We start from the raw sequence: 128,046 nt of genomic DNA on the forward strand, positions 1-128,046 counted from the left end.
ATTTATTTATTTATACAAGCACTGGGTACAGTCAGAAGCACGGGAGGGTGAGAGAATTCACCAGAGCCAGAGCGGGGAGCAGAGCAGGCAGAGGGACCGAAGTACATTGCTGAGGGGAGCAGCGGGCAGCAGGAGAGGTCTGCACGCCATGTGGGACCCTCTTCCGGTGGCCGGGGAGCAGCCGGGGATCAAACCAGCGCTGCAGAAGCTGCGGGCAGCTTCGCAACCCAGTGCTCAACTGCTGCGCCACCAGGGAGGGCCTTTTTTAAGATTTATTTATTTATTTATACAAGCACTGGGTACAGTCAGAAGCGCGGGAGGGTGAGAGAATTCACCAGAGCCAGAGCAGAGAGCAGAACAGGCAAATGAACGTAAACACTGCTGAGGGGAGCAGCGGGTGGCAGGAGAGGTCTGCGCGCCATGTGGGACCCCCGCCTGGAGGCCGGGAATCAAACCTGCACTGCAGAGGCTGCAGGCAGCTTCGCAACCCAGCGCTCAACTGCTGCGCCACCAGGGAGGCCCTTCCCTGAATTTTTATAAGCATGGCCACATGACCAAAACTCCTAGCTTCCTTTTTCTTTATGAGACCTTCCATTCACCTCCACCTTATCATTACAGAAGAGGCTAAACGAGTTTCTGCTCTTAATAGCCTTACTTACCAGCATGGAGACTGACACATGCAAGGAACCCCAACAGCATTTGGGGATGACAAATGAGGCCAGCGGTGACCTTGATAGCATGCACCAAGAATAGCTCAACAAGGCCCCTATGCCCTGTGACAACGGCCCTGTCCCCAGGCCACTCAACTCCACCTGGTCTGAGAAGCAGCCCTAGTAAAATCATGAATAGCTTATTGAGTTTTGTTCTTGCTCCTTAATTGCGCTGGGGCCTGGAGCACTTTCTCTTGCCTACTTGAACTTCAGTTCCTGGCTCTGTGATTTGGCCATCAGAATAGCACCTACCCCAAACAGTAAGGACTAAAATGATGCTGGGGGCCTCCCTGGTGGCACAGGGGTTAAAGACAGAGCTATCAAGCTATCACCAGCCACTGCAGCACAAGTTCCATCCCCAGCCAGCAGGGAGCAACCCACATGGAGCAGCAGACCTCTTCTGCCTTGCCCACTGCTCTCCTCAGCAGTGTATTTCAATAGATCCGCCTGTTCTGCTCCCTGCTCTGGTGAATCCTCTCACCCGCCTCCCCACACCTCTGGCTTACACCCAGTTCTTGTATATAAAAATAAATCTTTAAAAAAAAAATAAAATGATGTACATTAAATGCGTATCACAGCACCTGCCCTCACACTGAGTGCTCGATAAATCTCTGCTATTTTTATTTCATGAGCATGTCTGACTTGTTGATAATTAAAATGAAGAACAAATATAAATGGCATTATGATAGAGATTCATCTGTTGACGTGACACCACAAAGACTTTCTTGTGTCTAATTTGCAGAATCCCAGGGGGGCTGGTGTTAATCATCAAGTCACTGATGGAGCTTTTATTAAATACCATGCACTGTACTAAGTCTGGATATATAATTACCCCACTTAATCTTCACAACAACCAGTGAGGTAGATTTAATTGTCCTCCATTTTACAAATGAAGAAACCAAGGCTCTGAGAAATTAGGAGACCTGTCTCTCTTCTCATGAGTGGCTGGCTCAGTAGTGAGAAATGTGGCAGATTGATTTCATAAATAGCATGAACACACCAGGCTGTCAGATCTGTGTTTGTAAGGGGGAAACTGGAAATTAGGAAATTTTACTATTCCCTCCATCTGCTTCAAATTATTGCCTGTTTTCCAGTCTTTCTACAATACTCTTCATCTAAGTCAACAATCTTGAGACTTGAGCTGTGAACTTGAAATGTACAGAGACAATAGGCATGTTTCAGTCAATTCCAAAATACCATGTGGTTCTCTCATTACTGTGAAGTCTAAACAGGAGTCATCCCCAGTCTTCTGAACTGGAAGAAACTTCAGTATTATTGAGGTGGCCCAAGAATCAGGATTAGGGTCAAGAAGAGTCACGATTCTGTCAGGAAATCGATGCCCATGACTAGAGGCTCTGGTGAAGCAGCTGGTAAGCACCATACACAGAATCAAGCCAGAGAATGGAGACCTGAAGAACAAAGGTTCATTAGTCCATTCAAAAAACATTATCAGGCACTGTACTGAGACTAGGGATACAGTGACGAATAAGGAATTTCCTTCCCTCAAGGGGATCATACAAGTATACAGATAACAACTTCTATTCATTCATATCCAGGTATTTATGAACAGTCACTATGAGCTGGGCCTTGCTCTAAGCTGGGTAAACAGCCCTGAACAAAACAGAAGGGGCCTCAGGGAGCTTATAGTCTAGAGCACTGTCCCAGGGAAACATAGTGCAACCCCATATGGAATTTAAAACCTAACATAATAAAAATATATATGTAATATATATTACAAATATATATATTTGTACATATACATGAACAAATACAGAGTTCAAGCTGGGCAGATTTCAAGCTGCCCCTGCCCCCCCAAGACAACAAATACCAGGCATTGGAATCCCACCAGGCCTCTCTCTCTCTCTGTGGACTTGTTCTTAATTCACTTTCACTGTTTGTTTTTGTATTTGGTGAGGGACATATGCCAGGCTTACACCAGGGCACACTGCACCCATTTCTGCACCCATCTTCCACTGAGGGGAGGAGGCAGCACTGCCACGTTACATGGGCTGTGTGCCTGTACAACTCACAGGAGCATTATTCACATCAGAGAAGAGATGCAAGAGAGATTGCTTTGTTTTTTACCCTCTTGCTTAGAAAGTCAAGAAGTAAATGGTTGGAATAGATATTGAATGAGCCTCTAACAATATTTTTAATACTGAATTTAATTGAAATGTATTGCTTCAATCCAGTGTCCTGGATATAGCCTCTTCCTGTCCTGGAACAGTTTTACTCTTTGTGTCTCTTACCACCACAAGCTACCTTCCTGGGGGAGAGAGTGGGGTTGAAGGGTTGAAAGAGAGCTCTTGAGAAAGCCCTTTTCTCTTTTGCAGATCCCTTGTCACTCTTTCCTCCATGGTCTCTTCTAACTGAAGGGAAGAAGCCAGCATTTTCTTTGCTCCCTTCTGCTCTTTTCAGACAATGCCTGCAGCACCATGGAAATCCTTATCCCTTGTTTGAATATCAAGGACAGTCTGAAGGCCAAGTCCTCCTTCCTCCTCTCAGTCCAAGTTTCCTCCTTTACACTGCCAAGGCACTTGAGCTGTACATCTCTAATGTACATCTAAATTATCCTCTTCATAAAAGTTGAAACCAAATGATTGAAGTGGTATTGTTTACAAAATGCGTGGTGCATTGTAGCTGCTCAAACTGGTATCTCTTGCTATTATTATTACTATTGTCTTATCGCTTATATCAGGTTCAGCTCTTTAAGGCGGTTCTGCACGTAATGTCTGATTCATTCATTGTAACTCACACCTAGCCTGGAATTGAGCATCGTTCGTAATTAAGGTATATCCATGTAATAAGGGGGCGGCGGGTAAAGGACAATATTTTAAAGGAGGGTTTGCAATGGTGGGATGTGAGAAACTCTAGAACCTGTGTGGGAGCCACAACCTTCCAGAGCAGCCCCTTGCTCCGTCCGCTCCTAACACAGGCAGGGTAGGTGGATTCAGCCGGTCGCAGGCAGAGCGAGCCCCCGGCTGAGCCGCGATGAGGTAGCTGAACCCACCCCTTCACTCCACCCCCTGCACTTGATCCGGAAAGGGAGGAGGCTGGGGCGCCGCGCGGCTATCTGGGATATCTGCGTACGCGCAGCTTCCGGCTCCGACTCTCGGGAATTATTTGACGCTGCCGCTTCGGCCCCGGAGAAATCGCTGAGCTGGAGCGCTGCGCATGCGTAGTGGCCCACTCAGTTCGGGGAGTTATTTGACGCTGCCATCTCTGGCAATCGGAAGTTGTCTGAGCAGAGCCCTGCCGGCCGGCCCCGACCTGCCTTCGTCGTCCCCGGGCGCCCTCGGAGACTCGTTGACGGGTGGACTGACCGACCGCCTGAGGAAAGCCGGCCGGGCCAGCGAAAGCGCCGGTCCTATGGCGCGGGTCGCGTGAGGCGGAAGGCCCAGAGCGGCCGGCGGCGGTGGCGCCCGCCCCAGCGATGCGGGCCCCGCCCGTCGCCTCAGGTAACCGGGCGGTCCTCCCCGTCCGGGCCGGACCCTCCCCTTCCCTCCCCTCGGGCGGTCTCAGGGCGGCTGAACCTGGTATCACCGCCCCGTGCGCTCCGGGGACCCGACCTGCGGAAGTGTATGGCCGTCTTCTAGGGACCCGCAGGGTCCGGGAGCGCCTGGTCCTGGAGGCGGCGGCTTCTGTCGGCTCTGTGCAAATCCGGTCTCGCCCTGGGGAGCTGCCCCAGCGGGGCGAGGCTCGGTCCGGGCCGCCCGGGGGAGGGGGCGGGTCTGGAGCGGGGAATCTGGTCCAGCGGAAAGGGCTGGTGGAGTTGCTGCCGCCCGTGGGGCGATGCTGCCCATTGCACAGTGCCTCTCGGGTGAGCAAGAGTTAATCATGGGAATAAACAACTAACCCCTGTTAAGCGCTTACTACGCGCCCGGCGTTGTGCCAGGCCATTACGTTCACCACATCTAACTTCACAACAAGCCTGTAAGTAGGAGTGTTCTCCCCATTTTACTGACGAGGGAACCGAAGCCCCGAGTGGCTCGGTGACTTGCTTGCCCAAGGTCACATAGCTGGTAATTTGAACCCAGGGTGTCTGACTCCAGAGTCAAGTTCTTTACAAGTAGGTCAGTGGCTCCAACTTTGCGGCACATTAAAAATCACTTGGGGCAGCTCTTAAAGATTCCCTGTGCCCACGTAGCACACCCAGACCAGTTAAATCAGAAGGTTTGCGGGGGGTGGGAGGCGGGTACTGGAAACCAGACGTCCGTGTTTTTGTAAAGTTCCATTTATAGTGTCCAGCAAAGTTTGGGAATCGCCACCGTAGGTAATTTTGCTTCTCAAAGGACATTTCAGTGTTTCTTCAGTTTAAGCGTGTAAGAAATTCATCTGGGAGTTTGTGGAAAATCTAAGTTCCACCCTGGAGAAATGTAAATTAGGCCCGCTGACTACTGCATCTAATGAAAGTCTGTTGGGGGTGGGAAATAAGTTTTTCTGCAGGATTTCTGAGTTATCTGGACCTTTTCACGTGTGCACGTCTCATGCAAAACTGTTGGTTTACAATTTTCCTGAATATACAGAACTCACTGTTACAGTGTCTCTAACCTCTGGATCTTCTTTGCATGTGCTGTTGTTCTTTGCCCAGACGAACCCTGGCTGTTTCTTCTCTCTCCACTCAATGCACACATTCTGTTCTTCTTACACACACACCCTTTTCTTCCTGTTTCTGGTGGCATAACTCCTAATATCCTTTCAGAAAACTCCTCTCTGTGACTCCCAGCCACCTTGGATCTGTCCTATCTGCTCGTGTTGCATGTCTCTCTTCTAGCTTATGAGCAGCTTGAGCTATATTTTTCTTCATCTCTCTCTTTCTCCTTTGGCATACAGACTTAAAAGTTTTACTGATTGCATTGATATACAGACTTAAAAGTTTTACTGAGTAGTGTTTGAGTTTGTTGTGGACTTCATGCTGCACACATTTTTGTCTTTATTTCCATTTTTCTAAGAGATGTTTAATAATAGTCTGTAGAGTTTTGTTCTTTTTGCTTGGAAATATTCAAGTAAGCTTTGTTAATTTTGGAAGTACTTTAGTAAGCTTTGTTAATTTCTCCATCTAGCTGTTGAACAAACACATTGAGGCACTATGTGGGACTAACTGTAATTAATTCTGGTTGATTTTTAGTGCCTCTTTATCACAGACTCAGTCAGTTTTGTAGTGGAAACATTTTTGTTGCCGGTAGGTCTTTGCCTATAATCCCCTCTCCCCCACTTTGTCAAAAAAAGTATTTAGTTGTCATCCACTAAATGTTAGTACTTGTTGGTAAATACCAGAAATGGAATTGCTGTTTGTAATAGTTTATCCTTTTCACCAGGAGAAATGATATAAGAAGTGCTTACTGATGATTAAAACCTTAATCTTAGAAGGGTTGACAAACTTAGCATGCATTCATTACAAAATGCCTGAACTGCTATTGCTCAACAGTAATTCAGATTGTATTTGTTCTTAAAATCATGTAACATTTATAAAAGCGAGTATGTGTGTGAAGTTCATTATGGAGAGGTTTTTGGAAAATGAAGATTTTTGAATAGCAGTTAAATATGGTGTGAAGTATATAGACTGAGTAAAAACACATTATATGTAATGATATTCTTTACGCTCTAAAGGCTATTATGGAAAGATTATATTGGTTCAATTTTGTACTTAAAAAAAATCAGTTTTATGCTAAGGTTAATATAGAAAATGATGGGACAATTCATGTTAAATTCAGGTACTAAAGAAACTTGCTCTTGTTTACCTGTTAGATCTGAACAGAATATCCAGTTCTGGCCCTACTGTATGGAAGAAACTCAGTCTTAAAGCCTGAGCTTTAAGTCTCTAGTTGATCCCCAAAGTAAAGGTGAAAAATTCCACGTGCTCAGTTAAAGACGAAGAGTTGATTTTTGTCATGAGACCTATAGACTTAGAAATGGAATCTTTTTAGTTGGAGGTACTCATTAATGTTAGCAGATGTGTTCCTGGACATGTGTGTCCTCAATCAGTAGTAGTCCAGTCAGCACTGAAATAAAAGTGAAAGTTTAATATCTAAGGCAGCTGTCAGTTTTTTTAGTGATGGAACTGTTCTGTATTCGCACAGTCCAATATGGTCTTCGCTAACCACATGTGACTGTTGAGCATTTGAAATGTGACTAATGTCACCAGGGAACTGAATTTGTAATTGAATATAAATTTCAGTAGTCACGAGTGGATATGGTTACTGTATTGGACAGAGCAGGTCTGAGGCATAAAAGATGAGAGCTGTGCTGATGCTAGTGGGGAACAGGCAGGGTATCTTTTTTTTATTAGACTAGCAAAAAAAGTACTGTTTCTACTTCTGGGAAGTAATGCAGGCAGAACCTGTCTTACTTTCTTCTAATTCAGGTGCTTGATCAGGTCCCTAACAGTTAGAATCTGGTGTACAGGTGACTACATTCCTTTTCTGGCCAAGCTTGATTGATATTTGCCTTGTGGAACCACTAGGACTACAACAGAAATATAAAATATGGCCTTTACAAAGTTTTATGGATCACTTTGAGTGTACTTGTGTGCTTAAAATCCCATCTTTTTAGAAAGTTCACTTATCTACTCATTGCTTTGACACCCTGTGCCCTGTGTTCCTAAGGGAAGCAAAACATGCCTGGTAATGTGTACTTTGCATCCCCACATCTCAAGGTATGTTGACTTATGTTGCTTTTTTTGATCCTTCTCCCAAGTCACTTTATCGTGGTACTACAGGTATTCACCCTGTTTTACAAGTGAAGAAACTATCACAAAAAAATGCCAAATGACTTGTCCAAGGTCATATGTATGGTATGGAGTCAGAACAAAAGAAACATCCAAATACTTTTTTCTCTTTTACTAATGATTTGCTGAGAACGAATGGACATTTTTCTATTTTTATTTGCATTCAGCATGCAAAATATTGGGCTTTAGTGGAATAAAGGGAACACCTAACATCTTTTTTCCCATTGGTAAACCTTGACATTCTGAAACATTTATTTAGTATCCATTGTCTGTCAGAGACTAGCAGAGATTCAGGATGTGAGGTTTTCCTTCAAAAAAGGTTGACACATTTGTGGTAAAGATATCTTTACATGGATAATGAATAAGTTAATGTGAAGCTTGACATGTACAGCCTGTAATAGGCACTCAGAGCTGGGGAAAAGTGGTAGTATGAGGAGTCAAGGAAAGTTTTACCAGAGAGAAGACATTTGAACTGTGCCTTGAAGGAAGAGTAAGGTAGATAAGGGGGGGATGGCAGTTCAGTGGGAGTAGCATGCGAAGTATATATAGGGTATGAAGAAACTTGTTGAATTTGAGCAATCATCAATAGTTCTTGTGACTGTAGCTTGTGGTGTGTATGTTTGTGAAAGTGGCAGTAGGAGATGAGGTTGAGAAGGTAGAATAAACAATTCAATTAGAATTCTAGCATTTTTTTTAATTAGATAAAATCATCTTAAATTTTATATGGAAAAGTATTTGAGAATAACCAATAGACTTTTGAAAAATAGTGCAGGTGGGGCCTCCCTGGTGGCGCAGGGGCTGAAGACAGTGAGTTCGATCCCGGTGGCCAGGGAGCAACCCACATGGTACAGCAGACCTCTCCTGTCTCGCCTCCTGCTCCCCTGTTCTGTCCACCCCCACCGCCCCGCTCTCTGCTCTCTCTGGTGAATCCTCTCATGCCCGCACCTCTGGCCTACGCCCCAGTTCTTGTAAGCATAAATAAATAAATCTTTAAAAAAAAGAAAAGAAAAATAGTGCAGGTGGAAGGGACTTCCTTTCCATATATTAAAGCATCTATAAAGCCAATAAATTTAAATCATATGGCATTAGCATAGGGACAGATAGTTGCACAGAACAGATTCATAAGTAGATTCCTGTGTGAGACTTTAATATGACAATTTGATTTCAATTTAGTGAGAAAGGATATATTTTTAAAAGCTGATGCTAGCATAACATGTCTAGAAGAAAATAAAATTGAGGCTTTCCTACACTACTTACAAAAATAAATTCCAGATGAATATAAAACTTAAGTGTGAAGAAGTAAACATCTATCTTGGGTAGAAATCTAATAGTATTGATGTTTTCAAACTTGGATTTAGACCCGTAATTGTGTTTTACCATTTGACCCAAAACATGTAATAGATTAAAAAAAAAAAGAAAGTTGTTTCATAGACCATTATTTACCTGTATTACAATATTCTTGTACATTAAATAAGAAATCACACATATAGTGTGTATATATGTAATATTTATACTGCTGTATATATGTACGTATAACGTGTGTGTGTGTTTAATTTTAAAAGGAAATGTATGGTGTGGAAATAGGCTGTCATCTGATGGGGAAGATTCCCTGCTGGAGCTTTCCCTTTTTGCCCTTCCTTTTTTTGAGAGTGCTTATTTTAGTTGGGGAGTGAGGAACTCCAGGATATCCTTAAGGGAATTCCTTACAAATCCAGAGGAAACTGAGGCAGTGTGTCCACCCTTCCTTCAAAGTGTGGGTAGACTGTTCTGTGCTGGTGAATCCCTCCTGCTTTCCTGCTTTCAGGGCTTCTTGACCCAGAGAAGGACATCAGATGTCATGGGGTCACTAAAGGTACCTGACCCAGAGTCCAGCAGACTCCAAAAGAAGCTGAGATTAACTAGGATGGGGAGAGGAGGCTCCTAGGAGAGAAAGGAAGGTGGTGGGTTTCTGCATGAAAGAAAGACAGATTTTTTTTTTTTTTAAAGATTTATTTATTTATTTATGCAAGCACTGGGTACAGTCAGAAGCGCGGGAGGGTGAGAGAATTCACCAGAGCCAAAGCGGAGGGTAGAACAGGCAGAAGGATGGAAGTACACTGCTGAGGGGAGCAGCGGGTGTGGCAGGAGAGGTCTGTGCACCATGTGGGACTCTCCTCCGGTGGTCGGTGGCCGGGAAGCAGCCGGGGATCGAACCGGCGCTGCAGAGGCTGCGGGCAGCTTCGCAACCCAGCGCTCAACCGCTGTGCCACCAGGGAGGCCCAAGAAAGACAGTTTTGAACCAATCTGTGTAGGACTTTGACTTTCATGCTACGGAGTTTGGTCTTTCTTCTGCAGGCCTGTGATCCTCAAATGCCGTATTCTTTTGAAAAACACTCATACTTGAAAATGAGGTTTTCTAAGATAAAATTAACCAATACTGCTCTTTTCCCAGTTTGAAGAAAAGTTAAATTAAGGGATAGAATTTTCTCCACAGGTTCATAATTTATTGTACAGATTTTCACATGATGAATTGAGGTTACCTTCTCCAGGTGCTGGAACAGAACAAATGAGATACACCTTAGAATCCCTTTATGTTGCTTTCCCAGCTGGAATTTTTTCAGACATTAACTTGAGGTATATAAGAGCAGCAAAGCAATTCCTCTCTCTGTGGCCAGCACATAATTCATTCTACCTGCGAGACTATGGAAGTTAAAATATTTTTTAATACCATTGAACTGGAATTGCATCAGTGCCTAGACCTGCCATGATTTCACTCTTGCAGAAGGCACAAATCCTGCAGAATCCTTTCCTTTACCATGCAGATTGGATAGAACTTTCAAAAGATTAAGTTCAACCATGTATTTTGCTTAAACTTTCCTGGCTAAACAGATTTCAGAACAAGTGGAAAATGGAAGTTACCAACAATAATTTGGTACAGGCTAACCATCTTGATTTTCTCTTCATGAGTATGGCATTTATGATTGTAACATTTGCATTACATTTGTACAGGTGTGTGTACAGGTATTTGTAGAGGCTGTGGCTAATATCTCATATATACGGTAGACTTAGATAGCATGTCAAGGAGAATACACAGCACATGGAGAAGCAAAGAATGTATAGCATAGAGAGAAGCAGTATTTATGCCATGGCTAAGAGCATGATCCCTGGAGCCTAACACATGTGGGTTCAAAACCCAGCTCTACCGTGTCACTCCTCTCTCGGGTAAGAAGCAAACCTTTCTAAGCCTCAAACCTCTCTAAGCTTCAGTTTTTTAGTCTGTGAAATAGGGATAACATTCCTTGATATAAAGTTGTTTTGGTGATTGCTTGGGTAGCATGTAGTAAATGCTCAGTAGGTGACAACTTTTTTTGTGTATTCAGAAGGACACAGTGACTTCTAGGTGTTCCTAGAAGTTGTATGCCACTGCAAGTGATGAAATATTGTCAATAAGTTTTATGTTTAGGGGCCTCCCTGGTGGCACCGGGGTTAAAGTCTCAGTGCTATCAAGCTATGGCTATCGCCAGCCCCTGTGGCATGAGGTTGATCCCTGGCCAGGGATCTAACCCACATGGCACTATAGACCTGTCTTGCCCGCTGCTCCCCTCAGCAGTGTATCTCAGTAAATCTACCTGTTCTGCTCCCCACTCTGCCTCTGGTGAATCCTCTCACCCCCTGCATCTCTGGCCTGCACCCCAGTTCTTGTATGCATAAAATAAATAAAAATAAATCTTTTTTTTTAAAATATGTGTTGAATTTTCCATTGATTTTTTGTTTGTTTGTTTTGTTTATACCGGGGTACAGGCCAGAGATGAGGGGGGTGAGAGGATTCACCAGAGACAGAGTGGGGAACAGAACAGGCAGACTGACTGAAATACACTGCTGAGGGGAGCAGCGGGCGAGACAGGAGAGGTCTGCCACGCCATGTGGGTATCTCCGTAGCTGGGCGGGGTCGAAACCACACTGCAGAGACAGTGGACAGCTTCTCAGCGCTGCGCTCAACCGCCCGCGCCACCAGGGAGGCCCATAAATAAAAATAAATCTTAGAAAAATAAATTTTATGTTTGAGGGCATTGTGGGACATTGCAGGGATATATTTATAACATGTAATCGAAATTTGGAAATTGTTACTGAAAAAGTCTGGATCGCGGAGTAACTCTTTTCCTTTGTCTCCCTTTTCTTTCCTCCCTTTTGCTTTCTTCTTTCTTCTTCTTCTTTTTTTTTTTTTTTCCTGCCTTGAAAGATAGGATGGGAAGGATTCCTTTATGCTATGATTGTACCAAACCTGATGATTTTAGTCCCCTGTAAATGGCCATCTGCCCCAACTCTAGGGCTTCTGGAGGCTCTCTTTGGGAGGTACTTAGACAGCAGCTTCCCAGGGCCTGTCTGGTCCTCACCATGAGGCTATTTTAGGACATCTCAAAACATTTAGATGTGTTTTATTTTCTCAATCTTTTTGAGGCAGTATGTTTGCACCTGTTTTATCTTGCCATATAGTCTAAATCTGTGTTTTACTTATTTTTATTACAACAGTGTAATTTGATACATAATTCTGTTTTGTCTTTTCAGGTGCCGTTTGGATAGTCCTTTAGCGGCGCAATGTACTCTGAGTGGAGGTCGCTGCATTTGGTGATTCAGAATGATCAGGGCCACAACAGTGTGCTGCACAGCTATCCAGAGAGTGTTGGGCGAGAGGTGGCAAATGCAGTGGTCCATCCTCTTGGGCAGGCCTTAGGTACCCCTTCAGTGGCTGGTAGTGAGAGTTTGTTAAAAACTGACAAAGAAGTAAGTTTCTTCATTTAATTTACCATGTCAAACTATAAGTTTGTTACTAAAGGATTTGTTTAAAGATGTCTTTTTAATATTGTATGACTTCTTAATTTTAACCTTAGTTGGGTTGAGGATTGGGACTCAGAGTTTGTCGGGGTTATAAGGGATAGATTGTATCATTGTGCTCCTGGGAATTCCTACTAGTGAGATCTGGTTCTCCACTTGAGCCTTTGGCCTGACTTGAGTATCAGGCCCCTTCTCCTAAGCTTTAGGCTCAGTCTCCAGATTTCCATTGAGCATGTTTGAGAGGGCTTCATTCCTACTCGGCTCTAGATGGCCTCTCTTTGAAGGCTTAGCTTGTGTCAAGTTTCACACTTGATATATGCTGAGCTCTCTCTCTCTATCCATACCTGCCTACTCTTACCCGACTGTAGGTGTAAGAGTGCTGCAGAGCAGCTAAGCTTGCATGGCATCCCAAGCGGTTGGGATCAGGGTTGTGTTTGCCCTTGCTAAAGCTAAGGGCTCATGGAATGTCTTGATCTGGAGCTGGTCCTCTGTTCTTGGTTTCAGGGGACTGGGCTGAAGCTGCCAGTGAGAAGTAATAAGGGGATCCTGAGAATGGAGTGATACGGGAGTTTGCTCTTCTGAGATCTGATTAAGAGATGGGATTAGAACTTTGTCCCCTGTGCTTGAAGAGTTTATACAATCTTCAGACTTTGGGTTTACTTATTTCTCAGAAGCCATTCCTCCCCCCTCCCCTTTTTTCTTGATTTCTCACAAAGGAAAGATTAAGCCTAGTCTAGATGTAAGATTAGTTGAGATAAAAGACTAAAGTTTATAGCTCTGGAAGCAATTTATTTACCCTCTCTAGGCTATGTGTTGCCAAAGGGTGAAGCCCCTCATCTGAGGAGCATTTCTCTTCAAAGCACCCTAGCAGAGACTTGACCTTGAGGACCGTGCTTGTCCTGGCATGTCCTCTTCTTGGTGTCTATAATCCTTCTGGATCGTCTAGAAAGAGGTGGCATGTGAGTAGACAGAGGGGCTCTGGTGTAGCCCTTGTTTATTCTCTTTTCCCACACTCAAAAGGATATGAGAAAATAACACTTGAATCCAATGTCATCTGGAGTTATACAATTAAACTATTGTGTGACAATACCACCAAAGATATCTTTCTTTGTCTTGCATTTGATAATTAGGGACTTGCAACCTCTTAAAATTCTCTTGTGAAGCTAAATCTTGTCTTCCCCTCCCCAATTTAACACAACTTAACTGTGCTATTATAGTTGTTTTTAACATTTATTGCTGTTTTATTTTGTTATATTTTATATTAATATTGTATATTCTACTCTTGGGCTTTGTAGTTGTTTCTTGAACTTAACAATTTCAATACATGTACTTATCTTGTTAGTTTTAACTTTCTTTTTAAGCTGTTGAAGTCTTTGACGAGATTGGGTGGCATTGCTGTAGACATTTGGAAGTCTTTTTGAATCCTGATTCTATCTAACAAATTAGTTATCCTTTTTAACTTTGTGATATCTATAAATGGTCAGCATATAATCTGTTTTTATTTCCCTCCCCCAAATTAAAATCTTGGCAGGATCTTGAGCATCTTCTTCCAAAATGATCTTGGTACATTAATCAGCTGTTACTCGTTAGTGTTTAAACCAGTATAAATACTTATGTTCTACCTTCCTCTGGACCATATGTCTTCATCTTGTCTGAAAAAAATATCCTGCATCATACTAAATTTTTTGCTAAAACCCAGATTCCCCTTTGCTGGAGAAGGCTATTAAATGGCACGGTGAGAACAGATTCAGGTTTCTAGTTGGAATGCCAGGGTTCAAATTTTTAGCTCCACTACTTACAAAGCAGTGAATTGGACCAAAGTGCTTAATCTTGCTTAGTTTATTTTCTTATCTGTAAAGTGAAGCTAGTTTACACTCTCACATAGAGTTATTTTGATGGTTAGATGGTATTAATGAAAGTACTTTGTAAACTGGAAGAATTGTACAGTTGTCAGCTGCCTTCATAGTAGCCCTGTTAGTAAGTGAATGAAGCTCTCTTCATAATTGTCCTAACATGACTTGTGTCCAGCAGTCTTGTTTACATTGACTATTATTTTTATAATTGCTTAGTAATTTGTCCCAGAGTTTTATCTGGAATTTACTTAAACTTTCCAGTCTGCAGTATCTGGAAACTAGTTTCATGCTCTTTTGCAAATTGAACTGTTTCCCCAGTCTCTTTATATTCATTCATTCTTTTACTCATTCTTCGTAACTGCAGACAGTGGTTCAGCAGTCTCTTAACATAATTTCTCTCAGCCCTTAGGATGTGATTCAGTGGGTCAGGAAGCTGGGATTCATTTAGTGCAGTTAAGTGCTTTGTTGAGATCTTACCCAGCTCAGTCCTTTCTCACCTGTCTGGTCTTACCTTTCCATTTTAAGTGTTATTTTCTTTAGCAGATAAAATAACCACAAAATAGGAGTTGAACGGTTCATTGTTTATACTGTTTGTTAACATTGCATAATTTGAAAATGGAATGCAATTGAATTTATATGATTTCCTAAAAGACACATGTGCCATATGCAAACAAAGTGGAGAAAAACATCTAAAATTTTCTTTTTTTTTTTTTTTTTTTTTAAAGATTTATTTATTTATTTATGTATTTATTTATTTATACAAGCACCGGGTACAGTCAGAAGCGCGGGAGGGCGAGAGAATTCACCAGAGCCAGAGCGGGGAGCAGAGCAGGCAGAAGGACCGAAGTACACTGCTGAGGGGAGCAGCGGGCGGCAGGAGAGGTCTGCGCGCCATGTGGGACCCTCCTCTGGTGGCCGGGGAGCAGCCGGGGATCGAACCGGCGCCGCAGAGGCCGCGGGCAGCCCCGCAACCCAGCGCTCAACCGCCACGCCACTGGGGAGGCCCTAAAATTTTCTTTTTCTATGCCTTAAATCGCTGGAAAATCAAGATGACATTTATTTACTTTTTATTTCACAGAGTAAACACTAATGGTGTCTAAAGGGTCAAAACCAGCATAGATTTGATATTTAGAAATAAGGAATTTATTTTCTTCTAAAAGCTTTTGCTTAGGAAGTATTGTGCAACTATGTCTTATACATGAATAATCCATACTTCAGAATAAATTTGATACATATTTTTTTATTATTTTTTAAAAACATTTTTATTTTATTTATTTATACAAGCACCGGGTGCAGTCAGAAGCGCGGGAGGGTGAGAGAATTCACCAGAGCCAGAGCGGAGAGCAGAGCGAGCAGAGCAGAGCAGGCACACTGATGAAGTACACTGCTGAGGGGAGCAGCGGGCAGCAGGAGAGGTCTGCGCGCCATGTGGGACCCTCGCCTGGTGGCCAGGGATCGAATCGGCGTTGCAGAGGCTGTGGGCAGCTTGGCAACCCAGCGCTCAACCGCTGCTCCACCGGGGAGGCCCTGATACATATTTTAGATAACTATACTGTTAATTGAGAACTTTTTTGGCAATAATAGAGGTTAATACTTTATATCAGCCTGTTGAGCTATAGATAGGGATGTGTGATAATTCTGTACATATGTTTTCTTTTGTTTAGGTAAAATGGACCATGGAAGTAATTTGCTATGGACTGACCCTCCCATTGGATGGAGAGACTGTAAAATATTGTGTTGATGTTTATACAGACTGGATTATGGCTTTAGTGTTGCCGAAAGATTCTATTCCATTGCCAGTTATTAAAGAGCCTAACCTATATGTTCAAAGTATATTAAAACACCTGCAAAATCTTTTTGTACCAAGGTAAGCTATATCCACCTTGTCCATCTATCTGGTCTGCTATCAAGATCATAATGACATTCATAAATGTTACTTTTTTATATTATGGGAGCTGATTTGTTAGTTCTTTGAACAGTCACTTTCATTACTTGTTCAACTGAAAGAGTATTAGTATAAATGATAGGAGATGTGGGCTTATATAATGTTTATAGGAGTATTTCACAGGCTTTCATTTTAAAGACTTAGCTTTGCTTCTAAGATCTCACATCTATTTGATACTAAAATACTGTGATTCCTTTCTCTTCCACTCAAAAAAACATAGTTTTGCCTTTTGTTTCCACTTAAGTTAAAACTACATATGTCTTTTACCTTAAAATGACTATTTCCTTCTAGAAAACTTAAATAAGGGACCAGGAAAAAGAGTAACTATAAGAAAGAAAATATCAAAATCAACAAACAACTATGAACAAGAGACAGCTCTTGGGGTAAAAATAAGGGGGTTGTAATTGTATGGGGAATATAAAAATAAAATTTAAATTAAAAAAAATTATTATTTAATAATAAAAAATAAAAAAGACTTTTTCCTATGGGTGAATGAAGTCTTTCAAGGAGACTAGAGATTATTGTGGACAGATTTGCAACAGACCAAAAGATTACTCTTAAGAGTTTGTTACTGATTTTCTGCAACATCCTGAGGCAAAGAACTTATATATCATAATATGGGTTATGTGTCCTATTTGTGTTTAATTCCCTGCCTCTCCCCCCCCCCACCCCGATTCTAAGAGAATTACATGTTATTATAAGGAATCGAGAAATAACAGAAGATAGTGGAGAAAAAGCATTCATTCTCTTCCCATTCATGGAGATTTCCTGTAAGAAAAATTGTTTTCAGCTATTGTAAAAGTAATGGGGCTTGCCTTCTTTTGGAAAAGTTCTGGATAGAGCTTTTACTCTGTCAGATGGTGAGGAACTCTTGAGTCATCCAAAAATCAGCTCTGTAAATTTTTGGCTTTTAAGTTTAAAAGGAAGATTACTTTGACTATCTGAATTAAAAAGAAAAATCTCTACTAAAAACTCTGGTCTGTAGGATCAAGTATAAATTTCTTACCTTGTATGAAGTGGCTTCTGTAATCTGGCCCCTAACCAGATTAGTTGCTGCTAATTCTTTGAGTCTGCACTTTGGCCAGATTCATTTTCATTTCATTTCAGACTCCTTAAAAATTTTCCCCATCATTACCTACCCCTTTGTCTTCCTCCTTCTCCTCCTCACCTTCTTCTAGCTATCCATCTCTCTTTCTTATTGGTTCATCCTTAATTCTGCCTTGTAATGAGAAACCTTCTTTCACCACCCAGGCCCCCTTTGATCACACTGTTTCTGAATCTGAATGGTACTTTGTGTGTCACTCTTGGATCTCTCTGTCTCATTTCTTCATCTAATCAAATTGAGGACAAGTACTGGGTTGCATAAATTTTGGGCTTCTGTAGTTGCTGATGTAGTAATAGGTATTAATCAGATGCTGTTGCTTGTGTGTGTTGGTTTCAAATGGAAATAATAGCAGGAAATATTTGGTAGAGTTAGGGTATTGTTTGTGGCTAAAAAGGTTCTTCTAAAATTGCATAATGCTTTCTTGTCATCCCATTTATGAGACTAATTTACTGGGCATTTTTTTTGTACATGTGAGTAGTATGGTCACTATACTATGTGTCTTTCTTTTTTGTACCCTTACCACCTTTCACTGATCAATCAGTTTGTATTGATGAAGAAAATCAATGGCATTTGAGTTAAACTTTTGCTTTTCTCTTTTGAGAAGCATGACTACCTTATAGGCCAGTTAGTTGTTCCATTCACTAGTCATTTAAATATATGGTGCTTTTAAAAATGTGATAATCTTCTAAAGTAGTGGTTGGCAAACTTTTTTGTATAGAGAGCCAGATAGTAAATATTTTAGGCTTTGTGGGCCATATGGTGTGTTTTGCAACTACTCAACTCTGCTGGAGTAGAGCAAGCAACTATAGTCAATATATAAATGAATGAGCATGGCTGTGTTCCCATAAAACCTTATTCACGCAGTGCTGTGAAGCTGTCCGCAGCCTCTGCAGCGCGGGTTCAATTCCCTGCCAACCAGGGAGATTCCCACATGGCATGGCAGACCTCTCCTGTCTTGCCCACTGCTCCCCTCAGCAATGCTTTCGGTCCATCTGCCTGTTCTGCTCTCCGCTCTGTCTCTGGTGAATCCTCTCATCCTCCTGCACCTCTGGCCTGTACCCCAGCTCTTGTATAAAAATAAATAAATCTTTAAAAAAAAAAAACAAAAAACAAACAGATGGCAGACCAGATTTGACTAATGGGCTACCTAGTTCATCTGCCTCTGTTCTAGAATAGATTTTTCCTGAAGATCACAGTTGCTTTTGAAATATTGGGAGGAAAGGAAAATCTCTGGTAGTTAGACCTATTTACTTTTAGTAAAGGTTACCTTACTTCTCTTAGCTTTAGAAACCTGGATATTGCTCCTGAATTTAGGCCTTCTGAGTAGGTGACTACCCCTAAGGAGCAGATACCTCCTATGCTGGTGCTGGGCAAGTACCTGGAAATGATGGGTGAGCCTAGATTACTTTGGGAGACTTACAGTATTATTACCAGGACAACTGGTGATATTTTTATTTCTTACTCTGTGCTGCTTTTTATATGAGTAGCTGAAGTTTGAGGCTATTGCATACTTTTTTATTTATCTTCAAGTAACCAGAGCAAGAGATAGATGCTTGAACCTCATGGCTTTGATTTACCTGCACTGATTTACCTGCTCTTGGGTTATCATAAGTGAATATCTCATTGTTGTGCTTGAGGTTTGGCTTTTTTAGAGAAAACTTAGTGGTGTCATTTGTTTGCAATTCTGGGGTGTGAGTCTCTGGTTTTCTGCGTCTGAGTCTCTGGTTTTCTGCCCAGGATCTGAGAATCTTGTCCTAAGATTGAGATGATAATTGTAGGGATATTCACTTTATTTTCTGGGTTTCTTGATCACCCCTCTCAGATTACCTATTCTAATTCAGGCATATATTATCAATTCTTTGTGACCTGAGTCATCATATGTGAAACTTGACCTCAAGATTTTTTTCCAGTAATGTTAGTTACTTGTCTTGGATTTCACATGGAGGTCTGGAGGCCACCCATTCATTAATGGAGTTAGTTTCTTACTATTCTCAAAATTCTCAGGTGGTCTCCTTTGGAAATTGGGGATATGGGATGGTGCTTGGACTTTTACCTTCCTTTTCAGTCCTAGCCCGAATAATTTGATCCATTTTATTTGGATAAAATGGTCATGTGAACTACAAAGAGTTATAAAACTGTTGTTCCAAGATTTCTTGGGAACATTGGGAGCCTTCATCTTAAGTCACTACCTTTTTTCATTAGAATAGCAGAAGCAGGTGGTCATCTCTGAGGCAGTTGCCTTCATTTGTCACTGGTTTGGGGAGCCTGTAAGGATAGTCCGTTAGGTCCTTAGGCTTTTCTCTAGCACATGTTAGCTTCAAAGGGAGTTGTGACCATTGTGAAATCACTTGCAGAATTCTTGTGAATGTGTGTTTAAAATTTTTACAAAGAATGCAAAGGACATTGTGCTTCATTGTGAGTAGCAGGAATGACTGGATACTCATTTTCTGCAGAAAACTATTAAATGCCTGTTATGTTCCTGGCACATTTTATACATCGAAAATCCAGAGGTGAAGCTTACATTCTTATATTCTTCCTTCTCCCAGGGATGTTTTAAGCTCTCATAGAAATGGAGAGTTTTGATCCCCAAGTATCAAAATGTACAAGGGCAAAGAAGTAGCTTTGAACTGAAAAAAGTCTGCTTAGGTAGCATCTCTGGACCCTTGCCTGCTGAGTCCATAAGTCACTGTTTCTTAAACTGTTGCTTTTCCTTCTCAAGACTTGTCAGTGATTCCGTCTGTCTTCTTCAGGCAGGAACAAGGCTCGAGTCAGATCCGACTATGCTTACAGGTCCTGAGAGCTATTCAGAAACTGGCCCGGGAGTCATCCATCATGGCCCGAGAAACCTGGGAAGTCTTACTATTGTTTCTTCTGCAAATTAATGATATACTTTTAGCCCCACCAACTGTTCAAGGTTTGTTTATTTTTTCCACATTTTTTCCTGAACTTCAGATACAATTCATGTTTAAATTCAATGAATAGTAGACACTGATTGGGAACATGCATTTTGGCATGATAGTTGACAAAGTTAATAGCTCTTTAACTCTCAAAGGTACAAGATGATGTTATTTTACCTCCACTGATGACTTTGCTAATGGAGGGAGGAACTGAGTGAATTAATGTATGTTTGATAATGATTAAAACACTAGCTTGTTTAGTATATTTGATTAGAGTCTATATAGGAAACAACTAATAAATGAGAGCCATATAGCCTCAGGTCTGATTACAAAGTAGAATCTGAAAACTTGATAGGTACAGAAGGTATTTTGTTCAGCAAATGAAACCTGTAATGTCTTAAAATGTTCTGTATGGCTGTATAATAGTATGCCATTCATTACCAAGCCATTAAAAAGCCTCCAGTTGGGCCTCCCCCATGTCGCAGCGGTTGAGTGCCGCGCTGTGAAGCTGTCCGCAGCCTCTGCAGAGCCAGTTCGATTCCCCGCCGGCCAGGGAGAACCCCACATGGTGCGGCAGACCTCTCCTGCCTCGCCCGCTGCTCCCCTCAGCAGTGTCTTTGGTCCGTCTGCCTGTTCTGCTCCCCGCTCTGGGGCTCTGGTGAATTCTCTCACCCTCCCACGCTTCTGACTTATACCCTAGTTCTTGTATAAAATAAATACAATCTTTCAAAAAAAATAAAAAATAAGCCTCCAGTTAAACCACAGAAGGGTTTGTTTTAACAAGGATTTAGTTTAACAAGGGACCAGAAGAGAAAGACAAAACTAGCAGGCAAACTAAATCAGAGACATACAGCAGGGGAAGGGGAGGGAGGGGGATCAAAACAGGTGTGGGAAGAGCACAAGAGACTGTGGTGATGGTTCATGGGTAACTTGGTAGAGGGAATTTTGTGGGGATTACACCTGAGAGGAGAATCAAACATTGTACAAAAATGAGTAGCGGGGGCCTCCCTAGTGGCACAAGAGGTTAAACACTGCACTGTGAAGCAATCCACAGCCTCTGCAGCACAAGTTCGATCCCTGGCCCACCAGGGAGCAGCCCACATGGCGAAGCAAACCTCCCCTGTCTTGCCTGATGCTCCACTCAGCAGTGTACTTCAGTCAGTTTGCCTGTTCTGTTCCCCACTCTGTCTCTGGTGAATCCTCTCACCCCCCGCATCTCTGGCCTGTACCCCAGCTCTGTATGCATAAATAAATAAAAATCTTAAAAAAAAATGAGTAGCAATGTTATAAAAATATATACATATATATATTTTACAAAATTTAAAAAAATAACTTCAATTTAGAAGATTTTGAATATATCTTAGAAGCCCTGTTTTGATGTTATAGCATTGTATATAGAATACATGTTGATAGTTTAGTTTTTGTGCCCTTGTTGCCTATTTATATGCATTATCTCTATACTAACACATATGTGAGTGCTTGTACTCTCACAGATGCAGTGTCCAGGGAAATATCTAAAAGGAATCCCAGGGCCTCCCTGGTGGCCTGGGGCTTAAGTCTCAGCACAATCTACGACCTGAGTTCGATCCCCAACCATATGGTGGGAGCACATATGGTGTAGCAGACCTCTCCTGTCTCCCCTGCTGCTCCCCTTAGCAGTGAATTTCATTCAATCTGCCTGTTCTGCTCCCCACTCTGTCTCTGATGAATCTGCTCACCCTTTGCACTTTGGCCTACACTCCAGTTTTCCCATGCGCAAAAAAAAAGGAATCCCAGACTGGAAAAAATAAATAAATAAAAGGAATCCCAGAATTTTAGTGTTCGCTTCCCATAATAGTAATGCCCTGATTGGTATTGCTGGCTAGCAATTGATTCATTCATGGGGGGCTACCCTCCACTGACATGCCAGGGATCTCAGCAACATAGGACTGGCCATTAACCCCATACTGGGGCTCTTTATTGTTGAAACTTTGTTTTTGTTCATTTGAAGTATGCATCCTTGTAACTTCTCCTACTAGTATGGAAGTTTGCCTTTAAGTTATGAAGAGTAAAGATCTTTTCTCCCTTGTTTAAGGGCTCAGAGCAGAGGGACTCAGAGCAGAGGAATAGCTCTGTTTTCCTAGTTGAGGCTTTGTTTTCCCAGCACCAGTCCTTTTGCTCCCTTCTCAGTCTCCCTTTCCCTTGAAGGGTGACTTTCAAATACCTGAAGCAGTTCTAAGTTTAGAAGTAGAAAGGCCTGCGTATTTATTCTGTTTCCTTTACTTAGTGACTGCATGAAGTTGGGCAAGTCACTTAAATTTTCTGAATCTAAGTTTTCTCATCTTTGAAATAGTTATAATTGATACTTGGTAATAAATACCTATCCTGCAGAACTGATGTGGGGGTTATGTAAGATCATGAATATGAATTACTTGGTGCAGAAGCTGACTCATAGTATACTGTCCCTCATCATAAGTGCTCATCCTTTCCCTTCTCCCCTCTGTGTTTTTGTCCCTTTTGCAAGAAGAGTAAGCACTGAGTAGCGGGACTTGAAAACTTTCAAAGTGATATTGTGTTGTTTTTATGATTGCATATGATATCTGTGCACACCGAGGGAGAGTTTCTCATTTTTAACTATGAAATGGCTATTTAAAATTAAGAACATTGCAATTTTTTTAACCACTGTTCTCAATTAGTGAATTAAAGACACTGCTTTTAAAAAAGTATGACAAAAATATATTTTCTTTCTGTTTGTAAGGTGGCATTGCTGAGAATCTAGCAGAGAAGTTGATTGGTGTTCTCTTTGAGGTTTGGTTACTAGCTTGTACTCGGTGCTTCCCAACACCTCCTTATTGGAAAACAGCTAAGGAGATGGTGGCTAACTGGAGGCACCACCCAGCAGTGGTGGAGCAATGGAGCAAGGTCATCTGTGCACTCACTTCAAGGTAGGTCAGCATCATTGACTTGCCTTCTTTCATCACTCTAACCTGAGGCAGCTTTCCCCAGTTCAGTGTCTTTCTGGGATTTATGGAATACATTGTAAAAAGCTGTTTCTTGTGTCTGATAATTACTGTACTTTACATATAACATTGAGCTACTTTTTAAAGATAGGCATAGTAGTTTTTCCAGTGCCGGTCTAATCTTAAAGCCTTTCAGAATAAGCAAGTATCTTGGAGAAGCCAAGATAAATTCTGTACTCTACTCCCAAGCCCCCAGTCCCACTCATTCTGATTATTAAATTTCATTAATATTTTTTAAAAACAAAGCCATAAAAAGGTATAACAGAAAATGTTAAGTTCACCAGAAATCCTGTTACTTATGTGTATAACATAATTTTACAGAAATGGGACCATATTATAACATATTACTTTATAACCAAAGTAGACAGATTTTTTTGGAGGGGGAGAGGGGAGTCAAGCTATATGTTTTGTTTTGGGTTTTTTTTTTTTTTTTTAAAGGATTTATTTGATTGATTTATTTAATTATTTATCAAAGATTTATTTATTTATTTATACAAGCACTGGGTACAGTCAGAAGCACGGGAGGGTGAGAGAATTCACCAGAGCCAGAGCGGGGAGCAGAGCAGGCAGAAGGACCGAAGTACACTGCTGAGGGGAGCAGCGGGCGGCAGGAGAGGTCTGCACGCCATGCGGGACCCTCCTCCGGTGGCCAGGGAGCAGCCGGGGATGGAACCAGCGCCGCAGAGGCTGCGGGCAGCTTCGCAACCCAGCGCTCAACCGCTGCGCCACCGGGGAGGCCCCTGTTTTGGGTTTTTTTTTTAAGATTTATTTTATTTATACAAGAACTGGGGTACAGGACAGATGCACGGGAGGGTGAGAGGACTCACCATAGATACAGCGGGGAACAGAATAGGCAGACTGAGGAAGTACACTGCTGAGGGTAGCAGCGGGCGAGACAGGAGAGGTCTGCTCGCCATGTGGGTTGCTCCGAGGCCGGCAGGGATCGAACCAGCACTGCAGAGGCTGCGGACAGCTTCACAGCTCTGGGCTCAACCACCTGTGCTCCAGGGCAGCCCCAAGCTATATATTGAGGGGCTTTGGGAGAGGAGGAAAGGGCTGGGGGAATGAGATTCATTGTCCTCGAACTGGTTGGGATTTCCCTCCCCAGCTTTGTAGTCACAGAAAAGCTCAAAGTAGGCAATTTTTTTATAATAATAATTTTACCATTTTTATGATTTGTATATATTATTGCTATTCTATGAGTAAATTGTTAGTCCTCATTTTTTTTCAGGCTTCTTTCTTCATTTCAACCCTATATGTTTTAACAGATGACTCTTAAGAGAGGATGATTCTTGTCGAAACATGATTACATTACCATTATTACACCTAAAAATTTGTTAACGGTTCTTTATTTTAATCAGTTAACCATTTGTATTCGTTTCCCTGAATATCTTGAGTTATTTTTCTTTTTACAGTTGATTCCATTGAATCAAAAAGTTGATTCCATTGAATCAGATCATGTTTAGTTGACATGTTTCTTAAGTCTATTTATTTTTATTAATTTGCAGTTAATTTTTTGGTTGAAGAAAGTAAGTCTTAGCATAGTTCACATTCTGAATTTTCCTGATTTTGTCCTACTTGTGTTAATTAACATGTTCTTCTGTCCTCTTATATTTCCTATTTACTGGTAGTTAGATCTAAAGGCTTAATCTAATTCAGGTTTGATTAGGGTAGTGGTAGAGAGCCAGGAACAAATAATTAGTAGGTGGTATCATGTATTGGAATGTAGACTGTTCTTTTTCTGAGTTAATGAAATGTTTGTATCTTTATCATCATTTGAAGTGAAAGGTGAAGGTTTGGAATGTTCTTTTTGATTCTGTTATATCTTGTGAATGTCAATATTATGAATTTGTTTTTAAATAATACTTGTTTTATCTTGACTCTAAAAGTAATATGTGCTTATAATAGAAAATTTGGAAGTAGGGGAAGTTACTTACAGATAATCCATGTTAACATTTAAATGTATTTTTTCCCATTTCAGTCTCTTTAAAAATAATCAATTTGAGATTTCTCTATGTAGTGTTATCTACTTTTTTTTACCTGATTCTTGTTCTGCTTTAATTTACATGTGCTGCTTTTCATTATTAAATAGATCTTGAGATCGTATTTTTAATGACTAGTTTTTCATTATGTGAACATATATATAGCTTTTGTATTCTGGTTATTTTATTAAGATCTAATTCCCTAGATATGGAATAATTGAGTTAAAGGGCTTTGAAAAGTTTTAATATATTTGAAATGTTACTATTAAATAAGGTATTGGAATTGTTAAATTACTTTTAAGGTGCACGATAAATTCTGAACTTCATGTAAAGTTGTTTAATAGTTATTATGAATTATAGCTTGCTTGTGTTGAAAGAGTTTGTGGTGGGATGAGTCTTTTAAAAATAATTTACATAATTATGACTAATGTAGAATTATATGTAGTTGCTTACTAAATTATTAATTTTATAGATTTACAATTCATAAATACCTATAGTTTTATAAATGATTACATAATTTTTGATCTTATTACTGTTGTTAAATTATAAATATTATATGCAATACTATATATGACATGTGCTGTAATACAGCTATTATATAATGGGGGTAAAATTTATACAATAGGAGGGCGGAGCAACATGGCGGCGAGGAGACGCTGCGAGTAAGATCTCCCATTAAAAAAAGTTAATAGGGAGGAAAAGCGGCAGGTCCCAGTGAGAACCGGGACATGGAAGATAAACGGACGACTCCAGCAAACTGCCCAAAGAAGAAAGTTGCCATAAAAGAGGACCAGAAGGGAGGGAAGCGCAGAACCCTGCTCCCCTCCCCTGCCCACAGAGGCGGCACTCTCCGACCGGCAGAGGGGAGGGAAACAACAAACCAAAACGGCCAACAAGAAAAACGGACGCAGCAAGCGGGACTGTGAGTGGAAAGGAACTATTTCAGCCACCACACCCCGTGAACTGGAGCTGAGGCGAACCCTGCAGGATTCGCCGCGGTGGTGAGCGAACGGTTCCGGGCGCCATTAGAGAAGAACAAAGACCCCGGGAGACACGCACACAGCCCGGGCTGCCGATGACTCCTGGAGGAACCAGAGGGGAGAAGAGAAGCCCACCCAAGATGCCGGCCAGTCCCAACAACACAGTGTCCCAACGCATACGGCAAATTAGAAAACAGACAGTAGGGAGGAGAAGAACCACACGCAACCTAGCAACTCTCCAGAGAAAAAGCACACCACAAAAAGAAAACCAGCCCCCAGATTGCAACGACAGTAACTTGGAAGAACTTCTGAGCCTTCCAGAAAGAGAATTTAAAATTGCCGTGATTAAAAAACTGACAGAAGTCATAAAGGAAAACAATGATAAGGGAAAAATAATCAACGATCAGAAGAATGAAATTGAGTCCCTAAAGAGGGAAGTAAAAGAAATGCAGGAGATCAAAGAATTAGTGGAAGAACTAAAGAATTCTGGGAAAAGCAATGAAAGCAGAATTGATGAAATGGAAGAACGAATAAGTGCTCTTGAAGACACAGAAATAAAAAGAACCAAAACAGAAAAGGAAAGAGAAGTACGAAGGAAAAAGAATGAAGAAAGACTTCGGGAACTATCTGACTCCATGAGGAAAGGAAATATAAGAGTTATAGGAATACCAGAAGGAGAGGAGAGAGAAGTAGGAACAGAGAAAATATTCAAAGAGATAATTGAAGAGAACTTCCCAAATGTGAAGAAGGAGCTGAAAATTGATATACAAGAAGCAAGAAGAACACCAAACTTCCACGACGAAAGAAAAAATACAGCAAGACACATAATAGTAAAGCTCCCAAGAATCCAGGACAAGGAAAAAATAATGAAGCTGGCAAGAGGGAAGAAACAGATAACATTCAAAGGAAAGCCAATCAGGCTGACATCAGACTTTTCCGAAGAAACACTACGGGCAAGGAGAGAGTGGAGGGACATAGTCAACAGACTCCAAGAAAACAGATGCCAACCAAGAATACTCTATCCCGCAAAGCTCTCCTTCCTCTTTGAAGAAAGAATATGGACCTTCCCAGACAAACAGAAACTCCGGAATTTCATTGCAACTAAACCCCCACTCCAAAAAATACTAAAAGGAGTCCTAAAGCCAGAACCTCAGAGGGACGAATAACAATGAAAGAAGGCCAAAAAAAAAAAGATATTAAAAGAATAAATAAATAAAATCAAAGGAAAGACAAACACAATGGCAAATACAGATGTTAACATATCAATATTAACTCTAAATGTAAATGGACTAAACTCTTCAATAAAAAGACACAGAGTTGCAGCCTGGATTAAGAAACAAAACCCAACCTTTTGCTGTCTCCAGGAAACACATTTAGCTACAAAAGATAAAAATAGGCTCAAAGTTAAAGGATGGAAAACAATCCTACAAGCAAATGGACCAAAAAAGAAAGCAGGAACAGCTATACTTATATCAGATAAAACAGATTTCAAACTCAAAAAGATAAAAAGAGACCCCAATGGTCACTACATTATGATAAAGGGGACAATACTTCAAGAAGAAATAACACTCATTAACATATACTCACCAAACGAAGGAGCACCAAAATATATCAGACAACTGTTGTCTTCTCTGAAAACAGACATCAGAGAAAACACATACGTAGTGGGAGACTTCAACACACCACTATCAACAATGGATAGATCAACAAGACAAAAAATAAGTAAAGAAACCAAAGCTCTAAATAAGGACCTAGAGCAATTGGGCTTAACAGACATCTATAGAACACTAAACCCCAAAAAAACGGAGTACACATTTTTCTCAAGCGCACACGGATCATTCTCCAGGATCGATCACATACTGGGGCACAAGACAAACATCAACAGATACACCAAGATTGAAATCATACCAACCATCTTTTCTGACCATGAAGGCATCAAACTAGAACTAAACCATAAAAAGAAGGCAAGGAACTTTCCTACCTCATGGAGATTAAAAACCACACTACTGGAAGACCACTGGACTAATGAGGAGATCAAAGAAGAAATTAAAAAATTTTTTGAATTGAACGACAAGGAGGACACCAATATCCTAAATGTATGGGATGCAGCAAAAGCAGTAATAAGAGGAAAATATATAGCAATAGAAGCTCACATCAAGAAACAAGAAAGAACTCAAAGAAACAACCTAATCTCGAAGCTCAAAGATCTAGAAAAAGAACAACAAAAAAACCCCAAAACCAGTAGAAGAAAAGAAATAATAAAAACCAAAGCAGAAATAAATGAAATTGAAACTAAAAAAACAATCCAAAAGATCAATGAAACCAAGAGCTGGTTCTTTGAAAAAATCAATAAAATAGACAAACCCCTAGCCAGGCTCACAAAGGAAAAAAGGGAGAAAGCACAAATAAACAGGATCATCAATGAAAGAGGAGAAATCACAACGGACACAGCAGAAATCAAAAGAATAATCAGTAACTACTATGAACAGTTATATGGAAATAAGTTTAATAATCTAGAGGAGATGGACAAATTCCTACAACTCTACAATCACCCAAAGCTAGATAAAGAAGAAATAGAACACCTAAACAGACCAATTACAATTAGCGAAATTGAAATGGTAATCAAAAACCTCCCCAAAAACAAAAGCCCAGGACCTGATGGATTTACAAATGAATTCTACCAAACATTCAGAGACGAATTAGTGCCTATCCTTCACAAACTCTTCCAAAAAATTGAGAAGGAAGGGACAATACCAAACACGTTCTATGAAGCCAACATTACACTAATACCAAAACCGAACAAGGACAACACTAAAAAGGAAAACTACAGGCCAATCTCCCTAATGAACACTGATGCAAAAATCCTCAATAAAATTTTAGCCATCAGAATCCAACAATGTATCCATAAGATAATTCACCACGACCAAGTAGGATTCATTCCAGGGGCACAAGGATGGTTTAACATCCGAAAATCAATCAACGTTATCCAACACATCAACAAAAAGAAATATAAAAACCATATGATAATATCAATAGATGCTGAGAAAGCTTTCGACAAAGTGCAACACCCATTCATGATAAAAGCCCTTGAAATTCTTGGGATACAAGGAACATACCTCAACATCATAAAGGCCATCTATGACAAGCCAACAGCCAGTATCATTCTCAATGGTGAAAAGCTGAAAGCAATTCCATTAAGATCTGGAACAAGACAAGGATGTCCACTCTCACCACTGCTTTTCAATATAATACTGGAAGTCCTAGCCAGGGCAATAAGACAAGAGAAAGACATCCAAGGAATCCAAATAGGAAAAGAAGAAGTCAAACTATCACTATTTGCAGACGATATGATATTATACATAGAGAACCCCAAAAACTCCACAGAAAAGCTAATTCAACTCATCAATCAGTTCAGTAAAGTGGCAGGATACAAAATCAACACGCAAAAGTCAGTAGCCTTCCTATACACAAACAATAAATCTGAAGAAGAAGAAATCAAAAAAACCATCCCTTTTGTTATTGAAACAAAAAAAATCAAATATTTGGGAATAAATCTAACAAAAGAGGTAAAGGACCTATACAAAGAAAACTATAAAACACTGTTAAAAGAAATAGAAGAAGACACAAAGAAATGGAGAGACATCCCCTGCTCATGGATTGGAAGAATAAACATTATTAAAATGGCCATCCTTCCAAAAGCAATATACAGATTCAATGCTATTCCAATCAAAATTTCAATGTCATTCTTCAAAGAAATAGAACAATTATTGATGAAATTCATATGGAATCACAAAAAACCCCGAATAGCCAAAGCTCTCCTGAAAAAAAAAGAAGGGAATGGAGGCATTACACTCCCAGACTTCAAACTATGCTACAAAGCCATAATCATCAAAACTGCATGGTATTGGAACAAGAACAGACATACAGACCAATGGAATCGAATAGAAAATCCAGAAATAAACCCACAGATTTATGGTCAACTAATCTTTGACAAAGGAGCAAAGACTATGCATTGGAGCAAAGAAAGTTTGTTCAATAAATGGTGCTGGGAAAATTGGGTCGCTACATGCAAAAGAATGAAGCTTGACCACTACCTCACACCATACACAAAAATCAACTCAAAATGGATTAAAGAACTAGACATAAGACCTGAAACCATAAAATATATAGAAGGAAATATAGGCGAAACACTACGTGATCTGCACATCAAAGACATCTTTACAGACACATTACCCAAAGCAGTGATAGTGAAGGCAAAGATAAACAGCTGGGACTACATCAAATTAAAGAGCTTCTGCACAGCAAAAGAGACAATAACAAAAACAAAGAGAAACCCCACCAACTGGGAGAACATTTTTGCACCCAACACTAATGATAAAGGACTGATCACAAAAATCTGCAAAGAGCTGATGAGACTCAACAACAACAAAGAAAATAATCCAGTCAAAAAATGGGCAGAAGAGCTAAAAAGAAACTTCTCTGAAGAGGAAATGCAAATGGCCAACAGGCATATGAAAAAATGTTCAACATCACTTGCCATCAGGGAAATGCAAATCAAAACTACCATGAGATACCATCTTACACCAGTGAGAATAGCACTTATTAAAAAAACTAGCAACAACAAATGCTGGCGAGGGTGTGGAGAAAAAGGAACTCTCCTGCACTGTTGGTGGGAGTGCAAACTGGTCCAACCACTGTGGAGAGCTGTGTGGAGATTTCTGGACCTACTAAACATAGAGCTTCCATATGATCCAGCAATTCCACTCCTAGGTATTTACCCAAAGGACACAGAAACATCAATTCCAAAGAACACCTGCACCCCTATGTTTATAGCAGCACTGTTTACAATAGCTAAGCTTTGGAAACAACCCAAATGCCCAAAAATAGATGACTGGATCAAGAAGATGTGGTACATATATACCATGGAATATTACTCAGCATTCAAAAAAGATAAACACATGCAATTTGCAGCAACATGGATGGCGCTGGAAGGGATCATGCTCAGCGAAATAAGCCAAAAAGAAAAAGAAAAATACCGGATGGTCTCACTCATAGCAGGAATCTAGAAAACTTAAATAAGGGACCAGGAAAATGAATATAAGAAAGTGAAAATCAAAATCAACAAAAAACTATGAACCAGAGACACTTTTTGGGGAGTGGGGGGCGGGAGGGGAGGGATTGGGGTCAGAATGGGGGGGCTGCAATTGTATGGGGAATATAACAATAAAATTTATAAAAAAAAAAAATTTATACAATAAATGTTAAGTTTATAATGCTTACAATATGAAATATTTATAAAATAATTTGTAACTTTATAAATATAAGTAATATAAGGTTAAAAAATTCTCTATAAATAAAGTATATATTGTTCGTTGTGTATTGTCTTAATTCTTAAGCTTTTTCTTTGTATAACCTCCCTTTCTGATTTGACCAGCCTCATTTTCTGTTTGTGTATTAGTGATCCTAAATTACTCTCTCTGACTTTTTTATAAAATAAAATATTAAAAAAATAAGTAATACATATTATATAACTTATAAAAATGTAAATTACAATTAAGTTATTTAAATAGATAAATTATTTAAATGACAAGTTATAATCTAAAATGTCTTTTATAAAACTGAAAATTTCCTTCTAGTTTGTGCTTTTTATAAACAAAGATCTTCATTTACCTTTATTTCAGTGAGATATAATACATGTCTCATCTGTCTTCTTTTATATCATCGTAATTTAATACTTAAATGTATCTTTCATTCTTTTAAGAATTGAACTTAGTGTTATTAATTATTTTATTTTCTAGATTATTACGCTTTACATATGGTCCTTCATTTCCTCCATTTAAAATTCCCGATGAAGATGCCAGTCTGATTCCTCCTGAAATGGATAATGAGTGTGTTGCACAGACATGGTTTCGCTTTTTACATATGTTAAGGTACTGTTTCAGTATTTCCTGTGGTCTTAACCAGTAAGTGTCTTAGGGCAGAAACCATGCTTTAATTGTCTTGTTGGAGTTTAGAGTGTGACTACCAAAGCACAATTGTTAGGTGTAACAAAGTTATACAAAGTGCACATCTCTGTCTTCTGTTTCTGCTCTCCCAGCAGAATCAGTCTCTAGCAGAATCAGTCTCTCCTAGGCTATTCTTAGTTTACACTCTAGGAGATCATCCACTGTTTGTTCTCTTGCTTCTTGCAGCCTGGGTAATGATATCTCTTCTAGGGCTTTATTACAGTTAGTGGACAATGGACACTGCCTTACTCGTCTCTGTGACCAGCACTCACTTGTCACTGGCTCTTAGGGGCTCTGTTGTATCCTTGCTGTTTAAAATTTCTTTGATAAACACACCCTAAAATTTCAGAGAGATAAATTCTACATGCTATTTCTTTCTTTATAGCAATTCTATTCAGTGCATCTTCATTGCTTCCTACCTTTCTTTCTACTAGCTCCATCATGTGCTCGGTGGAACTTTTGTTTTGTTGCATACTGTCGTGACTTCCTTGCATAACCTCTCTTTCTGGTTTGACCAGTCCTTTTTTCTATTTGTGTATTCATGATACTAAATTACTCTCTATGACCTTTTAATAAAATTAGGAATGTTAACCTTTTTCTCTTTTTTCAGTTTGTATTTGTATCTTTCATCTTTTGTTATCTCAGTTTTTTAAAAAATATTTTTCTGTGACCATTTCTTTTTTCTTTAAAATTAGAAAATCTGTGTTCTTTGATCAGATACTGTGATTTCTTCAGATTTTATATTTTATTTTATATTTTATATATGACATTAAGTTCCATTTTATTTATGCCAAATTTTGTCTTTGGGTTGTGTGTTATTCCATTAATCTCATTTATTACATGAGATTTACACTTTTAATCTATTTAATTTTAGAGTAATTATTGATATTTGGTGGGCCTTTCCCCCATTTCTTAGAACATTTTTATAAACTTGCCTATTTAACATTTCAGATGAAGTTTAGAATCAACTTGACAAGTTACAAAACACAAGTAAACAGAAAAAAACCTACAAAACCTTTTGGGTTTTGGATTGTGTATTAATTATGGTAAGGAACATACTCTGCTTTAGCAGATGAGCTAGAAAATCTTAGTGGTTTAATACTATATAACTTCAATAAAGTCTGGTGCAAGGGGTGGCTCTGCTCACATAGTAGTTCAGGGACTCAGGATGACAGAAGTTCTGCCATCTTCAACATGTGGCTCTAGTAGGGACTCAGCTCTGTAAGCAGGCTCCTCTGTCTGTCTAGCAGATAGAGAAGAGTGAACAGGAAAATTGTGTGGGAGGTTTTTAATGAACAAGGCCTTGAAATGATATAAATCACTGCTATTCATATTCCATTGACCAGAATGCGGACAGTGCCATACTTCATTACATATCTGTTCCATATCCCTTGTTATTCTCATTTCTAATTTTACTTATTATCTTGAATCTATTCTTTGAATATTTGAGTGCCAATAAAATTGGCATTTCTTATTTACATGTGGAAAAATTGGCATAAGCCTTTCTTTTCCTAGTTTTCAGTATCAGACATGTATTTAGCAGAGCTCTGCTGGAATGAGATGTAGTCCATTTCAACTTTATTGCCTGCTTTCTGATTTCTGAATAAACATGAATTATAGTCTCTAGCAGGCACTGCTGCTAGAGATTCTTACCTCCTCTATTCCACATGATGAACTATAGTTCTGTGATTGTAATGTACTAACACCAGAAATTCATATTCTGCACATTCCCCTGTCCTCACTTGCTGCTACTTGAAATTAAGAGTTGTTTGAATGGATGGAAAAATGATTTCAGAGGGCAGAACATCTATAAGCCACTGTTTGTTTTTCTCAGTTTACTTCTTTTGACCATTTAGCTAGTGGAATTCTTCCCAGGTGCTTTAGGTTGATTATCAGTACCATCTTGAGTTGGAGAGGCCATTTAATTGAAATCTATTTTTTAATGGAAATACTTAAAAAATTATTTGTAGAAAAAATACAAACTCAAGGCCAAATCCATTGTCTAAATATATGCCTTTAGTACATACCCATGAATAGACACTCATCTTGATTTCAAATACTTTGTAAAAATTGGGAAAATTAATATTTTTGAGAGAAAAAAACAAAATGTTTAATTATATATTAATTATATATATGCGTGTGTGTGTGTGTGTGTGTGTGTATTCCTTGTACAAGGGAGAGACCCAGCTGTAGCTGCCTTACCCATCTTTAGAAGCCATCAAGATAGGTTGAGGGGTGGGAAGAAAGGGAAGGTAATTAGGGAAGTTAGACAAGCACAGCAAACAAAAGGTGTACATAATAAGTTCTGCCTTCTCCATTGAAAAGAGATAAGGAGTCTTCCTGGGAGACAGCCTAGTTACTTCCATCCAGCTTTCAGAGCCTCTTCCATGAAATTAACTCTTGATTAAAAAGACTGCTCCCCTACAGTTCCATCTTTAGAATTTCTGAAGAAGTCCCACAATTTAGAAGTTGAATTGTTCAATTATTTTCTATAACCAGTCTCGTAGTCTTGAGAATAGAGAAGTCCAATTATACAGCTCTGTCCAGTTCCTGTAGTCAGTCCTGCAGGCAGGTCCAAAAGTTTAGTCTATATTATATATATATATAATAAGAACCATTTAAATTTTTCCCATTCTGAGGGTGTCAGAGAAAAGTGTGTTTCAGTTTTGTTGAGGTCATGTAAACATTACTTCAGCTTGTAGCTTGCTTTCTTTAGTAGAGCAGTTTCCTGTACTTCCATTAGTCTTAATTTCATATTTTATTTAAAATTCTTAATTCTTAAAAACCTTAATTTCTAAAACTGGTACACTATTATCCCTTTAAATTGGAAGACTTACAGACAACTTACAACTTCTAAAACATGTACTTCAATTTTTTTTTTAGGTGATATGGACACATTTTACTCACGTACATGAAATACTTTAGTTCCCTTGTAATAAAGAACCAAAAAGTAAACCGAAGTTTAGTAATTTCAGTTAGAATGATCTAGATGTTGAATACATTCCCCCCCCTTTTTTTTTCTTTTTTACCATTCCCTCCACCCACATTCCCCTTATTAAACTTAGTAAAACTTTAATTTGTCAAAAGAGATTTTGGAAACTACTTAAGTGGTAAAGGAATGTGGTTCTGAAAACATTAATATTAAAGTAAAATTTTCTCCATGTGGAAATTTTTTTTCTCCTGTTGATTTGAAATCAACTCCTCTTAATTTATTTACAGCTTTTCCATTTCATTGCTTAGTTCCCAACATATTAGAAAAATATCTTTGTATATTAAAAACTTCTAGTCTTACTTTGATTCTCATTCTCTGACTAGGCAGAGTAAGTTCATGTAAACATACCAGAAATCTGTAAAGAAGTTTTGATGTTTGAGTCACCGGCCTGTTAAATGCATCGTGATTTAATAACTCTGAATCAAAGAAATAGGCACCAACAGTTCTGTTTTTTAAATTAGAGTGCTTATATTTTATTGCTAAAGAAACTTCTAAATGTATAATTCTTTTCTCTCTTTTGATAGCAATCCCGTGGATTTGAGTAACCCAGCCATTATAAGCTCTACTCCCAAATTTCAGGAACAGTTCTTGAATGTGAGTGGAATGCCACAAGAATTGAATCAGTATCCCTGCCTTAAGCATCTGCCTCAAATATTTTTTCGTGCCATGCGTGGAATCAGCTGTCTTGTGGATGCTTTCTTAGGTGAATTTTGCTTTTTGTTGGCTAGATGTTTAAAAAGCTTCATGTAGGTATTTAGATTCTAATCTTAGAATCTTTCATGCAAAGCACAGAGGAAAAGACAAAGAGATTTTATTACAAAAAATAAACTAGGAAAAATTATTTGCAACAAATGTGGTATTTGTTGCTGTTATATAAATACATCATACAATGCTAAGAAAAAGAATAAGACTTAGTGAGTAAATGGACAAAGGATATGAACAAATGATTTGCAAAAAAGTGTTCATTCTTACTAGTAATCTAAGAAAATACAGATTAGAATGCTTTAGGTACCATTCTTATATGTATCATTAGAAAGCAAATTATACTTTTTGTGAGCTGGTGTTTTGAACTTTCACATTGTAGGAATATGAGAAGCCAGATTTGTTTTAACCTGTTGAAAGTTAATGATATTTAATATCATTTTGTTTTCACACTTGTTTAAAGCCCAAGACTAGGCATAGGCAGTACAGGGCTGCTAGAGCAGTTTCACCATATCAGGGACACAGGGCCTTCCCTTTGCAGCTCTCCATCTTATGTGCACTATCAAATGGGTCACAAGAGTTAAATAAGTTCAAACTTTCCTGTTCAGGAATTAAAAGAAGGAGAGCTTACACTTGATTGAACCTTTTATGGAATTTTTTTTTGGAAGACCCACCCAATAATTATTCTCTTCTTTATGGTCAGAACATGGCCACATCTAGCTCTAAAGGAGGTTTTTTTGTTTTGTTTTTTTCTTTCTTTCTGAGGGAGGTTTGCAATGTAGTTCATTCTGTGTAGCCATGGCCATCTAAAACTTTTAGTCTAACTCACTGGTGTTACTTGAGAAAGCTTTTCTGACTGCTTATTTTGAACTATGAAAAATAACTCCGTCGTCTTTTTTTCTTTTTAAGGCATTTCTAGACCCCGGTCAGACAGTGCTCCTCCAACACCCGTGAATAGGTTAAGTATGCCCCAGAGCACTGCTGTCAATACCACCCCGCCACATAACCGGAGGCACCGGGCTGTTACTGTGAATAAGGCTACCATGAAGACAAGTACGGTAAGTGTTTTTATCACTAGTGTTAGGCCATATAAGGTTGACTTTAATATGCCATCCTTTTAAAAAAGTTCTGTTTTCTCAGACTTTTCATGAGCGTGGATATATTCTTACATTTTTCTAATAGGTTAGTACTGCTCATGCCTCCAAAGTTCAGCACCAGGCATCCTCCACATCTCCTCTCTCAAGTCCAAATCAAACTAGTTCAGAACCCCGGCCACTACCTGCCCCTCGGAGACCAAAGGTTAACAGCATCTTGAATCTCTTTGGATCATGGTTATTTGATGCAGCATTTGTTCACTGTAAACTTCATAATGGGATAAACAGAGACAGCAGCATGACTGGTAAATATTGCTCAAGAAATATGTTGTCATTTTCTTTCTTTTTTTTTCTTTTTAATCTTTCCTACCTGCAAGATTAATATGTATCTTTAAAAAAACTGTCTCTGATCAAGCAATGTCTTGTGCTTAACCCCTTCCAGCTGAAGTAAAAGAATTTTGGAGGTTTCACTACTTGTCCTTTTTATGTATGTTCTATGAGGTTTGAGTTTTGGTCTGGTTTTATTAGGCACACTTCAGGTTAGCTATTTTTTTATTTAATCAGATTCCTTTCAGTAGGTGACCTGGAAGTTCCCTTCATGTCAGCCAGGATAATAATATTGATAGAAAGAATGAAAGATTTTGATTGGAAATTTATTCAAAAAAAGTGTTTTCTTAGATTTTGGCAGTCATGCACTCATTAGTACCTATAAATAACAGAAAACTTATGCTTCAGAGACGTCTTTAACTGCTCAGATTTTAGTCTAAAGGACTTCAAGGACAAACTTCTGAAATACCATTTGCTCTGTAGCGAAATAAAACTGGTAAAGAATTAGTAACCCTTAATCTTCATTTCGACTTTATTATAGAAATGAAAATGTCTAAATAAAATGTGATGTGTCATTTTACCATTATACTGTGAAGTAAAGGATGAAGTACGGGAGGGTGGACAGTGCAGAACGTACAATACTTAGGGCCTGTCATACAGAGTTGAATAATGATAATGGCTAACATATATTGAGCCGTAATTACTATGTGCCAGGTACTGTGCTGTATGCATTAATGAGTGTATTGGCTGTTTGGTAAGAAAGCACTTTTCCACCGGGGTTGGAAATAGATTGAGACAAAAGGATGTCTAATTGCATCTCTAGGGAGAATGTTAATTCTAGTGATAAAACTCATATTATGGCCATAAGAGTCTCTGTTTTCTCTTAGAAATGCATTCTTGGCTGTTGTGTATCTTAGAACTAAAGTCTAAGGTGTGACTATTATATACATATTATTTTGAATGTTCATATAAATCTTAAAAAATTTAGAAAAGTTGTAAACATAAAGACTTTCAGGAATATAATTTGAGATTCCATGGTTGAGATTAGGGATTCCTCTGTTTATTTTGTTCAAATCCAGATACTTTATTGTTTGCCATTTCCATATTACCTTTTATTTGCGAGTTTGAAAGTAGTGCTTGCTTATGGATAAGTAAATGTACTTACTAAATGAAAACTTTTAAAAACCTTTTTTGGCTTATTTTTTCTTACGTTTACGTGTCTATATTTCGAGTTTTCTGAACCATGTTTCTATTCATTAATATGTATTGTATTTCCTAGAATCAGTCAGTCATGTTTTTATTTTTATTACAATGTAATTCTTACAAGTGTACCTTTTGGGTATCAGGCTGTTGACACTAAAATCTCTTGAGTCCAGAATGGGTCAACTCACTGCTTCCTTGGTAGGCTTGCTTAAAGGAATTTACAGCTCTTTCCACTCTCTAAGTAATTTGTAACAGCTTTACCTCATCTTCTTGTCCCAAAAGATAGAAACCAGAATTCAAATCATATGTGCACAACAAATTATTACTTCGAATTTTTAGCATTTTCTTTGGTGGAGAAAGGATAGAAGCTTCTCTCCCCCTAGTGTTCAGAGATGAGAAAGGCTGTTACATTACCCAGGAGATTGGAGATGTCCAGATAGTTGAATGGGATTGATGCATTTGGATGCTACTTGTGGTGGTGGTGGGAGTTTGGGGAACATTAACACTGTTTTCTGAGTACTGGCTGCCATCAAGGAATTCTGCCATGCAATTCACCTCTAACTTAAAATGTTTGTGTCTATAAACTAGTTAGCTTCAGATTGACATGACAGTACACTATACTTTGTAAAAGTAAAATTGAGCTGGGAAGGGTTAATGAACTAAAAATTTAATGCACGTTATGGGCAGTTCAAAACCAATTCTTTGTAGTTGTGTAATTTTCTTTGTTCATTGTTTTGCATGATACAAAATCATAATTTTTGACTGAATGCACAATTTCTTATGTTTTTGAACTAGCTTGTGTTATCATAAAGCTTTTAATCTAACTTTTGAAAAGCTAAAAAGCTTCTTAACGTATTGTAAAATTTCACCATCTTTAAAGTATTTTATAATTACTTGCTGTCCTTTGATTTGTTTCCATTTATTTCTATTATCTTGCAGCATCTTTTATCCAAATTCTTCTTTCTTATAAATCTTGTAAGTAGGAACCAGAAGCTTCTCCTTAATTGCAGTCATGTTTTTATTTTTTCATAATTCCATTAAAAAATTTGATTGTCATTGTCTCTTGTAGTTTTTGCACTTGGGAAGAAAAATACTTCTGTGTCTTGAATGGGGAAGATTGTTGGCAAAAGCAAATTAATCTGCCTGAATCAGTCCCATTATTTCTGTACACTAGTCTGGTCATGTCATGAATTCCAGGACTTTGCACTAACTGTGTTTTGGCTTTTTTTTTTTTTTTTAAGCTTTTAAGCTTATTTTTATACAGATTTAGTGTTTGATTTGTATGCATTCTGCATGTAGTGTTTTTCAAATGTATTATTGCTGGGTAACTTATTCAGGACTAAAAATGGCTCATGGGAAGTTGCATAAAGACTTATGCTTGACTCTGTATTCTATTAAATATATTATTACAAAATAATTTAAATATTTTTTGTAGAGTGATAAAAGATTTCAGAGTGATTTTCAATACACTGAAATCTTTTGTTAAAAATAAAAGCAACTTTCAAAGGGCTTTTGTTTCAGTGACTTGAATGATCATGATAATCCTTCTTACCAATTCCAATTTTCTAATTTATCAACCTTAAGTTAGCTGCTGTCTGTGGTTGTTAAAATTCATTCTCATTTTGCTTGGTTGGGTGATTTTTTGGTGTGTGTTTTGGAGTTGGGTGGGCAGTGGGAATGCTCTCTTCCTCCTCACCCATTTTTCAGCCTTTTCTTGCCCTCTCCCTAAAGTATACAAACTGGCATGGGATTGCCCATGCAATTATGATGTCTCTCTGGGGTTATGTATAAATTGCAATAGCTGTTTTTCTTAATGTTTAAACATCATTCCAAAGGGGAGGAAAAAAACAGAATAAATCATAGAAAAGCCAAATTCTGTCTTGTATATCTGTATCGTAATACAGATACATACAAATGTACTCTGCTAACCAAAAATTCAGTTGAGAAATGCTTCTTGTAGAATCTGTTAAACTGAGAGTACCACTGTAAATTAATTGTTAACCATTTTCAAAGAAGATTTAAGAGAGCCCTTTTTTAAAAAAAATTTTTTAAGACATAGATGCTAAACAAAAGCATTATTGAATTCTATTCAAGTAGCTATTTAATGACACCAACATTTGATCTTTGTGTCCAGGGTCCCATGAGCCTATTTGCATAGTGACAAATACAATAAAACCCTCCTTTTCTCTCCCCAGCCATCACAACACAAGCTAGCATGGAGTTTCGACGGAAAGGGTCACAAATGTCCACAGACACCATGGTTTCCAATCCCATGTTTGATGCAAGTGAATTTCCTGATAACTATGAAGCAGGAAGAGCTGAGGCTTGTGGGACACTATGTAGGATTTTTTGTAGCAAGAAGACTGGAGAAGAGATTCTGCCAGCTTATTTATCCAGGTCTTAGAATTTTTTTGTTTATTCTTCCATTTGTGTACTTTTGATAGTATTGGCTGTCTATTGTAGTATGGCTTGGTAGGCTGAATTGATAAGTAAATGTTGGTCTGAAATACCTGCAAATGTCAGTAAGTAATCAAAAATTTTATTTGGACTCTTCCATTTTACCTGCCTCATCAGAATATTTTTATTTTAGAAGTATTATTTATTCTATCTTATTTTACTTTCATTATGGAGAGAGTTGGAAGGGCCACCTTTTAAAAATATATTTTATAAATTTGAACACAGGATCAGGCACTGTACTAGCTGTAAATCCTGCCTCCAAGGAACTTACTTTCTCGAGTGAGTAAAGCCAGGTACATAAGTAATAATGATCTGATAGAGAGAGTCACAGTTAAAGTACTATGGGCATGCAGATGAAGAAGCAACACATTCTCTAGGGGCCCAGGAATGAGTTACAGAGGATTGGATGGTTGTGTTGAATTTGTAAAGGATGGGTTGTATTTAGACTGTGTAAGCAAGTTGAGCAGGATCATCTTATCCAAATCTTTGACTTCAGCCATTTTCCCTGCCATCCATTCAGTTGCCCAGGCCAGAGAGTAGGAGTCATTTTAGACTCCTTCTGTATCTTTTGTTGGTTAGCCAGCTCCTGCCTTTCTGGTATTTAATCCTCTTTTTAATCTCTCCACTCTGTTCCCACTATGACACTTCAGGCTTTGTTACTTGTTTCCTAAATTAACTTGTAATGGTCTCCTATTTTTTTTTTTTTTCACTCTATTTTGTGCTCCTGAGTTGATCATTTGCATAGCTGCTGAAGTGATATTAATATCAACAAGAGCATTCAGGTGTTTGTGTACCTGGTAGGTTCTTAGGATAGAGAATTAAATTGACCCTCTCAGAGGGAACCAAGTGCAAAAACAAATAGGCATAAAACAGGATGGTACAGGCAGTAAACTAATCAGGGTTATCTAAACCATAGTCTCCTGACTGTAAGTAACAGGAAAATCCTCTCTATGTGACTTAAGCACAGGGGAATTAGTTACAAGAAAGTAGTGCTATTAAATATATGCTGAGATCAGAATGGGCAGCAGTGCTCAGAAATGGCAGGGACTAGAGTGTTCAAGGATCAAAACCATATTCCCTCTTTCTGTTTTTATATGTTCATGGTCTCCCAGAACTGTTTAATTCTTCTCTTCTTTGCATATTATTTTTCTTTATTGCAATATGCTTCTAAGTTCCCAGTTTCCATGACCCTGGTCTAGATGACCAGCAGACCAAGGAGCATCTTTGATTCTTAGTTTCAGATTGCTGGGAAAGATCTGATTGAGTGACTGTCTCTAGTCTAGCTGGCTATGGCTGTGAGGGATCACATGGAGTGCTGGCGCTCAGTCCTTGCAGTTGGGGCACATTTCTCAGGAGAGAGACTATGGTTGGGGGAGATGTTCCACATGGTGTTAGTGAGAGAGAAGGCTGTGAATGTGAGCTTTCTCTCTGGCCTGTAAGACTGTATGTGTGGTAGTATGACCAACCAAAAGAGCAGATTTGTGAGAGGACAAATGATGTTTAGTTTTGAAGCTATTAAATTTGCAACGCCTTTTGGATACTTAGCAACAGGTATTTATTAAGTTCCTATTTGTGCCTGGTGCTGTGCACAGGGACTACTGGAGTAGTAAGTGGACATGTCCTGCCATTAGATACACAATAAAGTTTTGGTTGCTAGATCTGGAATTCATTTGAGAGGTGTGAGCTGGAGACTGGTTTGATTATATTCTGCAGCTCAAGTAGTGTTAAAACTAGACTAGTGGAAGAGATAGCTTTGAGAAGTAAGGTTCACCAATATTAGTCAATAACCTGAGAGATGAATACCAATGTGAGGGGCCGGTGGAGTGAGAGGATCTATTAAAGGAAATAACTGTAGAGCTGAGAGAAAAATAAGAAAAAGGAGTAAAAGGAGGATGGAGAGCTTTAAAAAAGCAGAATAGTAGATTTGTCTCCTGGATTTAATGGTTGAGATGCCATTGGTTATTACATACTTAGTTCTAGGGACAAGATACGTTGAAATGGTTTGAGCAGTGCCCAGCAGGTGAGGAAGTTGTTTCTGAAGAATTTTGTAGGGCAAAATGCTTTTTGGTAGAAGAGTGTACCGATATAGTTGCTCTTGAATGGTGGGAGTTGGAATGCTTACTTGTTGAAAATTAAGGGAGGGGGCTAAACGTAAGATATACTCAGGTAGATTTCTAAAAAGACCTGTCTTTCAGTGACCTTTGTATCATGATGAATGTAGGGTTCATTCTTTCACTGTCTTCCCAAAATAATGGGGAAAGAGAGAAAAGGCACAGAAAAACACTTTTTTTTTTTTCGGGAATTGTAAAATTCTACCAAATTTTATTGACATGGAATTCAGTTACGTAATTCCTCCATTTATTGATAATTACTGCAGCCATTTGTTTGGTTTGGTTTTGGTTGCTTCGTTTGCTGGCACCTGTAACTTTGAGTTGCAAGGGTTAAAACTTCAAGCACATATATAATAGACATCATTTTTTTTCTATTAGGAAAGATAATTTGGTTCTTAGTATATTTAACTCTGAATTGTCCTCACTCCAATAATGCTTTTAAGGAATAGAAATCATGAAAAGTGGAAATACACTTTCAGATAACTATAGAATATATTGATAATTATGAGAGCAATTGATCAGCAGTTTGTTTAAAATTTTTTTCTTGCTTTCCTAGATTTTACATGCTTTTAATTCAAGGTTTGCAGATAAATGATTATGTGTGCCATCCTGTCTTGGCCAGCGTTATTCTAAACTCCCCTCCTTTGTTCTGCTGTGACTTGAAAGGGATTGATGTTGTGGTTCCTTACTTTATTTCAGCTCTTGAAACCATTTTGCCTGACAGGTAAGCTATCATTTCTATACTCTATTATCAATTGTCTGGTTTGGCTTGGTCTTTTCTGGTGCTTCCTCCACTGTTTCCTGATTGATCTCATCCAGTTATCTTCATAGCCTAAGGAAACTCAGGCCACATTAAATAAGTATAGAACATTTAGATCCATCTTACCTCTGAACTCCTTCAGTTCTGATTTGTCCATGAACTTGAGGAATACTTTTTGACCTGGTCTCCAAGAATAAGAGCAATCCCGGCCTAGAATCAGTCATATTCTAGTTGAATTCACTAACATTTTAACGTTATCTCTCTCTGATTGCAAAATATAAACTCATTGGAAAAGTATTTACCACATTCTTTATGAAAGCAAATTCAGTGCTTGAATTGTGAAAAATAGGCATAATATATACTTGGCAATAGTTGAAAATACAATTTAGTTCAAAAATTCTAATAGCTTTTTTATTTTTTGGCAGAGAACTCTCAAAATTCAAAAGCTATGTAAATCCAACAGAATTGAGAAGATCTTCCATTAATATCCTACTCTCTTTGTTGCCCCTCCCTCATCACTTTGGCACAGTCAAATCTGAGGTAATGTTTTATTAAAACTTTTTATATATTCCACTTTTTGTGTTGATTCAAGTCAAATTGTATTTAAAAGTTGGAATGGGAGCTTTGAAAAAATTTCAGATTATTCAAGCTAATTATCAAAGTTGATTTGTTGTGTTATTTCTTCTGTTAGTCTGCCAGCATGCCTTGGTCTGCATTGCAAGTGGTGATAGACAGGTGACATCTGATAACATGTTGTGTGAGTTACTGACAGACAGCACAATGGCTATTTTTAGTGAAACTGAAAGCCTTGCTTGTTAGAATGGTCTTCTCTGTTGTCCACTCTAGCAGTTTCTACCTGGGCTAAATATTATTTGTTTTTTCCACAGGTGGTCCTAGAAGGGAAATTTAGTAATGATGACAACTCTTCCTATGATAAACCAATAACTTTTTTGTCCCTGAAGTTGAGGCTTGTGAATATACTAATAGGTGCCTTGCAAACGGAAACAGACCCCAACAACACCCAAATGATACTAGGTATGTGTTTCTACTGTTTTTATGTAAGTGGAAATCAAGTTACTGTTACCCCCCAGACATGCTGAAGAGGCAGTGACGGGCGCCTAAGCCTAATGCAATTTCATTATTGTGATTCAGAGGCAGCATTTGTTTACTTTCATATGTGAAAAAAATTTGAAGGGATGAGGGGAGGGAAAGAAAACATTTAGTTTCATGTGTGATCTTTTGTTTTTCTCTTTCCCTCTCTCCCTTCTCTCCTTTCCTCCTTTCTTTTTCTCTTTTACCCTCTCTCCTTTTTCCTTTCTTTCTTCCTCTCTCTCTCTCTCTTCTGCCCATTATGTACATGAAAAAATTTTGAGTTGGGTGTAATTCCGGGAGCCATGTCAGAGGGAATTAAGAGGGAATTAAGGAGTAGCAGTTGCTGTATTTCCCTTTTTTCCTTATTGTTTCTTGTTGGTCTCCTATTCATAGTGATTCTGTCTTAAATGTTTTCTCATCATGATGGTTACTACCATATTTTAAACCGTTATTACTTCTCAACCTGATTACTGCAACTGTTTTTTATTATACTTCTGACTTTTTATCAAGAACAAGGTTATGTTTCTAGGTACAGATGTGCTAGAGAATTCTAGAGAGATGAGTAATATGTGGCTCTTATTCTGGAGCAAGTCTCATTGCAGAGATTGGAATACTTTCAGTCAGTAGTCAAATGATAGCAAAAAACAGTATTTGTTTCAGGTAATGTTGAGTATTTTGTAGTGTTGAGAGAGAAGAAATCAGCATTCCTAGTTCTATCTACTACTTCCAGAATGTATCCTGATCAATCTTAGGACCCTAATCTAAGCCACCCTATATTTTGAATCAGTGATATTATATAGCCGCCTAATTGGTCTCTCTGCCTCTTTTTTTTTTTTTTTAAGATTTATTTTATTTATTTATACAAGCACGGGGTACAGTCAGAAGCACGGGATGGTGAGAGAATTCACCAGAGTCAGAGTGGAGAGCAGAGCAGGCAGACTGATGAAGTACACTGCTGAGGGGAGCAGTGGGCAGCAGGAGAGGTCTGCGCGCCATGTGGGACCCTCACCCGGGGCCGGGGATCGAACTGGCGCTGCAGAGGCTGTGGGCATCTTCGCATGCCTGCACTCAACCGCTGCGCCACCAGGGGGGCCCTCTCTGCCTCCTTTCTTTCCTCGTTCCTCCCCCAGTTTATTCTCCATACTAAAGCTGAGTGATTGTTCTAAAGGATAAAGTAGATGTCACTAGTCTCATGCCACTGGCTTCCCATTACACTGAGAGTACATTTGCTCTGATCTGCTGAGGTGCTATATTCAAACATCATCTGACTCCTGCATGCCTCTCAGACTTACCCGTTTCTATTTTCCTCCTGGTCCCCTCACCAGCTAAAATGTATCAATAAATATTTGTTGATTTGTTGACAGACCTAGTAATAGCACTAAGGATGGTCTTATCCTCCTTAAACATCTTTCAGACAAGTCCTCTTCTCCTCCCAACCCAATGCTCAAATTGGGTAAGTAGCAACTTTATTGGAAAGCAAGTGGTTTTCCATTGTGGCTTCTGCATCTTAGTACCACTAAAGTTCTATCCTGGATATCAGGATCACCACTCTTGACAGTGGCGCTCTCAGAAAAGCATACGTCCTCATGCTCCCCACTGAACCACATGAATATAATTACCATTCCTGCCCAAAAAAAACCTGGGAGGGAGATAGAACTTTTGGAGCAATTGACCCCTGAGAATGTCTTGATGCTGTATGGTGCTTAGAGACTTTTTTCCTCCTTTTCATTAGTAAGACCTGGACTTCCTCTCAGTATCTTAGATCCTGTTCAGAGGTAGGGTGGGACATTTATTCAAAGCCCTTATATCCTCAGCAGAGTTGAAATGTATGCCATTCCAGTAGACTCATGCTTGAGATGGTTCTCAAAGACTTTTAAGACTTAATGGAGGGCCTCCCCTGGTGGTGCAGCGGTTGAGCAGTGCCGGTTCATTCCCCGGCCGCTGGCGAGGGTCCCACAAAAAAAAAAAAAAAAAGACTTAATGGAGAGTGATTCTAAAGAGATAGGTAACAGCTGCCAAGAATATTTGTCCAGAGATCTAATTAAAAGACAGTTAACTTGACTGGAATTATCTATGAGTAAAAAATTTTATAGGTTCTAAAATTCCATTAATTTTATTAATTGTAGGCATGATTTTCTAGATTCACAAATGTAGTTTTTTGCTGTTTATATTCCCAGATCTGAAGTAGAGCTGTGTTCTTCCCTAGGCTGGGTTTTTAGAAACCTTCTGAAATTAGCATGTTCAGACTGACCAAGGGTTGAAGCCTGTCCTCCAATGGCATTGACCTTCTGTCCAATTCATTTTGAACCTGGAAGGTTTGTGTGCATTTGGAGGGGGAAAGTGTTTTGATAAGAGGGAACCTCCAAGTAATAGTGTTTAAATAACATTCTTCTTGAAATCAGATAATTTCTGCAGTGGATGGAGTGTTTGATTTTGCTTTGCCCATGTTTTAAAGAACTTATGTACAGTCTAAGGAAGAGTCTTCCATCAACTGGCAAAGTTGAATCTGTCTTCTCTTTACACATTATGGACCAGAGCTTTCCCCTACTGGGAAAAGAGGCAGTGTGCTTTGTTCGCCATCTTGTTTTTGTCCTAGCCTTTCTAGATTGTAAGTTCTTTGATGATAAATACACACAGCCTGCCTTCATAATTTGAAGCCAATCTGCAAGCCCAGAGCCATGTTCTTAAAAAGCAGTCTAGTCAGAAAGATAAAGCTATGATTTTTATTTTGTAACTTTTGTTTTATTTTTAAAAGATCAGAAGCAGAGCTTATATTTTCCTTAATTTGTAGTATTGAGATGTTTGCATGTGTCTTTCATGCTAATTTAAAACATATAATGGTTCTGTTTCTATACAAAGCAAAGTTTGATTTCAGATTTATTTTAGAAAAATGTGGTTTGAAAACTTTGGGGACAGATCAAAATTAGAGCATTTCTAAAGAGAATCTTTCCTGTTCAAGCAAAGGATTTATTAATAATTTATATAAATTTCAGGAATACACAGCTATGGTAATATTTTTCTCTCTGCTGTTAACTGAGATATTTAAACCATTTAGTATTCTTATTGTGTATTTTATACAAAATGTAATTTTTTTGCTCTTTCAGGGGCAATGTTAAATATTGTTCAAGATTCAGCACTTTTAGAAGCCATTGGTTGCCAAATGGAGATGGTAAGGAGCATATCACGTGTTGTCTGTCAGAGAATATTAGAGAGTATCGTTTCTGATTGCATTTAAATTATATTCCGATATGTTTGTCATTGTGGCTTTTAAAGGTATTTTATTTGTAAATTCAGTTAGTTGATTCCAAAGGATCCTTAAAATATATATATATTTTAAAATATATATTTTGAGGGCCTCCCTGGTGGCACAAGGGGTTAAGATGCAACCTATGAAGCTATCTGCAGCCACTGCAGTATGAGTTCGATCCCTGTCCAGGGAGCTACCCACATGATGCAGTAGACCTCTCCTGACTCATCCGCTGCTCCCCTTAGCAGTTTGTTTTGATCAATCTGCCTGTTCTGCTCCCCACCCTCTGTGGTGAATCCTCTCACCCCCTGGACCTCTGGCCTGTGCCCCAGTTCTTGTATGCATAAATAAATAAATCTTAAAAAAACATTTATATATATATATTTTGAGGTTTCTTACCTTTCGGTGCTTTATCAATTATGTGTCAGGTCCCTGAGGAAATTTGCCTTAGAGAAATTCCAGCTAAATACAGCCATATGCCGGGACACATATACCTAAGCCTTTTTTTTTTTCCCCCACTGTGCTGGTGAGCTGGCTCACTTAATCTAAAAATCCATAATTCCTTCCATCCCTAGTAGAAGTAACGCTCTAGCTATAAGTGAGCATTTGATTTATTCTTTCCCATCTCATCTGTTTCTTACCTTATAGACCATCTATGCCTTTGAGGGTCTTCAAAACATGTTTCTTTTTAAAAAAAAAAAAATAAACATTCCCTGAGATTCCTATCTCCCCACTTCTGTTTTGAAGATATGTGATTTTTATACCTGGAGTTGAAGCTGGGCAGTGGGAAAATTAATGAAGTTTATACCTGAATGAGATAGGTGGATGCAGGATGTAGGTTAGGTGGTCAGGTTATTATTGAGGAAATTATATTCGTGTCCTGGTAGATGACCAATAATAATAATAAACTATCTGAATATAATGAATTGTGTTCATGGAGAAAAAATGAGGAAAACCTTTGTTGGTCTCTATACTAATAGAGTTAATTTTTATGCTAATCCTATAGCTACATTTGAAAGTGGCTGTTGTTTATGTTGTTATATATATCCGAAAGGGCAGATTTATTATGTAAGGGAAAGGAAGAGAAGGGACACTTGCCTACACGCAAGTGCCAGAATGAGCTGTCCCTGAAAGGGACAGATTTGTGAAGAGAGATGCCTGCATAGTCACTGGTAGGCAGGCTTGGGAAGAAAGCTGCAGAGCTGCCTAGTTTTTATTTTAAAGATTGTATTCCTGTTCTGATGTTATGCTTCAAAGGCTTTATTCTTTGAGGACTGAGAGTGAAGTCTGGTGAAGATGGAAAAGTTTGTAGGCTGGCCCTTTGTAAACAGCAACAAAGAAGACCCCAGAATGGATACCTGTAATCCTCAGAGCTTTCATACCCTCGTGTCAGTGCAAAAACACTAGCAGTTTTAATACCTTGTTAGTTTTTATCTAGATCATTTATGCTGTTGGCACATTTCATTTTATCAAGTTTTTTAATGACTGACTTTAGTCTTTACTAGTCAACTATGAATATAGCCTTCAAATATTGATTCATTTTTATTTATCTTAGGGAGGGGGAGAAAATAACCTGAAGAGTCATAGTCGCACTAATAGTGGAATTAGTTCAGCAAGTGGTGGAAGCACAGAGCCTACAACTCCGGACAGTGAAAGACCTGCTCAGGCGCTCCTGAGGGATTATGGTAAGCCCTGCTTGTGTTTTTGAGAGTCACAGTTTACAGAATAACTTCTAATGCCCAGACCTATAAACAAACATGATATTTTATGTATTTGAATGTAATAGAGAAGATATTAATCCAAAAGATTAAGAAAAAAAAAATCTTTTCTATTTAGCTTTATAGCTTTTAATAGTTAGATTTTGGCTAGTTTATTAGATTTTATAAATGATTATAATGGGTGGTCAGGAGACATTCCTATATTCGGTACCAGGTGCTGTTAATACAGAATCAAATAGGATGTGGGTACTACCTCACAGTCTAACAGTAGTCAGCCAGTATATAATTATTGCACTGTGGTATGGGAGGGTGATGGGAATAAAGAATCTACCTTCATGTGTAAAACTTATATACCCTAAAATATAGATTCTTCAGTCATAAATTTTGAGAAAGGAAAACTTATTTTTTACCTTGTCAAATAAAACATATTGCCAACAGAGTGTCCGATTCACTAATACCGGTTATATGATGTCCTTTACTCTGGACAATTAAATTATGGGTGCTGTGAGTTTGAGGGTATCTTTATGGTTTTATACACAGTAGTGTATTGAATCTGTGAGTGTTATTCCAGCTAGATTGTAATGAATCTAGATCCTTAGATGTCAGTTTAATTTTTCAGTTGGTTGGAGAGTAGTTGAGCCTAGGATTCCAGGCACGTTTCTATGGTTAAAGTTTGCTTTGAGTATCCTTTAGCATGTCAGATAACATAAAGTCATTATGCTGATATTCAGCATTTTTCAATATTGCATTTGTGAAGAATTTATTTAAATTATCTTACTCATTATGGTTTAAGTATACTATAGGTTGAAAATGTATTTGTTGTTCATGCTCTCTAAAACACTTTTTAACTAAAATTTTTGCATTATTGCATGTGTTCTAATATAAGTGTTTGAAGTAATTATTGTTTGTTTCAACATTTTGAATTGGTGTTAGTGAGTTCTGCTTGTAATGTTGTAAAATATTTTTTACTAAGAAATCCAGATTTGTGTTAGTGTCGCATGAATGTCTCTCTTTAATGATCATTCCTTTTTCTGTTGTCACTGCCCTCTTTCTGATAGGATTGACAGGTATAATGTCCCTAAAGCTTCCTTTATAACTTCAATTTAGTATTTTCCTAATTTAATATTAAGTAGTACTTTATGATATAGAATTGGAGGCCGAGTAAAAACAGTGACTTGATTATTCAATTTTATAAGAAGTATTAAAGTAGTCTTGGAGAGTTAATGTTAAAATGTAATTGGAAAAGGCATTGCATGTGACTTTTGATGGTTTAAACCTGAAAATAATTTCAATGGATGCATTAAGATAATTCCTAGCATCTGAGTATATTCCAAAATTTGAATTCCTTCCTCTATAAAAACCCTCAGGTGACAACCAGTAGTGGCTTTTTTGAAAATGTAACTCTCTACAAATTGATGTAGAAATTTTAAGATTTTTAATGTTCTAAGAATGATACTGAAACTGCCAAATCCCAGTGGATGTCTAAGTACCTGAGCTGGGAGCTAGAAACTGCTCTGGTCCAATGTGTGTGCCCTGTGCACTGTTTAATCAGGCTTGATGTTCAGGCCAGTGGGGCGGGGAATATAGCACTGTGTGGGTGCCCGTGTTACTCACTGTGGCTGCTGTGGTCTGTGCCTAGTGGAATGCTGTGCTTTCGTTACTAATGCTTAGTTGTTTTCCCTCCCTGTGGGATGTGGCATTGGGGTTATATCCTAGCTCTTAATACAGATTCAGCTGCTGGGCTCCTGATACGCAGCATTCATCTCGTCACCCAAAGACTCAATTCTCAGTGGAGACAAGACATGAGCATATCACTGGCAGCTTTAGAACTACTCTCTGGCCTGGCAAAGGTAAGGGGACAGTCCTTTTATTTAGCCCAGAAATTTTGGGCTGTGGCCCTTTTTTCTATATCTCCCAACCCTTTAGTATGGCTATTGCAGTGTTGATTATATTCAAACATAGTTTATATCCAAAAATAAGAACTGTAACTCTCATACACTGTTGGCTATAATATTAAATGGTATTAATATTTTAGAAGACAACTTTGGAAGTTCCTTCAAAAGTTAAAAATGCATCTATCATGTGCCCCCAATCATTCCAGTATATAGCCACACAAAGACTTATACTGGAAAGTTGAGACTTGTAATGTCCAGAAACAGGAAATAACCCAAATGTTTACTAACAGGAGATTGGGAAAATAAATTGTAGTGTTGTCTTTACAATGGAATACTACTCAGCAAGAAAAAGGAATGAATGATACAAAATTGTAGATAAGTCTCAAAATAATTATGCAATATAAAAAAAACCAGAGTCCCCCTCCCCTGCCCCCCAAAAAGTATAATATGGGGTACTTTTATTTATGTAAAACTATGGAAATGCAAGTTAGTCTTCAATGACAGGCAACAAATTCATGTTAACTAGAGAGGGGGCAAAAAGGAATGGGAGGAAGGATTGCAGAGGTACATGAGATTTTGGGGGGTGGAGTTTGTTCACTATCTTGATTGTAGTGATAGTTCACAGGAGCATACTATGCCAAAATTTTATCAAATTGTACATTTTAATATTTGTATTTATATTAATTATACCCCTGAGCCTGTGGAGCATTACTACAGAGTTGGATTAGGAAGCTTGTGAAATAGGAACATGTTCCATTGCCAGTTATTCTTTTGATCTCTGGTGATGAGTAGATACACCCTAGCAGTTTAAATTTTAGGCAAGAAAAAGTATGCTGAAAAGAAATAGTGCTTTGTGGTTTGAAAAATACCTTCTTTTTATAGAGTATTTTAATAGTACATCTGAAATACTCTGATCCTCTATAAATAATATCTTGAAAAGCAAGAGTTCCTATGTTGTATCACATTCTCAGAAAGGCCAGGTTCAGTGCAGGTGCTTTGAAATTTGTACTGTGGCTCCTGGCTAACTGTTCCTCATATGACTATGCTGCAGGTGAAGGTGGCAGTTGACTCAGGAGACCGGAAGAGAGCTATCAGTTCTGTATGCAGCTACATTGTATACCAGTGTAGTCGGCCAGCTCCTCTTCACTCCCGGGATCTGCACTCCATGATAGTGGCAGCTTTCCAGTGTCTCTGTGTCTGGCTGACAGAACACCCGGATATGCTTGATGAAAAGGTAAGGAGAAATTAAAATGTGTGTTGGGAAATTGTCTTTTAAAAGAGGATATCTAAATTTAAATACAATATTATATACTTTAAGTATACTTATTCTGTTTTTGGTAAAACTTGTTCTTTTGAGCACAACTTAAAACTGTCATCATACTTATAATTGGTTGCAAATTTAACCCATAGAGAAATTCTTTTGGAAGATGGGGTTTGGCTAATTTATCCTAACAATCAAAAATGTTTTTCATGAAAGGATTTTAGCCTTAAGATGGCTAGCTTGCATTTTTGTCACCCACCATTAAGCCATAAAGGGAAGTTGATAGCCATGCTACAAGCCTAGAGCATAGCTGGTCTATAAACATTGCTTGTACCTAAAAATTTCATTTGTATTGCACCCATTTCTCTGCTTTTAAGAATACATAGGTATTTAGATTGCTTTTCTTATAGAAATTTTCTGTCTCATAGGAAGGTATGGAGTTGAAAATAATTCATAGTCCATTGGATAGTTTCAATTTTACTTAGTTAAAAAAATAATACTGTTGAGGGCCTCCCCGGTGGCGCAGCGGTTGAGCGCTGGGTTGCGAAGCTGCCCGCGGCCTCTGCGGCGCTAGTTCGATCCCCGGCTGCTCCCCGGCCACCGGAGGAGGGTCCCACATGGCGCGCAGACCTCTCCTGCCGCCCGCTGCTCCCCTCAGCAGTGTACTTCGGTCCTTCTGCCTGCTCTGCCTCCCGCTCTGGCTCTGGTGAATTCTCTCACCCTCCTGTGCTTCTGACTGTACCCAGTGCATGTATAAACAAACAAAAAACAAAACAAACAAACAAATAAATAAATAAAAACATGCCTCTATTAAAAAAAAGAAAAGAAAAAAAAAGAATACTGTTGGGCCTCCCTGGTGGTGCAAGGGGTTAAGCACCTCTCTATGAAGCAATCTGCAGCCTCTGCAGCATGAGTTCGATCCCTGGCCGCCAGAAAGAAACCCACATGGCGAAGCAGACCTCTCCTGCCTCGCCCGCTGCTCCCTTCAGCAGTGTATTTCATTCAGTCTGCCTGTTCTGTTCCCTCCTCTATCTCTGGTGGATCCTCTCATCTACCCTCCCCCCCCCCCCCCCGCATCTCTGGCCTGTACCCCAGCTCTTATATGCATAAATAAATAAATCTTTAAAAAATAATAATAATACTGTTGGCTAAGTCTTAGTTACTTCTGAAGCTATGATACCGGAAGTTATGATCATGCTTAAAAATAAACTTCCTTTGGATAGCTAACATCTTACAAATCATCCAGGTTTAACTGAATTGATGCTACATCAATTTCATGATTTACAATCCATGGTAATTTTACAAGGATTGTGACTAACAAAATTGAGTTTATCATTTCTTATTATCTAGCTCTATGAACACTTAAATTTAGTTCTTTAAAGAAAACATAGGTGGGAGGAGTTTATTATTGTGAAATTATAGCTATGAAGGAAAATTAGAAACTGAAGTCCCGCCACCAAAACATGACCAATTTTAGCATTTTGGTATGTATTAGGTAGACCCCGTCATTCATGGGAGTACATTCCAGACCCACAATGGATACCTGAAACTGCAGATATTACCAATTTCTGTATGCTATATTTTTGTTATACCCATGATAAAGTTTAATTCATAAATTAGGCTCAGTAAGAGATGAGCAATAGTAGCTGATCATAAAATAGAATAATTGCTCTGTAATTAAAGTTATGTGGATGTGATCTCTCAAAATATTGTGAGAGACTTAGATTTACTGTGGATAACTAAAACCACAGATAATGGGAACTACTGTGTTTCCTTGTCTTGTAAGATAGTTAAGAGTTATTGTAAAAACTGATCAGCCCTTTCTGCTTCTAGGACTGTCTTAAGGAAGTACTGGAGATTGTGGAACTTGGGATTTCAGGAAGTAAGTCCAAAAACAGTGAGCAAGAGGTCAAGTACAAAGGAGATAAGGAGCCAAATCCTGCATCTATGAGAGTAAAGGATGCTGCTGAAGCCACGCTAACATGGTATGAAAATGACTGCACAGAGAGTGTACTTAGAAATGAGATGGGCTTGGCTATGATCTGTGTTGCATGGGGTACTGAAAGCTCACCTAGCTAATGTGCTTTGTGACATCTATATATTTGTCGTATTTTAGAAAACCAAAACCACTTATTCCCGTTACTAGTCTGGTTGCTTCAGTTATCTTCCTCAAATTCTTAGATTCTCAAATCAGATTCTCTTGGTCTTTGAAATTCTTGGACATTCCTTTTAAGGAGGAGCAAAAATGGAAGAACAATATCTAATAAACAATGTTGCTTTTATCAGAGCTAATTGGTTTTGGGCATTAGAATGAAAGAGAAAGGGAGAAACCAATCACAATTGAGATGATAAAAGTGGTGTCGGTATAGTTTTCTGTAAGAGGTGCGCTGAAAGGTCAGATTATATTAGGACCAAAAGAATCTTATAATTTCATTACAAGATACTTTATCTCTGTTTGAATTTCTTCATTTTAAAATGAAAATAATAGCAGTACCTATCTCCTAGGGTTGTTAAGATAACTAGATAAAACAGTATTTGTAAAGTGCTTAGACCAGTACCTGGCACATGGTGAGTATGATTTATGTTAGTCATTGGAATAAATTTCTATCCAGAAATCTCCATGGATATAAATATTTCTGAATGTTAAGCCTTGATCAATTGAATTCCAGTTATAAGACATTTTTCTTATATTCTCATTTAATAATTACAATGGTTCTGTGACATGTAACTTAATACATCAAATTTCTTTTTGCAAAATGAAGATAATACCTTCTTGTGGCCACATAGAAGGCAGCAGACTCTGGTTTCTGATCACTTGATTACTTATCTCTTTTGAGCCTGAGTTTACTCATCTAAAAAATTAAGTGGGGTTGGCTGATCTTTGGGTCTTTTTCTAGGTCTGGAATGCTTCAGCTAACACAATCCTGAAACCTAGAGCACACAAAATTGTTAAATAGATTTTAGGAGCTTCCTAATTTGAAGTATCGTAAATCAGTTTCCCTGAGGAACAAATGGCTGAGAAATTTGCTTGCAAGAATTTTATTGGAAAGCGTTCTCAGGATCACTCCTGTGGAAGAATGAAAAAAGCAGGATCAAGCAGAGGGTAGAATGAAACTGTCATCCAGGTGCAGTAAAGAGCTTTGGAACTGGATTGGGCATTCAGAGTTCTCTCAAAGTGAGACCAGGGAACTGAGGCTTTATGCCATTCATTGCGTATGGGCTGTCCCAGGAAGGAGCTTTGATTTAGGTGAGGTGGTTCTTGTTGGCCAAGGAAAAGTCCTAGAGGCAGTCAGTTGAAAGCTGTGGCCACCAACTTCCTATATGTGGGGGAATGGATCTTTCAGTCTTGGAAAGTAGGGGGCAATCTGGATAACACACCTTGGCATTCACTGATTTGTGAAAAGGAAGCATGACTGGTCAGTTACAATTCAAAAAAGCAGAGAACAACATTGGTATATGAGGTAAACTTGAAAGGTTTTGCTTTGAGTTAACTATTATCTTTTCCATTCTCCATAGTATTATGCAGTTGCTTGGAGCATTTCCTTCACCCAGTGGTCCTGCCTCTCCTTGTAGTTTGGTTAATGAGACCACTTTAATTAAATACTCCAGGCTGCCAACCATCAACAAGCATAGTTTCCGGTACTTTGTCTTAGATAACAGTGTCATCCTGGCAATGCTGGAGCAACCTCTTGGAAATGAACAGAGTAAGTTTCAGCACTTTGGGCCTTCTCCAATGCTAAGTCAACTTGTCTGTCAGTACTGCTGGATAATAGTGCCTGCCGGCGGCAAGCAATGGTAAACAAAGGCCTGAGTCAATCTAATATCAGCACTCAAATACCTAGTTTATCTTCCTGCATGTAGCACCTTCCCAACATGTGAATATATCAAGTGTATGTGTACCACTGAGGTAGGTATGTTGGTGAATATTATGTATGTTTTAAAAATAGATAGCACACCAGAATTCATGGTTTTTTATTTAAAGCCATTTCCTTTTAAAATAAATTCAAGTTTAAGACAAAGGTAAGAAAGTGGTTGATACAAAATAAGTTAATAATACTTTAAGGTGCATGGATATGACTGAAATGACAGAGGATTGAAGAGAGGGAAGGGGGAAAAAAAAGAAACTACAGAGGAGGTACACAAAGGTGATTTGGGAAGCACAGTGCTAGGGCTGCAGCTAATAACAGGTGTATTTTGAAAGTGGTTGTCTGGAATAAAAATCTTTACATCAACATTTTTTTCTAGATGATTTTTTCCCCTCTGTCACTGTGCTGGTCCGGGGAATGTCTGGAAGACTGGCTTGGGCACAGCAGCTTTGCCTTTTACCCAGAGGAGCAAAAGCAAATCAGAAGGTATTCCAGGTTGTGGGGCACTGACAAGGATGGAGGAGTTGTGGTGGGCCCGGGGAGTAGTGATGGGTGCAAGGAAGTGGGGGAGAGAACTATAGTTTGTTGGTGATTTTATTTTATTATTTTTTTATTTTTTTAAAGATTTATTTTTATTTATTTATACAAGCACTGGGTACAGTCAGAAGTGCAGGAGGGTGAGAGAATTCACCAGAGCCAGAGCGGGGGGTTGGGGGGCAGAGCAGGCAGAAGGACCGAAGTACACTGCTGAGGGGAGCAGCGGGCGGCAGGAGAGGTCTGCGCGCCATGCGGGACCCTCTGGTGGCCGGGGAGCAGCCGGGGATTGAACCGGCGCTGCAGAGGCTGTGGCAGCTTCGCAACCCAGCGCTCAACCGCTGCGCCACCGGGGAGGCCTGTTGGTGATTTTAATATGTCCCATGGTACCTTTTTGTTTAATCCTCGTAACAACCTGATGATGGGTGGTTTACACTTACCAGATGTGAAAATGAAAGTCAGACAGCTAATACATTTTGAAGCTGTCATTTGGAGCTACAGAGACCTAGATTCAGTGCCCATACTCTTTCATTTAAGCCATGATTAAGCTCTAATTGAATTCACTGTCTAGAGCTGTCCATGGACCTAAACTTTTACTTTATTATGTGGAATGAGTTGAGACCCCTTGGGGGATAAAGAAGTTTGAGCCTTAAGTTCTGAAATGCCTTACCCATTGACTTACCACTGAAGATGGGAGATTCAGGCCTGGGGCAATAGAGATCCACAGCCCATTTATTAGTCACAAAACTGCTAATAAGTTGATGGACATTTTTATGAAAATAAAAGAGTACACAGGTACACAGACTGTTTACCTTTACTGCGAGCAGTAGTATTTGCACATTCCTGCTGAGTTAATGTGTTATGTAATCTTAGGGGAACCCAGAGTTCAAAGAAATACACTTTGTTTACATGTGGCACCAAGTGCAATAAACCTAATCTTCTTTTGTTATAACAGCTATTTGTGCCTGAGCCTCGCCCAATTCCTAAAAATGATGTTGGAATTAAATATACTGTGAAACATCGACCATTTCCTGAAGAGGTGGATAAGATTCCTTTTGTGAAAGCAGATCTGAGCATTCCAGATTTGCATGAAATCGTCACTGAAGAAGTAAGATAAATTGTTAGCTATTGTTAAGAGAATGATTATAGATATTCTTAAACAACTTCTGTGGTCAAGACACTGCCTTTCTTCAGTGTTTTTCGAGGTGATTCATAAGATGATCTGGACTCTGCTCCAAGAGGTTACTGTCTGATAAGACAAGTAAAGGTTGTAGTTGATTGAAAGAAACTGGACATCTCTTGGAAAGAGGTGTCACTGAGCTACCTTGCCTGGTCCTTGGTAGGTTTCAATATTTGGGTGACATGATCGACTCTAGTGGAAGATATGTGGAGAAGAGAAACCAATTCACAAAGCATTCAGGCAAGGGAAAGGAAGGACTACATCTTTGATAGCCATGTACTATATGAGATGTCTTACACATGAGATGTACTAGAGAGGTGGATCCAGGCAGATTTTTGGATTCATGAGGGAAGGTAAAGAGCCAAAAACTGTAGATTTCAGGCTTGAATGATGAAAGTATCAGTGCCATTTACAGAAATATGGACACATATGGGAAGGTAGGACAAAGTTTTTTGGTTTTAGATTAATTTGGATTTCCTAGGTAAAAGGAAAAGAATTTAAGAAGTGGGGAACAGAGGTATGTCAAGATATGGAAGAACAGAAGGTTGCCTATTACACACGTTCTAGAGAAATTAGGAAAAAGGAGCATTAAGTGAAGACCCCTGGATTTTGGTGTGACCTTTGAGAGGAGGTTCAAAGGAGTGTTACAGTGGAAGGCAGAGTATAATGGGCTGGGAAGTGAATGATTAATGAGGACGAAGCATTGAATATAAACTGCATTGTTAGCAATAAAAGGAAGGGGCACAGAGCAGAAAATAGTGTGAGAAAATAGCCTACCTAAGGAAAAGCAAAGCTAATATTTTTCTTTTAATTCAGGGATGGGAGGAATATGAACATTCTTAGAGGTTGTATTATAAGATGAATTGGGGAGGTGATAAGTAATAAAGTAAGGTCCTGGAAGCAGTAGGATCGAGAAGCTATGTGATCGTGTCTAAAAAAGGGATACTTTTATTAAGACAGAAGATGAAGAAAGAGTAGAGGAAGGTTCAGAGACATTTGGGGTGGATAAGAGGAAAATTAAAACAGTTTATATAAAATTTGATCTTAGTTCTTAGCAGCAAAATAGAAAATCAAAAATGGTTCTTAAAACACCAGGCAACCCAGCTCAAGTTAAGTAGTGTCATTTGTAGAGTGAAGTTACTTAACTTTGCTGACTTTCTTCAAAAGTCCTTGGGATCTATTTGAAGGGAAATGGAGACAGAATGGTTCATTTTACAGCTAAGAGACAAAGGAGCCATTATTGAAGCTTCATAAGGAAGGGATTTGGTTTTTTTTGTTTTGTTTTGTTGTTTTTTTTTTTTTTGTATTTGTTTTAACCTTGGAACACATTTACTTGGTTGCAAACTCTGTATTAAACTTAAAACAGTGTTGTCACTGAAAATTACCTTCATTTACTTTTTTGCTTGTAGCTTTATTTTCACTTTTAAATTAAGGTTAATCCTACTATATTTGTGATAGTTTCAAAAAATGAATATTTGGTTTATTTCAGTTAGAAGAGAGACATGAAAAATTAAGGAATGGCATGGCCCAGCAGATTGCTTATGAAATACACCTTGAACAACAGAGTGAGGAGGAATTGCAGAAGAGAAGTTTTCCTGATCCAGTTACAGATTGCAAGCCCCCACCTCCTGCCCAGGAATTCCAAACAGCACGCCTCTTCCTTTCACATTTTGGATTTTTATCATTAGAAGCATTGAAGGTAATTTTCGTAAACATTTATGAGTAGATATATTCACAAATAATCAGCTAATGATAGCTAAAGTATTTTAATGAGAATTACAAATTTACTTATGAGAAAAAAATTTTTTTTAAAAAACTGCTTTAAATATTACACTGCAGGGGAATAAATGAAATTCTATATGCTGTAGGTTACAATATGAACTCCAAAACAACTCACCCCATGAAAGCATTCAGAGGGGACTGCTTTTGGTAATATTTCCAACTCTAATTTTTCCTGCGTACTGTAGGGCCTGTAACACACATATAAATGAAATCTGTAGATAATTTTAAAAAATATTAAAACTCTTCCCCTGAAACTTTATTACTAAAAGTATGAACTACAATTTCTTTTCCTTGATTTCAAAGAAAAATTGAACACTAGAGGGTTTTTTGTACATCTGTAGCAAATTTATTTAGTGTCAAAATCTGACCACAATTGACATGGTTATTTAGTCTACTTATTTTACTTAGTGTCAGTACTGATCTGTTTGACTAGAGAATCTTAATATTTTTCTAGGGTTTGACCCCAGCCCTTGCTAGGAATGGTGTTATAGATTAGAATTCTAGGCTCATAATCCTTGTTGATGTAGTAAAGAATAATCCTTGTCCTCTCTAGGGGACCCTTTCCTGAAAAATACCATGAGTGACAAAACTTGCATTGATGTGTGGTACATTTGTTGCCATTGATGAGCCAGTATCAATGTTTTTTTAACTGAAGCCCATAGTTTATATTAGAGGGCACTCTAATAAGATAAATTATTAACTAAGGTGCATGGATATGACCGAAATGACAAGAGGATTGTAGGGAGGAGAGGGGGGAAAAGAAAAAAGAAACTACAGAGGAGGTACACAAAGGTAAATGTTAGGGAAGCACAATGCTAGGGCTGCAGCTAATAACAGGTGTATTTTTTTTTTTTTTAAAGCCACAAATGACCAGTGACCATTTTTTTTAAGATTTATTTATTCATTTTATTTATTTATTTATACAAGCACTGGGTACAGTCAGAAGCGCGGGAGGGTGAGAGAATTCACCAGAGCCAGAGCGGGGAGCAGAGCAGGCAGAAGGACCGAAGTACACTGCTGAGGGGAGCAGCGGGCGGCAGGAGAGGTCTGCGCGCCATGTGGGACCCTCCTCCGGGGGCCGGGGAGTAGCCGGGGATTGAACTGGCGCTGCAGAGGCTGCGGGCAGCTTCGCAACCCAGCGCTCAACTGCTGCGCCACCGGGGAGGCCCAACAGGTGTATTTTTTTTTTTTTTATATATATATATATATTTTTTTTTTTTTAGAGGCATGTTTTTATTTATTTATTTGTTTGTTTGTTCGTTCGTTTTGTTTATACATGCACTGGGTACAGTCAGAAGCGCGGGAGGGTGAGAGAATTCACCAGAGCCAGAGCGGGGAGCAGAGCAGGCAGAAAGACCGAAGTACACTGCTGAGGGGAGCAGCGGGTGGCAGGAGAGGTCTGTGCGCCATGTGGGACCCTCCTCCGGTGGCCGGGGAGCAGCCGGGGATCGAACCGGCGCCGCAGAGGTCTCCGGCAGCTTTGCAACCCAGCGCTCAACCGCTGCGCCACCGGGGAGGCCCCCAACAGGTGTATTTTAAAAGTGGTTGTGTGTTGTATAATTTTATAGCCATGTCCATTGTTACAGTTTTATATAGCATACTTTCACTGGCCTAAAAATCTACTGTATTTTGCGTATTCACATACCAGCCTCCCACTTTTCCACCAGTCCCTAGCAGCCACTGTCTCCTTAGTTTTGCCTTGTCCAGAATGTCACATAGTTGGAATAATTCAACATGTAGCCTTTTTAGGTTGGCTTATTTTACTTAGCAGTATGCATTTAAGATTCCACCAAGTCTTTTTGTAACTTGATAGTTCTTTTTTTTTTTTTTTTTAAATAAGGGACCAGGAAAAAGACCTATTATAATAAAGTAAAAATCAAAATCAACAAGCAACTATAAACCAGAGACACACTACAGGGGTAGGAGGAGGGAGTAGAATCAAAACAAGGGGGGTGGAAATTGTATGGGGACTGTAACCAAGATGAAAATGCGTACATTGTGGAAAAATGATGTAAAAATATATATAAAATGAAAAATGAAAAAAAATCATTTCTTTTTAATAGAATAGTAACCCATTGTAGAAATGTATCACAGTTTATTTTATCCACTCACCTACAGAAAGGTATCTTGGTTGATTCCAAGTTTTGGCAATTACGAGTAAAGTCACTGTGGACATTTGTGTGCAGGTTTTTGAGTGGACTTAAGCTTTAATTTATTTGGGTGAATAACAAGGTATGCAGTTGCTGTGTTGTCTGGTAAGATTATGTTTAGCTTTGCAAGAGACTTCCAAACTCTTCCAAAGTGGTTGTGCTATTTTATATTAACATTGTGCAACAAGTGAAGGAAAAAATGCATTAAAAGTTTTTAACGCAAGAACTGGAAGAAAATATACAGGAATACTACATGGTTTCTTTAAGGTTCTGGTTTCTTTAAAGTTAAATTTTATTAAATCATGAGCAAGTATTTCTTTTATAAGTAGGATATTGAAAAAGATAATCATTTCTCCTTTCTTCCTTTGTAGGAACCTGCAAATAGTCGTCTACCTCCTCACCTCATTGCACTTGACTCCACGATACCTGGATTTTTTGATGACATTGGGTATCTGGATCTCTTGCCATGTCGTCCCTTTGATACAGTTTTTATTTTCTATATGAAGCCAGGTCAGAAAACTAACCAAGAGGTAAGATTTCTGAATTTGGGGAGTTAATTTTATGCTCTACATGGCCTGTGCTTATCCATTATACAAGAGTTATACTTGAAGCTTAAAGACTTGTGAATCAGTTCAAAACTGAAATAATACAAACTGTGATACTTGCAGTCCTGAGGCTTTTTGACCCTCGATTAGTCCTCTTAAAGAATTCAGATTCTTAAGACAAAAGAAACCAAAATACAGAAGGTTAGCTACAAAAAGCTAAAGTGAGGCCTGATTGCTTAGAAAGAGGAAAACAACAACAGCAACAATGTTTACTGAGCATCTTCCCTGTAGCTCAGTGTACCAGGGTATAGAAAATTAACAATATTCTTTCTTCTTTGAAACTCATTTTCCAGGTAATTGCACAAACACATGATTTTCTGTGGCGACATCCAGAGTGTGCAGTAGATAAAATAACACCAAAAATAAAGGGTAAAAATATAGGACTAAGAAAACATAGTTGGATACATATAATGAAGACACTAGGAGAAGTATGATGAAAAACATAAGATGACTGAGAATGGAAAACAGCAAATGGAAAGCAAGAAATTTAAAATCTCTTTGGAAATAAATAGTTGAAGCATACTTACCAGCTCTGACTAAGAAAGGGCCAAAGGAAGATTCTTAAAATACAGAATTTAGATGTACAGGGCACTATGACTGTGTGATCTTGGGATTTTATTAACATTGTAAGATCATTAGCTAATCAAATTGATTTAAGAAATTTACCAAAATTTATCATAAAGTGTTTATTCAGTGGAAGCTCTATTTCAAATTATTGGTTAGCTGCTAGAAAAGGAGATTGATTTATGAGAAAGTTCCTCTTATTTTATGTTATTGACTCAGTAAATATTCACTGTGTGCTATCTGTTCTGTGCCAGGTTTATGGTGGTGAACAAGACCTACAAGATCTGTTTAGAAGGGAATACAGACAGATAATAAACAATAATAGTAAAGTATACTAATACCACTGTATTATAGGAGCCATGATAGGAAAAGTTAACCTAATTTTAAGAAGTCATTTTGTAGAAAAACATTTAAGCTGGTGTTTGAGGTATGCATGATGATAGGTAAAAAAACAAAAGTAGGTTGTCACTAACAAAGTAATAGTATGTGTTGAGAGATCTTGGAGAGAAGAGAATCCTATCTTACAAAATACATTTTTGTAAGATAGTGAGCTCCAGTTTGCTTTGGAGCTTGAGATAATAACACCAGAAATAAAGAATAAAAATAGAAGACTGAGGAAAACACAAAATGAGACTTGTGGAATCACTTTTTTTTTTTTTTTAAGAACCTCAGTGAAATTGGATTAATTGCAGGGCTTAGAGATCTGTTTTGAAGAAAGTCTAGTGCATGGTTCATATGAAAATAGTGGGCCCATGTTTCCTCTGACCATAAAAGAAAATATAAACCCAAAGGAAACTTCTAAATCAATTTAGTTCCTTAGGCTTCTAGGGACCGAGGATGACTAGGACACCATGAAGATTTCATTAGAATTACTGAGACTTGCCTTCCCCTAGCCAAAGTTAGTTTTAGATTAATAGCTAGTGACCTCCAAGTTGAATTTTACTCATTGTATCTGTACTTAATTTTCAGAAACTGTTTAAAAATTTTACTTCCCATTAAAAATTTTAGTTGAAAGAAAACTGGAAGTGACTGTCAAATCAGTTTCCTGGCACTTAAAAGAATATGAGGGGATGTGAGTGAACAAAATAGGTGCATTTCTAAAGAGATTAGTTTTGTGTTTAAGAGATAATGGCCTGGCAGTGATGCCTAGTGGATTGAGATGTAATATATAAAATCCTGTAATTTGACTTTATCTGCCCTCCAGATGGTCTTGACATAGATCAGTGTTGTATGAACATCAGCCACATGAGAACTAGTGTTTTGTTTTTTTTAATAACGTTTTTTACATCATTTTTCATTTTTGCACAATATATGCATTTTTATCTTGGTTATAGTCCATACAATTCCCACCCTCCTTGTTTTGATCCTACTCCCTCCTTCCCCCCACCCCCATAGTGTGTCTCTGGTTTATAGTTGCTTGTTGATTTTGATTTTTACTTTATTATAATTAGGTTTTTTCCTGGTCCCTTATTTAGGTTTTCTAAATTCCTGCTATGAGTGAGACCATCCAGTATTTTTCTTTTTCTTTCTGGCTTATTTCACTGAGCATGATCCCTTCCAGCTCCATCCATGTTGCTGCAAATTGCATGAGTTTATCTTTATTGATTGCTGAGTCATATTCCATGGTGTATGTGTACCACATCTTCTTGATCCAGTCATCTGCTTTTGGGCATTTGGGTTGTTTCCATAGCTTAGCTATTGTAAATAGTGCTGCTATAAACATAGGGGTGCAGGTGCCCTTTTGAATGACCATTTCTATGTCTTTTGGGTAAAAACCTAGGAGTGGAATTGCTGGATCATATGGGACGCTCCATCTTCAGCAGATTGAGGAACCTCTCCATAGTGGTTGGACGGAGAACTAGTGTTTTAAAACAAGGCTCTTTTGTTTCTGAAGCCAATAAAAAGCCCAGATCATTGATTTGGTACTTAATGGAGAGGAGAGAAACTTCTGGTCACTTCATTTTTTTCTGAAATGACTGCATTCTCTTTTTTGGGGGCTAGGAAAGAAATGTTTTCATGCTCACTTATTAAGTATACCTAATCTTCCTTGAGGTTTTAAAAGGTTTATGCTTTTTATAACATTTGTCAAGATTTATAATAATCACATACCCATGAAGCAGTTTTCACTAACCAGATGTCTGTCTATGTAGGGACTTAAGGTTAATTCAGTGTTTGTTTTGCTAGGGAGGGAGCTGAGGGCTTTCTTTGTATTATCATTTAAACTTCACAGCTATCATTATTTATTTATTTTAATAGAGGCATGTTTTTATTTATTTATTTGTTTGTTTGTTTTTGTTTTTATTCATGCACTGGGTATAGTCAGAAGCGCGGGAGGGTGAGAGAATTCACCAGAGCCAGAGCAGGGAGCAGAGCAGGCAGAAGGACCGAAGTACACTGCTGAGGGGAGCAGCGGGCGGCAGGAGAGGTCTGCGCGCCATGTGGGACCCTCCTCTGGTGGCCGGGGAGCAGCCGGGGATCGAACCGGCGCTGCAGAGGCTGCGGGCAGCTTCGCAACCCAGCGCTCAACCGCTGTGCCACCGGGGAGGCCCTCACAGCTATCATTATTATTTGTACTTTAAAAGGTGAAGAAACTTAGGAAACAGAAAGATTAAAAATCTCGCTAAAAAAAAAAATAAACTTGCTCAAGGCCCCTTCAGGATTTGAATTCAAATCTAACTCCAAAGCATGAATTTTTAAGGGCAGTGATATTTTTCCAGGTTTATTCTGAGCTTAGACTTAATTTGTCAGATACTTCAAAGCTAACTAATTTTTATTAAGATTAATTTTTTTAAAGATTTATTTATTTATGCATACAAGAACAGAGGTGCAAGGAGTGCAAGAGGATTCACCAGAGACAGAATGGGGAACAGAACAGGCAGATCGACTGAAATACACTGCTGAGGGGAGCAGTGGGCAAGACAGGAGAGGTCTGCTGTGCCATGTGGGTAGCTCTCTGGCTGGGGATCGAACTTGTATTGCAGTGGCTGTGGAAAGCTTCGTAGGTTGTATCTTAACTCCTTGCGCCACCAGGGAGGCCCAATTAATAAGATTAATTTTAATATGCTTTTTTGTTTCATAGCTAATGATTGGTATATATTTCAGATTTTAAAGAATGTGGAGTCTTCCAGAAATGTTCAGCCACATTTCCTTGAATTTTTGCTCTCTCTTGGCTGGTCAGTGGATGTGGGCAGACACCCTGGTTGGACTGGGCATGTTTCCACCAGTTGGTCTATTAATAGTTGTGATGACTGCGAAGGACCTGAACAAGGTAAAATTCACAAGTCACTTTTTTTTCTTGTTTTCTTCTCTTGCTGTTTCTTTCTTTAACTGAATTTGTAGCCTTATTTACCAAAAAAAAAAAAAAAAAAAAAAAGGCAACCAGAGGTATATAAAGCAAAAGTTTCCTTCCTTTACCTAAGTCCTAATCATCACAAAAGGTACTTAATAATAGTTTGTGCTTTCTTCCAGACATTTTCTGTGTATATGGGGAAGGGGTAATATACATATATATTTAATATATTCTAATTATATACAAACATATAAAATGATATTTAATTCAAAATTAATGACTTCATTATCACAAGACTTTTGTTTTCAGTGTGAGTAAACAAACCCAAGTTATCTGTAGCAACATTATAAAATTTAGGTTATCTATGATAATGCAATCCTATCACGTGTATTTTGTCTAATATAGTTTTCTATTAATAGATATGTTTTATAGACTTTATGGCTATCATTAAAGGTTATATTCTTGGGATATTATATAAAAACCTTTGAAGTAAACAACTGACTGTCTCTGAGAGCTCCATGCCCGTCTCTGCATATCCTCCTGAAGATCTTAATCAGGATAACAACAGTACCAGAACAAGTATAAATTTAAACTTTTAAGATCTTTGTCCCACATGACTTACAGTCTTTGTTCCAAGGGCTTCTAAAGTTACTGGAAAGTTAATATCTCTCTGAAGTGGACAGTGTCTGTGTCCAATGCTTTGGATTATTAGATAAATAAATAATAAATAATCTTGTATCAACAAGAGTACACCTTCTCAAGCTTTCCCATTAAATAACATTGTGACTTGTGATATAGTTTCTTCTGATTTCAACCAAGGTTGGATCAAAGTATTTGGGGATATACTGTAATTTTAATGTCCACATATCCTTTAATGTTGTGCTTGAGCAGGTTTATAAACTATTTCTTCCCAAGTGGAATTGATACAAGGTGTATACATTTGTTTTGAAAAATACACCAGTTGGATACTATGGTTGCAAGAAGCAGAAAACCTGACCCAAATTGGCTTAGATTTTGAAGATCACTTACTGCCTCAGGTTACTAAAAATTCCAGACTTTAGTGTACAATTCGTTGTTATTTTATGAGTACTGTTGTTTTGTTAAGCTGTAATTTTCCTTTAGCTCTGCCCTTTATGTTTTGGCTTTATCCCCAACCTGGCTTCTCTCATAGTGCAAAATGGCAGTTCCAGGCTTTACGTTCACATTTCACCACACTAACCTGAAGAGGAAAGATTAGCTGGGTCTCAGAACCTCCCATCTTCAAAAATCCTGAGCAGCACAATGCTTGGACAATCCTGAACTTGTCTGTATGGCAAGAGAGATGGAATGACCCGAATAGAGAGAGATAGACATAACAGAGCTGGTGTGAAGGGTTAGTCCCATCTGTGATTCATGACTGCTACGGAGGAGGGGCAGGTGGAGTGGGTGTTGGGGCAATAACCACAGTGTTATGGTAGATACAAAGTGCCTTCCCAGTGTCTAAACCAGGAATCAGTGAGTTCCAGCCCATGCCTGTTTTTGTAAATAAACTTTCATAGACTCAGCTGTACTCTCATTTATGTACATCTGTGACCATTTTCATGCTGCAATGGCAGAATTACATAGTGTGGCAGAGACTTATGGCCTGAAAGTCTTACTTTGATTTTTTTATAGAAAAGTGTTTTTTACTCTAGCCTAATCCCAATGTCTTCTGATTGGTTAGGTGAGAAATTTTCTTTTTTTTTAATTATGGCTGAGTTTGAATATCTTTTCATATTTTTATTTCTTTCCCTGAAAACTGTTCATTTGCTGTTTTCAAAATTTATGTCAGGTTGTTGGTCTTTTATGTATTATTAGTAGGATACTGTGTCCATTTTGAGAACTGTACTAGCTATCAGGATTATTGGTTTTTTGTTAATTCAACTTTAGAAAAAAATTTGAATTAGCAAACAGTGCTGGCTTAGAACAGATATTATAAAAGTACCTATACATTTTATGTTATATCACTGACTACTGGGGAAGATGAAGCAGAGCCAAGGAGCAATAGAGAGAAACCAGAGATAGAAATGTTCTGAAAGCAGGAGTATACACACATGCCTGCCTGGCTTCCTTCAGAGGGACTGGGCAGGATTATTGCCTCTTCTAAGAGGGCTACATCCTTAATCCTCATAAGGTGAGCCAAAAAAAACCTGCTCGTTAGAAGTGGTATAGTTTGGAGTAATTTTAGAAATGAAATTAAGATTTTATGATTTAAAGTTAGTGTAAAGGTACTCATAGTTGAGTTTTGTTGGAAATACACCTTTTATTTATTATCACATTATTCACTAGTTAAAATTTCATGAAGCAGGAGGATACTGGTTTTTACTGCTTTTTGGTACAATAATGTATTTCTTATTCCTAGATGAAGTGATTTCCTCTGAAGATGTTGGGGCTAGCATTTTCAATGGACAGAAGAAGGTGCTATATTATGCTGATGCCCTTACGGAAATAGCTTTTGTGGTTCCTTCTCCTGTGGAGTCCTTAAGTAAGAACATTTTGTGCTGTTTTCAGATCTATTTCTGTTTTCTCTGGTTTGTGCAATACTATTGCATTGGATAGAGATTTTAAAGTCACTGAAGGCATTCTTCAGCCTATCTCAGGCATGATAGCTTTTAAATTATGCAAAAGCACAAGATATGAACTCCTCTTAACTTTCTTATGGAAGTAATTAAAGACAAGCAAACTGACCTTCTAATAATTTTTAAATACTAAAGGAACCCCACTTTGGGATTATTCACCGAACTGGGTTCAGCCCATTCTTTGGTCTTTGTTTAATTCAGTCAATGCATAGAACTGGTTTTCCACTTTCTTTTCTCTAATTATGAGTACCACTCCCCCATCCCCAACTGTTTCTGTGTGAGAACCTTTATATAGATAATGCTGCAAATGGAAGGTTCTTCTAATGTCCTCTGTCTGATCTGACACCAAACAGGAAAAATTTCAGCAGCTTAGGAAAAAATGGTGATCGAGACTATTCTTGAGGATCAGTAGTAGTTGTTACTTCTGAGTCTGAACTCATAGCTTTATTTTACCTAGAACTTCTGCTTCTTACAAATTAAGCCCATTTCTTTGTGCCTGACCAGGTGGTATGTATAATTCTTTTTCTTCATTGAGCCCATCATAGGATAGGATGCTACACATCATGTTTTCACAGTTTCATCTCCAGGCTACTAACTTTTCAAGTGCTTTACCTTGGTAGCTTCCTGGCCTTTGTTCTTGGACCCTTTATTTCCCACTCTAGATCCCTCCCTGTCTCCGGGGCCAGTTGTGTCACTAGCAGAAAGGGCCTTCTGTAACATAAGTCAGTATCTTAACAGCTGTTTACCTTTGTGCCAAGACTATGAGCTACCACCCTAATTCCAGAAGACAGGCCCCATCTGTCCTTTGTTGACGGAGTTTGGTATCTGACCCAGCCTGTTTGTGCTAATCCAGGCCTCCTAGAGCTAGGTCCTTGTTCTTCCATTATAGTGCTCACTGTCCAATGGAAGATGGTCATGAAACATCTCCATGTCAACTGTGCCTCTGCTCTAACTTGGCTTCCTCCTGTTTAAGATTTGTTTTTCTTTGTTTCAGTTTTTCTGATAACTATGTCCTTGTCTTCAACCATATTGCTCCTTAGTCAGACTCTAGGTCTTCTGTAGTTTTGCGATGTCCCAGTGCTACTTAGCACTGTGCTACATATTGAATATGTTATCCAAATCAGAGAAGAGCATGGCTTTTATTATATTCTCCATTTGACAAGTCAAACATTTTCTAGTCTTTAGTTACCTTATAGAGCAGGATAGGCCAAATTCAGACCACTAAAAACAGCTTTCACATCTTTAAAGGGTTGTAAATAAAATACAAAGAAGACTATGCAAGAGACTTATATAACAGCAGAACCTAAAATATTTATTACCTGATCCTTTATAGAAAAAAAGTTGTCCAACCTTGCATTAGAAATAGTGCTTTGTAAGTGACTTAGGTTAGAGTAATATTAACATAATAAAGCATTTTTACTACAAAGAGTAGTAAATATTATAATGGATTTTTTTTTTTCTTTACCCCATAGCTGATTCATTAGAGAGTAATATCTCGGACCAAGATAGTGATTCAAATATGGATCTAATGCCAGGAATTCTCAAACAGCCATCCCTGACACTTGAGCTTTTCCCTAATCACACAGACAATCTTAATTCCTCACAGAGGGTAAGTCACTTTGTTGATATATCTCCAAAAATTTTTAGTGAAGTGGAAATAACTATAGAATCATGTCTGAAAAGCTTTTAATTTAGCCCAGAGAATAATTATAGTAGTACTGAGTCATTAGTATCTTAATTTTTTTAAATCAGATTCTCATAATTTTCTTTTTTTCATCTTGCAAAAAATAGTTCATCCTGTAATAGCCTTTATGATTTTCCTTGATTTAATTATCCTGGTGCCAGGCTTGATTCTTTCATTTATTCCTTCTCATTCCTAGGTTTTTATTTGGTCCCTGAAATATTCTCTATAGGTCCAACAGTGGACCTGTATATTCCACATCTTTAATCATGCAACATTCAGCTTACATAAGACCGACTGTATACAAATAGTAGTATTTTGGTAAATAACTCAGTATATGAATAAATAGTAAGGCATGCACATGCAACTACTATTAAGAATCAATCATTTTGCTTTTATACTTTTTTCTTACCATATCAGTAGATGTTATTTCTTTATCTTTGTTTTCCCCTCATGCTAAATCTTAATCCTTACTGGAAATTGGTCAAGCTTGCCAGGATAGCAAAAGTACAGGGTCAGTCCATAAGCATGAGAAAGTTGATTTAGAACTAAACAAACAAAAAGACAAAAGAAGTGTAAAACTTGAGTGAAGCCATTCATAGTACAGGATTTTAACTTAACTTCTACAGTGAAAATTATTTTTAACTTAAGTATATGCTTAAAAGAATATTGGGGCAGGGGGAAGTTGTCTAAGAGTCTCTGCTGTAGACTGATTTTGAAAATCAGGATTAAAAGTTTCAAAGAATATGTTTCAGGGATGAACAAGAAGTGTTGGGCAGTAATGCTGGGTTTCAGCCAGATCTAATGTTCAGTGATTGACTGCTCTTGTACTCACTTTCTGAATGTAGTATATAGTTACTCCCAGAAACCTGAAGAATGGTAGCATTTTTTTTTTTTAAGATTTTTATTTATTTATTTATTTATGCATACAAGAACTGGGGTACAGGCCAGAGGTGTGGGGGGTAAGAGGATTTACCAGAGACAGAGTGGGTAGCAGAACAGGCAGATTGACTGAAATACACTACAGGAGAGACAGGAGAGATCTGCTGTGCCATGTGCAGACCGCGGATTGAATTTGTGCTACAGTGGATGCGGATCGCTTCATAGGTTGCATCTTTTTTTTTTTTTTAAGATTTTATTTATTTATACAAGAACCGGGATATAGGCCAGACATGCAGGAGGGTGAGAGGATTTACCAGAGACAGAGCGGGGAACAGAACAGGCAGAATGACTGAAATACACTGCTGAGGGGAGCAACGGGTGAGACCGGAGAGGGCTGCCGTGGATTGCTCTGTGGCCTGCGGGGATTGAATCGGCGCTGCAGAGGCTGCAGACAGCTTCACAGCACTGCGCTAAACCACCTGCGCCACCAGGGAGGCCCCATACGTTGTATCTTAACCCCTTGCACCACCATGGAGGCCCAAGAATGATAACTCTTAAAGCACCATGTTTTTTGAAAAATTTTTAAGCTACCGATTTTAATATGATAAAGTTGGGGAAAAAATATTTTTAAGCTCATGGAATGAAACTCTATTGGCTTGTTTCTTAAGTTTTAAAACAATCAGCCATTAACTACACATAAGGTCTTTGACAAATTTTCTAACTTCCCTAAAATTGTTTCCACACTAATGACATGGTTGTTGTAGTATTTTTCTTTAAGTTATGCTTTATAACTCTGCCATCACCTTTTAATATCTGTTACAGCACCATGTTTTTATTTACTAACAAAACTTAAAAAGTCGTATCAGTAGATTCAGAAAAAAGCAGTTGAAAAAATTCAACTCATTTGTAAGAAAAACTGAATAGAAGGGAACATCTCAACCTGCCGCAGCTCTCTACTAGAAACCTACAGTAACATACTTACACATTATGTATTTTTCTTGAATAACAAGCCAATGAAGAACAATTTTGCAAATATATTTCACACTCTATTCATGAAGTGATTTCCTGTGACCTGATATGTCACTGGCAACTTGATAAATGGATGATTGGGTAATTTCATTAAACCAATTATTTTTTCTTTTTCTTTTTTTCTCCTCTTCTGCTTTTCTGTATCTCATATAGCTAAGTCCTAGCTCCAGAATGAAGAAGCTGCCTCAGGGTCGCCCTGTGCCTCCCCTTGGACCTGAGACAAGAGTTTCTGTAGTCTGGGTGGAACGCTATGATGATATAGGTACTGTGTAAGGACTTTGGCTATAAGGCAAATCATAGTAAAATGACAAGGACGTGCTGAAGGGAGCAGCAGTACAGGCATGTGGTGGCCAAGAGTTAGGATTAGAGTTCAGCAAGCCTGGGCTTGCATCCCAGCTTCACCACTCAGTTTCTTTGAGCTTTAGATTGTGTACCCATCTGTTAAATGGAGACCCATGGCACTTGTTTTTATATTGTAAGGATTTGATGAAACTAGTGAGTACAATGCTTCTAGCTATTCTTAGTATAAGATTTAATAGTTTCTTGCCAATTGGTCCCATTGCATATAGCTCCCAGATACCTAGGACTTCTGCAAAGGGGAGATAGGAGCATTTCCCTCAAGTCATTTCTTCATGAACCATATTATCTAATCTACTGCAAAAATTAATTTGTCCTTAGGATTTTTGCTACGGATAAGTTTTGCATGTTTCTAAATAAGCAACATAGGAGCATTGGAAATCATACTTGGTGTAGAATCTTAGCCAGCTCGGAGTTTGTTAGAAAATGTAATTGATGTTTTCCAGCCACAGATCATGTTCTGTAAATAGTCTCTGCTTTAGATGAACTTAGCTAGAATATGTCTGAGAGAGAATTTTCTTTTTGATTTGTGAGGATAGTTAGGATTATATATTTTAGGATAGCATAGCCCATATATTTGTTGCCCCTTTTGTGGTGAGATTAGAAAAATTAGATTTGTTGTTATTTATTTGGGAAATATGAGAGATTAATTACAGTGTTGTTATTTTCTTCCAGAAAACTTTCCCCTCTCAGACTTGATGACAGAAATCAGTACTGGTGTAGAAACTACTGCAAATAGTAGTACTTCTCTGAGGTACACTCTTTTTATTTGCTTGAAGTTTATCAACAAAAATCTACATGTAACAATGTGTTGATTATAGTAATAAATAATGGAACAAAAGGGTGGAGCAGTAGGAAATAAACAGATCAGGTAAAAGAACAAAGAAAGAAGTTCTTTGTGGATAAATGCACAAAGTGATTAAATTAGCAAGAATCTTAAAATGGTATAATTACTGTTTTGTGTTCCTCTATAGCAAAAAAAATGGGAACGTGGAGGCAATTAATGATGTAGCAATGTTAGATAAAAATAATGGAGTTAAATTTGTCAAAGTTGACAAATTTAGTGGAAAACACTTCTAAGTTAAATGTAATAACTAACTTGTGCTAAAATGTCTTGTCTAGCTACCCATGCACAAAAAAGAATAAAAAGAAAATAGATGGCAAGAATAATAACAGTGTAAATGTATAGGCGTTATAAAACTTCAAGACTTTTTGCTTGCTTGTTTGTGGTAAAAAAAAATACTCGGAAATAACTCCAGGAGGTACAATTATCACATTTTAGAAATGAGGTAAAATAGGCTCATTGGGGTTCAGAGTCACACATTGAGCACATGAAGGAGAAAATGATCTGAACCCAGGCCTCTCACTCCCTGTGCTAACCTCATACATCATACATACATGAAGCTTAGCTTCATATCAAGCTAAACATGATGTTTTAGCTTTTGAGTAATTTCCTTCTGTTACATTATATGATGGTATTGCATGTAGGGTGAATTTATTGTAATTGTGTTAGATTATTGTTATAAAAATGAAGTCAGTAAAGATGAGTTATTTTTAACATCAAATTTTTGAATTTCTAGAAGAGGTCAAGTCATTTCTAAAACTTAACTTTTTATTCTAAGGAATTTAAAGCAAATTACAGATATTCTGACATTCTGAATACATCACTATGCATCTCTAAAAAGAACATTTTTCAACTAAATAGATAACATCATTAGTAGTAATTCCTTAATTTCATCTAATAACCAGTACGTAGTCAAACTTCTCCATTTTCTCTACAATATTCTTTACAATCTCTTTGTTCAAACCAAAATCCATTCCAATATGGTCTTTGGTATTGGTTTCTTCAGTGTATTTTGATCCAGAGCATCTGTTTTAATCTTCTTAGGTCAAAATTTCCAGTATGATTAGATTATAAAATTTCTATTTCATTGGTAATTAGCACAGTTTAGAATTTGTTTCAAGGACAGGTTGTGGGATTGATTTTTATATACAGTGTTGAAAAATTGACTCAGTATTGCTTTGACCTAAATCACTTCACTTATAGAGAAGGAAATTTCACTGTGTTGCCAAAAAAAAAAAAAAAAATCAAGCCCAGACATGTAGCATCACAGAATAATACTGGTCCCTGTAGATGTTTGGCATATCCCAGTTGCCACTGCAGTTCAGAGGCGCAGAGGGCTTTGACCCTGCCAAGATGTGGCCATTTATCACTACTGAGAACACTGCAGCTAGCCTAGACTAGTGGCCCTCCCAACCTCCTGCCCCCATCCCTGAAAAAAATTTTTATCAGAAACTCCCAAAGTGGGCCTGAGCTGTAGTCCCATTTCTGTTCTGAGAGCCAGTGTTGGTGGTGACAGAATTCCCTGTGCTCTGGCCATCCCCGCTTTTGTTCCTGACAAGAAAGTTCCATAGTGGTTACTAAGTTTGTAACTCCCTGTGTTATATTTCTCTGACCTTCCTTTACCAAGTCCCCTTTTTTGTCTGTTTGAAAAGTCCAGCCCTGGTGATGGGCATTGAGGGATAGATGTTGGGATGGGGAGAGACGCTGAGCTACATGGGCTCCCTGAAAAAGGATTCTGAGCAGACTGACCCCTTGCCTGTTCACAAACCACTACCTGGCAGCAAGTCTCCTTGGTGTTCTTATGTTACACGTGGGGGACTTCAACTCTTGGTGTCTAGGGTAAAAAGTTTTCTTTTCTTAAGATCAACCACTCTTGAAAAAGAAGTTCCTGTGATCTTCATCCACCCTTTAAACACTGGATTATTCCGGATAAAAATTCAAGGAGCTACTGGAAAATTTAACATGGTTATCCCTCTCGTGGATGGGATGATTGTCAGCAGGCGAGCCCTCGGTAAGGTCTTCATGTGTGACTAACGGGTTACTATTTCTTTTTTTCTTTAACATTTTTATGAACCAGAAAGAAGTAAAATAAGGAAATGGTATTATTACTTAGTAGGTCTCTTATATAGAAAATGTTGTGGCTCTTGTTAAAAGGGAAGCATGTTTTCTTTCTGTTTGAACTGTGCTTAATCTAGTATGACTGACTAGAGCAGTAATTCACAAACATCCAGTAAGGGAAAAAACAGATAACTGTAATCCGGGCCAGGACATGGGTGTCAGACCATATTTTGATTCTCTTTTTTCCTTACCATTGTGTATTTCTTTTGCCAGATCTGTCTTATTACAGTGCTTTGTCAGTCTCTCCAAAGGCAGGAAGTCTTGCAAATGAAATAAAATAGTATTGAGTATGTGGAAAGTAGTTTACTTGATACTGATAATTCACTTAGGTGACTGGTTTTTCACATTCATTTTAAAACCCTCTGTCTTCAAGGTTTTCTGGTGAGGCAGACTGTAATTAATATTTGTAGAAGAAAGAGACTGGAGAGTGATTCCTACAGCCCACCACATGTCCGCCGGAAACAGAAAATCACCGACATTGTCAACAAGTACCGAAACAAGCAGTTGGAGCCAGAGTTTTATACTTCACTTTTCCAGGAGGTTGGACTCAAGAACTGCAGTTCTTAGACCACAGTCTGTCTAGGACAATTGAACTCCAGTTTGGGGCTATGAAATCAAAGCAAAACAATTTCATAGGTGATCACTGTAAAAATAAAAACAAATCACTCCCCAGGAACTTACTGTTTAATCACCAGAATAGAAGAAACACATTATAAACCCATTTGATAGAAGACTTTTGGCTTTCTAGTGAAATGGGCACCCAGACACAATCATATTCCTGCTGGTAATGATGATATACATTTTAGCCATAAGCTTTCTTTTAAAAGTGACAATTTTAGTTAAATATAAGCCTTTTGAGGAGAAAGGCTTTTATGCATCTCAGTTAAACATGTGCATTGGTAGTATCAAATTTGCAAATTAGAAGTTGAAGATAGTATTATACCTCACTTTTTAGGAGGTGTTGTGTTCAAATTAAAATGTCTCAGAATCTGCCAGGCATTTACACACTCATCGTTCATAGGTGGAAGAGAAGGAGAGAAATGTCCACCTTCTGCTCACTGATAGGTCCTTCTTCCATTGAACTGTCATACTGACGAAAAAGAACATAAATGATTTTTGCTCAGATAAGAAGTCTGATGTTAGGATATTTCATTTTATCTTCACATTTCAAAAAGTTACTCTCATCACTGCACACATCTGTCTGAAGGTCTCAGTTTTGGCCCAGGAATAGTTGTAACAGAAAGGTATGTCTGTCCTCTAATGGGGAGACAGGTGGAGTTGTGGTGTTAAAAGCTCTAAGAGAGCAGTGATGCCTCCACTCTCTCCACTACTGTCCAGTTCAGTGACATGACAGGTGGAACATTTGTAATTCCTTGGTAAAATATTATGAAATGTAAATTCACAACAAGAGTTGAAAATGAATTAGTTTCATCCACTGTTTCTTATTTAGGACCAAGCAGGAAACTGCAGTAGTTTATGAAGGATTCTTACTTGGGGTTCAGGAAGTATCTCTCAATGCTACTAATTAAGCTCTCCCAGAGAGCTACTGGATTTCTTCGAATTGACAAACATTACCACCTTTTTGGGTGACCGCTATTAGAAGTGGTTTTTGTCATGTTTTCTGGACTTTGCCAGCTGAAGGCACAACACCTCCCTGCCAGGACTTTGGAAATACTTCTGTTACCTCGCTGCTACTTTTCTGCCAGGGATAAAAGTTTTGAGGTGGCCAGACCCAGAACATCCTTACAAGGATTCCTGTTACAGTGCTAGAGTATATACTGCTCATTTCTTCTATTCTCATGTGCTTTTATTAAGGTTATTTTATGTTTGGAAAATAAGTGACACATAAAGTCCAAAGAGGAGTGATCACAGTTGTAGAAGAGATGTCTTCCCACTTGAACTCTGATGTCAGTAGATTCTGTAGGTCAAGGTTACAATGGTCTGTTTGGTTTGATGTTTTGGTAGTTTAATTAGGGGGTGGGGAATAGTGTAGGACTTAATTCCCTGTGCAAATATTTTTGTTCCAGAAGTATGTATTTGCCATCTATGAGCAAGAAATGTGAGCACAACAGCTCTTGGTCTTAAGTTTGCTACACAATTTTCTTCATGTTTATTTTAAGCTCAGGTAAAGGTAACCTTCTCATTCTATGACTCCAGTTTCCATTCAGGGTATATATAATATTCAATAATTGATTTTATTTTTGATCTGGGCAATAAATTGATGTTTTCAGATGGTAGCATGGGGGAGAGGGGAGGGATAACAAGTTCTCTCAAAGTGTTTTGGTAACTCAGCAGGTATGAGGTAAGATTTAGCAACTTTAGTGGGAATTCCAGATTGATGTTTTTCAGTGGAAAAATGGGCCCTTGTTCTAGTGCATGTGAACAAAGAAGGCTGTAATTTGATGTGCAACTTACAACATTCCAGAGGCTATAGGTGTACTCCGTGTAATTCGTCAGAGAAACTTTTACCTTTGGCACAGTTTAACTGTCAGCAAAGTGTCCGGTGGCATGTGGTGGTGGTAGGCTTGATGATGCTTCCATGTGCTCTGGTTTCTGGCCATTCTGTTATTCTACTGACTTTGATAAGTGAACAATCATGTTGAGTGCTGTTTGATCTGGAAGGCTCTGTGATCTCCCAGAGAAGGAGGGATGGATTCTGGACTGTGTGGCCCCTGAAGGCATGATACCCCAGTATGTACAGTGCACACACACAGGGTGCATATAAGTTACCCAAAGCTGGTTCCTTCTGCTCAAAACCAGCGTATGTTAAGTGTGGTGAGAACCCGTGGATCGGTCACTGGTATGGGTTTGACTTCATGGCCCCTAAGTTCACCCAGCTGCCTTTGTGAAAAATTACTTTGAGTAGAATAATGCCAGAGGAGCATATTTTGTCTCTGATAATAACCTTTATTTATCTACTTGATAAATTTGTTAGCATATATTCATAGCCTTTCAAGGGAAGCCAGGACCAATTTGGTCTGTGGCTTAAATGTTTAGTTGCTACATGTGACATGTACACCAAGGAGTGGTAGAAGAGTGGAGTTTGGTGACAAGGAAATCATTATCCGAGGGACAGGGGCTTTCCTCCTCTCTGGTTGGGAGCATTGAGGGCAGTTAGTGGGACTTTTGCCTTTTGAATCCTTTCTTTATTCATCCTCCTAAGACCCTGGTCCTGTCCATTGGCCCTTTGAAAGGAGGAGTGGTTATTCGGTGGGCTGCTTACTCTCTCTCTCTCTCTTTCTCTCTCTCTCTCTCTCTCTCTCTCTCTCTCTCTCTCTCTCTCTCTCTCTCTCTCTCTCCCTCCCCCTTCATCCATCCCTCCCTCCCTCCCACTGATTTCCATTCCAGGTCCCCTATTTCAGGGCAGCCATTCTCCTCTGGACTCATTTATAAATACCTACATCTTTGGCTCGCAATGTCAGTTGCCTACAGGTTGTGTGTTGTGAGATCTTCATGAGTGGTTACTTTTTACATACTCTGGGGGGAGCATTTGTTAGGCTCTGCAGACTGATCTGTAGAGAGGCAGAGTCTTCAAGCATATTCATTTCTGTTGGAAGGTGGAACTTCACCCAAAGTGGGACTCAACGTGCTCAAAGACATGTTTCTTGGTCGATGGTAAAAAATGCACTGGAGGTGACGGGACCCTCCGCTGTGGTAGTTCTCCATTCAACACTTAAAACCCATCCAGGTTATATCTCCCCCGCCCCCACCCCCCACCCCGCAAAAAAAAAAAAAAAAAAATTGATTTGTATGTTTACACAAAACAGTAAGTTGAGTTAGATGGTCTGATTTCCATGACAGCCTCTTTTCCTGACAGAGAGAGAGTGGGGGTCATCTAACCGCTCAGCGTGGAATCAGGTTGTGGTTCTCGGTAGCTAAAGAAGCCATGTACTGTATAGCGTTTTTCTCAGAATATCAATTCATGTTCTTCAGATGCTTTTCTTTTTTTAAAGGTGAGGGAAAAGGTATAATTTGGGATTCCACAGTGCCTTGCATATAGTAGGCGCCCAATAAATATTTGTTGAAGCAAACCAAGTTTCCCAAGTCCTTGTCTCTCGCAGTGACCAAGAACATCTTTCTCCTCTGAAGGGCTTGGCAGTTGTGGCTAAAAAATAAGCAGTATCATTATTTGCTTGAAATCATGTATACAATTTGTATGAATTTCGGTATGTTGCCAAGACATGATCTTTTTCTTATTGTATTTTCTGTAAATATTTCTGTCACTGAACTGTAAAGTAAAGGCGAAATGTAAATATGAAGGTGTCCCTGTGTCCCCTCGCCTCCTGTGTTTTCTCTTCGTCGCTTAGGGGAGGCAGCCCAGAGGCTTGTTTGTATTTATGCCACCCCTTTGTCCAGAAGAAACCCATGGAATATTGAATGTAACACATTTAGTCAATTAAATTTTAAGAAGATTCTTATCTAATAATGTCGTGTGTGCTCTTGGCTGTAGGCCAGGCGTGTGTGTTCCGTTTACTCTTTCCAGGAACTGTCTGCCCTGCCTCTGCACCCTTACAATTTAGGTCTGTGGTTTTTCACTCTGCTTTTGTGAAGTTTCACGAAATACTCAATATTTGATAAATTTTAAAGATACTTGACTTATACAGAAAGGAGCGTCCATAAATAAAGCATGACTCCCAATGACCCACCTTGCGGAGCCCGGCAGTTGCCTCTGGCTGGCTTGTCCTCTGCCTTGAGAACATAGAGATGCCGCCTGCAGAGAATCCAACCTCTGCCTCAGCTGGCCAGTCAGGAATAGGAAACTGGAGAGACACAGAGGGGCTAATCTCCCTGCCACCCAGCCCACTGGACTAGGCTGTGAGCGGAGGAGGGTTACACGGGCCAGGATGAGCACCTTAAGGCCTTGATCGCGCAGGGTGGCGTGTGATTACAACCCATGGTGGGTTGCACCACTTAGGAAGCAGCGAGGGGAGTGGTTATGATGAGTGCCTCTGCCCACCCGCTGCAGCCTGGCACTGATCCAAGGTGACTCTCTGAGTTGTGCCTGGAAGCCAGGGCTGCGAGGTCCTGCCCCTGAGGTTGTGTCCACGCCTGCTCTGCCTGCTCAGCGGGGGGCTTCCAGCTGGGCCCAGAGGACCAGCCAAGCTTCTTCCTGGGCTGACTGCACAGCGGCTCTGACCAGGAAATGAGTGCTCAAGCCCTTGCCTTACTACTCTTTCTGACCCTGGTGCCTTTAGGCCCCGATGCCAAGAAATCACCCACTCCAGACACCGAGCTCCTGGTCTCCACCTCTGGGCGTAGCACTGACAGCCTGCTAGGCGCCACTCTTTTTGGACACACATTCTATTACCATCAGCCTTTGAAGCCCTGGCTTCTCCTCTCCTTCCCTGCTTTTACTGTCACTGTCTTCTCTGCCCTTCTCCCTGGGCTGGTGTCCTATCAAGGGGGTCCTTGTGTCCCGTGTGTCCCCTCAGTCTACCACCCACATGCCTGCCACCGCTCCCCCAGCTTGGAACTAGGCCTGCCTGGTTCTCCAACAGGCAGATGCCATGGTCTTGGACTAGACTGTCAGACTGGTCACCCATTAACATGTGGGGAGGCTGAGCCTCTGCTCTGGAGGTTATGCTCTGTGGGTCAGGTGAGCAGGAATAGGCATGTTTCGTAAGTGGCCTCCAGCCACCACCCTCCGGCTGCTGCAAGTGAGACAGGTGATCTGAGGGCCCTTTTGGAGACGACCTTGTTTGTCTCTCCTCCGTAAGCAGCGGCTGCTCCTCCTGCCATGGGGACTTTCTGCACCAGCCAGTTTTCCAGCCTGCCTGGCCCAGCACTTGGGGGTTTACTGCTTCGTGAGTGAGTGACGACAGGTTAAGGGGAGAAAGAAAAATGGCATTTGGGAGTGTTCTGCCCACAGGCTGTGAATGCTTGAGAGCTCCTCATTGAAACCCTAGTAAGAGAAACTTCCGGGTTAGGTAGTCATTTATTGAAGGCCTACTATGTTTTAGATTAGGAAGTGTTAAAATGGCAGCCTTAGTAACCCTGTCTGGCCTGGCCGACTTACTCAGCCAGGAAAGTTTTGACAAGATTTGATTCAATGTTTTTAAACTGGAAGATTTTATGTAAAAATGCAGATGTTTTGACTGACTTGGGAAAGTGGGAAATCTGGCAGTCCTGGACCTGCATTTCCTGCATCGCCATTATTGACTAGAGCTGCAGCAGCTGCCAGCTTCTGATGCACCAAGCTCCAGCCCGGCCGCCTGCATCCCCGCCATCCCACAGAGGGTGAATGTGGCACATGCAACTGGAATCCTGGCATCTGGGGACCCGCTGGCTCCTGGAGGTAACAGTGACCCCCAAATATATGAGCACCTGGGGGCAATGTTTATCCCACTTACCTTTCTAACTTTTAGCAGCTCAGTCAAATAAGTTACTTCCATCATACAAGAGCTGTCGCGGGCACCCCGTTGCATCTTAGCAGAGAGCTGGTAAGGCCCATGCCTGCCTGGAAGCCTGAGCCGTTGTTCCCAGCCAAACTCTCGCTGCCCTGGCTCCTGCCCATTCATCCAAAACAGCTCTCCCTTCGCCCGAAGGACACTGTGACTTTCTTGTTAGGTCACGACTCCGTCACAATTGGGCTGAGAGCGGAGCGTGGCCCCAGCCCAGGCTGGCTCGGACTACCCGCAGAACACCATGAAGTACCCCCTGGTACCACTGGTGAATGACCTCACGTTTTCCTTCCTGGTGTTCTGGCTCGGCCTGCCCGTGGGCTTGCTGTTGTTTTTGTTGATCATCTGGCTGCGCTTCTTACTTAGCCAAGGTGAGCCGCCCAGACTGGGTCCTAATCCTGGAGCCGGGCAAGGGGTTACCGGGCTGGATGTCCTGAAACCATGGCAGAGAAGGGCTTTCAGGTGTTTTAACTGCAGGCTCAGACACAAGCAGGACCTGTAGCAGGATTGGTTTGGTAGTTTAGTCTCTTAACCCCTGAAGCCCAAGAGTGATCCCCAAGGGTCCCTGGGAAGCACTAAGTCTGTGCATGTCTGGGGCACCTCAGGGGACTTGGGCCATCGACAGAAATGGGAAAGAGGCAGCCCCTCTGCAGAGGAATTTGTGAAAGGTGCCCCTTCTGTGAATGCAGCCCGGACACCAGGCTTAGTGGAGCACTGGCCGAATGTCAGCCTCTCTTGCCCCCTCAGCCAGGGCTTTTGTGCAGTAAGCAGCCTGCACACAGCCTCTGGCAGCCTTGGCATTTATGAGGTGCCCGCTGACCACTCACTGTTTTGTGCCCAGACCACACAGTGAGACGGGGTTCTCTGGGTCACAGGATCACTGCAGCTGACTGATGTCCATCTAGCATGCCACCTGGAGAAGCCAGAGGTGGGCAGAGCTGGCCATGAGGGAAGTGGGGGGGTGGGGTCTGGTGGGCCAGAGATACAGCTGGCTCTGTGCAGGTGTGACTCTGCTCCTCAGGCATCCTGGCTCCCTGGGTGCTCCCTTCACCGGGGGTCCTCTTCGTGGGGACCCCTTGGCCTCCCACCTTCTGCTCCTCAGTCCCTTGACCTTTGACCACCTAGCACTGAGCATGCTTCCAACTCTGGTCAGATGGCATTGAGACAGGGTAAGCAGTTCACCCACACTCCGACCTGCCCCGTGATCTCAAATGTGGAGGCTAGGAGTTGTGAAATGATGGGAGCTCCTGGCAAGAGCTTAGGAAATCATTTTGCTTCCAGAAAATGTTTGTGTCAAGTATGTTCTCATCTTTCCACAACCCTGAGGGGCACAGCTCGGGCCTGAGGCATGTGGCCAGTGGATGTCAGAGAGTTGGCCTGCGTCATGGGTGTAAAAGCTGTCCTTCTGGAATGTAGGGGGCTAGGCCAGATGCCAACCTCGCCCTTTAATAGTTCAGAATAATAGCTAACGTTTTTTCAATGGACTGTGTATGGGGTCATATGCTAAACAATTGATGTGTGCTATTTAATCCTCACAATAACCCTGTGAAGTAATTCTTACACAATTGAGGAAACGGGTTTGGAGAAGAGAAGCAAGGCCATACACCCTGCCCAAGGTCACACCCGTGAGGTGCTGTGAGTGACAGTTGTTGGGTGTCACCTCCCCACTGGGCCACCTGTGGCTGTGTGACCCTGGGCCAGTCTTTTCGGAGCCGTCATCTCACGCACAAAATGGAGATAGTGATGGTCCCTACCCTTTGTACGTGGAGACATGCAAGGGCAGCACCTGTACACACACAGCACATAGTAGGTACTCGTAGGTTGAGAATCCAGTCAACATGGTCCGAGGAAGTGCAGGAATGGCTTAGTGTGTCTTCTCCACAGTTGGGGGCAGCTCCCCAACATCCAGGGCACTACCTCCAGCAATTTGTTTTCCTTGGATGCCCTGCCCCATGCCAACCCCTTCTCCGACCTTCTCCTGAAAGACTGGTGACCTGCCAACTCCTGTGGCAATTTGAAATAAGTCCTTTGCTAATTTTGCAATGAAGAGGCACCATCCCCAAGAGGTGAGAGGCCCCATTTCAGGGTCTTCTTGGAACTCTCAGGATTGTTGTGTTCTGTCCTTGTGCCTGGAAGCAGCTAATACCCAGGCTCTGAGCCATACCAAGACTCACACCAGGGCTTGAGGAGCTGGGGCTCGGGACACCCTGCCTGTGACTTTCTACTCTGCTGTGGATCTCTTTGTTGGGATCAGTTGGGTCTGGTATTTGGTATGAAGAGCATTTCGGATTCCCCTCCCCCCTCCTGCCTGGCCTGGCTCAACCAGGCACTTTCCTCCAGAAGAGAAAGTGTTGCCAAATTTGAGGGAGACATACCTGGGAGGAGAAGGGAGCTTCCTGGAGAGACTGGAAGACCTGGGGCAGCTGAACAGGGCGGGGGTTGGCCAGAGCAGACAGCCTAGGCCTTTAGGAAGGGGAGAGAAGGATAAAGTCACATGTGCCCTTCGAAGGGAAGATACTGTGCCCAGGGAGTTTTTTCCTTTTGCCGTTTGAAAAGAATTTGCAGAAAGGAAACCTCCAGAGAGAGGGGATGTAGGGCTCAAATGGAGTAGGTACAGCAGGCCCTCATGGTTGTCCTCAGAGCAAGAATTCAAATTGAAGGACTTCCTTTGGGTCCTCTGACTTCAAACAAGGGCACTCACCAGGACAGCGAGGGTCCATGGGGCTGGGCAGGAAGAGGGGGTGGGGAGGTGGGAGGGCGCTAGCACTTCTGGCTATGAGCCCAGACAGTTCACCTTCCTGAGCCTTCCTCTCTGTAAAATATGAATAACACTGGCAATTGCCTTCAGGAAGTTGTTAAGTGTATTAAATACACTGGCAAAATGAATGTGAAGCACTTAGCACATAATAGGTGTTCAGAAAACAGTCCCATCTGGCCAGAGTGGTCACTGGAGTTATAAATCATTGTTGTTGTGCCCAATGTCGACCAGTGCAGCCCCCAAGGACACACAGACAGCCGCTGTAAGATCATAAAGGAGTTTATTACGGGCTTGAGTCCAGGCTCGTGACACGCACCGATCTTATATAGGTTACAAGCAGATCTCTAAAAATTAAATCATGTTGGCAAACATTCATTGGTTACACAGGTGCATTTCCTAACAACGGTGGGTGCACAGTTTCAGTTTTTGAGCTGATTGGTCACATCAAGATGCAGCTCTATTTTATGGCTAGTTTGACCCTTTTAGTGGCCTGAATTGCTCAGCTCCGCTGTGGCTAGCCTGTGGCTAGCCGACTGAGATAAGACCAGAGGGGGGTGGGGGTCGAACTCTGGAATGCAGTCTTTTCCCAGGACAGCAAGACCTGAAATTCTAAAATGGCAGTTACACACAAAATGACAAAGCAATGGCTAAGAATACTTATGCTTGGTTCCACAATTGGAACTGCCCACATTGTCCAGCACCTGTTTTCATGTCTGACCTCAGTTCACCCTCATCATAGAACAGCCTAGTGTGCCCATTTTACAGATGGGGAAATCGAGACCCTCCCTCTCTTGTCTCCTGCCGTTGGTCTGCTGTCTGGTGGTGATGGGAGGGGCTCTCCTTGACTGCTCTGCACCCAGTGGAACAACTGGCATATAGTAAGAAAACTAGAAACCTCCCCTACCCCTCTCCTTGGCCCACGAGTCACCACGAGTCAGGCCCACTAGTCAGTGCGCTCATTTACCAACATACAGAGCTTTCCCGCTCGAGTAGGGTCTGGTGTCTTGCAGCTTGCTTACAATAACCCGTCGACATCCTGCAAACCAGAAGATACAGACCCAAAGCCAGCAGTTTAACAGTGACCTGACGTGCCAGGCGGTGACGTACTCAGTCACCGGGCCTCTCATGAGGGACGTGTCGTGATTTCCAGAGTGTCTTCTTATTTGTGTGTGTTTCACCACAACATAACGCTGCAAGGGAGGCCAGCGTCTGTGTGTCTCAGATACTTGCTGGTGATTGCACCACCGGATGAGCAGGGGGCCGGCCTGTGTCTCTCTGGCGCCCCCTCCTGGCCCACACCCACGACAAGCATACCTCGTTTTATTGTGCTCTGCTGGACTCACTCTGCAAAAAACTGTGAATTTGTTTGTTGGTTGGTTGGTTTTTTTACAAATTGAGGGTTTATGGCGTCTCGTGAGTGGAGCTAGTCTGTTGATGCCATTTTCCCAGTGGTGTGCGCTTATTTTGTGTCAGTCCCATTTAATTAAGGTTGTCAATTGCTGCCCTGGCCACAGTGCCATGCGCACGTGTGGCGACATCTAGTGCAAGCACAGCTTCTGTGCGCTGGGAAACCAAAGCAGTCGTGTGACTCGCTTTATTGTGGCATTTGCTTCATTACGGCGGTCTGGAACCCAGCCTGCAGTACTGCCAAGGTATATAGGTGGGTCAGTTCCCCGCTAGGGTCTCCAGCAGGTGATGTGTGCACCGGACAGCTTGCCTTCTGGGTCCCTGGTCACCATTCAAGGTCCTGAAGTCTCGGGGAGATTCTGCCATGACCTTCTGGGCCCAGGCAAGGCTGGGGTCTCTTTTGGGTCAGGGGCAGGTGACAGGATGTGACCATCCAAGAGGCTTTGTTTCGTACCTCTGCAGATTCAGAGGAAAATGACTCAGATTTGTGCTTTGATTGGGAGCCCTGGAGCAAAGGTCCAGGAGAGTTCTGCGGGGAGGAGACCCTGCAGAGCCAAGAGGAGGAAAGACCCAGCTGCTGAGCCTGTCCTGCCAGGTGAGGCCCTTGGGGGGGGGGAGCCCAGGGCAGTGGTGCGGAGAGCTGGTTCCTTGCACCACCTTTGAGGACCAGCCTTGCTGCTGTGAAGAGCTTCTTCCAAAGATTCCCCCACCCTGTCCCCCTGTCCCCTCCACTCCAGCCTCTCTGAATGGAGGAAGTGGGGGTAAGCAGCATGGACCCTCCCTTAACCTCAATTACAGTGATTCTGAACCTTCTGGGTCCTGACCCTGACACTGAGGGCCCGGTCCCCAGAAAAGACGGTGTTAGGGCTAGCTTCGTGGGGTGTCCTGTGCAGCCCCGTAAGGCTCATGGCAAGCCCCATCTTGTTTCAATGCTCTGTTTTGATTCTTAATATGTGATAAGTTTTGAACAAGGCGATCACATATTCATTTTTCAGTGGGCCCCACAAATGCTGTCACCTGCCCGGTTTGTATAGTCAGTGGGGTGGGAGGATTTTGGACTCTACCCAGGAATGCTGTGCCATTGCCGAGTCCTTCCCGCCCATCCTGTGTCCATGCCTTTCTTCCTGTCAGTTTCCATTTGCTTCTAGCCTGGCTTGCCGAGGGGCAGCGGGGCTCCAGAGGTGGCCCAGTGGATGGGAGAGTCCCGCCGGGGAGGGAGGAGGATTTGGCAAGGGAGGAGCTTCCCGGGGACCCCCGACTCATCTTTTCCAGGGATGGACACACAGATGCCTCCAGAGGCTGCAGCCGCTGGAGGAGCCCGTGCCAGAGAAGACAGGACAAGCAGGCCACCCGGGAGAGGTGGCCAGTGAGCTCGGAGGAGGCTGGACAGCAGGGTGGGCCAGCGGGGTGAATCCTGATTAAAGAAACGAGGGGTTCCTGTGTGCAGGAGAGCCCCGCCGAACCTGGGGGCTTGACCACGTCCATTTATTCACCCCGCTGAGGGGGGCTGGGGGGGTAGAGGGCTGGGGTTGCCAGTTCTGAGTCACTCCACTGCCGTGACCCCAGGGGCAAAGGGTCTTGCTCAAGGTCTTGCAAAGCTCCCTTCCCTACCCCTGTTCTCATTTGACAGTTACGAGGCCCAGAGAGGGAAAGGGAAATCCATAGTCACACAGAGAAGGAGGTGGGGGTGCCTGGAGGAGGGGGTTTCTGGGGTGCTCCTCCCACAGACCACCTAGCGTATGAGTGTGCGTGCGTGTGCATGTTAAGGGCTGCATTCGGGACAGCTCGGAGCGGTTGTGCCATCTGCCTGGGCACCTGACTGGGTGGCATATTTCACTCACAAGCCGGACACAGAAGCTTCCAGCCACTCACTGCAGGCCAGGAGCCAGAGGCTCCTCTCCATCCGGGCAAGTCACCTGTCCTGTCCGAATCTCAACTGGGAAGCGCCCAAAAGCAACATATACCAACTAGCAGTTGGCGAGGCCTTCCTGCCCTAGCTCCTTGCGCGGCGTGTCAGCTTTCTGGCAAGCGGCCCCAGTGAGGCTTCAGAAACCTGTGCTGGCAGAGCGAGCTCGAAACCACACCTTGTCTGCTCGGGACAACAAGGGAGCTGCTCGCCAAGGTCACAGGCTCCCCAAGGTCATTCCCCTAATAAACCACACGTCTGGGATTCAGAGTCTTGGAACAACGACACCTTTAGAACTCGTGGGGTTTCAGTTCACTTCTATTTAACTCGGCCCCGCGTGACCTCCTCAAAGAGCTTCCCCAAAGAAATGAGTGCTCCCTGCTCCCCGCTCCCCTCTCCCTGTCAAAACGGTGACAGTTGGCAACTTTTGTTTTGGTTTAGTCACCACAGTTTTCCAATTGTCATGAAAACACAGATGCTAGCAATTTCCAAGCGAATCGCAAAGCAATGCGGAGCTGGGCACCAGCATGGGGCACGAAACAGATTTGCAGGAGGCGCACTGACTAGCAGCTTTCCGAAGAGCATAAATAGACAGAAGAGCCGATTTTATAATTAACTGGGAATTGGTCTCCAGTTGGGTGGGAGCGGCCAAGCCGCGCGGGGAGAGGCCGTGTCCCTGCCTGGTCTTGAGGGCACTGGTGCTTTTGAGATTTCTTTGGTTTGCCGCCTTGGAGGATGTTTGGGATGGGAGTGCTCATAACTTGGAGTTGAGCTCAGGGCGAGGGCAGGATGGAGGGAAGCACAAATCAGGATCCAGAGGTAAGTCAGCCACGTGCAAAATGAACGTGGCCCCTTGTGCAAAAATGAAGATTTCAGGTTGGTGATAGATTGCCCCTCTCACGGGCTCTTCTGAGCACCGGGTCCTATGTCACGCGCAGGTGTTGTGTCTGAAGCAGATGCTGGCCTCTGGCTTACACCTCCAGAAGCTGGGGGGCATCCCTGGGTGGGTTTTAGGCTGAGGGCCAAAATTCAGCCTCAGGGACTCCAAGGCACAGAACCCCACAAAACAGAGGCCAGGTAGGCGGGAGGTGTGGCTTTGGAAGGCAATACGGCCAGAAGTGTCACATTTCCCAAACCCTTCGCTGCTACCTGTGCCCCCAGGCGCAGGGAAATGCACGGTGTGTGTGTGTGTGTGTGTGTGTGTGTGTGTGTGTGTGTGTGTGTTGTGTTCGTGGTGTTACTTCTGCTATTGGCTAATGTAAACCCAAGCACCCATCAAAGGGGGTGGATGAAAAAGCTAGCCCTCCCCCTCCCCTGCTTTTTAAGAAAAGCATTCTCCCCAGAACAGGATATTTCAAGTAAAATGCACTCTGCTTGGGAAGCCGGGATTCAGAAGCTGGATGATATCATCTAGGTACCTGCTTCTAAAATTTCTTCTTACTGCCGAGGGCGGTACCCACTTTATTCTAAGCCTGGATCCCCGTTGTGTGACTGCTGACTCCTTGAGGCCACTTATTTTTTCGCCCATGTGTACAGCGAATTGTCTTTGCCCCAGAACGCCCCACGGAGTTGTGAGCTGGATAATGAAGTATTCCACGTTTGTCGTTCTGTCCATCCATCGACACTCAGGTCATCTCCCTGCCATGGCTATTGTGAATAACACCACTGTGAACACTGGGGTGCAGGGTGCCTCTGGAGCTGCCTCCACCCCAGGGCGTGGAGAAAGGGGTCCGCGCCGGCGGGAGGGCGCTGGGGCTGCGCCTCCTCCGGCTGCTCCCGGCCGGGCCGCCGGGAAGCGCTGCCGAGAGCTGCCACCAGAGGGCGCCCGCGCCGCGTCCCCTTCAGCGAGGGGCGGCGCCTCGGAAATAAGGGAGCAGCGCGGGGCGGAGGAACGAGAAAACTGGGGTGGTGCGGGGTCTCCCATCCCCACCTGTCAGCCCAGCTCCCCCTACCCTCATAGCCTCCCGAGGTCCCTCTGCCCCAGGTAGGGGCCTCGGGGCCCGTGTCCCCAGGACTGGCCTCACTGGTTCCCGCTCTTTCTGGAGGGTCTTCATGGCTCCTTTCTTTTTTTTTTTAAGATTGATTTATTTATGCATACAAGATCTGGGGTACAGGCCAGAAGGTATGGGGGGGTGAGAGGATTCACCAGAGACAGAAGAGGGAGCAGAACAGAAGAACTGACTGAAATGCACTGCTGAGGGGAGCAGGTGGCGAGTCAGGAGAGGTCTGCTGTGCCGTGTCGGTAGCTCCCTGGCCGGGGATTGAACTCATGCTGCAGTGGCTGCGGACAGCTTCATAGGTTGTGTCTTAAGCCCTTGCGCCACCAGGGAGGCCCCTCATGTCTCTTTTCACTCTTGAGACCAAAAATCAGTGTGGGCGGCCCCTTCCAGACCCGGGGTCTGAGCAGTAAATGGTCTGGCTACCTCCAGAAGGGGTCGGCAGGCTTCTCTCTGTCTTGCAGCAGCAGGTTCATGAAGGCAAGTGACACCCTCCTGTACGACTGGAGGGAATACAGGGAAGTCCTGGGCCTGCAACCACCCAGAGGAGGCGAGGAGTCAGAGGCTGGAGGATGGATGTGACAGCTGGTCCTGAAGGGGGCCTGCAGGCACTGCTTCTCTGCTATCCTCCCCAACCTGCTGCCTAGGGTCCCAGGTCTCTCCCATCCTCTTCCCTGCCCCGTGTCTGCCTCTCCTGGTGAAGCCCCACCCAGTCTTTCATTCCACCGTGCATTTATTAAGCACTTACTGTATGCCAAGAACTTAACACGTTTAGTCTTCTCAATAATTCCAGCCAAAGCTTCCTTTAGAAATGGACTCCGAGACAGATTCAAGGGGAGTTGGTGACCCCAGGAACCCCAAGGGAGTGGGGAGGTGAGTCAAGAAAGGAGAGGTGGCCCGAGGAAGGACACATCATGAGCAAGTCCCCACTGTGGACGACGGGAGCTTCGTTCTGCTGGGAACTCCTGAGGAGCCACGTGGAAGGCCATCATCAGCGTTAGCCCCATGGTGGGCCTTTTGAAACAAGAATTCAATTCAACTGAAAGCCTGTCCACTGGAAACCTTCCATAGGACACCCCCATCACCTAGAATAGTACCCCAACTCCCCCCAGCTTAGGAGGACCTCCAGTGTCTCTCCTAGGGCCAGCTCCTTGTACCTCGGGGTCTCGGCTCAGCTGTTCCTTACACCTTCCCTGGCCACCTCACCCTCCTGTTCCCTCTCATATCACCTAAACAGTCTTCCTGGCATTTATCATCACCTGAAATGATCCCACTTAGTTGGTTTGTTTTTTTTTTAATCATCTGTCTTCCCAACTAGGATGTAACCCCGTGCAAGCAGAGACCTTGCAAGGTTTTGCTCACCATTGTGGACATAATGGTACATAGTAGGTGCTCAATAAAAATCAGTTGGCTGAATGAATAAAAACAATGAAGCCCTCTTTGCCTCTCTGTTTGTGTCCAGACACCATTGCCCTCACCTCCTGACTTAGCTCTGATCTCCCTGCTTGATGTATGAAAATGAGAAAATGCACCTGAAGGACCAATCTCAAGTGCTCATTTAGTGCGTCCATTATTACTATTAATTATTAACAAGAGTCAGGCAGCCTGGAATGGTGGCTGATGATATTATCTCCCCCAGGGTTCCCAGCACCTGCTCTGGTCCCTTTGCCTGCCTCCCTTCCTCAGGAGCAGAGCAGGAATGGGGCACCCCTGAACCTTGGCAGGTGGCGGGACAGGTACCCCAGTGGGAGCCACGCAGCGGCCTGGCTGTGCTGACTTGCCCTCGGAGTGGGCCGGAGCCTCCACGCGGATCCCTGTTTAATCACATGTCAGTTGGCCCATTCATCTTCACGCTATCCCAGGCTCATCTTTTCTACCCTGTGGCATCCTGGTGATTGATGATCCCGCACCAGCCCCTCCGCTGGGTTAGCACAGCTCACAGTGGGGGCCGCTCCTCCGGCTCTTTGCAGTCTGGCCCAGCATGGCCTGGAATCCTGCTTTTTTTAAGGAGCCTTGTTCTGGACTGAGCTGTGTCACCCTCCAATTCATATTTTGAACCCTCCGCCCATGTCCAAGGTGATCATATTTGGAGATGAGGCTTTAAGGAGGTAACCAAGGGTGGGACCATAACCCTGGGACTGGTGTTCTTATGCAAAGATTCCAGAACTCTCTCTCTCTGCCCAGCACAGAGGAAAGGCCACATGAGGACACGGAAGGCAGCTCGGAAGAATATTCTCATCAAAACCTGAAAGTTCTGGCACCTTGAGCTTGGACTTCCATCCCCTAGAACTGTGAGAAAATAACAGGCCTACCTCGGAGAAACTGTAAGTTTGGTTCCAGACCAATGTGATAAAGTGAATATTTTTTTGTTTCCCAGTGCATGTAGAGTTATGACTATTAATTGTGCAGTAGCATTATGTCTAAAAAGACCATGTGCCTACCTTAATAGAAAATACTTCATTGCGCGCCTCCCTGGTGGCACAAAAGGTTAAGTCTCAGCACTATGAAGCTGTCTGCAGCCTCTGCAGCATGAGTTCGATCCCCAGCCAGCCAGGGAGCAACCCACATGGTGCAGCAGACCTCTCCTGTCTCACCCGCCCCTCCCCTCAGCAGTGTATTTCAGTCAGTCTGCCTGTTCTGTTCCCTACTTTGTCTCTGGTGAATCCTCTTACACCCCCCCACCCACACCTCTGGCCTGTACCCCAGTTCTTGTATGCATAAATAAATAAATAAATCTCTCTTTTTTTTATTAAAAAAAAAAAAAACCTGCTTCATTGCAGGCCTCCCTGTTGGCCAAGGGGTTAAGCACAGCACTATGAAGCAATCCGCAGCCTCTGCAGCATGAGTTTGATCCCCGGCCAGAGAGGTGACCCACATGGCACAGCAGACCTCTCCTGTCTCGCCCGCTGCTCCCCTCAGCAGTGGATTTCAGTAGATCTACCTATTCTGTGCCCCACTCTGTCTCTGGTGAATCCTCTCACTCCCTGCACCTCTGGCCTGTACCCCAGCTCTTGCATGCATAAGGAAATCTTAAAAAAATATAGACTTTATTGCCGAAAAATGCTAACCATCACCATGCAGGGTTGCCAAAACCTTCAATTTGTGAAAATCACAAGTTCTGTAAAGGACTTAAATAGGAATCCTGGACTGGGCGGTAGAGCTTGGGCACGTGCCCTCCTTGTGGCCTCCAGGTAGCCTGCCCGCCTCTCTGTGCCCACAGAGTCCACCTGCCTTTCTGCATCCCAGGATGGGAGGACGGGAGGAGGGAAACTGCAGTCACGTTAAGTCCCTCTCAGAGCCAGGCACCAGGCTAGTCCGGGCCAGAGAAACAAAGAGGACAGGGCGTGTCCCGGCCCTGCGGGACTCACAGTCTAGAGACGCACAGAGACACAGACGGTTTCACAGCAAGACCAACCTCTGCAGGGAAAATAAAGCACCTCAAGAGGAGAGAATGGGGATGTGAAACACGGGTGGAACTTTGTTTTCAGTGCCCAGGGAAGGGCCTCAGGCTGGGTGCCCCAGAAGCAGACCCGGAGCCAAGGACTAGGGGCTGGTAGTCTATTTGGGAGGTCGTCCTGGGAGGACCCAGAGTGGAGATGTGAGGTGGGGAAGCACTTTGCACAGAAAAGGTCAACAAAGGGGCAGGCTTCACACCGACAGGTGGCTGGGCTCCATGCTTGGAGGATTTCTGGAAGTGCAGAACTAGGAGTAAAGAAGGCAGGGTCATTTCGCTGACGCAGGGCCACTGTCAGGTGTTAACTCCCTCGTGGTCTGGCCCGGCTGGCAGCTCCACCCTGTGTCAGAGGAGAACCGTGAGCAGAGCCGCAGGGCCTTGCTGCGGGAAGCCACCAGCAGCCTCAGGAATGGTGCACGCAGGCACGTGGACCTCTCTTAGGAGGTGACACTTTGTACTGACATTGGAATGGCGCAGGGCCATGGAAATAGCCTGAAGAGGTTTGCAGAGAAAACAGAAAGGGTGCACCAGAGGTCACCGCATTGTTGCTGGAGTACCATGTGCCAGGGCAGAGAGGTTGTCCAGGCAGCAGGGCTGAGGGGTGGGTCTGGCCCTCTCCTAGAGCTTTCCCATCCTGCCCTCCCCACCCCCCTCATCCAAATCCTCCCACCCTTTGCGGCCACCTACAGCTGAGTCAGTCATTGGCTGGCCAGGAAAGGGTGGGCGGGGTCTTTAGGCCATTCCAGTCCCAGGAGGTCCCAGCCATTCATTGGCCCCAGCAGGCCGAGGGAGGGGTGTTGAAATGTCCAACAGGCAATCAACAAACATATCTGTTGAGGGTCAGGCACTGGGGAGAGGTATTGAATCCTTTCAGAGTTTGCAGCCTGGTGAAGGAAGAAAGATGTTAAAATAACTCAGCACACAAGTTGCTATTGTTAAAAAATAAAATTCAACTGAGTATGTTTTATTTTATTTTTAAAAAAGATTCATCAATTTATTTATGCCTACAAGAACTGGGGTACAGGCCAGAGGTGCAGGGGGTGAGAGGATTCACCAGAGACAGAGTGGGGAGCAAAACAGGCAGATCTACTGAAATACACTGCAGAGGGGAGCAGCAGAGGAGACACGAGAGACGAGCTGTGCCATGTGGGTCAGCTCCTTGACTGCAGTGGCTGTGGATAGCTTCATAGTGCTAAGACTTCACCCCTTGTGTCACCCGGGAGGCCCTCAAATGGAAAGGTCGAGAATTGGGCATCCAGTCCAGCAGATGGAAAGGGGCCCCAAGGGCAGGGACCTCCTCCTGAAAGTCCTGAATCCATCTCTGCCTCTGCTTCTCACACCCGAGACCACAGGACATGTGCAAATGGGGCTCAAAGGGACACTTAGGGGCTTCCGTCCACACACTTTCCCCTGTCTTGGTTTTCGGGCCTGGATGGGAACCAGAGAATGTTGCTGCTGTGCTTTGCTGGAACCAGTGCTGGGTGGTAGAGAGGAAATGACTGCTGGCAAGCCCTGCCTGCACCCCCAGCCCTGCCTGCTCCCTCAGCCCTCCAGAGGCGCTTGAGAGGGTGGGCAACATGCCTTCTATAGAGAACCCTCACTCCCACCCCCACCCCATTTTGCATTGGGGGGGAGGGGAAGCAGCCACTTGTCATTGTCCCTGAACCTGGCTGGCAGGAGGCCCAGGGAGGGGGCTCCCCAATAGGAAATCTGCAGCTGCCTGTCTTTAAGGTAAAATTACCGTAATTACTCCAATTACCAAATCCATCAAGAGCTTTGGTCTGAGGAGGCCCGGAGAACAATCGGATCTGAGGCGTGTGAGTCACAGGGGTGGGGGCACAAAGTGTGTGGGGGGAGGCTGTGGATGTTAGACCCGGCTCTTGATGGGGGTGGGGGTGGGGAAATGTGGAGACATCATCATAATTAGCCAACACCCCACTTTGTTCCCTCAGGACGTTTTTCTCTTATATCAGAAAGAATTTTTTTTTTTTTTTTTTAAAGAAAGCATTCTCTCTGGCTTCTCTTTTCACAGAAGCCTGCACCCAATAACCCACTGACCCCCATAACTCCTACAAGAAATAAAACTGGAAACCCAAGAACAGCGGAGGGGTCTGCAAGGCTGCTGCCTGGGCCAGGACCGGTGCAGAGCTCCCAGGCCTCCTCCCTCCACCCCGGAGCAGGGTCAGCCCCTTTGCACAGATGTGGGTGTACCCCTTTCTTCATTTTGGGGGCCCTGGTTCTGGTTTGTCTCTGGGCCCCCCTCCCCAGGCTCACCTGGTGACCTATGCCTGGGGCACCCCTGAGGATACTGGATGAGGCAAGTGGAGTTTTTGAGGCTGGCAGATTTGGGGGGCTACTGGAGCAGCAGTCCTTGGGGGAGCTGTGGTTCTGAAGTGGGAAAGGCAGGGACAAGGGACATTGCCTTTTTCTCTCCGCGGAGATCAGGTGGACTCTGCTAGAAGAACTTCAAAGAGCTGTTCCTGCCAGTTTCCACCATCCCATTTGCAGGCTCAGAGTGAGACTGAAAGTGGAGTGTGACTCTGACTCCTACCAGGATTTGGCAAGGTTTGCTTTTAATTTTAATATTAGTTTCCCCTGGGCTGTTTAAGGGAATGACTGGTAGCAGTTTACTAGAAATTTCCTGAGTCCCCGTCAAGGGCCCTCTGTCAGAGGACTAACTAGCTGGACGTTGGTGTACAGTCACGTGTCTTTTCAAGAGGGAAAAACAGAAGGGGAGGGGCAGGACAGGGCAGGACAGCAGCAGTCACATCTGTCCTGTTGTTGCCTGTTGCTTCAGGTGCCTGCCATCTCTCTACTTTTCTAGAAACTTGCAGCTTCCTGGTCTATAGTTCTTAAAGGTAAGGCGCTCAACTCTGTAGTCATCAAGGATCCCTTTTTTTTTAGCTTAAACTTTTGATTTTTCTTGGAGCCAGACTAATTCCTAAACTCTACCTACATCCTTTGGTTTCCAAGATTGTCTCCAGCAGTTGCCTTTTCTATCACATATACCCCAATAGTACTGGAAGAGGGGGGCTGTGGGACCCAGCAGTAGCCAACCCTCCAAGAATGGGGTCTGCACACTGACTTCCAAGCACAACACTCATACTCACAGTTCCCACAGGCAGGGAAGGGTTCCAGAGAGCTGCAGCGCTAAAGAAAAAGAATTAAATATATATACATACACACATAATACAAAGTTATCATTGTAGTCATTTTTAGGTGCAATATTCAGTGGCGTTAAGTACATTCATATGGTTGTGCCAGTATCATCACTGTCCATCTCCAGAATCTCTTCATCTTCCCAAATGGAAACTCTGTGTCCATAAACACTAACTCCCTGTCCCCCACACTTTCCTCAGCCCCTGGCAACCACCATTTTACTTTCTATGAACTTGACTATTCTGAGTAACTCACACAAGCAGGATCATACATTTGTCCTTTTAGGATTAACATTTCACTCCGCAAAACTCTTCAAGTTTCATGTGTCAGAATTTCTTTCCTTTTTAAAGGCTGAATAATATTCCACTGTATATGTAGGGCACATTTTGTTTATCTGTTCATCCTGTGATAGACATTTAGTTGTTTCCACCCTTTGGTGATTGTGAATAAGCCTGTAATGAAGATTAGTATCTGTGTTCAAGTTCTGCTTTCAATTCTTTTATATCCAGAAGTGGAAATACTGAATCATATGGTTAATCTGTATTTAATTTTTTTTTTAAAGATTTATTTATTTTTATATTCTTTTTTTTTATAGAGGCATGCTTTATTTGTTTGTTTGTTTGTTTGTTTGTTTTTTATACATGCACTGGGTACAGTCAGAAGCACGGGAGGGTGAGAGAATTCAGAAGGGTGAGAGAGCCAGAGCGGGGAGCAGAGCAGGCAGAAGGACCGAAGTACACTGCTGAGGGGAGCAGCGGGCGGCAGGAGAGGTCCGCGCGCCATGTGGGACCCTCCTCCGGTGGCCGGGGAGCAGCCGGGGATCGAACCGGCTCCTCGGGCGCGGGCAGCTTCGCAACCCAGCGCTCAACCGCTGCGCCACCGGGGAGGCCTTGTATTTAATTTTTTTAAGAAACCGCTATACTGCTATGTATATTTCACCACAATAAAAAGCATCTGCAAAATGAAGTGAACTGTTCCATGGTTGTTTCCGGCATATGCTGAACACAATGGCCATCCCCAGAAGGGGCCAGTGGCTGCCGGCTCTCTGCTGCCCTGCCCAACTGCTCGTCTGGCTCTCTGCAAAGCATGCTATGGTTCATTCATTTACTCACTTACTCCAGAACATTGCCCGGGTGTCCTCTGTGAGTTGGGAGCTCCACTAGATGCCAGGGGTACAAGACAAGCGAAACTGGACACAACCCCAGACTCCAGGAGCTCATGGCCCGGCGGGAAGGCCGGCACTGGTCATGGGATTGCTCTCCTGTGGCATTTAAGGCCCAGGAGCGCTTCTCAGAGGCCAGACCTAGAAGCCTTTTATTGTATATAAATTATACCTCAATAAAGTAAAATTTTATATCCTACCTCAAAGGGTTAAAACGTGGTTCAAGTTAGGTGGTTGTTAGGAGTAAATGAGTTAATGCCTACAAAGTGGTTAGATTGGAGCCTGGCACAGAGTAAGTGTGCAAGTAAATGGTAACCATGGTAACCTGAAAACAAGACTTTTTGCTCAGTAAATGGGACAAGAGAGAGAAATAAACACAGAAGGTCCACATGGGGAGCGAGGGAGAGAGGCGAGGGGAGAGGAGCAGCAGATAGGCAGGGGCTGTGAACTTCCTGGGGCCCACTGGACCAGCCACCTGCCGCTGAGGCCCTGCTCTGCCCTGACCTGAGTTTCCTTCCTTCCTTCCTTCCTTCCTTTCTTCCTTCCATGAACTTGAACACTGGACTGCCACCCCCAGTGCAACAAAACCCATCACAGCTGCTTCTATTTACTGAGTGCAGCTTTTGTGTGGGACACTGCTTAGTGTTTGACATTTCGGGTCAAACCAAATGAAACAGCTGATACTCAACCAAATTTTACCTGCAGAAACAGCCTTTTATTATGGTTCCACCTAATAAGTGATCGCTTCTGTTATTGCCACAAGTCTATATGTGGCTATTTTACTTTTTGTGGCTAAGAAGACTGAAGTTCTGGAAAGTGAAGTGACCGGCCCAAGGTCACAGCTATAAGTGCTGGACTTCAACCCAGGTCTGACTCTAAAAGCCAGAAACACTTGTATTACCTGTTCCTTGCCCTGAAGATGTCTAGTGGGGAAGCAAACACATTACCTATGGCCCTGAGTGCCCCGAGCCAGAGAATCCTCCAAGTCCCCAGACAGGCTGCCCACCCTGAATCCAAGGGTCCTCAGCCTTCCTCGGATGCCAAGCTCCTGCCACCCCCACACATGGCTCCTCGGCTGCCAGGCATCTTAACCTCACCTGGCTTGCTTCTCCCTGGGCCTGGGAGCTGGTCCTGGGCCCTGTCAGGCTGGATTCGTGCTTCTCTGTTGTCCCAGGAGTAGGCCTCATTCTACCCATCTTGTCCTCACTATAGGCCAGCCTCCCGCCAGCCTTGCCCTCCTTAGATCCTCCCTCCAGTTCAGGTCTGTCTTTAATTCGCAGCTTCTCAGCAGATCAAAGAGGATGGATGTGTCCTGCTTCAAGAAACCTTGGGAAGTTCCCAAACCTCAGGCAGTCTCCTCCTCACACCCTACACGCTGCCACTTGGCAGGACGCAAGGGACTTCCCTGGGCTCCTCTTTGTGGAACAGCAAATAGGCCCAAGACCTGGCTCCAGATCCCCCACCCATAACTAAGCCAGAGGTTCAGCTGGTGGAGGCTGAGGCCGAGCCTGGGAAGCAGCGTCAGCCCCCTCCTCTAGACCCGAGCAGGACAAGGACAGTTAATTCCTCTGGTGTTATCAGCTGGGCACAGGCGCTGGTTGCATAGCAACCCAGATTGCTCTCTGTCTCCAGTGCTCCAAAAAAAAAAAAGAAAAAAGCCCAGCATTTTCTCCAACCCCACATCTATGAGATGGAAATGGGCCTGGGGCAGCCCAGACTCCCAGCCCCCATCCACGTGCGTGTGGCTCATTTGCTGGAAACCTCCACCCACACCCCGTGGTGGGGTCTCCACTCTCAGGGCGGTGTCTGGTTTTTGCCTCCTACTTGCCAGGCTGGGCGTCATTCATGAGTCCCTACAGCTGCAGCATGGAGCTGGGCAGGGTCTGGGCTTGTGCAAGAGAATACTGGCCCCCCCCCCCGGTCCTGACAGTGGATTTGATTCGTTCATTCGTTAAGAAATAATTATCAGGGGTTTCCCCGGTGGCGCAGTGGTTGAGCGCTGGGCTGCGAAGCTGCCCGCAGCCTCTGCAGCACCGGTTCGATCCCCGGCCCCCGGCAAGGGTTCCACATGGCGCACAGACCTCTCCTGCTGCCCGCTGCTCCCCTCAGCAGTGTATTTCGTCAGTCTGCCTGTTCTGTTCCCCACTCTGGCTCTGGTGAATCCTCTCACCCTCCCGTGCTTCTGACTGTACCCAGTGCTTGTGTAAATAAATAAAATAAATGAAAAAAAAAAAAGAAAGAATTACCAATAAGGACTCACTGACAATGACTGGATTAAAAGATTGTGGAATATTTACTCAATGGAATACTACTCTGCTATTAAAAAAATGAAATAGCACCTTTTGGAACAAAATGGAGGGATTTTGAGTTGATAGTGCTCAGTGAGATAAGTCAGATACCAGATGGCTTCCCTTATTTGTGGAGTATAAATAACCAGAGAATACAAACTGGCAAAGCACAGCAAAAACACATCTTAGACTCCGTGAAAAATACACTGGTTGTCAGACGGAAGTGAGGAGGGAGAAGGGAAGTTGGAAGGGCCAGGAGTTTTGGTGAACGGAGTGAAACGTGCACATGTGTTGGTGTGAAAATGTGCCCCCTAAGTTATATAGATATGAAAGCGACTGACACATTAATAACATTAGAGAAAAATAAAATTATATTTAAAAAGAAATAATTATCAAGCACTTGCTGGATGTCCTAACCCTAGCCTCCCCAGATTGGGTAGGTTAAAAATGTCCATAAACTCCTTGCTGCTCATCCCATGGGGAGGTATAGTCTGTTCCTCTTCCTCTTAGGTTGGTGCTGTGGCCTGTTGACGAGTAGAACGTGACAGTGGTGACACTTTGTAACTGACACAGTGTCCAAAGAGAGAAGTTGCTTCCGCCTTTGCTCATGTGAAATGTGTGTTCTTGAACTGAACCGCCATTCTGTGAGGGGCTCATGCAGCCATGTGGCGAGGACCTCCTGATTCTAATGTCCTGAGTCTCTCCCCCTTGAGGACACTTTGCCATGCATTACAGCATCAGTCACAAGGACATAATCATGGGTAATTGTGCGCAATTCCCTTATTCATGTGCCCATGCTGTGTACAAGTGTCACAGTAACCCCTCCTGCGCTTCAGTCCCCGAGCCCTGATTTCCATCTTCATGGAGGGCTCTGCCAGCACAGATGGATTTGCTGATGGGACCGTTATGGAGAAGGAATTCCCCTCATCCTTGCCTGCCCCCGCCCCTGGCAGCACCCCCTACCCCTTTGCCCTCATTCTTTTTTTTTTTTAGATTTATTTATTTATGCATACAAGAACTGGGGTACAGGCCAGAGGTGTGTGTGGGGGGTGAGAGGATTCACCAGAGACAGAGTGGGGAACAGAACAGGCAGACTGACCGAAATACACTGCTGAGGGGAGCAGCGGGCGAGACAGGAGAGGTCTGCTGCGCCATGTGGGCAGCTCCCTGGCCAGGGATCAAACTTGTGCTGCAGTGGCTGCGGACAGCTTCATAGGTTGTGTCTGAACCCCTTGCGCCACCAGGGAGGCCCCATCCTCATTCTTTGTCTAACTAAGTCATGCTCACTCCTGAGTTCTCTGGGATGCCACTTCTTGCAGGAAGCCCTTCCTGTCTGCCATTCACCCCCTCCCCCGCTTGGATTATGTCCCCCCACCTTGAGTATTCAATCTCTTTAACCTGCCCCAGCATAGTGGCTCATGAAATACTCTATTCTTTAGCTTCCTTGGCTGTTTCTTTCCCCACCACAAGGCCAGGACCTTGTGCATCTTACTCAGTGTGACATCCCCAGCACCTTGCCCAAGGTCACCACCATTCCACCAGCCTGTCATTCCATTGTCATGCCTAGGACTTCTGGGTATTGCATCTTTAAAACCTATAAACTACCCTGTGAACTGGGGGTACTTTTCTTTTCATCCCCAAGTTACAGATGAGGAAACTGAGGCACAGACAGAAAAACATGGTAGATGAGCCAGGGACCGCTGCCTCCTACAGACCCCTTTTGGTCTTGTTAGTGTTGTTGTTATTTTTACTATGGTTTCAGGGAGGGAGCGAAAAATGAGATTTTCTTGAGCATGTTCATCACCCCTTCGGACCTCTGGCAGCAAGACCTGGCTGAGGGAGACTGAGGAAGAACCTGGCACAGATGAGTTTTGCTGGGGGTCTATGTCTTGGGGACCAGGAGCCAGTTCTCTGCCGTCACTACTCAGCCACGGTTCAGGGATCTCAAGGGAACAGTCCCTGCAGGCCTCTGGCTGGCAGCTCCAGGCTGCCGGCACCTTCCAGCCCCCCACTCACTCGAGCTACATGAGCTACGAGGCCAGTCGTGCACAAATTAGCATGGTAATTGCCTTTTAACTATTCATAGCTGCGAAAGAGCCCTGGAGGGCCCCGCCTCCTTCCTCGCCCTCCCAGCCCTCAGAGTGCCCAGCCTCCCTCCCCTGGCAACACCTCCTGCCCACTCTTCCAAAAAGGTACTTTGTAAGCTGAGCCTCAGTTTCTCCATCCCTCAGTGAGGGCGGAGATTCAAACCTCAAGGGTTTATCATGATGCCTGTAAAATGCCCGGCACATGCCAGCCTCCTGGGGGGAGGGGGTAAGGGAGGGGTGGTGGGGAAGGGGTTGTGTTTGGAGACCCAGGAAGGGCAAGAAGTTGCATCTCAGCAGGGAGCCAGGCCCTTGCTCAGGTCTTCAGGGTTCTGAGCAACTCTTGTCCCACCACAGTGATCCTTAAATTTGGTGCTTTTCCCTGCCAAACTCAACTAGGTGATCCGATATGATGTGAACAGACACTAAACAAGCCTTTTTCCTGAAGACATACAACTTTCTCACTCTAGATTTTTACTATCAACCAGTCTGGGTTTAATTGAGAGAGACGATTTACCCAAACTGTATTTCAGCTACTGGGTCATCTGGTTTGCCCATCACAAGTGTGAAGGTGCAGCAGGGGTGGGGCTGGGGGCCTGGTGCTGAAGCCCCACTGCTGGGGTTCAACCCAGTTCTGCTGCTTCCTCCAGTGTGACCTTGGCCCGGCTACCTAATCTCTCTGTGCTTCAGTTTTCCACTCTGCAAAAGGGTTGATGTGAGGCTCACATCAGTCGATACAGGTGTGGTGCCTGGAGTGGGGCTAAGACACAGTGGGTGCCACGTGTTTCCTCTTGTTACTTAGAAGACATCTTTGTTTCCTTGCTTGTGCGGCTCCTAAGCTGCATCGCAGGGAGGGACGTTTCTGCCGCCATCAGCAGCAAGACACTGAGCCATGCGCCATCCCATGGACCACAGACAAAGTCCTTTCTCAACCTTGGTTTCCACTCGCATCTGAGTCAGCCCAGGAGACGAGAATCCAGGTGGGGCCTGTGGACAGATGGGAAAACTGAGACTCAGAAACACGGGGTAACTTCTCCAGGTCACACAGACCATACGCGCTGATGGCGCACTTGGTCAGGCCTCCAACGCTGGGAAGCAGGCAGCCATGCCCGCGGCGTGTCCTGTGTCTTCTCTGCCCTCCACGCTGTCACCAGCCTCGCCATGCTGGAGGCCGGGCTCCCTCACCAGGCTAGAGGTATGCTATCAGACAGCAGCTGTAAAAGCCCACATGTTGAAATTGGTGTTAGGATTAAGTGAACAAATATGTAAGTGAGCAGCACGGTGCAAGGCACGCGGTAAGTGCTCAGGAGCCAGCTCTGTTATGATCATGATACTGTTATTATTTAGCTCAAAAAATCAACCTGTAATCATCTCACTCAATATAACTCTTCCAGGCCTGGATTCTCAATTCCCTGCACAATTGCAGGCTAACTCCTGGCTTTAAATATGTAAATTCTGCTGTGAGGACTTCCAGTCTCTGGCTCTATTTCCGTCTTGGTTAAGCAGAAAAGGAAGTACTTCAGGTCATCCTGGCGTGTGCGGGACACCTCCCTATCCCTTGGGTGCTCCCCTTTTTAGGAGCAGGTGGGCAGCCTGGCCTGGGTAGGATCCAGGGGCCTCTGGAAGGCCCTACAGGCCTACCGGCACGCTGCGAGTGTGCTGGAGACACTACACTGCCATTTCTGGCAGTGACGTGATTTCTCTTTGAAAGACAGAAAAAATTGTCAATGCTGACAGTTGAAATTTAGGAAAGTAGTTGAAAACAGTAAAACTGTTGAGTCCATTTAAAGAAAAATGCTAGATAAAGAAGTAATAGGGTGGGGGCACACAGATAAAGCATCAATTATGATGGTGATTTGCAAATGACTAAAGTGGGGGACAAGGCCTCTAGGGGAAAGGTAAGAGGATTGACCTTTCAGAGGGAGACCTGCAGGAGACTGGGGAAGCCCTACAACCCATGCACTTCCTGCCCCCTCTGTGATCTCTGACAAAGTTAAACAAAGTTGGACGCTAGGCCAAGAGGCAATGGCCATTGTAATCCATGGCGGCTGTTTCGGTAGGGAGAAAAGTCCATGCAAACTGAACCCAACTGGGACTGAGCAGAGCTGACCATGCATTTTAAAGGGAGAATGTGGGGCCTCCCTGGTGGCGCAAGGGGTTAAGCACAGCACTATGAAGCAATCTGCAGCCTCTGCAGCACAAGTTTGATCCCCATCCCTCCAGGGAGCAACTCACATGGTGCAGCAGACCTCTCCTGACTCACCCGCTGCTCCCCTCAGCAGTGTACCTTGGTCGATCTGCCTGTTCTGTTCCCCACTCTGTCTCTGGTGAATCCTCTGTCCCCCTGCACCTCTGGCCTGTACCTCCCAGTCTTGTATGCATAAATAAATAAATCTTTTTTTTTTTTAAAAAAAAAGGGAGGATGCAGGGACAGAATGGGGGTGGAGGGGAAGAGGGCTCAGTAGAATCAGGGAAGTGAAAATGACAAACATTGGGAGGGGGTTAGTCCATGTGAACTGGCCTGGTTTGCTCCTACCTCCCGCAGAAGCTGGACTCAAGGCCCTGGCATCTTCCAGTGCTGGCTGGGAGAGACAGTCTTGAGTTTTCTCAAGAAAGCACTTTAAGGGCCTCCCCGGTGGCGCAGCGGTTGAGCGCTGGGTTGCAAAGCTGCCCGCTGCCCGCAGCCTCTGCAGCACCAGTTCGATCCCCGGCTGCTCCCCGGCCACCTGAGGAGTCCTCCCTCCCACATGGCGTGCAGACCTCTCCTGCCGCCCGCTGCTCCCCTCAGCAGTGTGCTTCGGTCCTTCTGCCTGCTCTGCTCCCCGCTCTGGCTCTGGTGAATTCTCTCACCCTCCCGCGCTTCTGACTGTACCCAGTGCTTGTATAAATAAATAAATAAATCTTAAAAAAAAAAAAAAAAAAAACACTTTAAGGAGGACTAGGGCCACCCTAGGGAGGAGGCATGGGGTGTTAGCAACCATGTTTTATACGTGTGACTGCTGGCTGACCTGAGTATTCCCTGTTCCTTCATTCCTTCTTTCATTCATTTCAACCCAAGATGTGCCAGGGATTCGGCTGGGTACTTGCGAAAGGGTGAGTGAGCAAGAAAGAGGCAACCCCTGTTCTTTTGAAGCTCTAAATAAATAATTACAAAACTTGATCCCTATCTGGAAAGAGAGTTGAACAGGGGGCTATAGAGACAGGCAGGGGTTTGAATTCCACTTCTGATGGGATGGTCAGGGAGGACTTCTGGGAGGAGGTGGTGTTTAAGTTGAGCGGGAAGAAACCAGTCTTACAGGGTAGGCCACCAGCTTTCCAAGCAGAGGGCAGAACAGGTGCCAAGACCAGAGGCCAGGAAGGCTGGTTGTCCCAGGAACAGGAAGGAGGACAATGAAAGTGTTGGCCACAGGAAGGGGCATCCAGGCAGGGATGAATATGGAGAGCGCAGGGGCCACACCACCCAGGGTATCACCAGCCCTGGTAGTGAGTCCGTGGCTCGCTCAGCCTTGGGAATCAGAAAGGATGACCCACCGCCAGCAGTCTTCTAGAAATACTGGAAGATGGGCCCCGTCTGGCAGCCTGTGGGGGCCCAGGAGGGACATTATTACGTCCAAGAGCAGTCCCAGCCTGGGGGTCCCTGAGCACGGCTCCTTCTTCTCTCCCCACGGCTGCAAGTGCAGGAGGGAGGGGACATTCATGCTGGTCCCGGGGCAGAGTCCGCGCCCCTTCCAGCCACTGTTCAGTCACGATGCTCTCATTTTCTTGGCAACAGACAATTTTCTGCTCGGCTTCGCGCCGGCCAGCAAATGCAAAGTGGGGGCCTTTCTTCCTCTGTCTGATTACAGCAGCCGGCCGCGCAGCTGGTAGCGAAGGATGGAGGGCCAGACGCCTGCTCCGGCGCTCGGGGGCCGCCTCATTAGCTGCACGCACAGCACCGGAGGCGGGTTGCGGGGGACTCCTTAACCACGCACCCCCGGACCCCTCCTCGAATGGAGAGCCCGCCACCCTCCTGCAAGCCAGCCCGCCCCGCGGTGGAGGCCGGGCAGGGGCCGGGCCTGGGTTCTGTCTCCTGCAGCTGCAGCCGGCTTAGACCTTTTGTTCTCTGGGCCCCCAGGCGCCCCAGGCCAGCGCCTTGTGCTTGGGGTGTAACCGGTAGTGGGCGGTGGGCTGTGAGCCCAGCCTGAGACCCTTTCCAGGCCCTGGTGGCGCTTGGGAAGGGAGTTTAACGTGAGTTCTGGTCACCCGCTGCTCCCCTGAGCCGTGTACTTCAGTCGATCTACGTGTTCTGCTCCCCACTCTGCCTCTGGAGAATCCTCTCAACCCCACCCCTCACCTCTGGCCTGTACCCCAGTTCTTCTATGCATAAATAAATAAATAATAAAAAAATAAAGTGAGTTCTGCACAGTCCTACAGGAAGCCCCCTGGGGCCCCGGGTGCAGATCCCAGCTCCGTGCTCTCCTGTCCTCTCCTGCACTCAATGCAGAAATCCATGCGTAAGATCCTGAGAGGAATTCTCAGAGTAGGGCACCCAAATCCAGCCCGTGAGGTCCGGGAGGGCCCCCTGGAGGACCATGGATGGCGTGGGATGAGATCTTGGAGAGCCTTGAATTCCAGCAAAGGACCTGGGGTGGTGTCTGAGGGTGCAGGCATTCTCAGGGAGACCAGGCCGGGAGGCCCCAGGAATTGTGACCTCATTTGTGTTCTGGGAAGAGCTCTCTGGCTTGGGAGCCGGGGAGCGAGTGAGGTGAGACTGGAGGCCAGGGGATGGGGAAGCTGTGGTCCAGCTGGGAGTGGACCTCTGTGATCCGAGAGGGGCACAGAGAGAAGATGACTTGGACCAATTAGGATATTATTTAAGAAGTTAAATCTGCAGGCCTCCCTGGTAGCGCAGGTGGTTGAGCGCAGTGCTGTGAAGCTGTCCGCAGCCTCTGCAGCGCAGGTTCCATCCCAGCTGGCTGGGGAGATACCCACATGGTGTGGCAGACCTCTCCTGTCTCACCCATTGCTCCCTTCAGCAGTGTATTTCAGTAGATCCATCTTTTCTGCTCCCAACTCTGTGTCTAGTGAATCCTCTCACCTTTGCACCTCTGGTTCATGTATGCATGAATAAATAAATCTTTAAAAAAAAAAAAAGAAGTTAAATCTACAGAAGCAATGACTGGTTGTGGGGAGGGCAGGCCTTCAGGACACAGACAGCTTTGTGGCTTAGGTGACAGCACAGACGATGGCACCACTCTGATAATAGGCAGGACCAGAGCTTTGCTGGGTTCAGCGGAATCTTCCCTAAGACTCTCCTGCTCTTCACCTGCCCTCCGTTTCTCAACAGAAGTGACCTCCTGAAGTTATATTTGGACTGACTTGTTGGCTTCTTATCTGTCTCCCTCACTGCACTCAGGACAGGGTCTTCATTCTGCTCTCTGGCATCCCTGGCCCTGGAGCAGCTCTGGCTGATACTGGAGAAATGAATGCCTGTGCAAGAACCCGGCCTTATCACTACATTCCAGGCCCAGTACTCGCAGCAGTTTCTTTTATAAATTCACACGAGAGTGGCTGGTTGATTCAGAACCTAGCAGAGAAAATCTAGATGTGAGCAGCAGTGCTGTGGGATACGCTTGCATTAATAGGGGACCAGCAGCCAGCGGTTGCTGAACACCCCTTCACCCTGGACTCATCCCTGGGGTGATGAGTTGCCACATTTAGTCCTCACACCAACCCTATGATGGCTGGTGGCCCCATTACACAGATGAAGAAACAGGCTCAGACAGGTGGCATATTGTACCCAAATTTACACTGCTAGAGTGTGGCCAGGTTCAACACCCAAGAAGCTGGCTCCAGAGCTGTGCTATTATTAAGTCATAGCACAGAGGGTGCGTGGAATGGCTCACTGGAAAGGGTCAGAGTTACATGCAAAGTCCTCCCAGCTAAGATGATCCTCCCCAAGGGATCAGACGTCCCAGGTTGCCCCTGACCAGGCCCAGAAAGGCAACCCAGGTTTGAATGAGTAGAAATACCAACAGCAAGTCAGCGCCCTCCTGTCCACTGTGACCGTCACTCTGCACCTTCTATTACAACATTTAATCTTCACAGCAAACTCAGTGACAACCCCCATTTCTTATTTCCAGAAAAAGAAAGTGAGGCCAGCTGAGGTCAGCAGCTTACCTGAGGCCACACAGCTCTCCAGGGCTGAGCAGGCATCCAGATGCAGACAGGTCCCCTGGGTCCCACATTCTGTGCGTCCTCTGTGCCAGCCACAGCTGGAGTCTGACTGCAGCCAGGCCAACATGGTTGGCCATTCTTTATGCCAGGCAGTGACTGCCAGGAGTGGCTGAGGTAGGCATACTCTGTGGCCATCCTGCCTCTGCCCTGTGATGGGGTCACCCCGGGAGCATCACAAACCCAGCTGAAACTGAAGGGAGATAGAAATCCGTGTGCTCCATCCCTGTCACTGGACACCCTATATTCAATCATTCACATATTCATTTCTTTTAATCGTCTTCTTCTTGACTATGATAAAGTCATTTTTATAGCACCAAGAACGTGCATTTCATTTGAATTAAGCTTGCTGGAGCCGATGGATTTTGTTGGAGAATCAGACTGATAAAGGAAGACATATTCCAGCGGTCCCCATCCTTTTAACTGGTTGTTCTCCAGGACTCTGCTGAGTCTCATTCAGGGAGTGCATGTATGTGATGAGTTGCATACCCTCCTCTAGGCTCTGGAATGCTAAACTCAGCCATCTGGAAGCCCCCCTCCCCCTACTTTTTTTTTTTTTGGAAAAAGGAGCTAGACCTCTCATAGAGAAATAATGAAGGAGACTGATATTATCCATCAGCTGTGGTGGCCCAACCTTGGGGAGTTGTGTCCTAGGAGGGCAGAGAATTTACTCTTAGCTAGAGGAAAAGCTTGGATCCAGCTCAAGGCCATTGGCTCATACCTAAAAGGAGCAACAGAAAGACAAACTGACTAGCTTTAATGTCTCCTGAGAAGAGAAGGGTCAGCCCAGGGCAATCTGAGGTTATTGTGAGGTTATTAGCAATTTGACAATTGTCCTGCATGTGACTGTGTCCTCAGTATCTGTCCCATCGAGGAGGCCAGGAAGCATTTGGTGGAAGAAAGAATGGGTAGAGGAAGGAGGGCTGGGTACCAATACCAGCTCTCTACCTGGGCAAAGTGGAGAAGGTCACCCTGGGAATAGCAAACCCAGCAAAGATCCTGGGAACCAGGTTTTCCAGACCCAGGAGGGGTCTATGTCCATGCTTGGCATGTAGGCCTCAGAACCACCTATCTTCAAGGACTGCCTGAGTTTGACATTGGACATTTCAGCAACCAATGGAAATAGAGGATGAGAGGATTCCCCCCAAATGACCTGCTGTGACCTTGTGACCCATCTGTAACCCCTGCGACCTTCCCTCAACTGGCAGGGCTGGAGTGGGGGTAGGAAGCTCAGTTATGGCTGATTGGATCTCCCTGGCCAGCCAGATGGGAATTTGAAACTGCTTGTGTTTTATTTAAGTAATATAAAATGCAATAATTGTGACCCTTAAAATTGTGGAGTTTATTCAACTTCTTCGCAGGGATGTTCAGTGGAGTTGCACAAATAGCTCTGCTCCTGGGAAACTCTTTTTAGTTCCTCCAGCTGTCAAACTGATTGCTTTGTTTTAAAATCTGGAATCTCCAAAAAACAAGATTTGCTGGGGCCTCACAACCAATGAGCCTCACAACCGATGGAGGTTGCAAAGGGCAAGCTGTGGCTGACCTTCTACAGCAGCCAGCCTGGGTGGAGCTGCCATGTCTCTGGACAGCATGCCCACTCAGCTTTGGCATGTTCTGTCATCTCCTCTCTAGTTACCTCCTCCCCTCTCTCTACAGGGAGGGATTTCAGCCTGGGGTCCCCCGAGATGAGGGATGATCATGCATGTGATAGTGTCTGTTTGTGCAAACTCACATGGCTGCAACTGTGTGGGTGTGCTCTGTGTGTGCATGCATTTTGTGCCCTGTTATGGATGTGCAAGTGTATGTGGCTTAGGCTCTGTGGGCGTGTTTGTGGGTATCTTTGTGTATGTATATACAGTTGTGTATGTGTGTGCCTGTGACCACAGGAGGTGATGGGAAAAATTCTGCCACTGCCTCAGTTGCTCCCACAGCAAAAGGATGTGTGTGTTGGCTAAGGACTGGCCTTCTGTAGGGAGGACCCACCCATAGGGTAGCCCAGGAGGCCCCAGTCACACCTGCCTCCCTGTCTCAGAATCCTCCTATATTGCAAATCCACTGAGAAGTATGTTGTCAGGAGGAAACAGACGCAACCTTAGTTTAACTTTCTGAGTGGACATTGTAGCCCTGGTCTGAGACTGTCCAGGAGTCTAGTGTGTAGATGGGGTGGTAACCTGCAGACCACCAGGACCATCATGCAAGGGTCCTGACTCTGATAAGACCTTAGGAGAGTCATTTCACCTCTATAAACATCAATTTTCCCAGGAGATGGAAAAGGTCACAAGACTGTTGAGAATCACATGCAATCAAACTCTCCTGTATATCTGGCACTTCTCGGAGTCAGGGATGGATCTGTCAATAAAAAGGATAAAAATACCTGCGCTCATGGAGCTCACTTTCCAGTGCATGTTAGAATCTCACATAAGCCCTGAGAAGTTTCATCAGTAAAAAAATCAAATAAGCCTCATTTAAGCCAATATTCTCCCTATTTAGTTAATTGTGGAATCTCCTCTCCCCTTTTATCTAAAATAAAACACTAATTTTGCCTCATTTCTCATTACCAGTCCCACTTACAACACAAAGCTGACCTATAAGGGCTAGGAATGGAATATAGTAACCAAAACAACCAGTTCTAAAGCTAGTATACAAACTTCTTGACCAGTAACAATTGCATTCAATTCCTTTTTACCTGGCCATCACGCAGAAAAGGAGTATGTAGAGCTCTCTGGAACCCCTAAAAAAAAACAGAGATAGCAAATTCCCTGGATTATCCCCACTCCAGACAATAGCTGGGATAAGTGAAGGACATCTCCTAAAATATCAATAAAGGACCCTAGTAAAAATGAGAACTGTGTGAGGTTTCTACCAACAGATCAATGGTAAGTGATATGAACTGTCCAAGGTACTGACACTAGTTTTAGGGAAACCAGTACCATTCTCTGCATTTGGTCCGTCCTGCCCAGAGTCACTCTATCTAATCTTTACCTTAGGTTCTACAGCCTCTGTTCAAATCAAATTTAAGTACAACTTTTGCATATTCACTCTTCCTTCTCTCTTCTCCTTTCCACCCTCCTCAGCAACCATCGGACCATTATAATAAAAACCCAGCTTTATGTAAATACCCTATCCTCCAAGTAATAAATGCCATTAGCTGAGCCTGTCTGAGCAACTGCAGGCTTTTAAACATCCATTTGAAGATCTTTGAAAGCTCTCTCGAGGCTCTTGCTCATAATTCACTAAGTGGAAGTTGGTAATAACTGTGTTAAATGGCCAGGCCCAGCAATTCACAGGAGGTGTGTCTGTTTGTGTGTTGTTGGTGGTGGTGGTGGGGGGTGCATTGGGAAAAGGATGCCCTTCCATGCTGATCAGTTACTTATTTTTAAGAGTCCCCTGGGGGCTCACAGTCCTTTGATGAGCTACTAATGAAAGAGCCAGAGCTGACAATTAATTTCCCCAGAGTTATTATTTATTGTTTTGGCAACAATTCTCTGAAAAGCCTTAATACTTACCTGGCTTCCCAATGGTTGAGGGAAACAATGAGTGGAAGGGAGAGATAAACTTTATTTTTATTCAGCGGTCATTTATTGAGTACCTACTGTGTGTCAGGCATGGCGATAGATCAAGATACACCCTCTGCCTTTAGGGATCACTCAGTCTTGTGGAGAGCAAGACAGGCAGGTGAACAGGAATTTACAGTACAGTGTGTTACATACTATGCAGGAGACAGGGAAGGGGACTATGAGAAAATGGAAGGTGCGTAACAGATTTAAGTCAGGGAAGAGTCCTTAATGGTCACCTAGAGTTAACAAGATAAATAAGAAAATAGGAAACAGGAATGTAGAAGAGATCCTTCTAAAAGAAGGATCATTCGTTCAAAGGCTGAAAAGAGAAAGAGCTGTCCAGAAAATTCTGAGGAGAAGGTGGGGTACCAAGAATCCTTATCACTGCTAGTGGGGGTGTAAATGTGTAGATTTTATATAGCAAAGCTTTGCATATATCCAAGCAATTTCAATTATTTCTAATGTCACTTGTGCACACATTAGGGAAAATACACATTTATCATAGCAGCATTGTTTGTAGTAGCCAATAACTGGAAACAGCCCAAATACCCAAATGTTTGTTCATTTGTATTTTCTTCTCCAGGGGATGCCTGCTCGTTTCACTTTTCCATCTTTCTATCAGGCATTTTATCTTTTTATTATTGAATTACAGAATATCTTCACATATCAATAGTATTAATTCATTGTTTATCATGCAATCCTTCCTGAAGATAAAGAAGTGGTAACTCAGGGGAAGTGAGTTGCCCAAGGACACCAAGATGTATATATCTGAGTTGTACAGGATCACATTTCCAGGTTCTCTGCACAGGCTTTCATCTTTGAACAGCTTCATAGCTTAGAACTTGTGGTAAATTTTCTGGGAACAGTGAGGACAAAGTTTGTCAGATGTGATGTCCTTTATCAGTATCATCTGTGTTTCATTAAAATTCAGATTCTTGGGTCATGCCCAGAACCTATTGAATCCAAATTTCTGGAAATGGAGTCAAGGAATCTTCCAAGAGATTTTTTTTTATGTTTTTCACATATTCACTCAAGTTAGAGAAACATTATCTTAAAAGCTCAAAGTCCTTGCATAGGCCCAAAAGGTACTGTCTGGGAAGACAGAGGTGAAGAAGTCAGTGGGAAAATGGCACAGCAATTCTCCCCCGCCTGAGGACTACCAGCTAGAGAGAAAACCCTTAAGACCGAAGCATTGAAACAGAGCCATCACCAGGGACCTGTTGGCCTCATGCTTCCCTTAAGCCAAAAGCAAGCTTTTGTGGCAATAGAGGTGAATCTAATATATCACTTTCTTGCTAGTATAAAGGTGTAAATGTCAATTTGTCCTGGTTTTTTTTTTGTGAAGATTTGACAAAGCACTTAAAGCAGTACCCATTTTAATCAACAAAGCAGCTAGAAAGATCACAGGGCAGCAAGTGTGCCATATCGTATCTGAGCTTTGGGTGGATTTGAAAATCACACTTTTAATTAAAATTGGCATTTCTGAGGCTTGGGTTGGAGCTGGCCGTTTTGCTGGGGAATTGCAGACTGTGAAGCAAACAATCTGATAGGAAGGTTTAAATGAGCAAAGAGGAACGTTTGTGTATGAACAGAGGCACTTGTTTAAATAATGAAGTGGAGAAAAGATAATGTAAAAATGCCTTTGTATTTAGTTAGAGTTCCTCAGAGACCCCTGTTAATTGTAGCTGAGCTGTCCGAGGTGCTGACAGCGGGGTGAGCCGCATACTTGCCTGAAGGAAATGCTTGGTCCTTACTTCTCAGCCCACCAAGTTTGACCTCTTTCACGAGTCTCTGGTCACTGGCCAACACACTTGTAGGTGTAAAACTACAACATTATTTATTAATTAAGTCCACATAAGTTACTGATCACCTATTTTGTACAGTGGCTGGTACTCTAAAGAATGGGGGAAGAATCATGAAGCCAGAATCACTGGACCCTGTTGTAGATGTTATAGTGAACCCTAAAGTTGATATTCTTAGATTTAAGAATCTAAATAAAGTGAAACAGTAAAGTTTAAAAACCATCAAGAACAATTCCAAGTAAAGAAATTTAAGAGCATCAAGTATTACCTACTCTCTCCATCACTGAATAAAAAAGACAAAGGGAATTTTAAAACCAAAAACATAGGAAGGCCATAATCTGGCATTTTTAAGTTATTTAAATGACTTTTAAAAATTCACTTCATTGTCATCACTTTTTTCATTCAGTACGTGCTGGTGTAGTGAAAATTTTATTATGTACTGACATCAGTTTGAAAACTGGCATGTGGGGTAATTGATCCACCATCCAGGCCTTCAGAAAATAAATAAAACATCTCTGTAGACATCCTAATTGGAGGTCATCTAATTTCTGGATACACATCTGACCTCCAGTGTCAGCTTGTTGGAGAGTTTTGTTTGAAAGTTCTTCCACTTTCCATAGTTATAATGCCCTCAATAGGGATTGGAAATTACCTATGGGAGTGATCACAAGTGGTTGGGGTTAACACTTGTTGAGAATCCACTGTGCATTAGGAGTGTGACAATAACAGATGCTATTCTTACTTTATCCCAATAACCTGATTTTCACTTATTTTTTGAGATAAGTATCATTATTTTTGATAACTTGATCTATAATAAAATAACCTCCAAATATCAAGTTAGAGGGGAACAGTTAACCAATAAAGTGTAAGGATAATAGATTAGGAAAAAGTCTATTTGGGTCATAAAATAAGTTCCAAATGAATTAAATACTGAAATATAAGTATTACAAACATACATATTTAAAAACAGAAAACAAAAAGTTCATATTTATCAAATCTTGGAGGAAAATGGATTTTCAAAACTTAGGAACAACTGAAAAGGGGAAATAGGAACAATTATAACTTCAAGGATTCTGTTACTTTTTTTAAATATCATTTTGAAAAATTTGGTCATTTGTTGTCATGGATTTTTACAATTGAAAAGTAAAACCATAATATGAAATTCATACTTCTGGGGTGGAGAATTGATGAGGTATCCCATAGGCAAAATATTCTTTGTATTGATCTGGGTGAAAATTATTCAGATTGGATATATACTTGAGATTAGTATACTTAACTGCATATTAGTTATACCTTGATTTAAAAAAATGAAAAAGTGAGGGCCTCCCCGGTGGCTCAGTGGTTGAGCGCTGGGTTGTGATGCTGCCCGCAGCCTCTGCAGCACTGGTTCGATCCCCGGTCGCAGGGCGAGGGTCCCACATGGCGCGCAGACCTTTCCTGCCGCCTGCTGCTCCCCTCAGCAGTGTACTTTGGTCCTTCTGCCTGCTCTGCTCTCTGCTCTGGCTCTGGTGAATTCTCTCACCCTCCCGCACTTCTGACTGTACCCAGTGCTTGTATAAATAAATAAATAAATCTTCAAAAAAAAAAAGTTTAAAAAAACTGAAAAAGTGAAATCTAATATAAATGCAATACTACTATTTTGGACTATTTAGGGGAGGGAGAGCTGGTCCCCAGGCAATAAAACCTCTTGAGACCATTATGCTTTGTGTGAATTTAGGTTAGACAATGTTGACTTGACCCCTGTTCAGATAAAAAAGATTTGAAGATTCTAGTTGATCACACACTCAAGAATGGCAACCTTGTGAATTAGCCAGTAGCAAGAAAATGCCTAACCGCAGGTTTTCCTGGTAAATGCATGGTGTCTCCTAACAGGGTAATGATAGGCATCTAGCTTAGTGACACTTTCCCCATCAGACTGGCTCATTTTTAAATAAATTAACAAAAAGGATTTATTGTCTTAAATGGCAAAGTGTAAGGAAGGAATTCAGTCTAGATTTTGGAGTAATACTTACCTGGGTTTGAATCCAAAATCTACCAAGTACATGTTATATGACCTTAGAAAAATAACATCACATGGAAGGTCTCCTCATCTGTAATAGGAGAATACTACTCATGCCAGCATTGGGAGACTACTGTAAGCACTAAATAAGATAGTGTCTGTGATACATTTGACATAATGCCTAGAATATTATAACCCCTCCCCCAAGTATAAGTGACTGTTAGTAGAATTATTCGTTAAGAGTTCCAGGGTGGAACTCATATGTTGTATGAGTTCCCATACCTCATATCTTGCATGTCATCTCCACAGGATTCCTGAAAGAGATTTTTTTGAGGAGTTGGGAGAAGTTGTGCTATCATTTGCCTAGAGGAACATGTTGCCTTGTCCCTCCCCTACCACAGCTCTAGTTACTGGCCTGGAGATACTCTGGAGTCTACATGGTCTCATTTTGCTGTGGGAGCTGCTGAAATCAATGTCCCAGGCAGTGAGTAAGGCAGGGAAGGGGGCTATGCAAGAGCGAGATGAAGAAATTGAGAAGCCAGCACAGCAGCGACAGGAGCTCATTGACTCCTTCTCCCCAGGGCCAGCTCAGCCAGCTGGGAAGACCTGTCATTAACTCTCTTTATTGTCTATGTTTTCTGCCTCACTGGCTCATCTAAGAAGGCAAATGGGACTTGCTGTGAGTCATTCCTTGCACAGACCCTGCTTCAATGGCTTCTGGAACTGGGAAGAGCTGGAAACTCTGAAAATATTGACTGTCCAGAAGGCATTCAGACACGTGATGTGGGGAATTGGGTGTGTGCATAACTTAGGGTTTGTCCTGGAAATTCATTCTAAAAGAATCATGATCATTTCTGCCCAGTCATAACTTCCTCTGAGGCTAGAGTCTCCTACAACTGTCATTTGAAGAATCAGTCTTTTTAGCCAGATTCATAGAGCTCACTCCTTGAATTTTAAAAATACATGTGCCTAAGTGGTATTCCACTCTGCCATCTCTGATTAAATAGATTTTGGGTACTCAGAGTGGATGGAAGAGGGCTAGGAAAGGGCAGAGTGGAGGGTAAGCCAAACAGAAATCTAGTTCTTTCCTACTCTCAGGCATTGCCATATGCTGGTGTGTGACTTCAGCCTGGTTATTAAACCTTCCTCATTTATAATATAAGGGTCATGATAGCATCTACGTCGCAAGTCTGGTGGGTGGATTGAATGAGTTGTGACACAGAGCATGGCACAGTGCAGGCTTAATTATTTTTTTTAAGATTTATTTATTTATTTATTTATTTATTTATTTATTTATTTATTTATTTATTTATTTATTTATACAAGCACTGGATACAGTCAGAAGCACGGGAGGGTGAGAGAATTCACCAGAGCCAGAGTGGAGAGTAGAACAGGCAGAAGAACGGAAGTTCACTGCTGAGGGGAGCAGCGGGTGGCAGGAGAGGTCAGCGCGCCATGTGGGACCCTCCTCTGGTGGCGGTGGCCGGGGAGCAGCCGGGGATTGAACCGGTGCTGCAGAGGCTGGGGGCAGCCTCACAACCCAGCGCTCAACCGCTGCGCCACCGGGGAGGCCCAAGGCTTAATTATTTTTTTATTAATATAATTCATTTATATATTTTTTACATCATGGTTCATTTTTGTACAATGTTTTCCTTCTCTCTCACATGTAGTCCCCATGGAATTCCCACCACCGATTCATCTGTGCACCATCACCCTGGTCCCTTGTTTTCTTGCCTCCCCTCATGCTTACTAATTGTTTGTTGTCACTTCCTCCAAGTTCCTTCTTTGGCCACCAGGGGTGTGGAATAGCTAATTGCCCCAAGTCTTTCTTGTCCAAGGTCAGAGGATTTTTAGGGTCTCTCACCCTGCCTTGGCCAAATAGTCTTTTCTTCAATCCCTAGACAAACCAAAAGGTACAGACACAGACATAACACAAAATTATTTGGCCAGCAAAAGAACTCTTCCTGGCATTTCCTCATCATTTTCCCTCCCTCCTTCCTTCCATCCCCCTCTCCCTCCCTCCCTCCCTCTTTATTCTTCCCTTTTCCTCCTCTTAGTGAAAAACAAAACAAAACAAAACCCAAACCTCCCATGCGCTGTCCTTGGTGCTGACTCATTTTCTTCCTCATTCACCTGGGGAAGGAAACTGTGCAAGTGAAAAGACATGCACTGCCACATAGCTAGTGAGTATTGCTGCTGGGGACACTCTCCAAGCTAAGCTCTGTGACTCACATGGCAAGGGCTGCCACAGAGGCCCCAGGAAGATGCCCAGAGATGCTGACCTGAACTGGAGAGGCAGCCTGGGTGCTGTCCCTCCCCACAGCCATTGGCTTTGGAGATCAGGGCACAGACAGCTAGTGCCTTATCTGGGTACCCCAGGGACTGCAGTCGGTACAGTGATGGCTCCACTGGGACCATGAACGTAAAGCCCAAGCAGGATGCACGGGTCGGAGATAAGGCCAAGAACAGATTCCCTTTGGCGCTCAGGAGCTGTTCATCAGAAATCGACAGCCCCACAGCCCGGGTGGATGACAGGCACAGGGTGATAACAATGCTGTGTGATCAGCAACCTTGGAGGATAGGCTGTCATTTGCTTCCAGAGATAAGGGAACAATAAGCCACCCCTCCACCTTGGGAGGGGCCTGCACAGAACCTATAGGGCAAAGCAGCAGGAGCTAAAACTTGTCTCTGTACTTCACCAGGGCTCCCTACTTCCAGCAGGATCCAGGAGTTCCCCTCTAGACCAGGGATCCATGGCCCCTATTATGCAGCCACTGCTCTCATGTTCTCTCTATAGCACAGGTGTTAATGGATGATAACAGACAAAAGATTTCCTTCCCCTCTCCCTGCACCACAGAGGTTACTGAGGGAGTGGGGTGGGGGTGGGGGAAAGTTGATCCAGATGGTTTATTCAGGCCATTGGTTCAATATTAAAATCCTCCCTACCTGATCAGACTCATCAAGTCAGCCTCAGAAGTAAACCTGAGACCAACCAAGGACTCTGAAGAAATCAGGGAGTGGAGTGGGGGCAGAGGGCTCCAAGCAGCATTTTCTGGTGTATCTTCCCATCCCAACCACTGCAAAAACTCTGGAGCAAAGGTGCTGACCTGACATGTGGGCATAGTCTTGGCATAGTCCTGCTGCCCTGGGTCAGCTCTACTCTCCCCCACTGCTGCACACTCCTTCCCTTCCATAATGACAATAGCCATGCCATGGAGAGCCAGGATGCTGGGACTTAGTCCCTTCTCAGCCCAACTTCAACCAGTGAGCCTAGGGATCTTAGCATCGTCACTATCCGGCCTCAGTTTCTTCACCTGTAAATTGGGGTCACTACTGTGTGACTGTCAGATCTGCTGAGTGGTATGTGTGGAAGAGGGAGGCCTGAGTTCCCCCCAACCCACACACACCCCTGGTCAACAGAGCAGAGCTGGGTCTCGCTGGGTGTTAGCATTGCTGACTCCCCAGGGGGTAAGGTCACCCTCCCCAGTTTCCCTTTAATATTATTTCTGCTCTTCATCTTCCCAGTCCGTCCTGTGACTTCTCCTGGCCCAGCCTTTGGGCTCACCTCTCAGATGCCCTCCTGTCTTCCTTCCTTCCATTTCTGTCACGCAATTGGTCTTCGCTCTTGCCCTGTGGCTGCTTGCTTACATCTGTCTCTAGCCTTCACTCTGCTTCTTCATTTGTTGCCACTGGGGAGTGAACACAAAGGATTATTTATCCATATTTTGATGCTATTATGGGTGACTCTGAGGTTGCTAGGAATGACCAGCCTATATCCTGGAGTGGACCTTTCAACTCCAGTCACCTCACCTACCTAACCCCTTCAAGTTGTATCCAGAGATATGCTCCAGTCATCGTCATCAGTCATGGCCTTCCCACCTTCGAAATACTGAGCTTCCTGATGACACTATTCATATCAGTAGATATCAAAGAACATTAAACCTCTCCTGTGCACTAGTTTCTCTAATTTCACACTGTCTTTTTTTTTAGTTTACATGCATTAATTCATTTCATCATCAGACTCTACCATGAGGTAGATGCTATCAGTGTCCCCATTTTACAGATGAGAAAACCAAGGCACACGAAAGCAAAGTTACCTCCCTGAGGCCACACAGGTAGCAAGATTCAGGATTTGTATTAGGGTGTAGATGCTCTTAGCCACCAGTCCAGTCTGCGAGGAGAAGGGGTATTAGGTGGCATGTGGTGTGGGAGTACTATGTTCTCCTGGGGGCATTTAGAGGGGGGCAGTGACTGAGAGCTGGAGAACACAGCATGCAAGGGCAAAGGAAGAGGCTGGGAAGGAGGTGAAAATGAGCAAACTGCAGGCAGGAAAAGCAATCAGAGGTGGGTGCATGCTGAGAATAGTTGTGGGAGGAGAGACTGTTAGCTGAAAGTCACACATATGACTGGGGATGAAGATGACATTAGAGACTCTGGATGAAGCAGTTCGGGAGAGTGGCGTGTGGCAGCCAGATTGCAGAAGTGATGTAAGTGGTAGGAGGGTGAGGCAGCAGGTGAAGGCCATGGGAGGGTTGGCTGTAAAGAAATGATAGGCAGTGTGGGGGTACGGGGACAGAGGCAGAAGGGCCATGACAGCACATGAGATCCAGGACAGATGCCGGCCTGAGCCCCAGCCTCCTGCCCAGCGCACGCCCTGCAGAATCTGCCTGGCAAAGACTGAGTCTCCATCTCAGAAGGAAACCTCCCTCGCAGTGAGACCAAGTAAGGCCTGAAGACACAAATATTTGCTCGGCTTCTGCCCTTCTTGTTCAAATAGGGCATTCACTTGGGGGAGGAGGCTGGCTGCTCTAGCAAAGAAGTGAGAAATCAGCAAGGGCGAAGAGTGTGAAGGAGATGGCTCTTGGGGCCACTAATGAATCCTCCTGGTTCCTGAGTTCCTGGAATCCATTAGTTCATCAAAGCAGCTAAGTATGCCCCAGCTCCTTTACCAGACATCTGTTCAAACAAAGTCAACCTTTCCCCTCCCAACCAGACTCCGCCACATCCATTCTTGCCCTGCTGTCTGATTGTGACTGACTGGGTTGAGCTGAATTGTGTCATTGCCTCTCCGTGTCCAGGCTGTGAGGTGGCAAGTGGTTACAGGAGGGTGTCGTGTTATGTCCTGAGCACGATGTGGCAACCACCATCGGTGACTCTGGGGCTCTGCCCTGTGTGGGTTTCCCATGTGCTGCTGTGGACCAAGTCACTGTGAGAGAGAGAGAGAGAGAGAGAGAGAGAGAGAGAGAGAGAGAGAGAGAGAGACCATCTCACTGCTCAACTCTATTGTGTGGTGTGAAGCTTTGTCACCATAAGACTCTAAGGAGTTTCTGTCTGTGACAATTCATGTGCTTTGTGATGGTGTTTCACTGTGAGTGGCTTGGTGGGTCCCTATAGATGCCCCCTCTGTGTGTGGGGTGTCTGTGTGTGCACACACTGTGAAATTGTCACTGAGAGCATGCATGGCTATATAATGCCATCTGATCCCTACAAAGCTCCTTGAACAATGGTGTGACTGTAACTCTGTGAATTGTGTGATGTGCACGGAAGTCGAGTCCACTGGGGCACACTTGTTTTATGAGACCCTGTTGTGACTGCTGGTATGAGCAGAAGTTCCCTTCTCAGTGGACCAGGGCCACCCTGACGGGCATCCAGCCAGATATGACAGATGTGAAGGGATGGTAGATGGTGCATGACAATGCTTCTCTTCAATTTTCGGATGAAGGTCCAATTCCTCCATCCAAAGGAGGGTCAGTCAATGGTAGAGACGGCAGCTTGACAAGAGCTGTTGCCCTGGGAAGGGCCTGGTGGTCAGACATTGGCAGCCGTGCCCATGGAGGCAGGCGGGCACAAGGATGGGCCCTGGAGATTCCAGAACTGGCACAAATCCCTGCTTCCACCATGATGTGGCATCAGAATCACTTGGGATATTTGTCCAAATGCAGGTTCTAGGCTCACAACCAAAGATTCTGACTTAGTAAACCTGGTGCAGGGCCCAGATCTGCACTTTTAATAAGATTCTGGAGGATCATGAGACCACATTTTGAGATCGTTGTGGCGGCTCGTTCCTGCTCCGTCTGGGTGGAATTCCTCCACCCAGACTGTTGGAAGCCACGTCCACGCTGTCAGATGCTGCGGCTCTTTGGTAAGCCCAGCCTGCCTCCCCTGGGCAACCCCGCCATCTGCCTTGGCAATTTCCTGCAGGAATGAGCTGCATGAGCAAGACCCTCTCTGAGGGGCCCCAGCTGCCCGCAGGTCAGCCCCTGTGAGTGGAGTTGGGCTTTGTTCTGAGTCAATTCAACTCTCGGTTTTTCTCAGGTTACATGGCACCATTCCAGGCTTCACCCCCAGGCTGGAATGGGGGGGCTCTGGGTCTGATTCGTAGACCTGGGGTCTGCACTGGGACAGCATATATACTGCGTTTTTAGTGCCACCCTGAGGGTCTGCTGCATCAGGCCCCACAGTAAATGGCTCCTGAAGCCATGCCTCAATTCAAAGGCGGTCGTGGGGTCACTTGGTGATGGCCGCAGCCTGGACTGGGCCTGGGAGCAGACTGCTGGTGCCCGGCTCACCTTCCCTCAGTCACCTCTGCTCAACTCCCACCTTGGCGGGCAGTCCCAGGCCTATGGCAGCTTCCTGTCTCAGTACCCGCTTCCTTCTTCCTCTCAGACTGAGGGCTTTATCTGGTGCCAGGCGTGTGTGCCCAGGCCACTCACCGGGCATTGTGGAATTGGGGGGTCAAACACCAAGGGGGTTTGAGGGGCTGAGTAACCCTCAACCTGGGAGGATGGGAGAAAGTGGGTGAGCACTCCAAGCACTGATAGGGGGGAAAAAAAAAGATTCGGAGCCACACAAGTCCTCAGAGGGCCTCCGATGGGATTGAGTCTCAAGTGCGTGTGGTGGCAACTCACTCGTTAGCACCCATTTCCTTCCGTGGCTTTCTCCCCCACTTCCTCTCTCCCGGTGCTTTCTGGGATCATTGCACACATAAACCACCTGAACCCACGTCCTTGCTCTAAGGGGAACATGAGCTAAGGGGAGAGGGATAGCAAATGCTCTGCCCTGCAGGCCTGTAATGATGCTATGACAGCACTTGCAGCAGCACCGAGTCTTTGTTGGCGCCAGGATAGGACTGGAGAAAGGGACAGGGCGAAAGGGGTAGAGCCACGGCCTCAGCAAGGCCCAGTGTAGTGGGGCTGGTGGGATCTAAGCAAGCAATACCAGTGCGTCCTAAGTAGTGCAAAGCTGGGGCAGCACTTGCCTTTGCACAGAAGCCAGTGAAGCCTTTCTGGAGGTAAACTCCGCACTAAGCCAGAGGGAGGGCGTTTTCCCCTGTTCTCCATGTCCACCACGTAGTGTCAGCTCTTCTTTCAGGAGGCGCCCCCCTCCCCCACTTCCTGAACTGCATCACACTCTCCTGGCGTTGACGATGATGATAATTATCATGATGATGGTGGTGGCGGTGATAAAGGTGATGATAATGAGCTTATTTGCAGATCTATGTTGTGGCTTGAAATTTATCCTACAGGGTCTCCCTAGTGGCCCAAGGGATTAAGCACAGTGCTGTGAAGCTGTCTGTAGCCTCTGCAGCACGAGTTCGATCCCCAGCCTGCCAGGGAGCTACCCACATGGCACAGACCTCTTCTGACTTGCCTGCTGCTCTCCTCAGCAGTGTATTTCAGTAGATCTGCCTGTTCTGCTCCCCACTCTGTCTCTGGGGAATCCTCTCACCCCCCACATATCTGGCCTGTACCCCAGTTCTTGTATGCATAAATAAATATATCTTTAAAAAAAAAAAGAAATTGATCCTACAGCCTGTAGTGATGGACAATCACATTGTTCAGGTCTGTTTCAGTGTAAAGTAATAGAGATTTCCAGGGATAGGTCATGTCCCTATCTGTGGAGTCCACAGGGTGGGCCTCACCCATAGGGACAGAGAATTGTTTTGAAATTCTCCAAGAGAATAGATTCTGGAGGCACAAAGTGCAAGCAAGTCCACAGGCTTCCCTCCTGGAGGAGGAAAGTGGTTCCTCAGAGATGGCAGAAGCCAAGCCTTGCCCAAAGTCACACAGCCAGTTAGTAGAAAATCTAGGAGAAAATCCTCAACTTGGAGTCCAGGATCTTTCCCCTTTGCTAGAGCTGCCTCTTAGGAGCTGAGGCAAAGTCATCCTTAGTCCCTTTAAGAAAGGCCCCACGACAACACTGTAAGGCGGTCACTGGTACCACTGCCAGAACCCTGAGGTCCTTCTACCGAAGTGGACAGAAGGGGCATCTGCTTAGCCGTATCCACCCCAACTGGCCTGGGCATGGATTCAGAGGAGACAGTGAAAGCTCATGACACTCCGCCCCCTCCAGTTGTCATCAGCCGGGGTCCAGAGGAGAGCTGTCCTGCACCCCCCATCCAGGTGACAGCAGGAGTCCAAATAGGCAATTAATTACTGCCGGGCTGGCCGCTGGCTCCCCCGCCCCTCTGCTCAGCCAAGTGTGTAATAGAAATGGGACCAAAACAGACTCCCCTGCCCAGAGGGACCCTGGCAGCTCAGCCAGGATGAGCAGGACTGGCTTCTGAGATGCAGAGTGAGTTTATCAAAGCAATGAGCTGCTCCTGGCACCTCCTCCCTCCCCTTCCCTGGGCTCACGGCTGTAAGCACAGTCTTGTGAGGGTCCTGCTCAGAAATGGCCCTTTTTGGGCAGCCTGGGTACAGTCGTGTTGTCAATATAAATCTTCCATACATTAGTGAGAGTGTGTTAGAAAATGTCTGACATAATTGACAACATTACCTCTTTAAGTCCTGAAGTCAGTTCTTGGTGTCATTTTTATCCCCATTTTACAGATAAGGAAAGTTGAGATCCAGAGAGGTGAACTGGGCTCTCAGGGGCTGGAGCCCAAGCTTTGGATTCAGACGGGCCCATACATGTGTCTTACCGAGACCAATTTGCCTATCGAAAATCACGATAGCTCCTCTTTACCCACAGGGGCTGCGTCCCAAGACCCCACTGGGTGCCTGAAACTGACTAGTACTGAACCTTGCATATACTGTGCTTTTTCCATTCATGCCCATGATCAAGTTTATTATATAAAACTAGGCATAATAATGAAAATAACTGGTAATAAAATAGAACAATTGTAACAATACTCTCTAATAAAAATGACGTGAAGGTGCCTGCTCTCTCTCTTGCTCTCTTTCTCCATAGCTTGTCATCTGTCTATAATATACCCAGCTGACCATGAATAATACAAACTCTGGAAAGAAAACTGCAGATAAGGAGGGGGAGAAGGACTATGGTGCTTTCTGTGCCTCCGATTCCTCGTCTGCAAAGTGGTGATGAAAGCCTCACAGGGTTGCTGCTACGACAGTGACCAGTGACGTGAAGCTCATAATAACTGGTAGCCACGTGATTCTAGGGTGCAGGGGCTGTTATATCCTTGTTCTATAATAATGTTAAAATAGTGCATGCACTAGACATATAAAGTGGATCATAAGACACTATTAGCACCCAATGCATGAGGCAAACGTCACATGTACATTCACAAAATTGCAGGCACATTCTGAATCTTCTCACGCCACCTCCTATAGCCGTCACTGGCCGACCAGCTCAGCTGGGCATAATTTTCTGTGCTTTGTATTAAGAACATAATGGGGATTTTTATTTGCTCCCAGAAGAGCCATGTAAATTCTGATGATGAATTTACTTTTATAAAGCTTGGACATACATTCCTGCTAGAATTTCTTAGAAGACCTCTAACCTAGTTGGAAAGTCATTGCCCCAGAATGGGGGAAGATTCATGCCCCTGGACATCCATATGGGCAGATGAGCCAGCATGTGGGCATGTGCAGCAGAGGCCAAGAAAAAGAAACCCAGGGCAGATCAGTAGTACAGAGAAGGCAAGTCACATAGTTAGAGAGAACCAGGGGCTGCTGAGCACTGGGGCGTGGGGAGGCTGAGCTAATTCATTTTTTTAAAGATTTATTTATTTATGCATACAAGAACTGGGACACAGGCCAGGGGTGAAGGGGGTGAGAGGATTCATCACAGACAGAATGGGGAACAGAATAGGCAGATCTACTGAAATACACTGCTGAGAGGAGCAGCGGGCGAGACAGGAGAGGTCTGCTATGCCATGTGGGTAGCTCCCTGGCTAGGGCTCAAACTCATAGTACAGTGGCTGCTGGTACCTTCATTGTGTTAAGACTTAACCCCTGTGCCACCAGGGAGGCTCCCTGAGCTAATTAATTTTTGCAACTGCCATACCTACCTAATACAGGGACCAGGGCAGAGTAGGAGAGTGGTGAAGACTGAATAAAAGAATGAGTGAATGATGGTATATCTGCTGGGGAAAAGCTATAGAATTTCTAGCTTAAAAATAGAGAAAGCTGTCTAGTCTCACCTTAAAAATGCTCAGTCATCTCTATATTCTGATGAGAAAGATCAGATAAATTATTCAGCAAATAAAACAAAGCACATAACAGAATGTAGAATATACTACCTTGTATGTAAAAAAAAAAAAAAAAAGGAAGAAAGCAATAGAGCTCCAGTTGTGTTTGTACCTGTCATATAGGCAAATGAAAGCTACTTAAACCAGTAACTGTGCGTATGGGGGAGGGTATCAGAAAGTGGGAAACTGAAGTTAGAGGGAGCTTTTTCTCTCTATATATTGTTTTTATTTTTAAATTTATGAACCAGGTGAATCAAAAAATAAATCAAGAAATGGAAAACAAAAAAAATGGGATATTTCTGCTTCAAGAAAATGTTTAGTGTAGCCCCCTTGCTTGATGCCAGGGGAGGGGAACCAGTGCTTAGTTAATATCTGTTACAGCTCATCTTCCCTGGGATTTAGCTTAATTAAGGACTTAGCAATCACCTAACCTATTGATCTTAGGCCAGAGAGCATTAGGTGAATTCCCAGGAGCCCCACGCTTTCTGAAGTTGTTTCCCTGAAGGAAACATCTTTCTTACGGTGTCCCCGCACCTTCCCAAGATGGCCAAGGAGTAGAGTTGGTAGCGACCAGTGGACTAGAGATGGCAGGAGAGACCTCTTGGAGGAATCGGAACTGTCCTGGAGAAGGGGAAGGACATGGAAGGGAAGAAGCTCAAAGGCCTGAAAAAAGTAGGTCAAGGAACAAGAAGGAAACCTTGTCCCTGCCTTCATTGCACCCCTCACTGACACCCACCTGCTGAGAAATACTGAAAGAAACAAAATCTCGGAGAGAGACTCCCACCAGTTATGGAATTGGGGTGACCTGTGAGGGCACCCTCTCCTAGCTCGTGGGGGCAGGGAGCACCCTGCTGACATCAGGATACATTCATAATAGCTCATTGTGGACGTAGCACAAAGGCTTTTAAGAAGCATTCAGCCTTGAGGGACCCAGAGGCCAGGCCCAGCACCAAGGGTTAGAAGAATGGGCTTAGTCTGCAGCCTCTGTATCCAGGGTCAGAGCTGATTCTGGAGCCAAAGGGAGGAAGCAGCGGTGGGGTGTGGCTAGCCGGCTCTCAGGGTGTGGGTGCTG

The 128,046-nt window shown here is 42.8% G+C and overlaps 1 protein-coding gene and 1 long non-coding RNA gene across 5 annotated transcripts; one reads left to right on the plus strand and one right to left on the minus strand.

Moving 5' to 3' along the window:
* The first annotated feature begins 3,928 nt into the window (after positions 1 to 3,928).
* Positions 3,929 to 80,766, plus strand: RALGAPB (Ral GTPase activating protein non-catalytic subunit beta). Of its 2 annotated transcripts, XM_037498742.2 has the most exons (30): positions 3,929 to 4,168; positions 11,983 to 12,198; positions 15,767 to 15,969; positions 19,903 to 20,066; positions 22,787 to 22,973; positions 31,809 to 31,940; positions 35,532 to 35,710; positions 36,619 to 36,767; positions 36,892 to 37,108; positions 40,529 to 40,730; positions 43,458 to 43,625; positions 44,087 to 44,201; positions 44,549 to 44,696; positions 47,858 to 47,922; positions 49,556 to 49,685; positions 51,435 to 51,568; positions 52,665 to 52,847; positions 54,708 to 54,859; positions 56,391 to 56,578; positions 57,120 to 57,226; positions 58,230 to 58,382; positions 59,944 to 60,153; positions 62,758 to 62,916; positions 66,658 to 66,823; positions 69,225 to 69,347; positions 70,914 to 71,050; positions 73,187 to 73,295; positions 74,066 to 74,144; positions 76,097 to 76,245; positions 76,726 to 80,766. In XM_037498742.2, exons 2-30 carry the CDS (start codon positions 12,013 to 12,015, stop codon positions 76,917 to 76,919), a joined length of 4,488 nt encoding a protein of 1,495 aa, XP_037354639.1. In that variant the 5' UTR covers positions 3,929 to 4,168; positions 11,983 to 12,012; the 3' UTR covers positions 76,920 to 80,766. The 2 variants fall into 2 exon arrangements, with proteins under 2 accessions (XP_037354639.1, XP_054553584.1); XM_054697609.1 differs by lacking the exons at positions 3,929 to 4,168; positions 73,187 to 73,295; positions 74,066 to 74,144; positions 76,097 to 76,245; positions 76,726 to 80,766 and adding an exon at positions 4,551 to 4,643 and having other exon boundaries at positions 70,914 to 71,152.
* On the minus strand, positions 52,470 to 82,965 carry LOC129146136 (uncharacterized). 3 transcript variants are annotated; one of them, XR_008552649.1, is made up of 5 exons: positions 82,703 to 82,965; positions 80,999 to 81,112; positions 71,535 to 71,670; positions 60,352 to 60,424; positions 52,470 to 52,835 (listed from the first exon to the last, which is right to left on the minus strand). It is a non-coding gene; the product is annotated as an uncharacterized LOC129146136 (long non-coding RNA). The 3 variants fall into 3 exon arrangements; XR_008552648.1 differs by lacking the exon at positions 80,999 to 81,112; XR_008552650.1 differs by lacking the exons at positions 52,470 to 52,835; positions 60,352 to 60,424; positions 80,999 to 81,112 and adding an exon at positions 66,590 to 66,814.
* Positions 82,966 to 128,046: the final 45,081 nt, after the last annotated feature.

This window comes from Talpa occidentalis, unplaced genomic scaffold (assembly GCF_014898055.3).
Source record: "Talpa occidentalis isolate TD23 unplaced genomic scaffold, MPIMG_talOcc4v2.1 talOcc4.10, whole genome shotgun sequence".
NCBI classification, from domain to species: domain Eukaryota; kingdom Metazoa; phylum Chordata; class Mammalia; order Eulipotyphla; family Talpidae; genus Talpa; species Talpa occidentalis.

Bases quoted from the DNA above. Each gene is read 5' to 3' on its own strand.
- RALGAPB (XM_037498742.2), top strand. From the start codon at position 12,013: ATGTACTCTGAGTGGAGGTCGCTGCATTTGGTGATTCAGAATGATCAG. The intron at 57,227-58,229 runs GTATTCCAGGTT...TTGTTATAACAG, and splicing joins GAGCAAAAGCAAATCAGAAG to CTATTTGTGCCTGAGCCTCG. The intron at 60,154-62,757 runs GTAATTTTCGTA...CTTCCTTTGTAG, and splicing joins TATCATTAGAAGCATTGAAG to GAACCTGCAAATAGTCGTCT.